Source organism: Pinus tabuliformis, chromosome 6, assembly GCF_031772625.1.
Source record: "Pinus tabuliformis cultivar Carrire ecotype Pingquan chromosome 6, CPIR1, whole genome shotgun sequence".
NCBI classification, from domain to species: Eukaryota; Viridiplantae; Streptophyta; class Pinopsida; order Pinales; family Pinaceae; genus Pinus; species Pinus tabuliformis.
This window is the reverse complement of record NC_142292.1, coordinates 1,919,622,943-1,919,767,121: the sequence shown is the minus strand read 5'-3', so window position 1 is coordinate 1,919,767,121 and position 144,179 is coordinate 1,919,622,943. Positions and strand designations below refer to the sequence as shown.

Sequence of the window (144,179 nt, the reverse complement as noted above, 5' to 3'; positions counted from 1 at the left end):
CATCTGGGCCTCTAGAACTTGAAGTTCTTTCATCATGTTTTGCATATCAAGGCTTGGTGCCTGTTCTGATGTTGTTGCTGGTGCTGCTGCTGTATTTGGTGCTGATGTTGAAGGGCCTGTCCCAGCTGTTTGTTCTGTGGGAGGACTGATAATTTGAGGAGGTTCCTCAAGGTTAATCACTGGCTGAGGGGGCTGAGATGTCTGGCCTCCTTCTTTCTGCTTCAGGGCTGCCTGTAATGCACCCTCTGTTTCTATCAATCGGCCTTCTGTTTCCACCAATTGCTTGTGTAATGTAAGCAGCATAGCTGCTACATCTTGGTCCTTTCTTTGCTAAGCAACATCTTCTGTTTGGGGGTGAAGGGTTGCTGGAATTTTAACCATTTTCCTCAAAGCTGCTATATCTTCCTCCTTTTTCTTTAGTAATGCCTGCACAGCTTTGGGATCACTTGGGTCATGCCCAAGCTCTATGATGATATCTTCCAAAGACCTAATCCTGTTGTCTTTGGCTTGAGAAGAGGCCTTCTCCAATTCTAGTTGGGCAGTTGTATTATGGAGACTATTTTGCAATTTCTGTGCCAGAAAGGTTTTGTCTGCAAGAGTGGAGTAGACCATCTCACCCGTTTGCTTATGTAGCTCAATTTGGTCCATTGGGTGGATGTCCTTTGCAAATACCTCAAGGTTGGTTCTTATGTAATCTGCAGCTGACTGTGGCTGCAGCACAGTAGGCATAAAATGACTCATAGTCATCTTCCCCTCTGTTATGTCATATGCTGACATAAGCCTCTGTTGGTTTGTGGGAGCCATTTTGATCAAGTGATTGTAAAGCTGAAGTCTAACTGGCTCATTCCTCTTCTTAATATCAATGAATTGCTGCTTTATGATGGATTATGCCCTTCTTTGCTGGCTTGAGGTGCTGACCTCTCCTCCAAGTGTTCTTTCTTGTTCCTGTTGGAAGGAACTGGCTGATGCTTCCATGCTAGGGGGGCCCATACCCATGGATGGCCCAATAGGCATCTCTTCTTCAGAAAGGGGATTTAATCTTTGCCTTTTCTCCCCTTGTTGACTTGTTGATGTAGTGAGGGGAGTTTCTTGCTATCTATCCCTCTTCCTGGTCCTCTCTTCATTCAATGGGGTTTGGAGCACTGAGGCATCCACTACTGTTTCCTGCCTTGGAGGCACACTTTCTTGACCCTGTTGCTCTGTAGATATAGGAGCCTCAGCCATCTCTTCTTATTGTTTGGGCTGCTCTTTTTATTGTTCTGCTGTTGGGAGCGGCTGATCCTGCTCCATTTCTTTCCCTTTACCTGTGCTGGCTGCCTGAGAAGTAGTTTGAGCAGCTTGCTGGGGGGCTGCAGAGGATGAGGCAACTGCTCCAAGTTGAGTATGGTAGGAAGAAGAAACATGTCCACAATATTCCAAGTCAGCTTCCTTCTCAAGTTTCTTTGCTTCTTTTTGTGCTATTTCCTCTTTAGTACTTGCCTCTTCTAGAGTGCCCTCTTTCCATCTTAACAGGTTTGCATATTTTTCAATATGAGGCAACCTGACATGATCATAGCTAGCCAACTTATACTTGACCCTTCTAAGACTAATGAAATGATTGGGATCATAGGGTATCCAGAGGAAACTGGTTTGCAACCCGAGGTGTTGCAGGATCTTATCTGCTTCTTGCCATGCCTCTTCTCTTTTATTGTAAATAAATGGGCCTAGCTGATTTCTGACTTTTAGTTGTACCTTCTTATTTTTGCTGTGGAAATGGACCATGTATGCATTTCCAAACTGTCTGAAATACTCTAAGGCAAAGAGTCTCATAGGGACATATCTTGGTAGCCTATATGGGGCTAACTCACAACCATATTTTCTGATCACTGTGTGGTGTTGGTAAAAGTACCAATCCCCAATGTTGTAGGCCTTTGAGAGCTAGAGGATTCTTTGCATCTCATCTGTCAGTCTTGGAGGAGGGGCACTCAACAGCAAGGACATGGCTGGATGGATAAACAGGTCTATGAATTCACAGTAGTTATATGGTGAAAAAGATATGTGATGAAAGACTGAAGACCAAAATACTACAGACCTTTGGTTCCCTTGGGCATCAAACCTCTTGAGAGTAATAGGGAAGCTATCAGGCTGATAGAATAGAAACAAGTGATAGATGTAAGAAGTGTATCTAAATATCCTCTCCCTCTCTAGATTCATCAATTGCTCATGAATCTTATTGGCAATGTAGGTAGCATAATCATAGTGAACAGCAGGAGGCTTTCCAGGGGAGAAGATAGACATCATGGCCAGAATGGTTTCATCAACATCCTCAGATGTTCTGTATCCCAGGACATAACTGATCATATCCACAAGCATTTTGCCCAGCTCATTTAGATATACATTTCCAATAGGAGGAGTCCTCACAGTTTGAGAGCCTGATTGAATGAATAATTGATTGATCTTTACAATTTGGGCACTGGACAGCTTGCCTCCTTTCTTTATCAAATCCATCATGGAGAGAGGAGTCAATGGCTTTGTAGTATGAAAGTGCAGCATTTGATTTATGGCCTCAGGGGTGACATGGAACAAAACTGAGCCTGAGGAACTGAGGACAGCTCTCTGACATGGGTCATAGTTGGCACTGCATCGATGTATCAAATCTGGGAGGATATTGACTTGAGGGAGATTGAAAATAGGCAAATTGGAGTCCCAAATCCCTAGGATATCATTCCCACTGAGATGTTTGGCTTTAAGATCATTGAGTACATGAATGTGGTATTTGTTGTAATCTGGGATCCCCTTTTCCATTTGGTAGTCTCTGTCAGCCAAGGGCAGCCACTCTAGCTCTCTTTGTGGGGCATTTAGAGGTGCAATATTCAATGCCACTGGTGTTTCCATGGTTTTTGTGTGTTTTAAGCAGAATTTTAGCGAATTGCGGGCAAATGCAACGCTTGCGCAGTAGGTTGATATAAACTTGGAGGATTTGCAGTGACGACAGGGTAACTGAGGTACAACTGGGCACAATTGGCTAATATGAGGGCAATTGACTTAGTTGCAGGGCAATGTAGCTTAATTTCTTGGTGAAATTGGCAGTTTTACGGTGTTTTAACAGCGCAGAACGGAATAGACCAGGCGCAGGAAGAATGTAGTAAATACCTGGTAGCAGCGCAATGGCGGAGGCTTGGTTCGAGTTGACTTGTAGGCGGCCACGGCTCTGGAGTGAGTTTCAGCAGGTTGGCGGCGAAATGGTCGTGAAATTGCATGCAGGGAGCACAGTGGTCTTTTGTCGAAAAGTGCGAAAAAACCGTGATTTTTGGCCAAATATGGACATTTTGGGCTTTGGCGCGTTTTTTGGATGACGTCAGCATGATGTCATCGGGTGGGGTCGGGTACAGAAAGGTGACGTGGCGGCCTGTGAGTGGTCCACGGGAACTGATGAGGTGGCGGACAGAGTGGAGCAATGGCGGGCTAGGCGCTGATGCGGGGTTGACTTGGCATGACGTGGGCATGGCGTGGGCAGGCGGTAAACAAAAGCGGTAAGCGGTAATATCGGACCGCTCAAGGTACGGGCGCGGTTTTGGCAGGAGGCCGCCCGATACAATTTGGGAACGACGCGTGGCCGAGCCCTGACGTCATGCTCTGACATTTTTCGGGTGCTATCGTCCGGGCATCGGAGGCGGTCCGATATCAATGTGAGCCGTCGGATGGGAGGGCCCAGATCCGACGGTCGACGGGAAGCAAAAATGGTAGGACAATACGGCGGGGGGGGGCGAGCAATAAACAATTATATTTCTGGAAATGCGCGCCAGGGCGGGACTTTAGTCTTCGGCGGGTTTTTGGGTTTTTCAATGTTTTGTTGGCGAAAATGGGTTTTTGGCATTTATTCGCAAAAATGGGTTAAGGCTATTAAACCAAGCAGATCTTGGTTTAATCCCAAGATTTCGCCTTTGGCGCTTTTTTGCAACTTGCGCCTAAATCTCTTGGTGCTCCATCCTTTGAAACTATAAGGCTATATTGCCTAAGGGAAAGGGAATATACATATTTTTGGGGTTTTTATACACAATAGTGCTATAGTAATAGGGAAAGGGGAACATAGGGAGTTAAGTATAGATAGAGTTAGTAGTTAGTATTGGAGGGGGATATGAATGGGAAGTGATAGATACTAAGTTTTTAAGGAACAAACCTAGTTTAGAGAGTAGATCAAAATGAAAAGATTTTTACACAGGAAATGTGGCTCTTTATGCAACAAGGATCAATCAATGAGTTTGATTTCTCTCATGAACCAAGGTGATAGAGGGATGTTAGCAAGGAGTTTGATGGGGGATGATTGGGAAGTTAGACATGCTTCACTTTGTTGCTACAAAACTGCTGAATAGGAAGATCTGCACTGGCCACCATGTGTTTCCTTTGTTTAGGCCAGTGATATGAAAGAAATCATGCTTCTGCAACCCCATCTACCTACCCATTCTATTGCCTAGCATTTTTTGTTACTTCAAGGAGGGTGCACTTAGACTTGCAAACCCTCATGTGCCTTTTTCTTTTCCTTTGGCATTTCCTTTTGATTTTCTATCTAAGGCTAGCCTTATTACTTCCAAGGCCCCAGATTAAACAGTTGGGAACCTTCATTCTCTACCTAACTACTGATCTGCCAAGATTGAACAGTTTGGACAGATTTCTCTCTCTAGTCTACAACAAAAATTGAAATATGGCATGACCCAGCTTAGGTTGTTGGATCACCCATTCAGAAGTAGGACAGCATCAAACAACTGTAGATATGTGTTTTCCACAAAAATATGAGATCTTTGCATCACCAAAGTAGATCATATTAGCACTTCCCCTGCCAATCATGAAAAATGAAACCTATTGGTATAGGTAGCTAACAGTACATAGAACAAATCAAGTCAACATCAAAACATGAGGGCTTGGAGATCACAAAAGACATTATTATATAGTATGTCGCCGCACCAGCTAAGTCCCACATGAAATTTTCATGGCTATGGAATAGTGTGCAATCGAGCTCCAAGACCATATTGACAGAATCAGTGGAGGTGAAGATGCGGTATGGAACGAACTTGTTGGTTTGGATCAAAGTCATTTTTATGGAGTTTAGAACATGGCACACATAAATTACCAAAGAGCTCCATGGGGAAGCAATTGACTTGTTAATTTGATAAAATTTTGTCCTATTAGTAGTTTTGTCTCATATAGCCACTGTCTTATATGTAATTTGTCTTTCGTAATAAGTTGTATGTAATGGAGTCCAAGAGGCACATGTGGAATGTGAAAGGCCACATATGGAATGTAAAAGGTCATGTACAGATTATGAAAAGTAGTATAGAAGCCTATAGATCATAGAATTTTAACATTCATGGGGAAACTCAAAATTCATTATCTTTTTGTTATAAATAGCTCCTCATAACTCAAGTACAGGGCTTGGATTCTTGCAGTCTTTCCTTGGCTTCTCTTGTAGTGCATAGGATATAGATCATTCTTTGGAGAAGCAAGTTGTGGCTTCATGTTCCACTACTGGATCTAGTGTTTCACCTATGTAATAGTGTACTTGGAATCTTTCATTTATAATCAAAAGCTCTATGACACTGCACTTCTTCATGCATGTATCGTGGATGTAGTAAGACTATTCTTGTTATGTTTGCAGTATATGTTGGTTTAATTACATACTAAGACTAATGAACTATTTCATTGCTTAGATATGGATATTGTTGAATGAGTGTTGTTATGCTTTCATGATTGTTGTTTATCGTGTGAACTAATTTGCAGGTAATCAACAAGACTTTCTCTTCACTCTCGGGTCTCCGTTAGGATAGAACTCTTACTTCCCTAACTGGAGGCCTGTTTCCCCTTTACTAGATGTGGATGTTCCCTATTCATCTTACATTTGGTGTCACACAAATCTTACATGCTTGCTACCCCAAAGAGGTGTTCATCATCTCTTGTGTGTGTATTGTAACCAAGGCGTATCTCTAAAACATTTGAATTGGTGGTCGAACCATACCAGTGGATGGGACTCCTACACTAAACTGTGTGAGGTCTAACCTGGACCTCACATCGGGGAGATCCCCTGCATGTTGGCGGTATGCAACATTGCCAACATTTTGGCTCTAAAAGGAGGGCCAGATGACAAGCTAAGCTTGTGAAGTATGTTTGAACATCTTACCTTTAAATGGCTTCATCCCATATCATAATCTCAAGGTGATTTTCTGAAGCTTTAGATCTTTCAATCCCAATGGAATTTCTACATAACTTGTCACATCTGAAATTCAATGGAAAGGGTACAACAACCATCCTTGATTATGTAATTGATTTTGTTCAATTTTTTTTTTTGAGTGGTGTTTATTTTGAAGATATCCTCGCAAGGTTGTTTACCCTTACATTGGATGGTTGTGCTAAGTTATGGTGCCATACTTTACCCACTACTTTTATTTCCTAATCCGGATTTAAACAGGAACACAACAAATTACATATATAACCATAAATACAAAGATGCAGTAGAAATAACACTTCATTTCATTAATATCAAATACTGAAATATGCTTACAAACAGAATGGAAATAAGACTAGCTTAGACGATGGTAGCTTATCTTTGAGAAGAGATGTGGTGGCTACATGCCTGTGAACTGTGTTACAATGAGGCTCAAAGGCCTATTTATTATTGGGAAATAATGGAAAACCTTAAACATCCAAAAACCTAACCTTAGGAGATGAAGCGCCAAAAAAGTGGGCCCCATTTGGGTAAACTAGTACATCAACTTCCCGGGGTCGTAACTTTGGCACACGATCTTCGTTTGGCTATCATAATACCTCGTTTCGAAGATCTCAAAGAGAAGGCCGAAAGCAAACTAGCAAGTTAATTAAGGGTTATTTTGGTCTCTCCGTTTTCCCTAAAAACATCGTTTATGGCCTCAAAACGGCTCCGGAAGTTTAGGACCCAAAAAACTACCAAAAATAGTAAATTGTGCTACAATTAAGGAAACCGAAAAACTGAAAGAGACAGTGTTGGGGGTCCAAGTGGAATAGGCAGGTGGCCACCAATATCCACCTGGATCATTTCTTCTTTTAAGCAATTTGTTAATGAGCTTCGCCGTGTTTCCGACAAGTACGAATATCAAGATATTATTAATGAAATCAATCAACTTAGAATGGAATCGAATGAATCTCTTGAACAATTTGTTGACCGATTCCTTCATCTTTGTTATGAATTTCTGGATTAGGACGTGGACTGGAAATTTTTGGATGAAAAATTTCACTTCTTGGTTAGGGTTTCACGAAAATATTTTGAATCAAATTCTTCATGTACTTCCGTTCAAACAGAATCCCCACATCCTGAGCAAGAACCTAATATTCCTTTTGTTCCTTGTCCCCCTCCTTTTGATGTTCCATGTTTTGAACCTGAACTGATCAATAAACCAAAAGATCAATTTGCTGATGAAGAATTATTTTTTCTTTCACATCTTTCCCTTGATGATGATTTACATGACCCTATTAATCGATGATCTTTGAATCTTGATAATCCTCTTGTTGACCCTGCAATTATTAATCAAGATGAACCCTTAAACCACCATCACCCTGATCATTTCCTCTTTTCTGAATTGTATGGTGATGATTGTTCAAGTTTCATAGATGAATATTTGTTCCCACAAGAAGATTCATGTTTGTGAAAGTTTCAAATGGAGTCTAATGCAATTATCAAAAATTTCCTTCTGGGTATAGCTCCTTTTAATCAAGAAAATGGCATGTTGGTTATTGAGGATTTTTGTCGTAATCTTGAAGATCCATCCAATGAGCCTCAATTACTTTATGAATCTTGTGATTTGAATGTTGACTCTTGTTTAGAAAAGTAGTTGACCATGTTTCCTCAGTATAACTTTCAATCTTTTTAGACTTAAGATTAAAGTCAAGTGGACAGGACACTTCAGCCTACGCTGATGGTTATATCAAGTTCCCACCACCCTGATGATACTTGTGATTTCAATCAATTTAAGGTTTTTTCGCAAAATCTTGTCGTTAATGTCATCTTGTGGGATATTGATTCTCTCTTGAGGGATTCTCGTTTCATACATATTAATTTTTTAAATCTTCAAGGTAGAAATTTTAATCTAACTTTTGAACTTCAATTGCTACATCCCACCTCACGCAAATCTCTAATCTGCGATGTAGAAACAAATAATTATATTAATGATTGTTGAATCCTTCAATCCGACATCTCTATTACATCATCCATTGAAAATTTTAACTCACACGACAACATGGATTGTGGTCAACCTCTTGATTTTTCTTATGATATGGATTTGACTATGATCAGTGTTTCTTGTCAAAGTTTTCCTAAAGGTTGTTTCTATGATCCTATTGCAAATTTGCTTGAAGAATTCTATCGATTAGGACCCATGTCTAATGGCTTGTTCCTTCATGCATTCAATCGAGTCTTGTATGGTCATGAACCTAGTACATTGTGGAGTCTTTCGTTCAATAGAGTAGTTAAGTGTCTCACACCATTGTGCTTTCACCTTTTGTTTCTACATGTCAGTGTGAATGTTTTGGTTGTTTACCTTTTTCACTGCACTGTACCTCACTTTGATTTTACACACTCACATATTTCGACTCAAAAGTCGGGAGCAACTTCTATGGCTGCATTGGAAGTTCCATTTCACTTAACCGAAACCTGTAACGTTTAGTTTAGGATAGGATATGTTGCATTTAGTTAGATGCATTGCATTCCTTTTTTTTTTTGTTTCATGCTTGGCATTTTAGTTTTTATTAGCCCTTGCATAAAGCTAGTTTTGAGCTTCAAGATGATGTGGCTAATATTTTGTGAAAGGCAAGTTGTGGTAATGTGCAACCCTTGGCTTATCTGGTACCCTCTTCTGTGATTTAGTTTATATCTATAAAGTCAATGATTTTTTGATGGAAAATATGATCCTTTAGTCGGGAAGCCATAAACAAACCATGATGCCCATATCTATTTAGGATTCTCAAACTTGCACTTGGTTTTTCCTATATGCAATTTTATCACACCCAGTCAGTAGGCCTCTTAATGGGATCAATCAACACCCTATTCCCCCTTGTCATCATCATTGCTCAAAGCCCTAAGCATGTATCTTTCATTCCCCAAAGTTTATGCCTGAAACTGTATCATCTGAGCCAATTTTAGGACCAACGATCCATGGCCTCTTGTTAGACAGCGTCCACCTACAGGTCGCTCCACTATGGCCTGTGTTGATCACCTATAGGTTGCTCCCCTATGCACCTGCGTTGGTTCTAGAAATTCGGGAAAAAGAGAGAAATTCTGGAAGCTTCCTCTTCTAGAAGCTTCCATAATTTGTTACAACTATTTACCTCAGATAAAACATTCGGATCCTATCCTACCTTATTTTGGAGTTTCCATCCCTTATCCTTTGATCCCATCCTCCCATCAAAGGTGGATCTAAAACCTTAGATTGGTAATTGGATAAGAACTCCCAACTTACCCCACTCCTCTATATATTTACAACCTTCCATATGTAAGGGGTTTTCCTTTGGAGAGTGATTTTACACTTATGTTGTTGTGGTGAGAGGTTTCATTTCATGCATTTATGGTGATTGGAGGTGTACATTGTGACAAGGAAAGGATGAGTTAGCCTCGAGGAGCTCTTTTACAAGATAAACACCTATTTATGGTTGTAACTCCTTCCATTTATATTAATGCAAATAATTCTCAGTTTTCCTATATGTGATTTTGTTATTTCATATATTTCAATACCATGTTGATCTATTGAATAGAGTATTAGATGATAATGCATAGATCTTGTAGGTTCTTGGCTTGTGTTATCTGACTGTGCAAGTTCTAATTTTGGCAATCAGAGCTGGAATTGGAGCATTCAAGATAAAGAAGGAGCAAAGATTACGACAGATTCCAGGTAGGCTTCATTCCGTCATCTATTTATTTTAAGGAAAGCAACGAGTTCCTTGTCTCTCTATTGTTCTAGGTTAGCCACCAAACCTAGGAGAGATACTTTTATCTGCAATCATAAATCCCATATAACAATGTTGCTTGTTAATAATTTTTTCTTGCCTATTTATCTGAGTAAAGAGAGATGAGGGGAGAAACTTTTGCGGGCTAACTATCAGAGGTTATAAACTTGTCTCTGAAGGGGCAACCTCTTCTGATCTCAATAGGTCGGGATCCCTTTTCCACCTCATTTAAAATAAATAAGCGCCTATGCATAGTTCTATTAAAAGAAAGAAAAATAAGGTGACAGAAGAGAAAGGCTTCCTACGCAGGGAGGTGAAGCAAGCGACTTCACCATGGTACTATCTAAGCTCTCGGGCAGTGAAGCAAAGCTTGTGTTCCTAAACTGACTCCATCAGGGTATTGTCTAGGCCTGCTGGTAGCGGAGCAACACCAGAGATGAAAACTCGTACTCCGATTAGTTTTTTATTTTTCGTTCTATATTACCCTTATTCTCATCAAAATGACGTGGCTTGATTTATGTTGTATTATGTCAAACAATGGAACATGGAAGACTATATCTATAACCGAGTAGAATGGATAGTTGAGGTGACTCACTGATTGAATCAATACTTCCTGGAAAATTGAGACTGCGTGCATAATGAAACCAAAATAGAGATGTTAGGGTTATCCCAGTATGTTGCCAAGTGTTTCCGTTGCAACAACCAACCTCCAATTTTTTTGTCTAAATCAATTTTGGAGCCTACATGAATTGGTGTTCCAATCTACCTAGTGTCATCATGTTGTTTGATTTGCTATTCTTATGTTTTCTCTAAGTGTCACATCCTCCTAAGTCAATTTTTTCTAAGTGTTATCACCTAACCTTTAGAAGCGCTTGTGTTATCTTGTCTAAGGGTAGGTGAAGTCATATATTTTCTTGACTTAGAAACTAGACTTATTCGCCACACAAAAGCACACAAAAATTAGACAAAAGCAAGAAAAAACACTTTTAAATCAAAATTGCACTTCATGATGATGAAGAGTTGCCTCCTTGTTGAGCGCACTCCTTTAGACTAAATATCTTCGCCCTTCTTGGAGCGCACTCCTTCATTCTCAACTAGTGCACCCTCCTTGAGTGCACTCCTTCAGCACGCAGACATGCGCCCTTTCAGAACTCATGCATGCACTTTCTTGTTACATGTGGGCACACTCCTAGAAAATAGGAGCCCACTTCACTTCGCTTAACTAACTCATTCACTCGTCAACAAGTGGTGAGCATGCATGGAATGGATTTGCATGTAATCTCTTTATAATCAACCCAATTAATCATTCATTCTCATAATCATTCTCATCTATGTTGGGCGCACATATTTGCATCAACAAGTTGTTCGTCGATCTTCATTCCAAGTAAGTTTTGCATGTCAATTCTATTGGTTGCCTTTGATGTTTTTGTTGTCAATATTACTTTCCTTGTTGGCATTTCACTTCGTTTCAGTTTATCTATTGGCATTTTAGTTCATTATTGCTTCTACAAGTGTCAAACTGTTGTCATAGGTTGTGACTCTGCGTATTATTTGACTCTTCATATTGCAATCACGATTGCGACAAAATCTATAAAAAAATTGTAAACATTTTCTCTCAACATTTTTATCATTCTATCTTGTTGTTGAACTTTTACTTGAACCATTCCAAGATAAAACACACTTCTGGAAGCCAAAGCCTGACTATCTCAAAAAATGGTGCCTAGAAAGACAAGTTTTCCTCAAGAGTGCACTCCTTCGTCATGAAGAACTGCGTCGTCCTTGATCCAGGTGGATGTTGGTGGCCACCCACCTATCCCATTTGGACCCCCACAACTGTCTCTTTCAGTTTTTCTGTTTCCTTAATTATAGCACAGTTTACTATTTTTAGCAATTTTTCGGGTCCTAAACTTCCGGAGCCGTTTTGAGGCCCTAAACGACGTTTTTTGGGAAATCCACTGCCAGCGATTTTTCTGTCTAAAAATCCTATTTTCTGTCGTAGTCCTCAGAGAGATCTTTCCAACGGGCTATCATGCGTGTCAAATGGAGATAGTACGACCAATTCGCGACCCCGGGAAGTTGATGTACCAACTTACCCAAAAAACGGGGCCCACAATTTGGCGTTTCATCTTCTAGGGTTAGGTTTTGGAATGTGAAGGGTTTTCCATTGTTTCTCAATAATAAATAGGCCCTCAAGCCTCATTGTAACACAGTTTTTGGAGAACAGTTCAGAGGCATGTAGCCGACACATCTCTTCTCAGAGATAAGCTACCATCGCCCTAGCTGGGTTATTTCCATTTCTATTTGTAAGCATATTTAAGTATTTTACAGTAATGAAATGAAGTATTATTTCCGCTGCATATTTGTCTTTATGGTTATCTCTGTATTTTATTGTGTTCCTATTTAAATCCGGATCAGTGGTATCAGAGCGATCTGCTTTTTCTCTGTTTTTCTTTGCATGTCCCCAACAAGGTCGGGATATAAGGAGTTAGGTCTGGAACTGGTCGAACCTTTGCAAGAATAGCCTCGCAAATCTCGACGACTTCCCATGGCAGATGAGAAGAAAAACGAGGGGGCAGGAGATCCTATCAAAATCTTGCTCGAAGAAGCCCTCGAGCGACAAAGGAACGCGATGATGGACAGCTTTGCCCAAATCCTTTAGCGGCTACCTAGAGGCGATGCATCGGCTTCCAACAGCTACTCTGGAAATGCCACACCGTTTAAGGTACAAGTTAATTTTGAAATCCCCATCTTCGAGGGTCAAATAGACGCAGATGTCGTAGATAAATGGTTAAATCTGCTCGATGGGTATTTTTTTGTTCATGAATTTTCAAGTCGGGAAAAGATTGTTTTCGCTCTTCTCAAAGCATCCCCCACGTCAAGGACTGGTGGGAAACCTACTGCGAACAGAAGGATGAAAGTACAGGCTCACTGTTCTCAGCCGCACCCACTTGGAATGACTTCCGGGATGCCATCAAGGAGCAATACTACCCTGTCAAAAGCTATGAGGACAAATACATCAAATGGACCACACTACAGCAGGGACGAGACCAAGATGTGCCGGAGTTCACAAAAAAATTTCATACCCTTCGCACACAATTGGGTATCAAAGATTTTGAGCTACATCTGGTACTCAAATACCGCGACTGCCTACACAGATACATCCAGGAAGAGATGGAGTTCTTGAACATCTCCTCACTCGGCACAACATACCGATACGCTGTCGAAATCGAGCAAAAGTTCAAACAGAAGAAGCGAGACTTTGGATCTACAAATCCAAAGCCCAAAAGACAAAGACAAGGTGGGGTGACCCAAGACAACCCGTCGAAGCCACAAGAAAAGAACAACACCATGAAGCCAAAGAAGGACACAGGAAAGTGGTGTGAGTTCCACAAGAGTCCCACTCATAACACAAGTGAGTGTCGAACCAAGCAGTCGCTGGTGGCCGAGTTGAAGGCTTCCGAATCAGATGCATGTTCTGACTCTAAGTCAGAACCCGACAAGGGGAATGACAAAGGGAAGCAGATCATTGATGCGGATCCCAGCGCCACTGTTGCTACTGCCAAGATCCAGAAAAATGAGCCCGAAGATCCAGAGGAGGGGGAACGTCTTTTCCACTCACAGATGTGGGTGAAGGGTTCGCCGCTGCAATTCATTGTCGACAGTGGCAGCCAAAAGAACCTCATTTCAGCAGAGGTCGTGAAGCGGTTGGGCCTACCAACTACACCACACCCACAAACGTACAGTATCGGTTGGCTTCACGAAGGACGAATCTCAAAGTTCGTCAGCAGTGCTGCCTTCCCTACAGCATCAAGCCCTTCACAGACGAGGTATTGTGTGATGTTACACCTCTGAATGTTTGTGATGTACTATTAGGCCAGCCATACTTGTGGAGGCGACATGCTGTGTATGAGTCAAGGCCTCGCACTGTCATCATTTCTTTGGATAATTCATTATACAGGATACCGGAGGTAGCCCCACCTACCACCACCTCTTTGATCACTGCTAAGAAAGGCAGCAAGCTCATCTCACAGACTAGGAAATTTATTTTCTGTCTGGTTCACTCCCAAAGTAAGGGGAAGATCGTTGCTACATCCATGACCCCCACGAAGGGTTCCTCCACACAGCAGCAGCAACAGAGGGATACAGTCGTGACAAAACACAACAACAACTTCTCCTTACCCGGAGGGGTACCACACAAGTTTCAGGTGGGCAACAAAGTTTGGTTACATTTGCAGAGGGAGCACCTTACCAGAACCCATCAGAAAATCAGACCACTTCGACATGGTCCTTACACCAGTAACAAGGCTATGGGAAACAATGCTTTGAAGCACAGCATTCCTCCATTCCTTCACTTGCACCGAGTGTTCAATGTGGACCATCGCCGACCATGCTCCCCACCATTTCTGGACACATTAGAGATTGCAGAACAGCTCACCAGAGACCCAGCTCAGCAGAAGCTTCCTCATCTCAGGGAGGAACTCAACGCAATGGGGACCATTGCTTCCTAAGGGGGGAGGATTGATCCAGGTGGATGTTGGTGGCCACCCACCTATCCCATTTGGACCCCCACAACTGTCTCTTTCAGTTTTTCTGTTTCCTTAATTATAGCACAGTTTACTATTTTTAGCAGTTTTTCGGGTCCTAACGGGCTATCATGCGTGTCAAGCGGAGATAGTACGACCAATTCGCGACCCCGGGAAGTTGATGTACCAACTTACCCAAAAAACGGGGCCCACAATTTGGCGTTTCATCTTCTAGGGTTAGGTTTTGGAATGTGAAGGGTTTTCCATTGTTTCTCAACAATAAATAGGCCCTCAAGCCTCATTGTAACACAATTTTTGGAGAACAGTTCAGAGGCATGTAGCTGACACATCTCTTCTCAGAGATAAGCTACCATCGCCCTAGCTGGGTTATTTCCATTTCTATTTGTAAGCATATTTCAGTATTTTACAGTAATGAAATGAAGTATTATTTCCGCTGCATATTTGTCTTTATGGTTATCTCTGTATTTTATTGCGTTCCTGTTTAAATCCGGATTAGTGGTATCAGAGCAGTCTGCTTTTTCTCTGTTTTTCTTTGCATGTCCCCAACAAGGTCAGGATATAAGGAGTTAGGTCTGGAACTGGTCGAACCTTTGCAAGACCAGCCTCGCAAATCTCAACGACCTCCCATGGCGGATGAGAAGAAAAACGAGGGGGCAGGAGATCCTATCAAAATCTTGCTCGAAGAAGCCCTCGAGCGACAAAGGAACGTGATGATGGACAGCTTTGCCCAAATCCTTCAGCGGCTACCTAGAGGCGACGCATCGGCTTCCAACAGCTACTCTGGAAATGCCACACCGTTTAAGGTACAAGTTAATTTTGAAATCCCCATCTTCGAGGGTCAAATAGACGCAGATGTCGTAGATAAATGGTTAAATCTGCTCGATGGGTATTTTTCTGTTCATGAATTTTCAAGTCGAGAAAATATTGTTTTCGCTCTTCTCAAAGTAGCCCCCCACGTCAAGGACTGGTGGGAAACCTACTGCGAACAGAAGGATGAAAGTACAGGCTCACTGTTTTTAGCTGCACCCACTTGGAATGACTTCCGGGATGCCATCAAGGAGCAGTACTACCCTGTCAAAAGCTATGAGGACAAATACATCAAATGGACCACACTGCGGCAGGGACGAGACCAAGATGTGCCGGAGTTCACAAACATTTTTCATACCCTTCGCACACAATTGGGTATCAAAGATTCTGAGCTGCATCTGGTACTCAAATACCGCGGCTGCCTACACAGATACATCCAGGAAGAGATGGAGTTCTTGAACATCTCCTCACTCGGCACAGCATACCGATACGCTGTCAAAATCGAGCAAAAGTTCAAACAGAAGAAGTGAGACTTTGGATCTGCAAATCCAAAGCCCAAAGGAAAAAGCCAAGGCGGGGTGACCCAAGACAACCCGTCGAAGCCGCAAGAAAAGAACAACACCACGAAGTCAAAGAAGGACACAGGAAAGTGGTGTGAGTTCCACAAGAGTCCCACTCATAACACAAGTGAGTGTCGGACCAAGCAGTCGCTATTGGCCGAGTTGAAGGCTTCCAAATCATATGCATGTTCCGACTCTGAGTTAGAACCCGACAAGGGGAATGACAAAGGGAAGCAGAGCATTGATGCGGATCCCAGCGCCACTGTTGCTACTGCCAAGATCCAGAAAAATGAGCCCGAAGATCCAGAGGAGGGGGAAAGTCTTTTCCACTCACAGATGTGGGTGAAGGGTTCGCCGCTGCAATTCATTGTCGACAGTGGCAGCCAAAAGAACCTCATTTCAGCAGAGGTCGTGAAGCGGTTGGGCCTACCAACTACACCACACCCACAACCGTACAATATCGGTTGGCTTCACGAAGGACGAGATCTCAAAGTTCGTCAGCAGTGTCGCCTTCCCTACAGCATCAAGCCCTTCACAGACGAGGTATTGTGTGATGTTACACCTCTGGATGTTTGTGATGTACTATTAGGCCAGCCATACTTGTGGAGGCGACATGCTGTGTATGAGTCAAGGCCTCGCGTTGTCATCATTTCTTTGGATAATTCATTATACAGGATACCGGAGGTAGCCCCACCTACTGCCACCTCTTTGATCACTGCTAAGAAAGGTAGCAAGCTCATCTCACAGACTAGGAAATTTATTTTCTGTCTGGTTCACTCCCAAAGTAAGGGGAAGATCGTTGCTACATCCATGACCCCCACGAAGGGTTCCTCCACACAGCAGCAGCAACAGAGGGATACAGTCGTGACAGAACACAACAACAACTTCTCCTTACCCGGAGGGGTACCACACAAGTTTCAGGTGGGCAACAAAGTTTGGTTACATTTGCAGAGGGAGCACCTTACCAGAACCCATCAGAAACTTAGACCACTTCGACATGGTCCTTACACCAGTAACAAGGCTATGGGAAACAATGCTTTGAAGCACAGCATTCCTCCATTCCTTCACTTGCACCAAGTGTTCAATGTGGACCATCGCCGACCATGCTCCCCACCATTTCTGGACACATTAGAGATTGCAGAACAGCTCACCAGAGACCCAGCTCAGCAGAAGCTTCCTCATCTCAGGGAGGAACTCAACGCAATGGGGACCATTGCTTCCTAAGGGGGGAGGATTGATCCAGGTGGATGTTGGTGGCCACCCACCTATCCTATTTGGACCCCCACAACTGTCTCTTTCAGTTTTTCTGTTTCCTTAATTATAGCACAGTTTACTATTTTTAGCAGTTTTTCGGGTCCTAACGGGCTATCATGCACGTCAAACGGAGATAGTACGACCAATTCGCGACCCCGGGAAGTTGATGTACCAACTTACCCAAAAAAACGGGGCCCACAATTTGGCGTTTCATCTTCTAGGGTTAGGTTTTGGAATGTGAAGGGTTTTCCATTGTTTCTCAACAATAAATAGGCCCTCAAGCCTCATTGTAACACAGTTTTTGGAGAACAGTTCAGAGGCATGTAGCCGACACATCTCTTCTCAGAGATAAGCTACCATCGCCCTAGCTGGGTTATTTCCATTTCTATTTGTAAGCATATTTCAGTATTTTACACTAATGAAATGAAGTATTAATTCTGCTGCATATTTGTCTTTATGGTTATCTCTGTATTTTATTGCGTTCCTGTTTAAATCTGGATCAGTCCTTGATCACATGAGCGCACCGTAAAGGCTTGAATGTTTTCCCCTTTGTCTCTTCAGCATGTGCCCTTGTACCGTCCTTGTCCTCATGAGCGCATGAGCACACCTTGAAGGCTTGAAGGTCTAAAAGGTTGACCCCTTCATCTCTTTGGAGTGTGCCCTTGCGCTCTCTTAGTCTCCTTAAGCCCATCCGCGCACCTTGAAGGATCAAATGATTTTCCTTTATGCTTAGTTAGTGTGCCCTGTGCCCTTGATGATATCTCCCTCTTGCTTGAGCGCATGAGTGTACCTCAAAGCCTCTAACAACCCTTGAACTTACTTCATGCTGTGATAGTGCACCCTCCTTGTTTTTATGCAAATTTCTTGCTTGTACAAGTAGCAATGTCCCGTCATTGATAGTCTTATGTTCCCAATTACATTTGATGGATCTATGAATATGATTTTCTAAGCTACTTCTTGTAACATATAGAATATTTCATCAAGCTAATCTTCGTCGTCACGAGTGTGATTCCACATACAAGTGTTCAAGTTGCTAATATTGTTACTCTTTCGTCGTCTATTGGAACATTGCCTCCTGCTAAACATTGACTGGCCTCCAAAGAAGCCTCAGAAGTGAGCACCAAAGAAGTAGTATAAGTTACAAAGCTTACCATTCCCATCTATGCAGATACACAATGCTTCATAGACAAGTCCACTAAGGTCACGTGGAAAGACATCAAAGACACATTCATGCAGAAACAATTCTCTGAAAAATTGGAAGATTTGGAAGTATACATTAATATTAAGTGGTCCATAATGCACATGATTTCATTCAAGTTCCGAGTCGTTCCTTGTGAAAAAGTGATTGAATGGATTATTACACACATGGATGATTATGATCTGGTGCTTTGAAGTGAAAGCGTTGTTCAACTTTCCACCTATTATGGAGAAGACATGCAGACCTATTATAAGATGCAAAAGCCCACAAAGTATACACCAATTTTTACGCTAGATGGTTTGATCTCAACACAAGTGACATCATCCAATTTTGGTGTCGAGAGCCTGGTAAGTTCTGACACCGCCCATCTACAGTTTACTTGACCAGGATTCTCAAGGATGTGTATTAGTATCTCATTGTTATGTGTTGTAGGTTGCATGGGTGAAAGAACGTTGAAGTATTTGAAGAGAACTAGATATATATGCTCAACCTGGTAGTTACTCGTGGCAAAGTCTTCAATTGGGAAGACATATTGCCTTTTGAGATGCAGCGTCATGTTGGGTAGGTTAAAGCATCTCTAAGGTCAACCAAGCACCAAAGTTCTATATGTCTGCATTTCTATTAGATGGGATCTGTGCACAATATGCATTCCTAGGAATGTATTGGAACTGGACCCCATAGGATAAGTTTTCGGTTTAATTCCACTGCAGGGTATTGTCAAATTTCAATTTTAGAGGGGCATACGTCATATTAGTAGAGCATTTATTCATGGTCATATTTAAGATGATATATGAGATCGATCCTCCTTGCATGACTGGTCAAGTGAAGGAGACAATACATGATATTGCAGATTGGTTTGCTGCACCTAAAGGTACATATATTCAATGCTTTGGATGTCATATTTCTCCTCGTCTCATGACACAATATGTAATTAATAAGGTGAGTTGAACAAAGGGTTGTCAGGAGTCCTTCACAGAAGGAAGAAAACCCCTTGGCCCACTTTTCGTTTGAGTATTAGATTGTGTGAGTTGAAAAGCCATAAGATGGAGAAGGCATAAATATAGGAGTTGGATTGCTTGCACTTTGTAATCAAGGATTTTCACGGATACAACACCACAAGAGTGTGCAGGCAACATTGTGAAAGGATTGGTTTCACTTAGGGATATTCATCAATGTCTACAACAAAAGATGAGAAGGTAAAGAACTGGTATAATGTTGTAAGAACAACACATACATGAATTAAAGTCGGTTCTCCCCAAGATATACAAGTACAGGAGGCACCACAATCAACTCCTCAAGCAAAGAGTACAACTCCCAGGAAAAGGATCAAGGATGATTTGACAGGAGAAAATAGCAGGAAATGGAAAGTTGATCCTTTGAATAAGGGAGTTATCCAAGTAGAACAAGAAATGAGATAATTAGAGGGAACGATGCAACAAGAATAAGAGGATAAGAGGAAGCAAGAAGAGTTTCTCAAGAAGCAACAGGAAGAAGAAGAGGAAAGGAGAGTAGAAGAAGAACGACAAAGGTAGTCACAAGAGGAGGAAGTAGCATAGAGGTTGGAGGAAGAACAATTGACTCAGGAGATAGAGGAAGAGTTAGAGGAAGATGATACCATCTATCCCTGATCCAGATTTAAATAGGAACACAAAAAATTATAGATATAACCATAAATACAGAGATGCAACAGAAATAACACTTCATTTCATTAATATCAAATAATAAAATATGCTTATAAACAGAATAGAAATAAGACTAGATCGGGCAATGGTAGCTTATCTCTGAGAAGAGATGTGGGTACTAGATGTCTCTGAATTCAGTTACAATGAGGCTCAAGGGCCTTTTCATTATTGAACAATAAGATAAAATCCTAAACAACCAAAACCCTAACCTGAGGCAATGTAACACCAAGAGTTTATGGGCCCCATTGGGGTTAGTTGGGCAGCCAACTTCCCGGGGTCGTAACTACAGTTGCTGATGCAATTTCCATGGAAATCGCTAAAGGCATTTTGCCAAACAAAAACGTCGTTTAGGGCCTCAAAACGGCTTTGGAATTTCAGGACCCAAAAAAATGCCAAAAATAGTAAATTGTGCTACAATTAAGGACACTGGTAAAAACAACAAAAACAAAAACAAAACAAAAAACAAAAACAAAAACAATGGTGAGGGTCTAAGTGGAATAGGTGGGTGGCCACCAATATCCACCTGGATCAATCCCATAGATGATGAGCTAGGTTCTTCGGTAGAACCTCCTCTTACGGGTGGTCATCTCCCATTTGATGAAATGGGAGTCACACCTCCACCTGAAGACAGAGTCATAGACATGTGTGACATCACGTTTGATCAACTCAAGAAAATGATCGTGCAACAAAGGCACAGATACTTCCCAGATGATCCTTAGAATCCAATCTTTGTATCCACATAAAAGGTGACAACTGCTAATACTATGAGGGATCCTAGGGCAATCATGGCGACCAATGTTTCTTTTTCTATAGTAGCATAGGACAACTCGGAGTATTTGTTGAATGAGAATGCGTGACTGAGGAAAGAGTTGGTTGCAGTAGAGCAACAAGCGGAACATCTCACTGTGGAAAATCATCGATTATGTTCCCACAAATTCAACATGGTAGAATGAAAATCAACCATACAGGAGGAATTGGGTGCCAATGAAGGACACCATTGCATAATTGTATGATGAAATGATACTTCTTCAACAAGTGGTGGCGCCCCTCATTGGCATTCAAAAGAAAGCACAAGAAGTCTTAAAGCTCCTAAAAGTGGAAAACAAAGTTGTTGATCAAATCTGGGACTGGTCTACCAAATATCCAAATGTTCCACAACATCTGATTAGAAAGAAAAAAATTGTCGTTGAGATAGATGGAGTACAACTAAGATTCCATTATCACAACTACATCCATCTTCGAGAACAATTGACTAACACTATTGTCGCTTATAGTCGACTGCACAACGAATTCGAGTCTCTAACAAAAAAATACAGGATGCCTTCAGTATGATCACTTGAAGAAATAAGAGGCAAATAAATCATCATTCAAGAAATCGGGTAGTACATAGAAAAAATCAATCAAGCATCAAAATAAGAGGGCTTGGAGATCACCAAAGACATTATTCTACAATATTCCCTTGCACTAGCTAAGGCCCACATTAAATTGTCATGGCTATGGAATAGTGTACAATCAAGCTCCAAAACCATATTGATAGAAGCAACGGAGGTGAAGATACAGTATGCAACGGAATTTCCGGTTCGGATCAAAGTCATCTCTACGGAGTTTAGAGCACAACACACATACATTACCAACGAGCTCCATGAGGAAGAAATTAACTTGTCAATTTGATAACATTTTGTCTTATTAGTAGTTTTGTCTCATATAGTCACCATCTTATATGAAATTTGTCTTTCGTAATAAGTTGTATGTAATGTAGTCCAAGAGGCACATGTGGAATGTAAAAAGCCACATATGGAATCTAAAGGTCGTTGTAATAGACCTGGATAAAAATCCATGTAATAAAGTTAATAAGGCAAAATAAGACCAAGGTCATGGGACACATTCCAAGCTGAATATTGGGAAAAAAACATAGTGATGGGGATCATTGGTGATTAATATATGGCTATGGAAATTGGCAAAGGCAATGGCAAAGGCAAAGAGACATTAATTAGCATTTTATTTATGAAAATAATGGAAAATAGGAGAAAAGGAAGGTCAAAGGTCATCGATTTTCAAGAGGAGGAAATTGAAGGAAAATTAAGGAAAACTGAAGAAAAGAGAGGCCTCAATGATAAAAAGGCTTATGAGGATCAGTTCATGGATTTTTGTCAGTTTTAGCTTGGATCTATCTCTTTATTCTCTCTCTCTCTCTCTCTCACTCTTGCACACTTAGAGTTTTCTTGGAGCATTATTGGAGCACATTGGATTTGGAGAAAGAAGGCAAGGAAAGCAGGAAAGTGCAAGGGGACAACGAGATCAACAACTACAACTAGATTGATTTCCATGTATCGAGTTGCATGTATGATTCACTTACTAGTTTTGGCCTGCACTGTGTATGCATGTGGTTATGATCTGTCTTTGGCATAGAGGATTTCCTAGATTTATAATGGTTTTTCCTAGCCTTGCCATTTCCTCGATAGCCATGGTGTTGTGGGTTTCCCTTTTGTTTTCTGGTTGGTGCTCATGTTCCTCATGGTTGTGGGTTAAGTTATTAGTTCCTGGAGCCTTGGTTGGACAAACGCTTTAGAAGCCCTAGAACAACATCGGTTGAGTTATTAGTCGTGGAAGCCTTGGTTGGACAAACGCTCTGGAGCCTTGGTTGGACAAACGCTCTGGAGCCCTGCGACAGATATGGGTTGAGTTACTAGTCCTGGAGCCAGGTTGGAAAAAACGCTCTAGAGCCCTACACAACTTGGGTAGAGACCGACCTGGTGATGGTTAGTGATGTCCGATCGTGAGGTGGAATCACTAGTTGAGGGTTGAGGCAGTTTGGCCTTTGGAAGCCCTGGTTTGGTTCTATTTGGTTATTCCATGAGACCCCACATTCATGCTTGGAATATGGCGTGGGGGTGATTGGTTGAAGATAGATTTGGTTAAGTCCAATCTATGGTCAGGTGGTACGTGGAAGTCTCTGACTTGGTTGGATTTTGCATATGTTAATAAGAGCTCTTTTCCCCTTGCATTTTATGAGTAAATGTACTTGTTATGATGTGGATTTGATAGTTGTTTTATCAATGTTATTATTATGGTTATAAGCATGGTTTTATGACATATTTTAGTCATGGCTCTCATCATGTTTTGATTGGTAAATGAATGGTTATTGAATGCATTTCCTAAGAGATGTTATTTTAGCTATTATGAGAGGACAACAAACATTTTTTATGGTTTTCATATCAGTATGAGACCCATGTATTCATATATGTATTTATAACTCGTAGTTTACATGTTTTCCATGTGTTCAACGAAATGCCTTATATGTTCCAGTCAGTCTAGGTCAAGTTTTGAGTTGAGAGTGAATGTTTAGCTTTGCCATTGTGTCAATTATGATTCTTTGGTGAGGCCGAAAACTAACAAGGAAATTGGTCTCACACTTTTTCAGTCTCTCTGTTAGATCAAATTAGGATGATAATAGTGTGATCGTGTGTCACTGGGTGTTGCAATCAGTTCTGGACATGTAGACCCCATTTTCCATAAGTGCGTCTTGGAAATCGGGTATCACACAATAACTCTCATCTCATGTTTACCCTCGCGAGCTAATGTTAGATCAAATTAGGATGATAACAGTGTGATCGTGTGTCACTAGGTGTTGCAATCAGTTCTGGACATGTAGACCCCATTTTCCATAAGTGCGTCTTATAAATCGGGGTCTCACACAATAACTCTCATCTCATGTTTACCCTCGCAAGCTCGTGGATTTGGGTAAATGTGGGAGGGATGGTTACAAAGTGGTATCAGGGTTCCCAGTTTCAACACTTGGACTAGATGGGCGAAACGTGTTGTCATGCATGCATGTAGGTTGTATATGTGTTTGCTATGTATGCATGGTGTCAGTCATTGTTGTAGTTATGTTGTCATGTAGAAGTGATAATGTTGATGTTGGTATGTTTGATATGTTGATTTCATTATATGTATATATATACATGCATTGTGCCAATTCAGATTTATCTTGCAGACGAGATAGCCTCCCCTAAACTTCACTAAGATTGTTTATATTTGGTTATCTGACATGGTATGCTTGCAGGAAGAATGTCAATGATGACAAGAAAAATGGTAGACTACAGTTCATGTGATTTTCCTTACATATTAGATGATAAGCATGGTGATTAGTACGCCCCTTACATAGAAGACACATTGAGAAGTTTGAAAGTAGATTTAAGGAGTTGTAAGGCGGATAATGACAAAATAATTCAGTCATAGGAAAGACTTGCTAAGGCACAGGAGAAACAAGCAGATATTAATGCAATTATCCTTCAAAGTTTGTCAGACCTCCAGAGACAGGGATTAATTAGGATCAGTCATGGACAGGAGGAAAGAAAAAATGGCGCATATGGCAATAGGTCTCAATCAAGATACAAGTTTGACATGGATGATACAGTTAGAGATGGTAGGTCCATGGATACACCTGACAGGGTGGATAATGACTGTGGACTTCATTCTAGTTTTGGTTCAGAGAGACAACATCATCATCACTGTCCATATAGGACAAGTGAAAAGCAATATTTTTAAGAAGAGTTTAAGAAAGCAAAGCCACCTACCTTCGATGGAGAAAGCTTGGTTACTTGGGATGAATAAGTTCTTTAGATTGCATGAGTGCTCATCAAATATGAAATCCAAGATAACTACTTTCAGTCTTAAAGGTAAAGCAAACATTTGGTGAAAAGATGTAAAGAATGTCAAAGGTATTTAGGAAGAGGAGTTGACTTGGAGTGAGTTCGAGAGACTTTTCAAGAAGAAGTATCTATTTGAGAGATATTATGATGACATGGTAAAGGAATTCTATGAGTTGAAGATGGGATCTATGACCGATGAGGAGTATACTAGTAGGTTCTTGGAGCTATTGAGATATGCACCTTATCTTAAGGAAGAGAAGGCCAAGATTCATAGATTCATCAGTGGGTTGTCGTTAGCCTTCAAGGACAAGATCGAGTTTGATGAGCATAGATCGTTGGAGGAAGCCATCAGGAATTTGAAGCACTATTATGAGCAATCGAAGCGTAAGAATGACTCTAAGCAGGATTGGAAAGGTGATGAGAAGAATAAGGGAAAGCGGGATAAGAAGTGAGGAAGATTACCATATATAGGTAACAAAGAGAATGTAACATTGTATAAGAAGTTCAATACAACTAATAGAAGATAGGGATTTCAGTCTGAGGAGTAGAACAAGGGTGATGGAAGGAAGCCTTTATAGTGTTGGACTTGTCGAAAGGATCATCGCATGAGGGATTGTCCATAGAATCAAGGTGGTAGACCACAGATTTATAGTGCTGAGGAGGCATAGATAATCGGGGATGTTGGACAAAGTAGTCCATGGATTTAAGCAACTTTTGATAATAGACAGGTTGATCATTAGGCATCTATTATCAAGATGGACAATAAGCTTTGTGATGAAGTTGTTTCTATTTTGATTGACCTTAGATCTAATTATAATTATGTTAACCCTAATTTGGTGGATAAGCGTGGTTTGAATAAAGATGTAGAAAGAAAAGAGTTCATCACTAGGTAAGATCTTGTACATTTGAGTTGAACGACATGCCTATGTCAATGCATCTAAATATTCTTCCGTTGGGATCATACAACATGCTTTTCGGTATGGATTGGTTGTATCTTCGCATGATTAAGGTGGATTGTTATGATAGGCTATTGAGTGCTTGGATGAAAATGGGGAACAAATAATCTTGCAGGGTAAGAAGAAGGCTACATCAGTGAGGAGGGTTACAACTATGCAGGAAAAGCACATTCGTAGGAAAGGGCATGTCTTATTTGTAGTGCATATTTCCAGTGTCAAAGGTAAGGATGTTGAGGATGCTAAGGTCTTGAATAGGTACCCGTTTTGCAGTAGTTTCAGGATGTATTCCCAACAGAGATCTCAGAGTTACCGCTTCACAAGGAAGTGGAATTTTATATTGAGTTGGTACTAGGAGCAGCACTGACATCAAAGGCACTGTACTAGATGAGCACTCTAGAGTTAGTGGAACTGAAGTTGCAGTTGAAGGAAATGATTGACAAGGGGTACATTAGGCCAAGTGTGTCACCTTGGGGTGCACCAGTATTGTTTGCAAAGAAGAAGGACGGTACTCTCAAGTTATGCATTGATTATAAGCATTTGAACAAGGTGGCGATTAAGAACAAGTATTCGTTGTCGAGGATTGAAGACTTGTTCGATCAATGGAAGGGAGCAACAGTGTTCTCAAAGATTGATTTGAGATCATGATACCATTAGGTACGCATCAAATAAGAGGATATCTATAAGACTGATTTCCAGAACAAGTATGGGCGTTACGAGTTTATTGTAGTTCCTTTTGGTTTAACTATTGCTCCAGCTACTTTTATGTGCTTAAAGAATAGTATGTTGTGTACTTATTTGGACAAGTTTGTTATTATATTCATTAATGATATTGTCATGTCCCTTCTCAAACACATTTGTAACAGGGTGCTGCTACACAATTCTGCACAATTTTGGCTAAGGAAGAGAACCTATCATTTTCGGACTTAGGAGGCAATTCGACTTAATTTGGTTGCTAGTGGAATGTGGGGGCCACCCACATGGGAATTCAAATTGGCCCATTTGAATAGCTTGGAGGGAAAGTCGAATAAGTGAATGGAGGGGCCCACATGAGACAAGGGAGGCCCAAGGAGTTATAACGAGAGACCAGCTCTCATTTTGGGGTAATTCTGAATATTTGACAAACAAACGTACTCTTGTACGCTCTGCTAGTTAGCGAGTCTACCGGTTGTTTAGCCACAAGTCTTCCGCAGGGAAGATTCAACCTCTACTTCGGGGGACCATCCGTGCTCGCCCTAGGGAGGTTGTTCCACAGAGATTGCAGGAGTTTCCAGCAACGATTCACAACTCAGCCAGCCACGCAAAGGAAGGGACTGCGTGTTTTCTGGGCAGCCAGAAATACGCAGAGGTTGATTTAGCCACCCAAGAGGCCGAAAATCCAAAGTCAAAATCAGAGAAATTCCCTTTTGGGTTTTTTTGGGTTTTGTCCAAGGAGTCTAAGATTAAAAGGGAAGAATTTTATGGGCAATTTTTGGGCACTTTCCAACAGGCTGAAAGTCAGAGATGTAGCAGGAGAGTAGCTCCCAAGAGGCCGAAAATCCAAAGTCAAAATCAAAGAAATTCCCTTCAGGGTTTTTTGGGTTTTGTCCAAGGAGTATAAGGCTAAAAGGGTAGAATTTTCTCGACAGTTTTGGGCACTTTCCAGCAAGCCGAAAGTCAGCAGAGGTAGTTGGAGAGCAGCTCTCAAGAGGCCGAAAATCCAAAGTCAAAATCAGAGAAATCCCTTTCTGGGTTTTTATGGGTTTTGTCCAAGGAGTCTAAGGTTAAAATGGAAGAATTTTCTAGGCAATTTTTGGGCACTTTCCAACAGGTCGAAGTCAGCAGATCAACGGTTTACTAGGACAACGCGGAGCATAGTAGAGCAGCCGCTGAACAACCATCTTTCCAGCTATTCTACCACCTGAGTTTGGTCCAGCTTGTCCTTGAGACAACCCAGGTGCACTACTCCATTTATATATTGTACTCGTGCTCTCATATTTCATAACATATGGCTCAGCAGTTCTAGTATTACAGTGTTTCATGGGTGTTTGCTAATGGTTTTTAATTTTCCATTATTGCATTGTTTGTTTAATTGGTTTATCACTTAAATTCCTGTTTAGGAACATTACAGATATATTGATATACTCTAAGAATGAGGAAGAACATGTCGAACACTTAAAAACAGTGTTGAGATTGCTTAGGGAACATCAGTTGTATGCCAATCTTAGAAAATGCAGTTTCTTTTAGACAAAGGTCCATTACCTGGGGCATGTGGTTTCCAAGGAGGGTATAACAGTGGATCTGAAAAAATATCAGAGCTATTAGGGAATGCATAGCTCCTACGAATGTGGATGAGGTTAGATCATTCATGGGGTTAACAGATTATTATAGGTGGTTCATCAGGAACTTCTCACGGATTGCCTATCCTATCATACCATTTGATGAGCCTCGGTACTGCAACAAGAATGTTGCAGCTCCCAAGGCTACCAACTTTAATTATCAACCTGAGGTTCGTACAAACTAAAGAGGTATCGGCACCATACGTGCAACATACAATGTGTCATTCTTTGTCATGATGTAATGGAGTGAATTAATAAAATCAGATCCTAAATTAATTGCAAAAAATGAAATGCTCGAAATGGAAACCTTAACCTATTGCAAGAAAGAAAATACAAGGAAATAAACCTATTCTAATTTCATAAAGTAAAGACAAATGTCAATCATTACATTTCAAAGAGTTTAGATCCATTAACAGAGTTCATCGGATTGTGGCAATCATCATTGTATTATCTATTTCATAAATCTGTCCATTAGCCCAAATCGCTGAAATATTTTGCATGGGTAAAGAGGCAAGTATTAAGTGGTCTTTAGTCTTCCCTAACAATTGATTTAGATTTTAGGGGTCTTGATTAAACCTAAGGGATCATAACCAATCTTCTTAAGTGAATCTGGGCAAGTATATACATGCTGGAATGCTGCTACAGGGTTTCTTGTAGTTTACGACACGAAACAACAAATTTGCTCTAGGGAGTTATAATTCATCGAATGACCAACCAAATCAAATCCAAATTAGATGGGAAAAATTTTGTTATTGACTAGGATGTCTTAGGTCTCCATTCCAAGTAAAATCACTCAAAAAGACCTTTGTTAACCCATGCTAAAAAATGGCAGAAAATTACTAGTCTAAAATCTAGAAATTTGAGAACTAGTGAGCTAGTAAATCTATCAAATGCCTAACCTAATCAAGTGCAAATGAAATGGGGTAATTTTTGTTATTAACTATAATGTTTTTGTGATTGGATGCAAGTGGAATCAACTCGATTGAAGCTTGTTAGCATGCTCTAAAACGTAGCAGAAAATTACTGTTATTTGCCACAAATGACTTCTAGAAATCTAGATTTGGGAATAAAGAAACTAATCCAAGTAACTCAATTATTACTATGACCGTCCAAAATTGTTCCAATATAACATGATGCTTGTGATCCTGGAAAATAAATTACTTCAACCATTTAACCAAATCGTACAACAAGAAATCATTAATACTAAATGCAGAAATAGAAAAAATGCAGGAACAAGAGATGCATGTGAATAAGAAGTGAAAAGAAGAAAAGTAAATGATACAAATGGGCTTTGAGGCTCCCGAGATGGCCAAGCCCAAGGAAACTCAAAGTCCTATGAAGGAGACCAATATTTAGAAGTTGAACATGTCACAAATCTTCATTATTTCCATCAATACAATTACATCCCTGCAGAAAATGAATGGGAAGTTGCAAAAATATGAGTTATCTCCACAAGAAGACTAATAAAAATATACCCCTAGAGGAAAATTTGACCTGGTACTTATACAAAATGATTAGGAATCATTCTCCATGAAATGAGGAAACTTTCCCCACCAAAATCCCTTAATTAGTGGATCTGGTTCCCAATACTAGGAATTTGCATTAAATGGCAGGGAACACATTCCTAGATTTTCTCAATCATTGGAGCTCCACAATCTGTGCCATAATTCTAGAATATCTTGTTGATTTATTATTTAATATTGATCCTCTTGTAGTAGGGAGCAAGTCCCTAAATTATCTCCTCCTCCAAATCTTCATAATATGCCCAATATTCTCACAATATTCTACAAAAATAAATAATATTAGGCACAAATATGCAATTATCCATAAACCTTCCTAATGAACATATTAAAGTTAAAAATACATTATCTAATGCAAAAAGAGAGGTTTAATGTGTTGAAGGATGGTCAGATGGGCCTTAATTTATGTTTAATTTAGAGGCATGGGCCTTAATTTATGTCTAATTTAGAGGCCCATCATACCCCCCTGCTGAAAGTGTTGCTCATCCTCTGAGCAACTTAGTGACCTCATTGTGCCTCATTCATGGCCCTGGTAGCCTCTCTCTTGTGCATTCCTCGGTCATTTCTCTTAAGAATTTTGGTTGTAAGTTCTGCAAGGACAAGCACAAAAATGTAGTTGTTCTTTTCATGATTGTTTAACAGTCTTTCAAGAAAAAACATAACTTTCCTCTTTGCAAGTGAACTTTGTTGGCTTGTAGATCCATTTCATTCATATCCTCTCCCTTGAAACCTTCATTCCATTTTCACTCATTTTTCCAAAATTGTTTGTGCACAGAAAAAATCGCAATGTTTCTTGAGACCATTAGCCTGCCTTCTCTCCCTTATTCAAGATGGGTTCCTGAATATTTTTTTAGTTTGGCAAGGTCTCCCACATCATTTTCCAACCTTTTGCTACATTTTTCCACCATTTGGACACCTCTGAAACCTTGAAAGTGCCTTTACATGAGAACTAGGACATCCTGTAGTAATTCTTGTACTAACTACAGGAAACCTTGTAGCGGTTCCTGTAGTACTACAAGAAACCCTGTAGCAATTCCTGTAGTACTACAAGAAACCCTGTTTAAACCTGTTTTGAGCAGAAATGATAGTTTGAGCCTAGGGTAGGCCCTGAACTTGACTTCCATGTCTTTCTCCCATTTCTATAACATCTTTTAGGTCTTGGACAAAAGCTAGAAAGAGATTAGAGACCTCTTGGAAAGCCTCTTTTCATCACTGTAATTTGAGTTCTATTTTGATGGTGAATGTCTTCTTTCCTTTTGTTGTCTTCTTCTTCTCTTTTATGGCCTAGATGATTTCCTAATGGCCTTGGAGTTCTCTATTTTGATTAGGTATCTCTTAGGCACTGCCATTTTGGGTTTTAGCACAATTTGTTCATTTCTTCCTTCTTGTAGCAACATTCTGCCTTCCTGTAGCAGTCATTCCTCCTCTTTTAGGGTCTTCTAACTGTATGGGAGTGATGAGAAATGATGTAGAGGGTTTGGAGGATGATGCTAGGGCTCAAAGGGAGTAGTGTAGGTTTATGAAAATGGAGAGGATGTGCTCTATGTGTTTTTTCAAGAAATTTTTAGGGTGAGACAGAGTGTAGAGTTTGTTCTTGAAAAATATGATTTTTTTTTTTATGAAATGGGATGGATGAATGATGGATAGATAGTGGATATGAAGTGGATGGAGGGCTTGGAGTGCTGTGGTGACTTGACCTTTGTAGAAATTTATTCTTTTAATTGTTGTCCCCATTCCTCGAAATCATCACCCTTCCTAATTTGGCTTTTCTACATTGCATGAGTGAAGAAGTGAGTTGAAATTAACTAGTTAAAGGCGGTTGAGACTTCTGACCCATCCTTAGCTTATAAAACCTCATATCCCATGCATTGACAACAAATTTCTCACTATAATATTCTCAAGAGAAGAGGTCACAAATATTACATACCTATACCTACCTAATGGTTATTGGGGAGACATGCATGTTGTTGTTGAGTTGATGATTAATCCATGGTCCTCTGGAGCTGTTTTTCTCCTTTGTTTTATATTGCACATGTCTTCATAGCTTCGTGATTTTAAACCTCTATCTTCCAGTTACCTTAGAAAACTATCTTAGTCAAATCTGACCTTCTTGGAGTGATGGGCTTGGCCATGGGTGTTGTTCACCTTCCCTATACCTTATTCCACCATTACGCACATTTCCCACACTTTATTTCACCTTTCATACCTTCCTATAGCTTTAAGCCTATTTCTTGTAGTAAACTAGGACTCCTGTAGTACTACAGGAAGCCTTATAGCAACATTGTTTTGTCCATATCTCCCAAACGGTAGAATGGATTGACCTGAAATTTTTTGAGCATGTCGCCATCATCCTTATGTGCATCCCCATAAAAAATATTAGCCAATGGATGCACGAATCTTGAGAAAATTTAAAAATGGATGAAGTTGTGGAGTCCAGTTCTTTGGAAACCGTGCACTGGAATTTGCTAAAATTGCTTGGGCATGTTACCATCATCCAGATGCATCTCCCCATGAAACAACTTTGCAAATGGATGCACAAATATCGAGAAAATTCAAAAATGGTTGTAGGTGATGGAGGTCAATTTCTCAAAAATTGTGCACTGGCATTCGCTGAATTGCTTGAGCATGTTACTATCATCCACATGCAGCTCCACCTGAAACAACTTGGCAAATGGATGCATGGTTTTCAAGATATGACAAAATTAATTTTATGCTCTATGTATTTATGTTTCCTGTAGTAAAATAGAGCATTCCTGTAGTATTTTAAGACAACAAGGAAAATGAATGGGAAAAGCTTGGGAATGATGGGTGGATGGTGGAAATAGATGGGGGTGATAGATTGGCATGGCCTTTGCCCTTTTGGAGCACCTGAGCAAAGGAGAAAAAAGTCCAAGTTTAATTTCTTTGACTATAATTTTGACCAATTTTTTCTTTTCTTTGGTGCCAACTTGTTTTTGTTGCTTGCAAATGTTGGAGAAAACCTAAATTCATTAGAGAGATACATGGAGCAATATATATATATATATATATATATATAGGCCTACTAGCTGCCTCAATGAGGTTTTCAACTAGTAGGTCTGCCTAGGCGCCTCAAATGAGGTTTTCACCTAGGATCCTTTTTTTTCCTCTTTTTTCTTTTTTCTCAAACCATTGACCGCCTCATGGAGGTTTTCAATCAATGAGCCAATCTCAGGTGCCTCAAAGGAGGTTTTCACTTGAGATTTTTATTTTTTCTCTTATTTTTCATTTTTTATTTCTTTTCCTATCCTACTCTACTTGAAAAAACAAAATCATTTTCAAGTGTAGGAATACTTCCAATGAAGCCAAGTGCACATCAAGATGACAGATAAACTGATGTGTAGGCTTGAAATGTATTCTTTGACATGTACCTAGATGTAAGAGACCGAATGCTTTGACTTTGATGATACCAAACACAGTTGAAGAAGAGAGTATTGCTGCAACTTAGTGACTGTCTGGAACCATATTTCAATATAGTTGTGATGCCCCTGGTCCACTTGTTGATTTGGATCATCTTGGATGTCTTCTTCTTCCATGAAATTCAAATCTTCCTCTTTTTGCTGATTGTTCTCTTGAACACATGGAGGGTTTGATGGTAACCGTAAGTGAGCTTTCTCAATCTCCGATTTTGATGTATACTCTTCATCAAATGCAGCCGATGATCCTTTGGTATTTTCATTTGAAGCTTATTCTTCTGATGTGGTCCTTCAATGATATCAAGAGAATCTATTTTTTTGCAATACTCTTCCTGAGCTAAGATGAATACCATTTAGATCAAGAGGAGATGTTTGGAAGTGTTGTACCTTAGCATTGTAAGTGGGTTGAGTTACTTCTTTGCGTGGGTTCTTAAATGGTGGTATAGGTAGTTGAGTGGGAGTGGATATTTGAGATGGATGTGGTTGTGGTTGTGGTGGAGGTGGATGGTAGAGATAACATGGAGTCCAGTATGGAGGATATTGTGGATGGCTCCCATAAGTTCCTTGTCAACCTTGTTGCCAAGATTGGTTTTGGGGTTGAGATGGTCAAGGTTGTCAAGGAAAGAGTGTGTTCCAATTAATTTGATATGGATGTACATAAGCTTGAAATTGTGAATTAGGCTCTTGCATCATATCAGGTTTAATAGACTGCCATGGTCCTCTTAGAACTACATAACATAGCTGCATTAGCAATCGACTTGCTCCATTGTCCTCTTGGTAAACTCCCTTCAACCTTGGTAATGAGGGGAAATATTTAGCGTCATGTGATTCTGCATGGACAACATAAATATCAACTTCTTCTTTTTGCTCATTTTGTATTCTTCGCATTTCTACTTGTTTGGTTAGATTGCTAAGAATTTCTGTTTTAAAGTCATCAAAAAATTTCCAAGTTTAGCTTGACTTACCGATCTTGATGTTGATTGAATCACTCTTGCCCTTCCTCTTGATATGTGTTTGCATGTTTCACAAATTTTTTCAAATGATAATTGGTATACATCACCTCTACTCATGAGATCAAGAATATCAATCCATCCATCCCTAATTGTTCTAAGTAAGAGGGTTTTTAGTGTGTCGGGTCCTAAATATTGTAGTTTTTCCCTCTTAACATTATACATGAACCTCTCTATTAGATCCTCAAGGCTCTCATCTTCTTTTTTATTCATTCAAAAAATTTATTCTTTAAGATCACGATCTTTATATTTTTATAGAAATATCTTTTGCATATCATTCCATGATCTTATTGAATTAGTCCATAAACTCATGAACCATTTAAGAGCTTTATCCTTCAATGTTGTCAGAAACAATCTCAATTTTCGAGTGTTTAGTAAGTAACCATAAGATCTACAAAGGATTTCAAATTCAAAGAGAAAGGCTTCTGGATCCTCTGACCTTAGACCATGAAAGTTTGGAAGAAAATATGGAGGGATGTTCTTCATATGCACACTGACATTAGTATATTGAATGGGGAATCCAAGAAGATCTTCTTCATTGTCATCATCTCCATCCATTTCTTCTACCTTCTCTGTCACCTCTTCTTCTTCTACCTGCAAAAGTGAATGGTGATGTGGCTCTTACTGCACCACGTGATCAAATGGTGGGGGGGTTTGGCGTTGGAGAAATTTTGTTTTTTGTTTTTATGATTGAATGAAAACACTAATGCAATGAAATTTTCTGTTTTTGAAATGAAAGATGACTAATGCATTTTTTTTGTTTTTGAATAAAGTAAAAGAAATTAATCAACTAGGGAAGAAAACAATGCATACTTTGACACCTCCCCGACAACGATGCCAAAAAGTGATAAGCCTCGGTATTGCAACAAGAATGTTGCAACTCCCAAGGCTACCAACTTTAATTATCAACCTGGCTTTTGTACAAACTTAAGAGGTATCGGCACCATATGTACAACATACAATGTGTCCTTCCTTTGATGTCACGATGTAATGGAGTGAATGTAATAAAATCATATCCTAAACTAATTGCAGAAAATGAAATGCTCGAAATGGAAAACTTAACCCATTGCAAGAAAGAAAATACAATGAAATAAATCTATTCTAATTGCATAAAGTAAAGATAAATGTCAACCATTACATTTCAAAGAGTTTAGATCCATTAATAGAGTTCATCAGATGTGGAAATCATCATTGTATTATCTATTTCATAAATTTGTTCAATAGCCCAATTCGCTCAAATATTTTGCATGGGTAAAGAGGCAAGTCCTAAGTGGTATTTAGTTTTCCCTAATAATTGATTTAGAGCCTAGGGGTCTTGATTCTACCCTAAGGGATCATAACCAAGCTTCTTGAGTGAATGTGGGCAAGTATATACACACTAGAAGATTGTTACAGGGTTTCTTGTAGTTAACTACAAGAAACAACATATTTGCTCTAGGGAGTTATAATTCACCGAATGACCAACCAAATAAAATTCAAATTGGATGAGATAAATTTTTTTATTAACTATGATGTCTTAGGTATCCATTCTAAGTGGAATCACTCAAAAAGACCTATGTTAACCCATGCTAAAAATGGCAGAAAATTACTAGTCTAAAATCTAGAAATTCGAGAACTAGTGAGCTAGTAAATCTATCAAATGCCTAACCTAATCAATTGAAAATGCAATGGGGTAATTTTTGTTATTAACTAGAATGTTTTTGTGATTTGATGCAAGTGGAATCAACTCGATTGAAACTCGTTAGCATGCTCTAAAAAATAACAGAAATTTACTCTTATTTGCCACAAAGAACTTCCAGAAATCTAGATTTGGGAATAAACAAACTAATCCAAGTAACTCAATGATTACTATGACCTTCCAAAGTTGTTCTAATGATAACATGATGTTTTTGATCTTGCAAAATAACTTACTTCAACCCTTTAACCCAATCATACAACAAGAAATCATTAATACTAAATGCAGAAATAGAAAAAAGGCAAGAACAAGAGATGCATGTGAATAAGAAGTGAAAAGAAGAAAAGTAAATGATACAAAAGGGCTTTGAGACTCCTGAGATGGCCAAGCCCAAGGAAACTCAGAGTCCTATGAAGGAGACCAAGCTTTAGAACCTGGACATGTCACCAATCTTCATTATTTCCATTAATACAATTACATCCCTGCAAAAATTGAAAGTGGAGCTGCAAAAATATGAGTTCTCTCCACAAGAAGACTAATAAAAATATACCCCTAGAGGCAATTTCGACTTGGTACTTATACAAAATGGCTAGGAATCATTCCCCATGAAAGGAAGAAACTTTCCCCACCAAAATCCCTTGATTAGTGGATATGGTTCCCAATACTAGGAATCTGCATTAAATGACAGGGAACACATTCCTAAATTTTCTCAATCATTGGAGCTCCACAATCTGTGCCATGATTCCAGAATATCTTTTTGATCTATTATTTAATATTAATCCTCCTGTAGTAGGGAGGAAGTCCCTAAATTATCTTCTCTACCAAATCTTCATAATCTACCCAATATTCAAAATAAATAAATAATGTTAGGCACAAATATGCAATTATCCATAAACCTTCCTAATGAGCATATTAAAGTTAAAAATACGCAAAAAAAAGAAAGATGTTTAATGTGTTGAAGGATGGTTAGATGGGCCTTAATTTATGTATAATTTAGAGGCTCATCATCATTGCAGAGAAAATGAAAGAAATTTGAATGGACAAAGGAATGTGCGACCAATTATGAGTAGTTGAAGCAGTTGCTTACCTATGCTCTAGTTTTAAAGATTGCAGATCTGGGTAAAGAGTTCATGGTGTGTACAAATGCTTGCAAAAGAGGACTTGGTGGGGTTTTGATACACGAAGGACAAGTAGTATGCTATGAGTCAAGGAAACTAAAAGAGCAAGAGAAAAACTATGTGATGCATGATCTTGAGTTGGTAGCGATCATCCATGCATTGAAGATGTGGAGACACTATCTTCTTAGTAGAAGGTTCATCTTGATGAGTGATCACCATGGATTGAGATACTTATTTGACCAACTGAATCTGAATGCTAAACAAGCTAGGTAGTTGGATACAATTGGTGAATTTGACTTCGAGATTAGGTACATTAAGGGTAAAGAGAATAGGGTTGCAAATTCTCTTAGCATGAGGAAACATGTAAATCATATAGCAGCTATGAGTGCTTATGGGACAAATTTATAGGATTGGATCTTGCAGGCAAGACAACAAGATGACAGGTACCAGTAGCTTAAGCACATGTTACAACAACAAGGTACAAGTGGGATGAGGATTATCATCTCACAATCGATGGTTTGGTGAGATTTAGGGACAATATCTATGTGTCAGACAACACTGAGCTCAAGAAGCTTAACTTGCGGGAATTTCATGTCAATTTGTATTCAGGTCATCCGATATATCAAAAGACATTGACAACGGTTAAGAAATTCTACCATTAGATGAATTTGAAGAAAGAGGTGGCAGAGTTTGTGGTGAGATGTTTGGATTGTCAACAGGTAAAAGCATAGTGTAAACATCCAGGTGGTTTACAATAGTGGATTCTAATTCCAAAGTGGAAATGGGAGGTCATTTCTATGGACTTCATTACAAGTTTACCAAGGATGACTAAACAACATGATTATATCATGGTTGTGGTTGACAGGTTGACTAAAGTAGCTCACTTCATTCCAGTGAAGTCTACTCATTCAGCTAGTGAGCTAGCACATGTCTTCATCAGGGAGATAATGAGGTTACGTGGTATTCCTAAGAAGATTGTGTAAGACAAAGATGCCATGTTCGCTTCCAAGTTTTGGAAAGAGTTATTTGCAGGTTTGGGTACAGAGTTGTCCTTCAGTACAACTTATCATCCACAGACAAAGAGGGTCAACAAGATTTTGGAGGACATGTTGATGATGTATGTTATGCATTAGCAGCGAAAGTGGGAAGAGTATCTTTCACTAGTGGATTTTCCTTACAACAATGGGTATCAAGAATCTTTGAGGATGAGTCCATTTGAGGCACTGTATGGGTGTAGTTGTAATACTCCCATCCGTTGGAGTGATCCAGTTAACAAGGTATTGATTGGAGTGGACATATTGGCAGAGATGGAATAGGAAATGTAGGTTATCAATAAGAATTTAAAGGTAGTACAAGACAAGCAAAAGAGTTATGCAAATCAACACAGGGCGTTTAAGGAGTTTCAGTTTGGGCAACAAGTGTATTTGCAAATCAAGCCAAAGAAGAGCTCCTTGAGGATTGGATCATGTGCCAAGTTGACACCTTAGTATTGCGAGCCTTTCAAGATTCTTGAGAGGGTTGGACTAGTAGTCTACCAACTTGCATTGCCTCCGATAGTGAAATTCCATGATGTTTTCCATGTGTCATTACTTAAGAAGTATGTGAAATATGTTGATCATGTGATTGACTGGTTTGTATTGTAGGTGGAACCAGAAGGAGAATTCCAATTGGAACCTCAGTGCATTTTGCAACGAAAGATGCTCATGCTCCAGAATCGATCAATCGAGCAAGTTAAAGTGCAATGGAAGCACTTTGGGCCCGATGAAGCTACATGGGAGATGGTTGATTAGATGTGAGCTATGTATCTTTCTCTATTGTTGGTTGAGTGGATGTCTTTTGGTATATGTTTTGGTATTGTATTTCGGTTCTGTCTATGTATATGCATACGTAAGTTGTAAATACCGCATCGAGTTGTGTTATAAAGCTACAATAAGCGGTATGGTGTTCATGATATGTTGGTTTTGTTTTTCAGCAGTATGATATGATATAAATGCTACATCGCACTGTGTTATAAAGCTCCATAGGCAACATGTCTTTTGCTGGTTTATAAGTGTCATTGAACACCAAGGACGGTGTTCCCCCAAGGGGGAGGGTTTTGTAATGGCCCTGATTAAAAATCCATGTAATAACGTTAATAAAGGCAAAAAAAAAGACCAAGGTCATGGGACACGTATTCCAAGTTGAATGTTGGGCAAAAACAAATGATGGGGATCACTGGTGATTAATAGATGGCTATGGAAATTGACAAAGGCAATGGCAAAGTTAAAGATGCATTAATTGACATTTTATTTATGAAAATAATGGAAAATAGAAGAAAAGGAAGGTGAAATGTCACATATTTGAATGAGGAGGAAATTGAAGGAAAATTAAGGGAAAATGAAAAAAATCCCTTAATGATAAAAAGGCTTCTGAGGATCAATTCATGGATTTTTGTTAGTTTTATCTTGGATCACTCTCTCTATTCTCTCCCTCTCACACTCTTCCACACTTAGAGTTTTCTTGGAGCACATTGGAATTGGTGAAAGAAGGAAAGGAATGCAAAAAAGCACAAGGGGACAACGGAATTAGCATCTACAACTAGATTGCTTTCCAGGTACTGAGTTGCATGTATGATTTACTTGCTAGTTTTGGCATGCATGGTGTATGCAAGTGGTTATTTGGTTATGATATGTCATTGGCATAGAGGATTGTCTGGATTGACAGTGGTTTTGCCTACACTTGCCATTTCCTGAATAGCCATGGTGTTGTGGGTTTTTCCCTTTTGTTTTCTAGTTGGTGCTCATGTTCCTCATGGTTGTGGGTTGAGTTATTAGTTCCTAGAGCCTTGGTTGGAAAAACGCTTTGGAAGCCTTGAAACAAATTGGGTTGAGTTACTAGTCCTGGAAGCCTTGGTTGGACAAACACTCTGGAACCCTTGGTGGGTTGAGTTACTAGTCCTAGAGCCTTGGTTGGACAAATGCTCTAGAGATTTGTGGTAGATGTGGATTGAGTTACTAGTCTTCGAGCCAGGTTGGAACAAATGCTCTAGAGCCCTAGATAGCTTGGTTAGAGATCGGTATGGTGATGGTTAGTGATTTCCGACCGTGAGGTGGAATTACTAGATGAGGGTTGAGGTGATTTGGCCTCTGGAAGCCCTGGTTTGGTTATGTTTAGTTATTCCATGAGATCCCACATTCATGCTTGGAATATGGCGCGGGGGTGATTGGATGAAGAGAGATTTGGTTCAGCCCAATCTATGGTCAGGTGGTACGTGGAAGTCCTTGACTTGGTTGGATTTTTCATATGTTAATAAGAGCTCTTTTCCTCTTGTATTTTATGAGTAAATGTACTTGTTATGATGTGGCTTTGATGTTTGTTCTATCAATGTTATTATTCTGGTTATAAGCATGGTTTTATGACAGATTTTAGTTATGGCTCTCATAATGTTTTGATTGGTAAATGAATGGTTATTGAATGCATTACCTAAGAGATTCTATTGCAGCTATTATGAGAGGGCAACAAACCTTCTTGATGGTTTTCAGATAAGTATGAGACCCCTGTATTCAGATATGCATTTATAACTTGTAGTTTACATGTTTGCCATGTGTTTGATGAAATGCCTAGTATGTTCTGGTCAGTCTAGGTCAAATTTTGAGTTGAGAGTGAATGTTTAGCTTTTTCATTGTGTCGATTCTGATTCTTTGGTGAGTTTATTGAATTAATGAACGTATATGTACTTATAACCTATAGGTACTATGCACACAAAGTGTTTGTATAAATGAGTAATTCAGACCTCCAACATCTCGAGGGTCATAACTTTGGCATATGATCTTCATTTGACTATCATAATACCCCATTTTGAAGATCTCCACGAGGAGGCTTGAAATAGTATAAAAACCCCATAACCAATCTTGCACTTTTCCGGTCTTTATGTTTTCCTTGAAAACGTCGTTTAGGCCCTCAAAACAGTCTCAGAAATTTAGAACCCAAAAAACTGCCAAAAATAGAAAAGTTCCATTAAATTTAAGGAGACCAAATTGAAAAGAAAGTGTTAGGCCAAATTAAGATGATAACAGTGTGATTGTGTGTTGCAATCAGTTTGGACATGTGGACCCCATTTTCCATAAGTGCACCTTGGAAATCAGGTCACGCATAGTAACTCTCATCTCATGTTTACCCTAGCGAGCTCGTGGATTTGGGTAAATGTGGGAGGGGTGGTTACAATCATGTTGGTTTAATTACATACTAAGACTGATGGACTATTTCGTTGCTTAGATATGGATATTATTGAATGAGTGTTGTTATGCTTTCATGATTGTTGTTTATCGTGTGAACTAACTTGTAAGTAATCAACAAGCCTTTCTCTTTGGTCCGAGTCTCCCTTAGGATAATACTATTACTTCTCTAACTGGAGGCCTGTTTCCCCTTTACCAACCATGGAAGTTCCCCGTGCATTTACATCTGGTGTCACACAAAGCTTACATACTTGATGCCACAAAGAGGTGTTTGTCGTCTCCTGTGTGTGTATTGTAACCAAGGCTTATCTCTAAAACCTTTGCCACGGTGGCCGGACCATATAGCTAGATAGGACTCCTACACCAAACAATGTGAGGTCTAATTGGGACCTCACATTGGGGAGATCCCCTGCATGTTTGCAATGCCCAACACCGTTAACACAACCTTCGACCCTAAAAATTATACCAGAAAAACTACAACTAATGCACTTTCAATTTCTTTTTACATAATTCAAATCTGATGCTCGAAGTGAAAGTTATGATGATTTTCCCCGGAACACCTATTTAAGACTAAATTCAAGGCTTGTTAAAAACCCTAACTTGCACTGATCATAACATCCAAAACACAACAAATATTTAGTTATCAACGATTATATGATGAAGTATATCGACCCTTCCTTGTCCATAAAGATATGATAGTTAGCTTGTAACTATTGAGTCAATGATGTTATATGTTAGTTGTTTTAAGTCTTTGTGTATATTTTTATAAATATTTGCTACCTTAAAGGCATGTTTTGGGGATTATTTAGAATGTTTCTTCATTTGTTAAAGTTGTTTTATCGTGATGCATAATGTAGCATCTTATACAATGAAAGTAGATGAATAATGTTTCCAATTGCATCGAAATTACATGAATAGTCTAAAAAAAACTTCCATAAGGAATTTTGTATGGTGCTTCTAAATACTTCCTTATAAGAAAGAATTGAGTTCATTCTTAACATTAGAAAATAAAAAAAAAATCAAGCCTAATTTGGGAAACAATTTCATAAGTTTGAGTTAATGAAAACGGTACATTCCTTAATTCTCGGTGTTAATTTGAGATAATTTCAAATTTAGGGTATCATTCCATATAAAAATGTAACCTAGAATATTCTATCACTATGAAGGAAAATGAAATGAGATGATCTGAATATTGCAAAACAAAATAATTATGACTATATCACTCTAATTTTAATGACTATATCACTCTAATTTTAATGAGATGATCTGAATATTGCCAAACAAAATCATTATGACTATATCACACTAATTTTAATAAATTTGAGAATAACACAATCATGATCATTCTATACGACAATGGATATAATTATGCCGTAAGGCGTTCCCTCTGGAAACTACTCTCCTCCCACCACACGTGTACAGATTTCTGCCCTTGATTTTCATGTTAGACGATCAAAATAACATTGACCATCCGATTAAAGAGCGGTAATCTACGGCGTAATAACTTCCCTCTGGAAACTACTCTCCTCCCACCACACGTGTACAGATTTCTGCCCTTGATTTTCATGTTAGACGATCAAAATAACATTGACCATCCGATTAAAGAGCGGTAATCTACGGCGTAATAACAAGGGGACGACTATAAAAATAAAAAATATTTTGCGCCACCGCCATCGCCACCGCGACAATCCGCCCACAATCCCAGCTGGACCCGGTTCACCTGCCCGCTGCAACTGCCCTAGACACACGGCTCTTCAAATCCTCTTGATGGTACACCGTCTGTGTTCACCGGTCCTACACAATACCTATATCGTTCACTTTTCCCTTGCCCCGCACCACCAGTAACACAGCCCAGCGGTGTCCAAAAATCCCACCAGGAAGGCCAAATCCCCGGAAAGAGCTCGAAGTTCCAGGCCTTGGCACACGCGAGAGCTTCTTTGCAATCAACATGAAGGCTAAATGTAAGTTTGCCTACTCTTCCGTGATGTCCCGTGTTCAGTCCAGTTAAACATAATTTGTAATAAGATGAATTTAGCTTTCATGGATCGTCCTTGGTTTCATTATATTTTCCCTTCTTTATCTTAATAATCCCCTGCAAGTTTCTTCAAGACTCGATTGTTCTTTTAAATCTATGCATAACTCTTCTTTTTTATTTGGATTTGTTTTTGTTTTATATGTTACATCAAAATTTTGCAAAAATTGAAAGATCAGACTTTGAACATCTGCCTGAATTCAAGAAAGCAAGGCTAAAGAAGCTGCCTTGCTATGGAATCTAGTTCTATAACCATGCCAAAAAACACCTAAAACTTTACAGGCTTTAGTAAATATCTTATGATTTACTGAGCTTTCAGAGGAAGGGGAGCCAGACTGCCTCTGATTCCGGGTAGATTGGAGGATATCTAAATCTCTAGCTTCCATCCGAGTTAATGATGCCATGGCCAGCAGCAGCCGTCATTCGTACCATATCCCCACCCTCGTCCCTTATTTTCTACATTTCAACCTGGTTACTCGTCAGATTGGCAAGGCGTTGTTTAACTATTAGATGTTTTTGGAGTAATTAGAGGTTTTGGACTCTTTAGCTGGAAGGCTGTGAAATTTTCTTTATCAAATCATGATTTTTGTTATTTACATTGGCTTTGGGTTTTTTTTTTTTTTACTGTATATGGATTCAGTACTTTGAAATGGGACACTAGAATTGCAAAGAATTCACCATTTAAATTTGTGATTCCTTACGAAATTCTGAACAAATTAAACCGGTAAATAAATAAAACGACACAACCTCCAAAATGTCTAACAGATAATCTACGGCGATTGGGAACCATTCGAACCCTGCATTAGCGCACTCGGAGCTCAGTACACTCTGCAACTCATAACGAACTGCACGGCTCATCCTGGTGTGTTCGTGCCCATCTCCATCGCACGTAGTGCACTGATAAAAGGTCAGGACCTACGACATCAGACTTAGCCAGTACCTATTTCGTAGCCTCATCATCTCAGAGGAAATACTACGCCACTCCGACCCGAGGTAGATAAAATTCATACTTACATGCCATTTTACTTCTAACTTTGCCACTCGGTGCTGACCTAAATGATTTAATATTTTATTCATATTCGTTGTGGAATAAGGAAATAAACTGTTTGCCCATTGAATCCGCTCCCTTATTTGCTATTTTGTCAGCTTGGTTCTCCTGACGAAGAACATGGCACACGATTGAGGAGTGAAGTTTATGTAAGAGAATTTTGATTCTCCTAATGATGCCCTGCTATATGATATTCACTGAGCTAGTGAGTGCCAAACTGCAAGGTGACAAATTAAATTTTCAGAATCCCCAATAATAATTAAATTAGTAAACCTGATTTAATCCTTGAAATAAAGCTTATACTTCTACCTGGTTGTTTGTGCCATTTCCAAGGTCCCGGGCATATGATATTTAAACTTTTCCATTGGAGCAAAGAATAACCCACTCCCTGTTCCTGCACCCCTATCCTCTTATATGTTCCTATCAACCACTTCAGTCCGCAGTTGGGCAGTTAGGCTTCTCCAAGTTCACTAGCCTCGGTGATTTCATTCCATGGAAGATAGATTCCTTTCAGGGCATCTGAATGAAAGGGATATTGAAGGGCTTCCTTGAGTTTTACTGTCGATCAAAAAGAAACTAGTGGTCATGATTTTACAGCATTGAATAGAATTGTATGCCTCCCAAGGAACAAAGAGATGCTTCTTTGTCAAAATAACCTAAAGATAGATTTTAAAATACTCTCAGAGAGGCAGGAGGAGCACGCATAGGCATTGCTGAGTTGGATGTTGAAATACAAATATGGAAACAAAGAACTAAGTCCGTCAATCTGTTCACTTGTAAACTTTATTCTCTTTTATGTTCTTACCAACTATTTCAGTCCACAGTTGGGCAGTTGGGCTACTCTCAGTTCACTAGCCTCGGTGATTTGATTCCATCGAAAATAGACTCCTTTCAGGGCGTCTAAATGAAGGGGGGATTGAAGGGATTTCTTGAGTTTTACTGTCGATCAAAAAGAAACAAGTGGCCATGATTTTTCAGCATTGAAAACAATTGTATGCTCTCAAAGGAACAAAGAGATGCCAACGAGTGGGGTCATGTTTTGGGTGTGTGCAAATATTAATGTGAACTTGTACCCTCAATTACTAGTTACTCATTTACTTTGCAAGCAGCAACATCCATTATTCTATATAAGACAAAACATTAAACATTACAATTTAGTACTGGTAGAGCATATTCCAAATTCGAAGGAAGTCTACCATGAAAAAAGTCAGGATTTTTTCCACTGAGGAGGATATTTCTGTTTAAATTTGATGGGTAGAGCAGACATTTTTGTGCAGGGTCGCTGCTAATGAAAGTTATACCTTGGAATTTGTGTATTTAACCACCTTAATACTGAGAAACTTAAATTTTTATTAGAGCAATGGATTGAAAGTTGCATGTGATGAAGTTATTCTGGATTTCTAGCTAATACTTCGGCTTTTAACTGTACAATTTTGAAGAAAAGAGTATGTGCTACAATAAACACTGTGATTGGCAATTTGTTGTTTGAGAACAATGTGAGCCTTGTTTTATGTAAGGAGTTGATTATAGAAAATGTAAAGTCATACATTAAATAACAATATTCATAATCTTTCTTCTACAATGGTCTGTGCAACAGGAAAATTTCTTTGCCTCACCTGTATCAAAGAAAAACAAAAAATCCAATGAGAATGGGATAAAAATAAAAAACAAAAAAATCCTTGCTCAATAATTGTATGAGTGTGAATCCAAATTACATTCATATTTATTTGTATCTATAACTAGGTGCTATTCAATTTTCTTTTTTTGGTTACATTACTGCAAACCTTATCATACACACCGATAACCATATATCTCTATGTTCCATTACGGACTATTCTTTAAATATTTTCAATTGAATGCATTTTTCATTGTAGTTGTACTTGCTAAATTATGCAGGATTTCAAGTCTATAGATAATTGTTGTCCATTAATCAAGCCTTCTATTCATAGGAATAACCGCATTTTCTTGCTTTCATTTCGTTAAACTTAACATACGAATATTGTATATGCAGAATGGGGGGTGATGTTCTGAACGCGGAAGTATGCCACACAACTGATTACTACGAGTAAACTTCGTGCTATATTGATCAGTGTACATGATTTAGAGAGATATCATTGTGTATTGTATGAGATTTAGAGAGATATCATTGTGTATTGTATGATGGGGTGATTTTCTGAATGCGGAAGTATGCAACAACTAATGACTATGAGTAAAATTTGAGCTACCTTGATCAATGTAGCCAATTCATGGAGATTTCATTATGTATTTTATGATAATGTGCTTCTTTAATAGGAGTTTAAAAACCATGTTTTATTAAATAAGCTTTAATGATCAATTTGATGATTCATCCACATCCATACCTTGAAAAACCATATGGGAAAAATAAGTAAATGTCGTTTAATATATATAATATGGTTGGCCATATAGAAGGGTTTTAATTTCTCACCAGCCACTACAAATATGTTGTTTTTTAGTTTAATGAATAACGATATTGCTAATTGCAAAATACATGGTACATAAGGAAACGATGGTTAGTTTATATTATTTTATTTTATAATATAATAATTTACTTTTAATTTTAGGATAGGAACGTCCAACAATGATATACATGACAACGAGGAACGTCCAACAATGATATACATCACAACGATATACATGTCAATTATATATTAATAATAATATAACATCAAAGCTTTGTGGGAGGGAAAGAAAGGAATTATCATATATAATAATATAACATCAAGGCTTCTTTGTGGGAGGGAAAGAAAGGAATTATAATTTTATGAAAAAAGGGATGAGGTTTAGGGAATCAAATGCGTAATTAAATAATAATATTTTATTATCTAATATAAAAATTTTATTATATTTTATATATTATATTATTTGGAAATTTTATTTTATTTTATTTTATTTAAATTTTACATATTATATTTTATTATTTAAAAAAATATATATATATATATATATATAATTTTTCATAGATAATCTAATAACAAGTTCTAAATATGTAAATATTTTTATTATCATTTTGTTAAAAATATGTAAATATTTTTGTTATTATTTTGTTTAAAATTTTTGGTGCAATAAAAAAAGACATGTAATCTAATTTATTCCCTTTACTTTTATTTTTTAATTTACTCAATGATATTATCTTATTCTATTTCCCTATCCACATGTTACAAAAATAGGTGGCACGAATTTTGCCTTATCCACATAAGTTTTATTATGTGATTCACAGAAAATGAGACTAAGTTTTTTCCAATTTTTCTTATCTTTTCTCGTAAGTGTGATTCACAAAAAATGAAACTAAGTTTTTCCAATTTCTCCAATGAAACTAAGTTTTTCCAATTTCTCCTTTTATCTTTTCTCATAAATTTTATTATGTGATTCACAGAAAATGAGACTAAGTTTTTCCAATTTCTGAATGGGGAAGTATGCAATGCAACAACTAATGACTATGAGTAAAATTTGAGCTACCTTGATCAATGTAGCCAATTCATGGAGATTTCATTATGTATTTTATGATAATGTGCTTCTTTAATAGGAGTTTAAAAACCATGTTTTATTAAATAGGCTTTAATGATCAATTTGATGATTCATCCACATCCATACCTTGAAAAACCATATGGGAAAAATAAGTAAATGTGGTTCAATATATATAATATGGTTGGCCATATAGAAGGGTTTTAATTTCTCACCAGCCACTACAAATATGTTGTTTTTTCGTTTAATGAATAACGATATTGCTAATTGCAAAATACATGGTACATAAGGAAACGATGGTTAGTTTATATTATTTTATAATATAATAATTTACTTTTAATCTTAGGATAGGAACGTCCAACAATGATATACATGACAACGAGGAACGTCCAACAATGATATACATCACAACGATATACATGTCAATTATATATTAATAATAATATAACATCAAAGCTTCTTTGTGGGAGGGAAAGAAAGGAATTATCATATATAATAATATAACATCAAAGCTTCTTTGTGGGAGGGAAAGAAAGGAATTATAATTTTATGAAAAAAGGGATGAGGTTTAGGGAATCAAATGCGTAATTAAATAATAATATTTTATTATCTAATATAAAAATTTTATTATATTTTATATATTATATTATTTGGAAATTTTATTTTATTTTATTTTATTTAAATTTTACATATTATATTTTATTATTTAAATATATATATATATATATATATAAATTTTCATAGATAATCTAATAACTAGTTCTAAATATGTAAATATTTTTATTATCATTTTGTTAAAAATATGTAAATATTTTTGTTATCATTTTGTTTAAAATTTTTGGTGCAATAAAAAAAGACATGTAATCTAATTTATTCTCTTTACTTTTATTTTTTAATTTACTCAATGATATTATCTTATTCTATTTCCCTATCCACATGTTACAAAAATAGGTGGCACGAATTTTGCCTTATCCACATAAGTTTTATTATGTGATTCACAGAAAATGAGACTAAGTTTTTTCCAATTTTTCTTATCTTTTCTCGTAAGTGTGATTCACAAAAAATGAAACTAAGTTTTTCCAATTTCTCCTTTTATCTTTTCTCATAAGTTTTATTATGTGATTCACAGAAAATGAGACTAAGTTTTTCCAATTTCTCCTTTTATCTTTTCTCATAAGTTTTATTATGTGATTCACAGAAAATGAGACTAAGTTTTTCCAATTTCTCCTTTTACCTTTTCCCTTGACATGCTTCTAAGAGAATTATATATGCATGAAGACTATCTGCCAATACTTTATCTCATAAATTCTCCATTTATCTTTTCTCGTAAGTTTTATTATGTCACTCACAGAAAATGAAACTATGTTTTTCCAATTTCTCCTTTTACCTTTCCTCTTGACATGCTTCTAAGAGAATTGTATCTGCGTGAAGACTATCCGCCAATACTTTATCTCATAAATTCTTTGTTTATCATTTTTAGTAACTATCCGCTTATACTTTTATCTCATAAATTCTCTGTTTATCATTTCTGGTAAGTTTTATTATGTCATTCATAGTAAATGAGACTAAGTTTTTCCAATTTCTCCTTTTACCTTTCCTCTTGACATGCTTCTAAGAGAATTATATCTACCTGGAGACTATCTGCCAATATCATGATGAAGTCATATATGCATTTTAAGTGTTTGAAATCCAATACCATCATTGATGAAGTCATATATGCATTTTAAGTGTTTGAAATCTTGAATTTGTCAACACTCACTTCCACCTTTTTCTTCTGTATGTCTGCGTTTAACTTTCCTTACACTTCTTCTAATTTGAGAATCTTGTTTTCGGTTTGTCTTCAACATATTCCATTATGTATTTGAATTCCTTTCAACATCATTTCAAATGGTGATGTGCCTTCAATTAATTTAACCTTTAAATTTCTTTTCCCTTCTTCTAATTTGCGAATATGAAGGGATGAAGAAACAACCACATTGCAGGTCACAAACTTAAGGAAGCATGGAAGATTTTGGAAGAAGAGTTTGGCACAAAAGAGACGAACATACAACACATGTGGATTATGACAACAATGTGACATGTGAATGGGTGAATCTAGCCACAACTAATCAATTTAGTGAAATTGAATTTGTTGATGAGAACATGCATGCTAAGATAACCCGCCATAGGGTAAATGAAAAATTTCTTTGTCTTCCCTCTATCAAAGAAAAACAGAAAATGCAATGAGAATAAAATTAAAAATAAAAAATATCCTTGCTCAATAGTTGTATTAATGTGAATCCAAATTACATTCCTATTTATGCTCAAATGGATACTCCAGAACTAGCTGCTATTCAATTTGAGTTTTTATTGGTTACATTACTGCGAAATTTATCGTACACACCAATAACCATATATCTCCCTGTATTCTATTACGAAATATTCTTTAACTATTTTCAATTGAATGTGTTTTTCATTATAGTTGTACTTCCTAAATTATGCAGGATTTCAAGCCTGAAGATAATTGTTGTCGATTAATCAAACCTTCTATTCATGTGAATAATTGCATTTTCTAGCTTTCCATTTCTTTCATTTCGTTAAACATAACATAGGAATATTGTATATACATTATGGGGTGATGTTCTGAATGCAAAAGTATGCCACAACTGATTACTACAAGTAAACTTCTTGCTATCTTGATCAATATACCTTATTTAGAGAGATATCATTATGTGTTGTATGATGGGGTGATTTTCTCAGTGCGAAAGTATGCAACAACTAATTACTATGAGTAAAATTTGAGCTACCTTGATCAACGTAGCTGATTCACGAAGATTTCATTATGTATTTTATGATAATGTGCTTCTTTAATAGGTGTTTAAAAACCATGTTTTATTAAATACGCTTCAATGATCAATTTGATGATTAACCACATCCATATACTATTTTCTTGCATTCTAAATGAAGAACCATATGGGAAAAATAAGTAAATGTGGTTCAAGATATATAATATGGTTTGGCCATATAAAGGGATTTTAATTTCTCACCAGCCACTGCAAATATGTTGTTTTTCCTTTTACGATATTGCTAATTGCAAAATACATAGTATGTAAGGAGACGATGGTTGGTTTATATTATTTTATAATATAATAATTTACTTTTGATCCTAGGATAGGAACGTCCAACAATGATATGCATGACAACGATATACATGTCAATTATATATTAATAATAATATAACATCAAAGCTTTTTTGTGGGAGGGAAAGAAAGGAATTATCATTTTATGAAAAAAATGACGAGGTTTAGGGAATCAAATGCTGAATTAAATAATAATATTTTATTATCTAATATGAGTTTTTTTATTATATTTTATATATTACATTACATTATATTTTATTATTTGGAAATTTTATTCCATTTTATTTAATTTTAAGCTTTATATATTATATTTTATTATTTTGCAAAGGAAATGCCGTAAGGCAATGACATAATCTATATTGTCTAATTCATCACCTTTTAATGATTGATCTTTTGATTTAATGTAAAAGTGGTTTCCACCTCTTGAGACATTTTGTCCCTTTTTACACTCAATAAAGACACCAAAAGAGCGATTGCTACTTCCACGATCCTCTGTTGTAAAATGCTCTCCTCACTACAATAATGACATCATGACTATGATTATCCATAGAAAATTTCGGGATCTTCACAGGAATTGACTTGTTAATAACGCTGTAGGGAAGTCCAAGGAAGTACAAGCAAGATGAAAATTGGACACTCCTCATATTCCCATGAACCATATTATGTAAACTCAAATGATTGATTGGTCGTTCACAAAAATATCCACAACCTTGGCACCTAACCTTGCAATAATGCACATCATATGGATTTATTGTGTGAACATGGGCACCATCATGGTAATTTTTAAAAGGTGGAATGGCAATGCAACAATCCTTTTGCAGACCATTTTGTTCAGAGACATGTTCATAAGCCTCTTCTACACTGAAATGAATGTGTTTATCTCACTACTTTAGTGTAGATTTCACAAATTCCATCTACTTCACATTTCTTATGACAAGCATGTTCATTACCATAGAGATATTCAGCAGAGTCACCAAGTTAAAATCCCCTGTCTAATCAAAAGCTAATCAAAAGAAGAAGACACTTCTCTTTCAAAGTCCACTCTTGGCTTCTTGGTCTATTTCCTTCTGAATTTTAGCTAGACGATGTACTATATAAGGATAAGCCCTCTACCAATGCAAGTTGATCAAATTCCTTCCTTCACTCATTACATTTTTCTCCATCGGAGCCTACTACGATGAGCAATGGAATGAGCCTAATGTCAAAATAGCATGACAAGTCTTTAATGTTTTCATCCCCAAAAGGCAGAGCAACCATGGCATGCACTCATAGTATGAAAAAAAAGTTTCTTCATCTCTATCACTGGAAATGAATATAATCTCAAAACCCTCATGAGCTTTCAAAGATTCTTTCAAATTTTTATATACATATATCAATCTTGGAGTGGATTTATGATAGGGAAGACACCACTCAGCTGTGATACTTCAATGATTTCTGACAGGGAAGACACCATTCAGTTGTGAAATTGGAGTGAGATACTTCAATGAGCTGTTGGTTTTGCTACTCTTAAGTAGTGGTGTTTACTTAGAAGTTTCCATGAAAAAAATGGACGAGGTTTAGGGAATCAAATGCTGAATTAAATAGTAGTATTTTATTATCTAATATGAGTTTTTTTATTATATTTTATATATTACATTACATTATATTTTATTATTTGGAAATTTTATTCCATTTTATTTAATTTTAAGCTTTATATATTATATTTTATTATTTTAAAATGTATGGTCATACATCTATATTATTTTTAGATAGTCCAATAACAAGTTATAAACATGTGAATATTTTTATTATCATTTTGTTAAAAATATGTAAATATTTTTGTTATGATTTTGTTTAAAATTTTATGTACAATAAAAAAAGACATGTAATCTAATTTATTCCCTTCACTTTTATTTTTTAATTTACTCAATAAAATTATCTATTCTATTTCCCTATCCACATGTGACAAAAATAGGTGGCACAAATTTACCTTATCCACATAAGTTTTATTATGTGATTCACAAAAAATGAGACTAAGTTTTTTCCAATTTCTCCTTTTATATTTTCTCTTGACATGCTTCCAAGAGAAGTATATCTATGCGAAGACTATTTGACAGTATTTTATCTCATAAATTCTTTCTTTTCTTCATCATTGATGAAGTCACATAGACATTTTTTAAGTGTTTGAAATCTTGAGTTTGTGGACACTTCCACTTTTTTCTTTATGTCCGCCTTTAACTTTCCTTGCCCTTCTTCTAATTAGAGAATCTTGTTTTCGGTTTGTCATCAACATATTCCATTATGTATTTGAATTCCTTCCAACATCATTTCAAAAAATGATGTGCCTTCAATTAAGTTAACCTTTAAATTTCTTTGCCCTTCTTATAATTTGCAAATATGAAGGGATGAAGAAACAACCACATTGCAGGTCACAAACTTAAGGAAGCATGGAAGATGTTGGAAGGAGATTTTGGCACAAAAGAGACGAACATACAACACGTGTGGATGATGACGACAAAGTGAGATGTGAATAGGAGAATCTAGCCACAACTAATGAATTTAGTGAAGTTGAATTTGTTAATGAGAACATGCATGCTCGAATAACCCACCATAGGGTGAATGAAAATTATATTCCATTATGTATTTGAATTCCTTCCAACATCATTCAAACAATTATGGGCCTTCAATTAAGTTAACCGTTAAATTTCTTTGCCCTTATTCTAATTTGAGAATATGAAGGGATGAAGAAACAACCACATTTCAGGTCACAAAATTAAAGAAGCATGGAAGATTTTGGAAGGAGAGTTTGGCACAAAAGAGACAAACATACAACACGTGTGGATGATGACGACAAAGTGAGATGTGATTGGGTGAATCTAGCCACAACTAATGAATTTAGTGAAGTTGAATTTGTTAATGAGAACATGCATGCTCGGATAACCCACCATAGGGTGAATGAAAATTATGTTGATGTCAAATTCGATGAAGAATTATTAATTGGTGATGAGTGGTTGCACATGATGCAATAGAAATCACTTATTGATATATTGTAGTTTGGTGACACAAGCCCACTTGTGTATGAAATCCATGTGGAAGACAACTGATTTACAACATGAGAGGTTTGTAAAGGAGTGGAAGATAAGGAAGAGAAGGAAGAGGAAGATAAGGAGGCTCTCACTGAAGAGAATAACAAAGTTGTTTTTAACATCGTTTTTGTATATATGGGTGTTCAAAATAACACGAGAGAAAAAAGTTGAAAACAAAGTTGCTAATAAGTTTGATGGAGATTTGAATCTCATAGAAGAATAAATTTAGAAGCCAATTGAACAAATTGATGAAAGTATTAAATCAACAACTGTAATAAAAGAATTAAATGAAGTGGTGAATGAGAAAAAGGAGCATGATTATGATTTTACATGTAAGTCTAATGATGATCTTGAGTGTGAAGACTAAAGGAAAAAAACAAAGGTTTTTGATGATGAAAGTGAAGAGAAGGACATGTAAGTTTCTTAAAGCAAGGAAGAATGAATTAAAACCATTTTTAAACAATGGAGTCACGAAAATATAAGATCCTTCTATACTTCTTAGTGAAATGAACTCTATACTTCTCTTCGACAAAGTTGTCAGAATTTTGTTTACTATCCGAGTTGTGCAGAAACTAGACACAGTGCAATATATTTTGAATAGGTATGAATTGGTTGTCATGCCTATTCCCTCTCTTTTCTTCCAATTAGATATCTGCTACTTAATTTATAATCTCAAATAAATAGATCTCTCGATTTTACTGCACAGTTTTATTTTGCTTGATCAATGTTGTTGATTCTGATGAATGCTAGTGACCTTTAGACATTTAGTTTTGATTTTTGACCTGTTAATTTTTGTATTATTTGTTATCATGTAATTACTTGAGAGATGTACTATAAATAAGGTATTAAGAAGTACCTCTCATTCAGGGGACATAAAAGGAATACAACTCTTCATGATTTGCAATTTTTGGAAATGGAATATTTTTGGCTATATATGTGTGTTTGTGTTGTTTTTCACCCATTATATGTATATGAGTATTCATAAAATATCAACTAGCATAATCACGATTGTTTCAGGGAAACTTTTAAGTAAACACCACTACTTAAGAGTAGCAAAACCAGCAGCTCATTGAAGTATCTCACTCCAATTTCACAGCTGAGTGGTGTCTTCCCTGTCAGAAATTCACTCCAAGATTGATATCTGTATATAAAAATTTGAAAGAATCTCTGAAAGCTCATGAGGGTTTTGACATTATATTCATTTCCAGTGGCAGAGATGAAGAAACTTTTTTTTCATCCTATGAGTGCATGCCATGGCTTGCTCTACCTTTTGGGGATGAAAACATTAAAGACTTGTCATGCTATTCTGACATTAGGCTCATTCCATTGCTCATCATAGTAGGCCCCGATGGAGAAAAATGTAATGAGTGAAGGAAGGAATTTGATCAACTTGCATTGGTAGAGGGCTTATCCTTATATAGTACATCGTCTAGCTAAAATTCAGAAGGAAATAGACCAAGAAGCCAAGAGTGGACTTTGAAAGAGAAGTGTCTTCTTCCTTTGATTAGCTTTTGATTAGACAGGGGATTTTAACTTGGTGACTCTGCTGAATATCTTTGTGGTAATGAACATGCTTGTCATAAGAAATGTGAAGCAGATGGAATTTGTGAAATCTACATTGAAGTAGTGAGATAAACACATTCATTTTAGTGTAGAAGAGGCTTATGAACATGTCTCTGAACAAAATGGTCTGCAAAAGGATTGTTGCATTGCCATTCCACCTTTTAAAAATTACCATGATGGTGCCCATGTTCACACAATAAATCCATATGATGTGCATTATTGCAAGGTTAGGTGCCAAGGTTGTGGATATTTTTGTGAACGACCAATCAATCATTTGAGTTTACATAATATGGTTCATGGGAATATGAGGAGTGTCCAATTTTCATCTTGCTTGTACTTCCTTGGACTTCCCTACAACGTTATTAACAAGTCAATTCCTGTGAAGATCCTGAAATTTTCTATGGATAATCATAGTCATGATGTCATTATTGTAGTGAGGAGAGCATTTTACAACAGAGGGTCGTGGAAGTAGCAATCTCTCTTTTGGTGTCTTTTTTGAGTGTAAAAAGGGACAAAATGTCTCAAGAGGTGGAAACCACTTTTACATTAAATCAAAAGACCAGTCATTAAGAGCTGATGAATTAGACAATATATATTATGTCATTGCCTTACGGCGTTTCCTTTGCAACATATGGTGCAAATGCTAGTAATAAAAATCCTAATGAACCCATCTGAACAAGACACATATGGTTACACACCTAAGTAGGAGTCAACGAGTAGTGAGATTATCAAATTCTTACGAATGATCGAAATAACCTCAATGTGAGAGTGCATGCAATATATTTATCAAAATGCACTCCTTTCTATCCATCGATTCGAACCTAATCATACCAAAACCCATGGTTGCAGTGCCACTATGCCCAAGGGATTTTGAGTTCTTGGCGCGTGTCCTCTAAAACTCAATAGAGTCGGTGAGGTAGCGGTGGGAGTCGTCGTGGATCTCGTTATATAAACGCCCTCTGCCATTAACATCTTCTGTTTCTCGATTGCATCAAACCCATTTAAATTAAAATTGTATGCACGCGTAATTTGGAGTCTGTAATTTGTTGGGAATCGTTGAGCAGGAGTAATCATGTTGCTGAGCGGGGCGGTTCGAAGCCTGGGGAGGGTTGTTCGTGCTGGCGAACAGGCTTCGAACATACGACTTGCTGCTGCTGCTCCAGCAATATGGAAGAATGATAGAAGAGGGTATCACGAGAGGGTGGTGGACCATTACAATAACCCACGCAACGTGGGATCCTTCGACAAGAATGACCCCAACGTTGGTACCGGCTTGGTGGGAGCTCCGGCTTGTGGTGATGTCATGAAATTGCAGATCAAAGTGGACGAAGAAACCGGCCAAGTTACAGATGCATGCTTCAAGACCTTCGGCTGTGGTTCTGCGATTGCCTCCTCTTCTGTGGGTAAGCAAATTTACCTTCTGATTTTTATTTTCAAGTGAGTTCAGTGGGTGTATCTGTTTTCCCAAACGATATCTAGGATTTGCATCTGGCTTCATAGATGTTGTGTCTTCTGGTGCATCTATGAATACGAACACAACCAAGACTTTTACCGGAAAAGCAATAGTTGTTGTATGTGCTTGCGCGTCCATGAATACGAAAACAAACAAATAATCACCGCGAAAACATGAACAACGGTGGAAGCAGCATCAACACCCCACTTTCAGCAGCCACCGTTGACTATCATCCCCAATTTTATGATGATCTGCTCGCTCTCATATTTGGCCTACGAGAGTTGTAGGCGATTGAATCCTGCAATACACCTAATGAATCCTCGCTGTCAAATTCTATATAGGCCGTGTTATTGCTTTCGTGGTGTATTTTAAGTTTCAACACATTGTTACTTTCAGAGGCCCTATGCGTCAAGTTGGTTTAAGTGAACTTCCTTGTGCCCAACCACATTAGTAGAGGTGGTTTATAGGTCATTCTCCCCCTTTCAAAATGTTATCTGCCATTTGTCATTTGCTATTTGTCATTTGTCACTTGTTATCTGATAATTTGTATGGTAATTTCTTAATTGTATTAAATAATGAAGATATAAATTTATATATGAAGGGTAGTTAATGTTTGAAGTTTTGGAGACGAGGAGAATATGTCAGCATCTTTTTTTATGATCATATGATAAAAATTTGGATTAAAAGAAAGATTAAATCTTCCCAGTGCTGCACCATTAGCTGAACACTGAGTCCCTTCCATGGGGAAGTCCCATTTTTCTAGGAGGTTGAACCAAACAGGGAAGACGGAGGAGATTTAAAATTTGTATAAACTATTTTGGGATGCCAAACATAGTTTATTCCACTGTTTATTATGACACACATATATCTAAACAACATTTTAATCATCTTATATTCATCTTTTAATCAATTAATCATTATATAATTAGGAGGGGCATTACATCCATGAATACTCCATAGTCAGTCTGCATTGTCCCCCAAACAAGAGCTTTGAAAAGAGTCCATGTCATAGAGTATTCTATCTAAACTTAATCAGGGTCTTTTTTTTTTCTTTCCATAAGATGATTCTTTTATGGGTTTTTACATCTCTTAGCAAAAAATGGTTGTCATAGTGTACACGTACAATCATTGCAATCTGTAGGAAGAAACCGCTTGTATAACAGCAATAAGCCTTGACTACTCCAATGGAGCAGAATATATTTGAGAATTATGTATAATATTTCAATAGGAATCTTATGATAACTCAAAGGATGCTTAAGTGTTAAGCCTTGACACTTTTTCCAAAGTGGTCTTAAGAGTGGATATACTACCAATAAGTTTCTCGAAAAGTGTATATTCAATAGATAAGGGTGATTAGATATCCTTCAAATGGTGCCAATCATTAGGGTTCTCTCTTACGAATGGTATAATAAGTTTCTCGAAAAGTGTATATTCAATAGATAAGGGTGACTAGAGATCCTTCAAATGGTGCCAATCATTAGGGTTCTCTCTTACTAATGGTATAACAAGCTATGACTAGTTATAATTCATGTTCTAAATTGCATTTAAATATTTCTTTCATGTATAGATTTGATGTAACCTCCAAATGCAAGTCTATTGGGAAGATGATGAGATGTCTAGTTTCCTATCATCAAAAGGATGAAGTGGTAGCTGATACCTAGATGGATAAAGGACTTACACATATTATAAAGGTTTTGCAAGCATGCTTTAGGATAATTTATTTAAGCTTTTGCATTGACATGGTCCCTGCAAGAACAAGTTTTTAGAACTTCTAATTGTCAAAAGTTATCAAGATTTCTACTTATTTCAATAAGAGGAAAGGATTTCTACTTATTTCAAAAAGAGGGAAAGGAAATAATCTTTAGGATATTGTCGAGGATGTTGTGACTCTGCCTATAGAGCTGTGAGACTTGCAACCCTCAACAAAAAGGAAGTGAAGACCAAGGGAATGATCTTGGATGCCATAAAGAATCATCTAATCCCTCATGTATTTGAGAAGACTATGACGAAAGAGATGTTTGATGCCTTGGTCAATCTTTTCAAGAGTTAAAACATAAACAAGAAGATGATATAGCCAAACAAGACTTAGATCCGTAGAGATGACTAGATCACACACAATCATTGATTGCCTTATGAAGATCACACAAATTTGTGATCAACTTGTAGAGGTTTGGGAGGAGGTTGTAGGTGTAGAGCTAATGAACATGGCACTGAATGGTTTCCCAACTTCATGGGAACCATTTGCTAAAGGTATTTGTGCTCGAGAAAACCTTCCTGACCTTGAGAGGCTTAGGGATGATTGTGTCCAGGAGGAGACTTACATGGAGTCAGAGGCCAACAAGAAGGGTGGTGACGAGAGCTTAACTCTGTTTGGTTAGTAATATATGGGCAGAGGTGAAGGACCCAATGACGGTAAGGGAAAGAGTGAGGAGTCAACCTCATAGCTAGGAAAGAAGGATTGAAGTAAAATCAAGTGCTTTGTTTGGCATAAGTATGGTCTTTATGCATAATAGTGTCAGAGAAGCAAGGTAAAGGGAAGTAGCAGCAGAAGAAGGTAGCAGTCTTTGTAGAAAGTTAGTGGAATGAGTTTGTTATCAAGTTTGAGAAAGATTTCTTGATGAGATCTCGCCTTTCTACTAATGCAATTCTCGACATATGACATCATCCTAGTAGTTGTTTTCTAGTCTAAAGAATCAAAACTTAGGAGCATAGGTTGAGCTTGGTTATGATACCAAGTACATAGTAGTAGGACTCAGTATTATTCCCTTCCAGCTTAGGATAGGTAATTCTTTATATTTTGATGATGTTTTGTTTGCTCTATGTCTTAGGAAGAATTAGCCTTTAATTTTTGTCATGGAGGACAAGGGCTTTGCAGTGGAGTTCAAGAACTAGCAAGTCCTCATTAGGCCAAATGATTCTAGCCCAGATATAACTCAAGTAATAGGGGTTAGAGAATGTAATTTGTATGTTTATATGGTGAACCTATTCAAGTTTTGGTTCATAACAATGACACAATATAAATAACTAAGAGAGAAGAGATAAGTAGCTAGTTTGTGTGATCTCCAAGTACAATAATGAATAAAGGTAATTCAACCTCCCTCTACTTATATGAGGGCAACCAAGTCAACTTCCTTTAATTTAGCCTAAAAAGCCTTAAAATAATATTAGATTGTGATTACAAGTTGCATAGGTCACAAGCTGATCCTCAAAGATAGCTAACTCAATGATAAAACATAAAAATATGACTCATATAATCCTCGTGTGAGCCAAATTCCCTCCAATGGTGACATCATCCTCCAAAAAGGTGCTTTTCTTGTCGAAAATGCAATGGATGGCTCCAAAAGGGTGCATCTCATCCACATGTCATGTGTCCTCATCAAATGGGTGCCAAATCATCAAGGCATCATCAACCCAATGCCCTCCAAAAGGATGCCCATGTCATCAATCCAAGCATCATGAAAGGGACATCATAGTGCTAGGGCATGATGTCATCATGTAGAATAATGTATTATTCTCTCCAGAGGGTTCCCATGTCAGCATCATCATTACATTGTTAAAACATGGCAATATCCATTAAGTAGGTGCAATGCCATTCTGGAGGCGTCTTGTCAACATTGGGGTACATCAGCTCTAAAGGAAATGACTTGGCTTTGGAGGGTAGTGTCCAAGGTTGCAGAGGTAAGTGAGGGGGTCATCAATTGTGTGCAAGCATCCCAAGGTGAATGCTCCTCAATAAATGTCCAACACCTTCTATCAAAGTGCTCTATAAGTGATGGAGGTAGTACGTGGGAGCAAAGATCTAACACATTCACAGAATCAAGTGAGATCAACATTATGGGTGCAAGAACCATAAAAGTATCAAAGTGGGCCATATTCAATGTTGAAGGCATCAAAGTACTTCACACAAGCACCACCTCCAAATGTCTTCCTAGCTTATGATTTATAAACAAGTTACCATACTTAGGTATGGGAGGGTTATAATAAGGCCCTCTTAGGTACTTCCAACCATAGGGGGAGGAACAATTCCTAGGCCTACCCATCAGTTAGTAGGTGCAAGTGATCAATGACATGGTGTGGGTTTTACTTCATGGAGGATGCCATTGTCTTATATTGGGTTTTGATTTCATAGCATCCTTTAGTGTTAAAATGTAAAGAGGGAGCAATCGTGGGGTCTGAGTTATCACCTATTTTGAGTGTTCTAGGCTTATTTTCATCACCCCCCATATACTCACATATTGTTGAAAACTAGCGAGAAAATTGATTCCTTGATTTGTGCGTTAATTCAAGGAGTCAAAGTCGAGTTTCTTTTTGTGCATGGTTGAGTTCTTAAAATTTAGGAGTTTCCATAAAAAATAGGAGTGCATGAGGCAATGTTGAGGTTGAAGGTCAAGTTTTGATCTTCTGGTGTGAGTTAAATTGGGAACTGAAAGCTTAAGTGGAGTTAGCCGCCTGAATTTTAGGAGGATCCAGTTACTAGTTCTGTTGACTTTTGTTAACTAAAAAAGCTCCAGTTCAATTCCTTAATTAGAAAACTCGCTAATTTTAACCATTCGATTTGCCTTTAAAAGGAGGAACGAAGGCACAAGTTTAATCATTGTTTTGGTGAGCACGAGTTGGTGAGACCAAGCAATAGGAAACAAAAGTTTGTGCGTGGAGCTTGTGAGAGGAAGAGTGTGCAATAGAAGCTTGTGCACACGTTGGTAGAGGGTAGCAGAGATCAACAGTCTTGCAAAGATTTCAAGCTTAGAACAAGAAGGAAAGACAAGTGTGCCTTTCAGATTAAAACAATAGTATTTTGTAAGAGATCAACTAGTTAGTTTTTCTATCAATAAAATTCTCATCAAGCAGAGAGTTTTCCCAGTTGGGTTCCCTAATAAAAAAATGGTGTCTTGAATTTTGTGATTGTGTTTTATTTCTGTTCCTAATTCCGTTGCAAATCGAGTAAATAAATTTTGTGTTTGTAATAAAAGAGTGTTTTTTCAGATTGTTCTTATCATCAGATCAAAATGTTGGGGAAATTCTACATGGTATTAGAGCCCTGAACATAAATCGATCAACACAAGAGTCTTCGAAGTTGAAAGATGACAACTCACACATGATTGGGATTGAGGGAGCAAAATAGATTGGATTGGGATTGAGGGAGAAAAATAGACTGGATGGCTCCTAAAATTTTTGTGTTTGGAAGGTTCGCATATTGTTCTTGTTGGACGAGTTTGGGCTGAAAGAATTTGTTGAGAACAATGTTGTAGAACCTTCAGATCCAGACGAGTTAAGGCTCATCCAAAGGTAGATGGCCAAGGAAAAGAGAATGATCTTGGATGGACTTCGAGATCATATAGTTCCTCATGTTGCAGGTAAAAATACAACTAAGGATATGTGGGATGCCTTAGTCAAGCTCTACCAAAACTCTTCAAAGAACCAGAAGATGGTCCTCCAAGAGACGTTGAGGACAATCAAGATGCATAATGGTGAGAGTGTCACTGCCTATCTCACCAGAGTTTAGGAAGTTCGTGATGAGCTAGCAGTTGTTGGAGAGAAGCCTATAGACATAGAGCTAGTGTGTGTGGTTCTGAATGGGTTTACCAAAGATTGGCATACATTTGTTCATAGTATTACTGGACGAGATAAGTTGCCGGATTGGGAACACTTATGGAGTGACTTCATCTAGGTAGAGCTAAGGCTTAGGCTAGTAGAGACTTCTAGAAGCAGTGGCAAGGGTTCCAAGGTTGAGAAGGAGGAGGAGAATCTTGCTCTTGCAGGTAAAGTCAAAAGGGTGGCAAGAAGAAGACAAATTTGAGTAAAATAAATGCTTCCATTGTCCTACTTTTGGACACTATGCTTCCAAGTGTCCTAACCGGAAGAAGGGATCGAATAAGGAGCATGTAGCTGCATTAGCTCATGTAGATGAGTTTGCCCCTCAGTTTGAGGAGGACTTCTCATTGATAACTTGCATGCCAAGCTCAGTAGGGAGCAATACGTGGTACATTGATTCAGGAGCCTCTTTTCATATGACTAGAAATTGAGAGTACTTTAGTCAGCTGGAAGAGAAGGATATGCAGGTGAATATCGAGCTTGGAGATAATGGCAAGTATGCTACCTGGGGAGTTGGTATTGTTAGCTTCGAGTGGGAGTTAGGTAATGCTCTTCATCTCAAAGATGTTCTCTATGTTCCAAGGCTGATGAAGAACTTGGTTTCAGTAGCTATCCTTGAGGATAAATGATACAATGTCATCTTCAGTAGAGGTAAGGCGTACCTCGAACACTTAGCTTCTGGATGTAAGAAGTAGATAGGTGTGAGGATGAAGAATCTCTACAAGTTGCAGGTAGAGATAGGTGCAACCTTGAGCAGCAAGGCAGGTAGTGCATAGAGTAGAGAAGTGATGGTTGAGTGAAAGCAGGATAAAGCTCTCAAGATGGAGCCTCAACTGATATCTCAGTTATGTCTAAGCTAGTTTATAGTTGGGTTGACCAGTAGGATGATGAAGAGGAGCAGAGCTCGTAGAGCATGGTGGGAAAGAACATGTCTTCAAAACAGGTTCCACAGAAGAAAGTAGGGAAGCCTTATAGTTTAGAGGGAGCAATTGTAGCAGTGAAGAACATGGTCATGTTGGAGACAGATCCAGGTGGATAAGGTTCTTCTAGGAACACCTTCCTCACTAAGAGGGAGTGTTGAAAATTAACGAGAAAAGTGATTCCTTGATTTGTGCTTTATTTCAAGAAGTCAAAGTAGAGTTACTTTTTGTGTATGGTCGAGTTCCTAAAATTTAGGAGTTTCCCTAAAAGTTAGGAGTGCATGAGGTAGTTAATTGATGTGTTGAAGTTGAAGGTCAAGTTTTGATCTTCTAGTGTGAGTTAAATTGGGAATTGAAAGCTTAAGTGGAGTTAGCCTCCTAAATTTTAGGAGGATCTAATTAACTAGTTTTGTTGACTTTTGTTAACTAGAAAAGCTCCAGTTCAATTCCTTAATTAGAAAACTCACTAATTTTAACCATTTGAATTGCCTTTAAAAGGAGGAACGAAGGCACAAGTTTAATCATTGTTTTGGTGAGCACGAGTTGGTGAGACCAAGCAATAGGAAGCACAAGTTTGTGCGTGGAGCTTGTGAGAGGAAGAGTGTGCAAGAGAAGCTTGTGCACAGGTTGGTAGAGGGCAATAGAGATCAACAGTCTTGCAAAGGTTTCAAGCTTAGAACAAGCAGGAAAGACAAGTGTGTCTTTCAGATTGAAACAATAGTATTTTGTAAGAGATCAATTGCTCAGTTTTTCTATCAATAAAATTCTCATCAAGCAGAGGGTTTTCCCAGTTGGGTTCCCTAATAAAAATTGTGTCTTGAATTGTGTGATTGTGTTTTATTTCTGTTCCTAATTCCACTGCAAATTGAGTAGAGAAATTATGTGTTTGTAAGAAAAGAAAGTGTTTTTCAGATTGTTCTTATCAACAGATCAGAGTTTCGTGGAAATTCTACACATATATAGCTTGGATAACAAGCTTTCATTGATTCATAATAACCATTATTGACCCTTTCTTGTTCATTAGGTTGGGATATTCAAAGGTCTTTTCATTTAGATAGATCATGCTTTTAACCATGAATTTGGTGAGGGTTAATGAGGAGGGGGGTAGAGCTCAAGCTAGGCTTTTGTCAACACACTTTCTCTTATGCCAACCATTATTTTGCATTTTAACATTCGGCTCATGCTTTTTCTTTTCTTTCTGCTGCATTGACCTCTTAGGGCAAAGTTTCCATGCCTCTACTCAAAGGATGAGGAAAATAGGACGAACCAATATAAGCGACAAATAGCAAATCAACTCGAAGATGGGATGTGGATACATAGGGATGATAAAAGGTGTTAAGTATGGATAAAGATGGACATTTAAGATCAATTAGAGTCTCTTATTTGTGACCCTCTTAGATAGTGAAAGAAAGGCCTCAACAAAGGCCACACTAGACTAGGGGCAAGTGATAACCACTAAGGTGAAGCATGGGAACAAGTGTACAACCAAGAGCTGTCTATTATCTAATTCAACTTATGATCCATGATAGAATTCTCCTAAACATTAAATGAAATCACTTGAATATAGAAGTGGTTAATGCACCTCATATTAAATGACCCATCGTCATCGGATGAGTAGGCTAGATGAAAGGAAGCATTTGACCAAAGAGGCATATGAGGTTGACTATTTGTGGATCATGATAGGGTTGTTGGCTGGAAAATTGCATCATAGGAGGAAAATATTCCCCCATGGTTGCCCAAACATTTGGGTGGTTAAAAAGGCTAAAGCATGCAACAATACAATTTGCATGTACAACCAATGCCCTCGTATAATCTTAGAGGAAAAGACATCAGAGAAATCATTCACCGGTGTGAAGCTCGAGGTGAGTCATTACCACATATTTGATTGCCTAAAGTTGTATCCATGTATTAATAGAGAAGAGGACCAAGTAGGAGCCTCCAACTTGAAGTGCTTTTGTCTACACACTTTCTCTTATGCCAACCATTTTTTTGCATTTTAACATTCGACCCATGCTTTTTCTTTTCTTTCTGCTGCATTGACCTCTTAGGGCAAAGTTTCCATGGCTCTACTCAAAGGATGAGGAAGATAGGGATAACCAATATAAGTGACAAATAGCAAATCAACTCGAAGATGGGATGTGGATACATGGGGATGATAGAAGGTGTTAAGTATGGATAAAAATGGACATGTAAGATCAATTAGAGTCTCTTATTTGTGCCCCTCTTAGGTAGTGAAAGAAAGGCCCCAACAAAGGTCACACTAGACTAGGGGCAAGTGATAACCACCAAGGTGAAGCATGGGAACAAGTGTACAACCAATAGCGGTCTATTATCTAATTCAACTTATGATCCATGCTAGAATTCTCCTAAACATTAAATGAAGTCATCAGATGAGTAGGCTAGATGAAAGGAAACATTGACCAGAGAATATATGAGAGGCATATGAGGTTGACTATTTGTGGATCATGATAGGGTTGTTGGCTGGAAAATTGCATCATAGGAGGAAACTTTTCTCCTAGGGTTGCCCAAACATATGGGTGGTTAACAAGGCTAAAGCATGCAACAATGCAATTTGCATGTAGAACCAATGCCCTCATACACTCGAGAAAGCATTCACCGGTGTGAAGCTCGAGGTGACTCATTACCACATATTTGGTTGTCCAAAGTTGTATCCATGTATTGATAGAGAAGAGGACCAAGTTGGAGCCTCCAACATGAAGTGTTTATTTGTGGGTTACAGTGAAACTTCAAAGGCTTACAAGCTCTATATTTGGGAGCAGAGGAAGACAATAATGATTTGGGATGTAAGGGTTGAGGAAGATTTTGTAATTAGGAATTCCCATGAGCCTATTCTAGTGACAAAGGATTAGGAGCAAGAAGTTTCAAAGGTTGAGCTAGTGTCACCAATGATTTTTAGGGTAGTACAATAGCCTTCAAATGAAGAAGGGAAGACATGAGCCCCTTCTACTCTCTATCACCTTGATGGCTTAGTTAGACATCGAGAAATGCTCAAGAGCATATTGAGACTCCTAGGAGCACTTTTAGAGAGATCAAACTTTGAAGAAGTTTCTAGACTATAATAGCATCGACGAGTAGCATTTTAGATTCCGAGCCTTTGAATTTTCAGAAGGCAACATACCAGCATACCAACAGGTATGGTGGGCCGTGGCGGATGCCATGGTGGAGAAGTATACCTCCATCATGAAGAATGGTGTTTGAGACATAATGCCAAGACAAGAGGGGACGAAAGTTGTGAGTTTTAGGTGGCTCTACAAGGTCAAGCATGCTATAGATGGTAGCATTGAGAAGTTCAAAGCAACATTTGTGGTGAGAGGGTTTTCTTAGAGAGGGAGTGGACTATGAGTAGACATTTGCTCTAGTTAGTAGGCACACTTTTTTTGTTTTTGATTTCATTTATTAGATGGAGGATACATTAGATGGATGTGAAGACAACTTTCCTTACTAAAATCATTGCGGAAAAATTGTACATAGACTAGCCTTAGGGCTTTGAGGTAAATGGGAAGGGGTTCGATGTGTGTGGGATTTAAAAAACATCGTATGGACTCAAGTAGGCATCAAGAACATGGTATTCCAAGATTGATGGATATCTGCAGAGTATGGGATTCACTAAAAGCAAAGCATATTCTAACTTATATTATATATTTGCTTAGAATGATATGGTTATTTCAATGTTATATGTAGATGACTTGTTTTTGAGAAGTGCAGAGAAGCTTATTAGAAAAACTTATTACAGGGTGCAAAACAAACATGGCAAAAAAGTTCAAGATGAAGTACATTGGCTTGATGCATTTCTTCCTAGGGTTGGAGTTTTGGCAGAGACCAAGGGAGATTTCCTTGGGTAGAGTAAGTATGTAATTCAAATCCTGAAAAGGTTTTAGATGGAGGATTGCAAACCTATGGCTACATCCATGATCACTAATCTGAAGAAAGTGACAATTGTAGATTTAGAGTTGGTGGATCCCAAAAATGTACATGCAATTGATAGGTTCATTGATATATTTAGTCAAAACTAGGCTAGAGATATGTTTTGCATTGAACACCTTGAGTTGGTTCATGGTGGAGCCAAGACATGAGCATTGGGTAGCAACAAAATATGTGCTCAAGTATTTGAGGGGCACAATGGAGTATGGTTTGAGGTATTTTGGAGATAGTGGAGTGAAGTTGCTTGGTCAGAGCACCTCGGGGTGCTGCTTTAGCTTGGGATCAATGATGGTATCGTGGTTCAGCAGGATGCAGAATTTTGTGGCACTTAGCTCAGTAGAGGTAGAATACATGGCAGCTAGTACTACTAGTTGTGAGGCCATTTGGCTTTGCAAGTTACTTGCAGGATTGTTTGATTGGAAATTAGATCGTACAATCATTTACTGTGATAAAGTTGTATCAAACTCTATGAGAATCCAATGTTTCATGATAGGCCTAAGAATATCTCTATGATAAAGTTGTATCAAACTCTATGAGAATCCAATGTTTTATGATAGGCCTAAGAATATCGAGATTATATATCACTTCATACGAGACAGGGTTCATAAGCGAGCAGCGAAGCTTCAACTTCTCATGGATCAGCAGGTAGCTGAGATTTTGACCCAGCCCATGGAAAAGGGAAGTTTGAAGCATTCAGAGACAAACTTGGATTGGTGCAGAATTCCTTCCTTGCTAAGGAATGTTGAAAATTATAGTTTGAACATGAACTTTCACACATGTTTAGTGTATGTGATAAAGTAGTTTGAGATGCTTTCGAAAAGAAAATAATATATATTTTTTGTAAAGTGATTTTTTTTTTGGAAAAGTAATTCTATTTTGTAATTCACTTTAGTAACAAAATGAATGTCTTGTATTTAGCAGTTGAGTTTAATATTGTACTTAGACTAGGAGTAATCTTAAAAGAAGATTCTTTGCTAAAACTATAAAGACAGGACAAGGGAGAGGCATTTTCATACATTTGAGTGAGCGAGCGAGAAAGAGAGGCAGAAAGTGGCCGGGGAAGAAGCATTTTCAGGCAGAACACAGTTTGAGATAGCAGTTCCGTACAGTTGTACGGACATCTGTACAGCCGTCTGGACAGCACTGTACAGATCCATACAATAGCGATGTACATTGGTCGTACAACTTGTAGAGTAGTGTTGTATGTACCAGTGTTGCAAACATCTCGATAACACCCTGATGTTATCTTGAAATCACGATTTCTTGGCCTAGCGGATAAAAATATTTTTATGGTATCTTAATTTTGCTGATGTTTGCCAATTTTTTACCGATATTTTCCCGATTTTTATGATTTCTTGGTTTTCCGGACCCTTGCCGATTTTAGCCCTATGCCGATATTCGCAACATTGGTATGTACATCAGTTGTACAACTTGTGGAGTAGTGCTGTATGTACATCAGTTGTACAACTTGTGGAGTAGTGCTGTATGCACATCAGTCGTGCAAAATTGTAGAGTAGTGCTGTACAATAGAGAACTGCTGTTGCTGTTTTTTTCCAGCAGCTGTATCTCCCAAACAGCCTGTAGAAGTTCAAACTTCAAATTCGATGCAATTTTGGTAACTGTGTAATGTTGTTTTTTGGGAAGCATGTGGAGTTTTCCTTGTAAGTTTTTTCAATGAAAATCTGATTTGAAGGAGTAATTACCTGTGTGTGAGAAATTAATTTTTATATTTCTGCTGTTTAGTTTCTAGTTATTGTGTGATTGATGTTATGGTCTGAAAATTTAATTTTAGTGTTAATTAAATTCAGCGATCTACATGCTTGATTGAAATCATAAGGACATTAGGCACCTAGGGCTTGAAATTCTCATAGTCAAGCACCCCTCCTAGGTACACTGCAGCTGAATACCAATTGCCCTTTTCACGAAGAGTGATTTCAACAAGATAGCTTTGATATCATGTATGAATTGCTGCATTATGACTTTATAATGCAAATACAGAAATTTCACCTCCCAAAGAGGTTATTTAGTCCTTGTAAACTTCAGCAATATGGGAAATTTTAAATATTAACTTACAACAGTGAACAATGGACAATATTTCATCTCACTTCAACCAACGCACTGGACAGCCCACGAGAAGATACTGAACACATGCCCACAAATTTCAGTACCTAGGGTATACTTGTCCAACCAAGTACTAGATCTGAAAATAACTTTAACACAACAGAGTTCACAGTAGAATATCTGCTCTCGCATCTTCCAATTATATGTGAAATCACTTAACACTTTTAGTGCTTAATTTTGCGCAATAAAGATGAATAACAAATGCTGAAATCTACTTAATCAAGAAGATAATGCACGCTGAAATTCAAATCTGCATCTACACAAGTATTGTACAGCTAATATATATATATATATATATATATATATATATATATATAGCTGTACAATACTTGTGGTATGTACATGTACATCATATATATTGCTAATATATATGAAGTACATGTACATACCACAACTTTATCACAAAGTTGGTACAACCTTTCAAGCTATCCAAAACCTTGCTAGGGAAAACCAAGAATGATCTCCAACAAACAAAGCATCAAACACCAGCAAGCTGTCCTTGGTTTCAACACAAGATGTCTCGTTCTCTCCTCCTCCGCAATGAATCTCCTCTAGGGTAAACCCTAGCTTCTTTGCATCCTTAGAGTGAAACCTTAACTGTATTACAACCTTGAACTTCTTTGAGAACCTTCGTGCTCAAGACAGAGAGACGATCCAATGAGGAATACATCAGAGAGATTAATGTGCTACTCTCATCTCATCTTTAACACTAGCGTAGATTCATCTAAACTCCAGATCTATTATGCATCAAGTGAGACCCAAACAACAATTGTGTTAATTTTAGATAACAATGGTATGTTCTATGCTTAAGAGCAATTTACTTCAATTTTTCTTATTAGCCCAATATCAATTTCCAGATTAGCAATCACATTAACATGATAGTAAATGCAGATAGAACATAAATAATAAACAGAAGACAAGCCAAGACAAGAGGACACAATATTTAGCGGATGCTAGGGAAAAACCCCAATGTGGGGAAACACTTTGATCAAGTCTTCTTATTATTCTTCAAAAGTTCAGCAAAGAGAGAGAGAGAGTACAATATACAAAATTCACTTGCCCAATCACAGTCAAATCTGTCCAGTCAAACTGCAGTCAACAAGATGCCCTAACCAGAAAGTCAATGTTGGTCAACTTAGCAGAATTACACCTCCAAATCAGCTTGGTCAAACCCAGTCAATTCGGCCTCCAAGGACAGTCCGAATCAGCCCAAAACAGTCCCGAAAATATCAGTCAAACTCGGTCAACGCATAGTCAAACCTGCGGTCAACTTCCCTGTGGTCAATGCTGGTCAAAGTTCAAACAGTTTAGAATGCCTCAAAATCTGTGCCCAGAAATGCGGCCTGCCCAAACAAAATTTTCTCCAAGAAAATCGCAGTCAAACAAGGTCAACTGCTGCCCAGTCAACGCTGGTCAAACCTTCTGCAATTTGGTCAATGCATGAAACAGAAAATCACAGACCGTCCTTCGGACGTGTGGAGGAGAGAGGCTGTCCAGAAATCCATACACCCAATCAGATGAGGAGAGAGAGACAAATGTGAGTGATGATTGACCAAATGAGGAAAATGACTCCTCTATATATACCCAACATTGAAGATGAAGAGACACGTCTGTTGGGCTTCATGAGCCTACATTAGACTTTTGGCTGACCTTGACATTTTGTCCATAGAAGAAATAAATTCATAATTCCATTTCTACTTGTCAGAATCAGATCATCTTTAGATCAATCCTGGACGTGTGGAGGAAAGAGGCTGTCCAGAAATCCATACATCCAATCAGATGAGGAGAGAGAGACAAATGTGAGTAATGATTGACCAAATGAGGAAAATGACTCCTCTATATATACCCAACATTGAAGATGAAGAGACACGTCTGTTGGGCTTCATGAGCCTACATTAGACTTTTGGCTGACCTTGACATTTTGTCCATAGAAGAAATAAATTCATAATTCCATTTCTACTTGTCAGAATCAGATCAATCCTGCACCTCTCGGAAAGAGGAATACAATAAAAATATCATCTCCATCATATGAGTTGTCCAAGGTGGAGTTTGGCCCTAGTTGCCAATTTTAACAAATTGAGACACAAATCTCTTGGTGTTTATAAGGTTCCAAGTTAAGATGGATCTATGTTGGTGTTCTTCATATATATATATATGTGTGTGTGTGTATATCATGCAACTCACCATTTTACGGGATCATATGTTATGGTTTAAACCAGTAGGAAATACTACTTTCGATAGGATTCACTTAGAATAGTCTCCAATCTTTTTTCTCATTCTTTCTTTTCATAGTAGTGTGAAAAGAAGGAAGGTTTGGCTTCAAGTTTATACCATGAGTTGATAAAAAGAACTAGGAATGTTTCCAAATAGAATTCTCTTATTCCTCATCTTGTTGTAGTTGATATGATTTTGGTTTTATATTGTTATTTTTATACATATAAGAATAGTGAATGATTACTATTTCATTTGCATTAGATTTATTTTTACTATATTTTTAGTTTTTTGCAACTTATTATATTGGGTTGACACGATGTGGAAAAAATTGAACTCGGGAATAAATCGGCAAAGGTTCGAAAATTTGAAAAGTCTAGAGAAAATTGAAAAAATCAGCAAAAACCTGGCAAAATTAAAAAAGTACAAAATGAGTAACAAAATTAAAAAATTGGACTTTCCTAACTTGTACGTGGCCTGGAAAAGAGTCACGATATTTTGGATCGAATTGCAATTTTATCGAGAGTTTATCGATTAAATTGCGAGTTTTTCAAGTTTGAAAAACACCTGAAAAACTTGGCTGATATCATCAATGAGTTGAAAAACTTGTGATTTCCAGATGTTATCGGGAGGTTTTCCACAGAGGGTTGACATATGCAATGTTACGAACATGGGACAAATGTTGGAATTTCTTGAATATTAGGCTGTAAAATGCACCTCACTTCTCTCAGTGCAACAAGATGATGAATGAATAGATAAGTGAAAGGACTCTCTCCTTCCTCTATTTATATGAGAGGTAGGGGAGGCCAACAATATAAAGTGGGCCTAATTTCTATAGGTAACACACTCTACATGAGTAGGCCCACACATGTAAAGCGCTAGACCAAAAGGACACATGTTAAGCTCCAAGGTAATGTTGTCAACAAGCAAGTCTCCAAGGCATGAACACACCACCAGATGTGTGTAGCTCTTGCCCTCCACAAGCCCTCAAAGGATCCAACACTCTAAAGCAATGTGTTCCTTTGGGTCCATCACACCTACATCACCTCTCCCTTCACCCAAGCTATCATAAAACAAGCAAGTCTCCAAGGCATGAACACTCCACCAGATCTGTGTAGCACTCGCTCTCCAGAAGCCTTCAAAAGATCCAACACTCCAAAGCAATGTGTTCCTTTGGGTCCATCACACCCACATCACCACTCCCTTCACCCAAGCTATCATAAATCAAGTAAAAGCCTCTATGCAAGCGATCCAAGTGTGCCCATGCCATCTAAGGCTTGATGACCTCCTCCAGAATGCCAAGTGCATCTTCTCCAAAGCAAGGTGTCCTCCAAGTAAGCAAGTCAACCTCCATGTGACCATTGTGAAGAATTCATCTAGTTGTCAAGGTCTCCATGCTCAAAGGAAAGAATGCCACATGATCATCAAACAAGGTCTAGCATTTGAGAGTAAGCCACCTCTGCATGTGCATTCCCATCATTAAACAATCAAGGGTCATCCATCTACCATGCAGCCCACATCACATGAAGTGCCCTTAATCATGGTGTGATCACTGCTGGAGTAACTCTGAAAATCTAATAAATGATGAGCCATATGGGCAGGGGATGCATGCAAGGGACAGGGTTTTACACAATCAAGGATCTGTTTCACACAATCTCATTGGTAGGAGCTTCAATATGAAGCTTTGATTTTTAAGTATATGATGGATGTTGTGCATGTATCGCCCAAACTTTTTATACCCTTTCCACTAATTTTCATGTTTGAATTCCTTGGGATATAGCAACATATTGCAGATTTCCTATAAATTGTATGGTGACTTCCAATCATGAAATCGCCTAGAGAACAAAACAAGGAATTTTGGCGGCATACTTGTGAAAAAGAATCCAAACAGAGCATCATCACATCTCTCGTGCTTTCCAAGAATTTGCCGAGGTTGTTTTTTTCCGGAGAAAAATACTCGTAATTTCATTCATAATAAAATGATGAAGCTACATTTCGCATATTCACTACAAGAGTGTATTCCTGAGATATGCCAACAACAACTTTACATTTTAGCTCACCAGAGGATACAAGAACAAATAAAACAGAGCATATGTCATCCAAAAAACCTGTGCTCAGAGGGAGAAATATTACACCGCCTTATACAACAGGTAGAAATCAGAAAAAGACCATTTAAGTCAAACTGTCCATGAGAGGAAGCAGATACAAAGAAGTATCTGTAGAAACAAAAATCTAAGCCTTCCAAAAACTGGAGATTGGCTGTTCCGCTGAATTTGCTGAGGTTGTTAACAGTTCAATCAAAGATTTACACTAAATTAAATTAAGCATCTTGTATATATACTAATTACTAGTTAATTAATCATTATTTATGACTATTTTATATATATATATATATATATATATTTTATTCATAACAAAGAATCATGGACGAGGGTATTACGAAAGAATGGTGGATGATTACTGCAACCCATGCAATGTGGGGTATGTGGGATCCTTTGACAAGAATGACCCCAATGTTGGCATTGGCTTGGTGGGTGCTTTGGCTTGTGGCGATGTCATGAAATTGCATATCAAAGTCAATGAAGAAACCAACCATTTCATAAATGCATATGCTTCAAGGCTTTTGACTTTGTGGTTCTGTGATTGCCTTCTCTTTTGTGGGTATGCAGATATATGTCATATATCATTTTATTTTTATTTTTTAGTTATTTCCATAAATGGGCAGTTCCCCATAATATGTGGTGCTTTCATTAAGTGCTAGGCTGATGGTTGTGTCTATTCCAAATAGGTCAATCAAAATATATAAGGATTTTTATTTTTAGGTTACTTCGAGAAGCATGAGTTGTACTCTCCATAACATCATTGGGCATCAGCGTAGGGTCTTACGGGTGTTTATTCCAAATTCACTTGCAACTTTCTCCTGGCCTCATCGTTTAAAATTACCTTTGGGTGTGACCAAATATGGCGACAATGGAACCTTGGAATCCTGGGAGATTGTTTAATACTTCATTGAACTGGGGCTCCATTTACATCATCCATATATATATATTTTTGAACTGGCTTTTCTTATTATGATTTGGCTTCTTTGGATAAACTTCAGCTAACACCATTCGTTTCAGAATCCTTCAGCTAAGTGGCCATGAGTTGGGTGTATCTATTCTTCTAAAACACAGGAGTTGCACCTAGCCCTAACTGCTTTTGTTTGTGTTGGTACATTCATGAACACAAACACAAGCATGTCGTTGGAAAAACTTGAATATCATCGTCTGGCTTTCGTTGACTTGGCAAGCTACCTTTGACTATCATCCTCAATTCTTTGTTAATGATATCTGCTCTTTCGTTCCTGGCTCATGAGAGTTGAAGGAATCTTAACTCCAATAAACCAAATGAAACTTTGCTGTGAAATCATGTGTAAGTGTTCTTATTGTTTTCATTGCTTTTTTTAGATTTAATTTTGAACACTATTTACTTTATAGAGCCCCTGCGCATCAAATTGGTTTGTCAAGATCTAATGAAAATTCTATGTTTCAAAATATGCCTGTGTTTTAGAAGTTGTGACTATGGGACTAGCACCTGGCCCCATCTGCCTGGAGGCCTGATTTTGAGTAGGTGAGAAGGGGTGACTTGGCACCTGAGGGGAAAAACATGTCTCTAGGGGGTATTTGAACCTAGGTGGGAGGTATGAAACACCCCTGTTTTACCATCGAATCAAGACCCTGTTGAGGTAACATTTAATAAATGACGATAGGAATTCCATTTCAATTGGTGCATGTATGAGGCATCGTTCCAAATGTATTCCATTATTATTGTTAAGTACGAAGAACATGCAAGGATAATGACACACATTCCTAAGTTACAAAGGTTTATTTTTGAGTGTAGATTAAATCTATTAATAAAACTATTGAAGAAATCATGCCCATCTGACAAATTAAAAAATACAAAATTAAACACAGACAAAAATACTATGAATCTCCCAGCACCTTCCCTCCCTCCTACAAAAGAAAAAAATGATGGAAACATACAATTAGAACATATATGTCACAGAAATTCTAGAATAAAATTTAAAGGTGAAATGAAGTCCACACCTGAAGATGATTCTCATATCACGTTGAGCCCACAAAACCCAAACCAAATATTTCGAATACCTATAATGAAGTACAGTATTATAGCAGACTAACACTCGAACAAAGTTGACAGCATGTTAGTTCCTGTTGTTCTTTTCTCTACATTGTACAAAACTAGTCATTTATGGCTTATGGGAGTTTTAAGGCAAGAACACAAGTATAGTTGACTGTGTTATGAATCTGCTCTGTACAAGTTTGAATTGTGGTCAGTTTTGAATCTTGATTGAATCTATATATTTGAAATTTTGACAATAATTTTGTATGCATACTTGTGCTGTGAGTGCATAGCAAAGTGCATTAGGATTGGACAAGTGTAATGATACGAGTATTCCCCTGATTTCAGTAATCCTTTTCTTTATTCAAATGGGGGGAAGCTTTGAGTTTACTAATTTTATAATTGTCATTATCTTGCAATAGAAGTTTGCAAGTAGGGTTAATAGAGCTGTTGATACCAGAATGGGTTATGAATCTGCTCTGTATAATTCTGAATTTCTAGTTTTTCTTTGATAGTTTTGCACATTTTCTTTCCATTTCTTTCAGATCCAGGAACCTATGTTGTAAATTGTAATGGCACTTTATTCATGTTTACATATCCCATATCATTTACTTATGGTGGATCTTGTTTTTGGTCATCTTCCAGCGAGTGAATGGATAAAGGGGAAAGAAATTGAACACGTGGTGTCTATTAAAAACAGGTAAATTATTTATTTATTAACTATCTTTTGGTTGTAGTCTTATTTGGTTGCAATTTCTGTAGTGCAATATTTATCCTAGTCCAATCTTACGTGGATCTTTAACTGAAAATTAACTAGTGCCTACTGTTGTATTGTTCTTAAAGTAATTTTCCTTGAAAATGGAAATTAGACTTGGATTAGAGTTGCATCTCATCTAAAATTCCTAGGTCAGAAAATGGGATTTGTTTTGCCATTGTAACTTATAGGTCACTTTTGGCATTCTCCAATGTGTGACATTTATTATTTTGTGGAAAAATGAAAAATGAAAAGCCTTGATTTTTCATTTATGTCAGGTACAAAATGTTGAAAAGGTGAGGTTGATTTGTTGATTTTGTAATGTCTTTTTATAGTTCAGCATATTTTTATGGAGTAGATAGAAATATCCTTCATCTGGAATAGTATCTTAAGTAGCACTACTTTACTTTGCGGCAAATTGAAAAGCCTTGATTTTTCATTTATGTCGGGGTACAAAATGATGAAAAGGCAAGGTTAATTTGTTGATTTTGTGAAGTGAATAACTTCTAGATGCGCAGAGAATATATATATATATATATATATATTAATAATTAATTGACCGGTGATGATTGTTTACAGTGGGGGTTCCTAGCTTATATATTCCCATGGGCACCCTTTGGGGAAGGGCATGATCTTATGATCGTGCCCTTTCGTCTAATTAACCTAAAATTAAATAATAAACCTAAAATTAAATACTAACTAATCTTTTACTTAACATTGCCTTCCTCTCGAAAGAATGCTTTGTCCTCAAAGCATGCGTAACGATAGGTGTTGTTGACAAAATGCTTCATTCTCCCAAGAAGCGTCTTCTTCGGGTAAGTCCTTCCACTTGATCAGATATTCCAAGACGATCAAGGTCCCACACTTTAAAAGGTCTTGGATTAATCTCTCAATTTCCGTTTTTTGGTGATGTGGATATCGGTATGGCTTGAGGTTGACGGGGTCTGACCCTGCCTTGACTTCTATTGTATGCTCAATTTCCCTATTAGGCGGCATCTTCATAGGTGGGTCTTGAAATACATTTTCATGCTTCCGAATTAGATCTTGTATCTCTGGTGACTCTTCACTGGTCATATTTGCAGATAACATTTCTAATTGGTGACATTGTACTACATAAGCGGGTGCTCCTTTTCGAATCATCTTCATCAATGAAACAAGTTCTTGCTAATGGCAAGAAAAGGGCTTTAAATGTAGGAGCTGTTCTAATTTTACCCGAGGGCTTTGAATTAGCCCCTCCAGATCGTATTTCCCCTGAGATTAGACAAAAGACGGGTAATCTTTATTTTCAGAACTATCGTCCCGATAAAAAAAACATTATTGTAATAGGTCCTGTTCCCGGTCAAAAATATAGTGAACTTGTGTTCCCCATCCTTTCACCAGATCCCTGAGATGATGATACAATTTGATTCTCTGGTGCTTGGAATCCGTGTAATTTGTACTTCTGACCTCCCCATTTGAATTTTATAAATTGTACTTGATGGTTGGCGGCACAAGTACCTAAAGTTCGTAGCCATTGGATACCTAAGACTACATCTACTCCTCCTAACGGTACCGTGAAGAACGGAGACTCTAAATTAAAGTCTTGAATCTGCAATTTGACCTTATGGCATTTCCCCACCTTTTCAATCTTCTTACCGTCAGCTACCATCACTTTCATGTTTGGTAAGGGAAATGAAAAAATATTGAGTCTCTTTGCCACGGTTGCATCTAAAAAATTGTGTGTGCTACCAGAGTCGATGAGAACCACTACGTTGTTCTTCTTTATGTGTCCTTTTAACTTTAAGGTCTGAGGTTGTGATATACCTGTCATAGCTGATAATGACACTTGTGGAATACTTCCGTCATCTAATTCTGGTGAGAATTCTGGGGCATCTTCTGTTTCTTCTATGTCAGAATCTTCACTGTTTGAATCATTGGTTGCTTCACAATTATATAGGTTCTTTGGTTCTTTTCCTTTAGCACATCTATGTTTGGGGTCCCACTTCTCACCACAGCGTTTGCATTTACCCTCTTTTATCCTTTGCATTTCCACATTAGATTTTTCATCTTCACGACGATGTGGTGGAACATATCTTGTATTATTTGAGTCCACATACTGGGGTATTCTTCGTCTTGAATATGTTTTTTTTCTGATTTTGACCAAAATATTTGTTCGAATTTCTTTTCGGCTATTTTTGCTTTTCGTCTTGCTACTTCTATTGATGTAATGTCATGCATCTCAAGTTCTACTTGTAAATGGGTTTTGAGTCCCGAGACATATGATTGAATTAGACGAGATTTTGATAACCCAGGTACTCGTGTTACTAAGGTCTACCATTCTTGAGTGTATTTGTCCACACTTCTTTTTTGTCGTAATTTGATGAGTTTTGAAAAGAACTCTTCTTCCTTTACACCTTGGAATCTTTGAAAGAATGCATCCTTAAATTTTCTCCAACTAATGACGTGTGTTGTCTTTTTCCCTAAGTCACCTGACACGGGGATTCGGGACACGTAGGATTCGGGATTCGTGGTGTCGGATTCGGGACACGCTGACCCCCGGAACAGGACACGTTAAGACACGTTATATATTATTTTATTATATATATATATATATATATATATATATATATATAGATATATATATATATATATACATTAAAAATTAGATATTAGCATATTTCTTATACAAATTTTAATTAATGATATAATGAGTCACATGCTATATCTAATGTGATGTTAGATATAAAGTTAAATACTAGATAACTATAAAAAAAAAAATATTGCATTAAAATTCATTAAACTAAAAATCATCCTCAAAGTTGCTAAAAACAATCATATTCCTTACTCTCTTTATATTTACTAAAATTAGAGTTGAACCAATACATATGCTTTACTAAAATTAAAGGATGGTTCATGGCTGGTTGCCAATAATCCAGCTGTCAATGACGTAGGCAGTGAATATGTTCGTGAAACTGGCACAGGCCTTGCTGGCACGCAGTTCTGGGAACCTGGGTGTTTATATAACTATATATATAGCAGTGGGCGGTGAATTGAATTGAATTGTCACGTGTAATATTCAGATTCCACATTCAGTCAGCGACACTGCAATCATATGAATGTTCCTATCGCCACAACGTCATAACTCAACTTGCCTCACTATTTCTCATCTGAAATTTAGCTGCTGATGCCCAATCACTAACGCCATTAAATTTTATATTCATAATTGCGAAGGAGGCCGCCATTAGATTTTATATTCATAATTGCGAAGGAGACCGCCATTAAATTTTATTTTCATAGTTCGAGAGACATGACGCGTTCCGTGGTAAATTTTTCATAAAATCGAAAACGATGTTCTGTTACTTTAATGGAACTGACGGACATGCTAGCATATATTATTTAAATGTGACGGAATTAGAAAGACAGGACACGCACAAAAATCGTGACACGATTTGGGAAAATTGCGGCACGTTAGTGACACGACGTGTCAGAAAATGACACGACGTGCCCTTCAATTTGGACACGAATCCGACCAGAATCGTGTCGGATTCGACCGATTCGGGATTCGCCAGGGGGTATGAACGAATCCGGTTTCATAGCTTTTTCCACAACATATGCCAATTATATTCTTCCCCTTCCATTTTCATGGATGCGTGCCTGAGTTTTTCGTCATCATCATTGATGTTATATATCTCAAAGTATTCTTCTGCTTTATTTATCCATGCAACATTGTTTTTTTCGTTTCCATCGAATTTAGGCATTTCGACTTTTGATTGGTAAAGGTATCCCAAAGTTGCTTGTTTGTAAGAGTCGCGTTACTCATTTCTTGGTGCGGTGTCGTTGATTTTTTTGGGGATTCAGCTTTTTCATGAGAGTTTGTTGATTTTGTTGAATCTGATGAGTTGTGCTCTTGATTTTCTTCATCTTCTTGTAGTAGTTGTGCGGGTGTATAATTCATCTTTTTACACAGAAGTTTCAGCAATATTAAGGTCTCTTTGTGATCCACTTCTGATTGGACACGGTGATTTTCCATCTATATTTCTATTCGATTTGTCGTATCCTGAAGTCTTTTGATATTGTTAGCCTGCCCCTTAAGCTTGATTTGGAAATCATCTAATCTTTTATTGACCTCATCGTTGTTTTGTTATTTATCTTATGCTTTACGTCAACCAATTTTTTTTTGGAAATCTGCCATTGTCATTGTCGACATTGAGCGAGTTTGTGGGGGCATGTATTTATCTGCCAGCTTAAATATATATATATATATATATATATAATTAATTTAATTATATATATAGTTTTAAACTATATATATATATATAATATTTTTATATATAACTCAATTATATATATCGTATATAATATATGTGATGATATATATATATATATATATATATATATATATAGTTTTAATCTCGGTGAGTATGTATATATAAATAAATTTTATATCACTACAATTGATTACAAACCAGCCCAATGAACCGTCGCGTTTGTGGTTGACTTGTCCCGACCAGTGTAAAAGACAACTACTTTGGGGATTGCGGCAGAGGAACAACACCAGTTGGTTGGAAATCGCAGGAGCCGATGGTTTGGTGGTGGACGGTGGACCACGTTAGTGAAGGATGGAGAAGCGAAGTTCAATTGAACAAAATGTAGGCTGCTGCGGTTGCGTAAGGTACTAGCGGAGAGGGAAAAAGACAGGTGACTCAATGAAATGAAGGGTTGGCTGTTTGAATGGTGGTCAGGGGTCAACGAGAATGATAGGACGGAACGCAGAGAGGACCTGTGGAAAACAAGCACAACAGAGATATGGTGATGGACGCAGGGACGACGAATGAAAGCGACGCAGGGATGGCGGATGAAAGAACGGATGCCGACACTGTTGATTGGTGCTAATGGCAGATGTGGACGACGTAGGGACAACAGAACATGGACAGGGATGGGGACAACACAAGCAGGACAACAATAGAATGGCGTAGAGGGGACAGTAATGACTACTTAGGGATTTGCAGAACAAGCAGAGCGGAGGGGCGGCCAGCAAAGTTATGGTAACAACGAGGAGGTGAGGCTGATGATCGATGGCGTCTGTGAGAATCTGTGTTTTGCAGGCAGAGAATCAACCTGCTCTGATACCACCTGAAGTGAATAACTTCTAGATGCGCAGAGAAATATATATATATATATATATATATATATATAATTGACCGATGATGATTGTTTATAGTGGGGGTTCCTGGCTTATATATCGCCATGGGCACCCTTTGGGGAAAGGGCATGATCTTATGATTGTGCCCTTTTGTCTAATTAACCTAAAATTAAAAAATAAACCTAAAATTAAATACTACCTAGTCTTTTACATAACATTTTGTAATCTCTTTTTATAGTTCAGCATATTTTTTTGGAGTAGATAAAATTATCCTTCGTCTGGAATAGTTTCTAAAGTAGCACTAATTGCTACTTCCTTAGTAGTGCTATTCTTCTTTGTTAATGTGGTTGTGATGGATCAGCTATATGTAGTGTGAAATTTTAAGTTATTCTGCTTAGCTTAGTGGGTACTGCACTTCTAGTATATGGCCCTGGTCTTCTTGTTTCCCAATTTTGAAATCTTGGAATTAATGACCTGCAGCATGGTACATAATTGTAAATGCTCTAATTGTTTGGTGGTATGCAGTAAGAAGATTTAGCTACCCTCCTCTCCATCTCAAAACAACAAGACATAAATAAGAAAATAGCTTAACTTTCTCCAAATTTGATCATTGTATTACTGATGCTGTTGTTCCAGCTTTCAATCTTTCTTTATTACAGAGGGTTTATCCATTATCTATCCTTATTCTGTTATGATAACGTGCTATCTATGTACCACTTATTCTGCTACTGTTATATGATATACTTCAAGAGTCCCACTGAACTATTTCGGCCATTACTATACATCAATGTAATTTGTCTTTATATACACCATCTATATTAACAACTCTCTGACTGCAGTTTTTCTGCAGTCCACAATCTATCACATTTTCCTGATTTATGCTACTGACCATTTATGAATTGGATATTTCTTACACATGCCTTAGAAAATGATATTCCATTGATCCTCTCTCTCAAATTCCTGCTTGTTCTCCTTTTGCTTATGCTTTGGTGAATTTTATTGCTGGAATGGCAGTCCACTGCATATTGATGATTATAGCCTTTTTTGTTTTGTTTTGTTTTAAGCATCTATTCAACTCTTTTGTAAAAATGCTTTTTCTGCCTTGCTTGATTGCATGTCTGCCTAATGACAATTGTTAACTAAGAACTTTCTATCTTCAGGCTTCGATCAATCTTCTGTGATTATAGTTTCTTCTACCTATCTGCATTGTGAAATTTACTTGGCCTTGAAAAGCTTCCTGTTACATTTCTTAATACTTTCCACATTATGTTGATTGCTCGATCAGTGTTTTGCAATTCATAATCATTCATAATTTTTGCTACTAACGTAGTAGTATCTATAAAAATTAAATTATATTTAAATATGTTAAAACTAGATTCCCTTGCTATTCCCTATTCATTTTGGCTTCCCCTCTATTTTATCCTTGTTTTGGGCAATTTTTTTTTCACTTCCCTGCCTAAGTGTGTTGATTGGGATGTAGCCTTTTTGGGTCTCTAGCCATGTCATCTACTGGTTAAAGATCTGAGATTTTCTTGCAGGGCTTTTTATTATGGTACAAATCTTCTGAAGGAGGGTTGAGTGTGTTACCGATCTATCTGTTATCTTGAATGTGTAAAAGGCCCCATCACCTAGATTGGCCACTGTCACCTCGCCAACTCTCCTTTGCTCTTCAGGCTGGCACTCCTCTGGCTCAAGGGAGGCTTCCCGAATTAGGGTTTGTGGAAATTAAAGCTATGATGTGCAAGGTGATGAGTGTAATTTCCAGCAAAACAATTTTAGAAGTTGAAGGGAAAATTAAAAGGAGTTGGGCTAGAGATTAGCACCTAGTCTATTAGGTGAATGGAGTCACAACAAAGGCATAAATGGGACGCTGTTCTAAAGATAAGAAAGTCATAATATGACTGAGAAGTACAAGTTAGTATTATTCTTTCCTTTCTGCCTTGTATTGTAGAAATAAACCTAGGGTTGTTGCATCTGTTGACAACATCCAATGTTAAGGAGGGTTATAGTTACCGGAAGTTATGTGTGTGTACATTCAATCCATAAGTAGAAACAAAAATACAATTGTTGACAAATCTCCAATGATAGCTCAACAAAAGATGGAAATAGTATACCAAATTCGTGTGCCTGAAAGTACATGTTCAAAACAGAATAACATTCTGAATGTCACCTACATGATAGCTTTCAGAGCCTCCGAGTACATCCAAGCGACTATCATCAAACCCCAAGCAATAGAAGTCTTCGAAATCCAGCCATCTCTAAGAAAGAAGTGGAGTTGCTCTTAGAATCTCAAGCTTTACGTCTTACAATAAAAAATTAATATCTTCTTGATTCTAGAAGCTGCTGGAAACATATTTAAAAGAGTATAAAAGGTAAAGCTGGTTCATTGGCTTACATGGGACAATTTCAAGGTTGCTGGATACAATGGTTCCATGCTGGCCCATAACATGATTTGGCTGGCTTGTGAAAGTTGGCTGTGTAATATGTGCTATTGATGCCATGTGAGTATGAGAGCAACCCATGCTTGATGTAAACAATCATCTCATGAAAGAATACACTATCTAATAAAAAATACGAGTAACTTCCAAGGTGAGTCGAATGAACCTCAAATATAGAAGGTTGATATAAAACCCCACGGCTTCTCAAGTATGCTAGGTTGACCTATGCGGCCCCCTTTTCGTCAAATATGTAGCAGCCACCCTCAATACATGATGTGCAATGGACCCCGTCCATCGTCCAACTCAACGTAGGTCAAGATAGCTCGATCCAAAATATTTGTATGCCAATTTGTGAGTGTATGCAATGGCCATGAATGAATAATGGGTATAGCCCCATTCCTAACATGTGAAATTGTATGGCAGCTCCATCAAATGGTTGAGTGAATAATTTGAGTCATGTACGATAGACACTTCACATGGTTTGTCCTCCTTTCGATTCAATTTGTGGGTCATGATGAGAGACGTTTGGGTAAAGTGAATGTCGTTTCACATAATTCTTCATGAGTGAGCCTATAACGAACAAAGTTCGTATAGTAGGTTAAACACTCCAAAAGACTTGGAATATGAAGATATCCATTGATGATACAATAATATATAGTTGTTTTTGAATAACAATATGATATGATGAGAATGTTACAAATGAGGGCCTGCATATATACCTAGGCAGGTCCCCTTTCATGAATGGTCATGTCTTTACAGACATGCCTCTTCTATACTAATCACTAATTAGTCATTTGTTTATTATGATTTATTTTTACATTATATATATATATATATATTAATTATATTCATAACCAATGTTTTAAAACTCCGACTCGGGTTCAAAACCGGCCAAAAAACATAATTTTAAAGATTTTCATTCATGTTTCCAAAAACAACGCATTAGAATATAGAGAGAAGACAACATATGATCAAAGTAGGCTCATGAATATATCCATTATATCAAAATGGCACCCAATGCACTGTCCAATACATACATGATATAGAGATCAAAACAAAAACACATAACCAAGGAGGCTCTAAATGGCCTCTACAACAAAAGTAAACTATAAAACATCACTAGGCACCAGTGTTACTGGCTACTACTAACCTCCCCACTGCCCAATGAAGCTTCTGCCTCCAGAGCTATATAATGATACCTTGGGTTAAAAAAAAACCAGTTGCATATGCCATGTATAGGGCGATGGAGTTGATTGTTCCATATTTGATCAATGATTTCCCAAATGGGCCCATACTCAGCCACTCTATCCTTGTATGCTGCCTTTATTTGCTCCTTTGCTTGATCCATAGCCTCATAAATGAAGTCCATAGCCAGTCTTTCCCCATCCACCAATTGGGACACCTTACAAACTGGCCAGGGGTCTGGCTCGGTTCGGTCGGCTTGATCGGTTCGGTAACAAACCGGCCTTCTAATCGGTTTTTCTACCGAGCCGGCCCGACTAGAGGTCCGACTCGGTCGGCTCGGCTGAATCCAATTCGGTTTGACCGAATTTTAAAACACTGTTCATAACATTGCCTTCTCGTTCAAAAAGCTTTGTCCTCAAAGCTTATTGTTGACAAGGTGTTTCATTTGTTTCTTTGTCTTTTAATCTTTTCGTATCTTTTAGAGTTCTTCGAGTTATCATCTTCGTTGATACATGATGATAGGATCCTTGGAGTGATAAATAAAATTGCCAAATTGAGAAGGGATTTGACCATCTTAAGTCAATTTTCTGTGGAATCTTGCGGTGACAAGAAACTTGTGATGAATCCTTATCACATGAGTGGATTGGACAAACTTCAATATTCTTTTGAACATAAGTTTAATGTTTATGTTTTGAGTGATACTGATACATAGATTGATTGAGAAGTTTGTTCTTGTGATTTAGATGTCGATAAGGAGTTCTTCTGGTTTGACTTTCCCTTATCATGTGTGTGGCAATTTCCTGATTTACTTCAGGTATTGTTGTTGTTGAGTTGGCTACTGAATCATCACTTGGAATTTCCATTGTTTGAACTGCAACCTTTGAGTATGTCTTCACTTCAATTGGATTTGGATTTGTTTGAATTATGAGATTAATGGGTTCTGTGTTTGTTCCTTTTTCTTTGACTTGGACTGAAGACTTCGATATTTCTTTCATGAAAAGTTCTTGTTATTTGTTTTTCAATGATTTCTTATCATCCTTAAGTTTCTTAATTTGAGTGAGTAAACTTTGATTATGGTTTTTGAGACGTAAGAGTTCCTCATTTTCTAAGTCAACTTTATTTTGGCATTCAAGCTTCTCATCTTTTAAACACTTGATTTGTTCTAATAATTTTTTATTAAGGTTTTCTTAGCGTAATTTTTCCTCTTCTTTTTTTGATAGCATTCGTTGAGCTTCTTGTCAGAACTTTCTTTTTCTTGTTCTAACTTGTGCTTCTTAGTTTTACACTTTCTGACTTGTGCAAGTAGTTTCTGGATATGATCTTTTAAATGAGAATTTTCTTCGTTTTTATTGGATATGACCTCTTCAAGCTCTTTTTGCTTCTCTGATATGGTTTTTGATTCTTTTGAGGCATCAATTTCGTAACATCTTTAAAGTTTTCTAACGAGGGCATTATCGATTCTGACTTCATTGTCATGTCTCAGAATGTGATCATCTTTCCCTTATAAGAAAACATCAAATCTTTTTTTCTCTATGTTTAACATGAACGTACCCAATTCTTTAAACCAAGGTCAACCAAGAATTATGTCAACCTTTCTGTCATACATAATTACAACACAAAATTGAGATATGTACTTATAATGATCTACTGTCACTTGTAAATCATTAATTTTCATACCTTTTACCAAAAATATGTATTGTTTCGTCTATATTGGCATCTAAAACTAATAGTTGATTCGCCAGATTAATATTTATCTAATTTTTGTCGTTGCTTATACTGATAATGATATTAACTTTTTTCCCTTAGATATTCCCTTTTAATGTAATTAACTCATGATGTGTGATTAAAATACCTTTATAGGAAAATCTTTCTTCATTTTTGAATGACTCCATTTCCTTTTATACTAGAAAAGGAAAATTTTTTAAGGTCCTTTTGAAAACCCTTAAAATAACTTCACTTAATAATTAATCTGATAGTGATTCAACTTGGCCTATTTTTTTGTCCTTGTATTTTCCTTTCACTTTTTTTCCCAAGAAAAAATCGTAATTTCCATTATATAAATATTGAAAATTACATGCTGTAATAGCTACATTTGCGTCATAGCCCAAAATGTGGTCATGTCACCCCCTGATTAAGTCATACAAAAATATGAGTGTTAATCAGTTTAAAACATAAATGTATAACTAATATGAGCAAAATAGTATCTCTCTACAACAACAGGAGAGGCTGTAGAGTTATGTCCAAAGCTGGCAAAAATAAAATCATGGAGACTCGCATCATTCTGATGAAGCTCAATAAACGGCCTGTGGTAGTATTGATAAATATCCTGACCCTGATAATCCAATATCATCCATTGCCCATGAGGTTGTTGCTGTGCTACTTCTTTGGAAAGACTGTCAGAAATATGGTTCCTTTCCCTATAAATGTGATTACAAACAATGGAGTCAAATTGAGCCTTTAATGAGATGATCTCATCCACTAGATTCCTGAGCGTGTGCACGTGGCATTGTGACTGCAAGTTGAACCAATTAATGACAAGTTTTGAATCTCCGAAAATCTGAAGTTGACAACATTGCTTTTCTAATGCAAAAATCAGAAGAAGTCTCAGACTGTTGAGTTCTGCAAAGTTGTTTGTGCCTATGCCAAGGCCCATCTTAAGTTTGAAAAAATGGTTCTCTGTGAGGTACAATATGGCTCCACCACTACAACCAGTATTATGTGCCGAACCGTGAAAATAGGCCCAAGGGATTGATTTATTAATAGATTCAGGGGATATATTGTGTTCGTGAAGTGGCTGATCATCCATTGGAATTAAGTTGTATAATGCCTGGATGTGTGCACAAGAGATACTCCAGTTAGGTGTCGTGTCTTGGAAAATATGTTTATTCCCTGTATTTTCTTTCACTTAAAAAAAAAACATTTTCAATAACACATTTTTTTTTTTGTTTATATATAACTTTGTTCTTTTATATAAGGTAATTTTAATTAATTACTTTTATAAAGTAACTTTATTTATGCGAAAGATATCAAAATTGATTGTTGGGAGATTGGAGATGGCGATGATTTATTGGAGGTTAGGGTTAGCAGGGGTGGTTTGCAGTCAAGGTTTGTATAACCATTGATGGAGTAGTTATGGTTGGCTTTGTTTTTTGTCCACTGTAGGGGGGGCATTCTGTTTGAGTTATGGGCCTTTATCAGAGGCTTGAAGTTCTTGCTGTAGGAACATGCTCTCACTTGCCCAAGTCAATGATAGGCGGTGTATGGTTTTCTCTTGAGTTTCTTTACTATTTTTGGGGTGGATCCCATCATTTTGATGTCATCGTGCAGGCCCTCAACAGTTGGTGCCCCTCCCCATGTCCCTGTTTTTGATCCGAGGTGGCATTGTGTCACTGGAGATGGACAGTGCAGAGCAGGTAGATTTCGAGCTCGAAAACCCTATCAAGGGGTCTATTTTTACTTCGCCGGTGACTATAAGGTTTCCGAGCTCTCAGTGGGGGCTCAGTCAGAGTCCAGGGTGGAGCTTTGAATCATAACTGACAGGTTCAGTTGGGCCTCGACGTGCATGTTGATGAGCCCTCGTTGGCGGCAGTTAGAAATTATTGACCCTGGTGTGGTAAGCCCTATAGTTAGCAGTGGTTTTGTTTTCTCTGTTGGTTCGGTGGTTAGTTCTATTCCTCTTTCGCCTTCTCTTGCGCTGGATGGTCAGAAGCAGTGGGTAGAACAGTCTTTGGAGGTTGCTGTTAACTCAATTTTTTCAAGGGGGGAGGCATAACTGATATTTTTGGGGATAGTTCGTTAAATAGGGTTGTGGATTGCGGTGAGCTACGATTTTGTGAGGGAAGGGACCCTGCATTTCTTTCATCCCTAGGGTTATCCAATGCATTCGTCCCAACTACTTAGGATTTAAGGGTACGGTAAGCACTCTTTTGGCAGGTTTTGATGTTCTCCTAGAGGTAGCCGCTTCAAAGCCTGTTTTGTTTCAAGGGGCGCTGATCATTGAAGCTGTCTAGGAAGGTCAAGGGGTTAAGGCCCTTAAGGAGACATAAGGTTAGAGCGGTAAGAAGAAGAATTTAAAGAAAAGTAAGAAGGAGAAGGTTTTATAGTGCGAGAGCGGGGCGATTCAATACAGTATTTGTGTTGGGGATGAAGTGGAAATGAGTGAGGCTATTGAACTTGCCGGTAAATCTCTGGTCGGTAGGGTAAGGAGAAGAGTTTTTCGAGTGGAAACTTTGGAGATCTGGAGGGACCAATATGTATGAAGGAGAGTCTGAACCTCCCTAGAGATTCGGTGCATGGTGAAAGGGTGGGCTCACTTAGTTTTTAAACCCCGGGAGGACGTAGAAAAGATAATTGAGGAGGTGTGGTTTATTGATTCAACTCCAGTGGTTTTCAAGCCATGGACCCCTTTTTTTGATGCCTGTAGAGAGAAGATGGATGTTATGCTAGTTTGGGTTCGTATTCCTGGGCCTTCCGACACATATGTGGAATGTTCAAAGTTTTACCAACATCGACAACACCTTGGGGAAATGCCTGAATGTGGACTACTCATTTTGAGAGACAAAAGACTGGTCAGTTGCCAAAATCTTTGTTAGTAGGGCTCACCTAGTTTTTAAGTCCCGAGAGGACATAGAAACGATAGTTAAGGAGGTATGGTTTATTGATTCAACTTTGGTGGTTTTCAAGCCATGGGCCCCTGTTTTGATGCTCATAGAGAGAAGATGAATGTTATTCTAGTTTGGGTTCGTATTCCTGGGCCTTCCGACACATATGTGGAATGTTTAGAGTTTTACCAACATCGACAACACCTTGGGGAAATTCCTAAACGCGGACTACTCATTTTGGGAGACAAAAGATTGGTCAGTTGCCAGAATCCTTGTTAGTTTGGATTTGAGGGAAAAACTCTATCAGTCAATGAACATTGGTAAAGGAAAGGAATGGCTGCGGGATTTGGACTATGAAGGGATCCCCTTTAGGTGCAACAAATGTCATAAGTATGGGCATTTAATTGGTAGTTGCCATCTGTCATACAACCAGAAGTAATCTCAATAGGGTTATAATAAGAAGTAGAGGAAGAATGGGGATGCCGACAAAGTTGGAGGTCAGGCTGAGAAGGGAGCTCATGTAGGCCTGTTAAAAGAAAGTGTTGGGGTACAGACAGAGCTTTGGATGGGCCTAGAGCCACAAGTTTATGTAAATCACCCTTCTGAGGGGGTAGAGGGGATGAGGGCTCAGAGTACAGATGGGGGTCCTTCGACTGAGCCTCATGTCAATGATGTGAACATGATACCCCAACAAGAGGATGAAGTGGTCTTGGTCTCCCAACGGGTTCAAGATGAAGGAAAGAAGCCATATCCAGAGGTCAAAATGGAGTTGGGCACTGTAGCGATGTCAGACAGTGTCCCTCAGGGTACACCCTCCTTTTCCCCTTCTATCTTCTTTCTTCCATGTCCTTCGTGAAATTTTGGAAAGAGTATGGAATTTGAACAAAAGGTTGATGTCATTCAAAACTTGGTAACCTCCCTATCTTTGCAACAAGCTGTCTATGAGATTCCTGGGATTCATTCGGGTTGTGTTTTCCTGATTACATCTTTTGAATCTGAGTCTTCTGATGGGGTTGGGGTCAAATTCTCTAGTTATAATCTCAGATCTAGTAGACAATCTATGGGCTTTCAAGGAGGAGGCTTAGGTCTCATCCCAAACCCACCCAGTATAGGGAGAGGCCGTGGTCGTAAATCAAATATCTCTCTAGCACAGGCAAGAGCTAGGGAGGAGCTCGCTTCTGGTAAACAATCTTCCATGGATAGGGCCCTTAGAGCATTAAAGGCCCAATGTGTTGTGTCCCAATGATTGTTCTTTACTTTAACTGTATTTAATCGACTAATCTAGTTGGTTGGTCCTGACATAATTTTCCTATAGGAAACTTTAGGAGCAGGGGATGTTATCACAAATTTTCTTGAAAAACTTTTTTCTTATTTGAGGTTTATTGGCTCAGATGCCACGGGTTAGTTTGGGGGGCATACTTTAGGGTGGGACTCAAAAAATTCAAATGGAAGGTTCATAGAGCATCTTTTTAGGCCTGGGTTTGGAGGGATTCTCAGTGGAATTGGGTATGAGCTTTACCTTTTTAAATATCTACGACCCTCATGATGATAGGGTGCGTTTTTAGATTGACCTCTTGGGGAAGACATTGTTAAGGAGGGAGAATTGGTGATGGGAGGGGATCTAAATTTCTCAATTGGAGTCGCTGAGTCGTGGGGGGATCGAGCCAAACCAGACATCCTGTCTGATTTTTTCATTCATCACCTAAGCCATTCCAATTTGGTTGACTTGCAGCCTATTAGAATTAAATCTACCTAGAGAAACCAAAGAGTTGGCTTGGACAGGGTGGCCAAGCGCATTGATAGATTTCTTCTTGCAGAGGCTTTGGTTCATAAGCTCAACCTTCTTCGCCAATGGATTGGGGTGGGTGGGGTCTCAGATCATTCCCCTATCATCTTGGAGCTGAAGGGGAGGACTCAAAAATTGGCAAGACCCTTTAAAATGAATGTTGAATGGCTTCAGGACAAGTCCTTCAAAGAGCTTGTCAACAATAATTGGAGGCATTTCGATGGGGACGATGGTAGATCTGCAACGCAACAATTTGCAGAGAACTTGAAGCAAATTAAGAAATAGACAAAAGGATGGGCCACTGAAAAAAGGATTAGGGAGGAGGAGGAGCTTCTCAATATAAAAAGGAAGATTGGTCTGGTTGCTGAATCAAATGAAGAGGGCTTTAGTGACCTTCTATCCAGGGAGGCATTGGGAAGCTTAAGCTCTAGATGGAGGGAAATTCTGGCAGCAAAGGACGCTGAATGGAGGCTAAAGAGTAGGGCCATCTAGCTAGCAAAAGGGGATGAGAACACTAAGCTTTTCTAGGCTTATGCCAAACATAGAAAGTTGACAAAAACTATATGGAAAATGAAAGATCCGCAAGGTAGGGAGGTGTCGGACTGGCAACTTTGGGTAGTGACCACCTTAAATCTTTGGGTAGAGACCCTCGGCTTGATAACTTAAGAAGGAAAGGTGTTAAATTCTCTTATAAATCATTCAACCTCCTCACAAAACCCCTTTTCCTAAGGTCAAGTTCTTTTGCCTAGGAAAACCCCTTTATAAACATGTTTTATGTAAAGAACCCACCAAATACATTTATCCTAAAGTACTAAGTGTATGGAACGCGCATAACATTTCATATACCTAAGTACAATACCCCTTCCGCTCATTTCACCGCATATTAACTTTTTAACTTTATTATATAAATTTCCGAGAAACCCATTGTCCTGTATGTATTTAACTCCTTTATATAAATTAACCCCGCCCTTAGTTTATTTTATAAACTATATTACTACCCCATATCCCACAAATATATTAAAAACCTGCCCACAGTCTTTAAGCCTGTATTAAAGCGTCCCCGATGAGATTAAGTCCTAAGATAATCTTATACCGCCAGTAATTGGACCCATGGGCCCCCCAAAAAATTTGTCTAAATCGCCGCGCAGCTTCGCCTCCCGATCACTGTTGATTATCCCTCCCCCTCATCCAACGACCTGTGATCATATCGGCTGCACCCGATGTCCATCCTTTACCTGCCCGATAAGGCGGTTTTCCCCTTGACCCCCGATGCTACGTGTCACATGATAAGTGGAATCGGGCGGCCCCTCCCAAATATCGCCCGCACCACAAAAGCGGTGCGATGGCCCTCCTAAACCGCTTCCCCCGTCTAACCGAAAAACCGCCACTGTTCATCAATCAATGAACCCGCCAATTTTTTTGAAAAGTTGAACGTTTACCCGTTCAAACGTTAAACCCTCACCTTCGCTCTTTTCGCCCGTTTACACATAAAAACCTGTATAAACCCTCTTGCGCCACCCTAAGCCTCTGCAACCCATATAACCATTGTTTACCTTCTGATAACACTTCGGACTCCTTCCATAGACCTTTCAGCTCAAAATGAAGCCATTTCAGCCCTCTCTGCCAACCTATGTTTTTCTTAACATTTGTTGTGTTTTGCAGGTGATCATACGAAACCTGTTATTCCAGGTTTACAAGAAAATGAATTCAAAATCCTGCATACAGTTAAGGACAAACGAGACGATCAAAATCCAAATTACCTAATGCTGAGACATAAAAGTTAAATGATTTACTGTTGAAATATACAGTAAAAACTTGAAATGCACAGTAAAGGTAAAAGGACACAGTAAAGGATATTCACAGAGGTCAAAGTGTATCAGATGAAAGATCATAAGTGAACATCACGTCCAGCATAAAGATCAAACAAACAAGCAGCTTAAAGGGCAAAATATCAAAAACCAAAGCCAGTAGAACCTAAATAACGGGGACAACAACAAGCAGTTCAATAGTTGTCTCTATCTTCTTGCATGAAGATTCTTCCTTTTCCTAGAATAAATCCTTAAACAGTTTAGGATATTTTCTTATTTTTGTATAAATAACTCTCTTCTCGAGTTATCTAGGGGTTCATTGTTCGTTGGTCATTACTCACTATTCAGCTTTGAACCTGGTTGCACCCTTGATGAAGCATTTCTAGATATTTGATGTACTTGACTTTTTTGGAACCTCAATACGAAGCAAAGGATTCTGAATTCTGTTTTGCACAGTTTGTGTTTCATGTAAGTTTTTCCAGTATTACTCATGTTTTTCTTCATATTCTTATGACTTTACAGAGATAACTAGGTAAGAATAATTGTGTTTCAATCTATTCCTATAAGCTTTCTGAAGTGATAATCATTAAAGAGAATGGATTAATGGACTGTTTGTTTAATTAATTCCCTCTGAATCAATAAATCATCAACATCTTGTTGTAAGCATAAGCATATTCTCTTGAATTTTTTGAATATCGGTAAGAGGTTTTCATACTTATGATTATATAATTGTCTATCCGAGAATTGTGATAATCATATTAATTTTTGTTTTCTGCTCACCACTATTCAAGCTTTATCACTGTGTGAAATTTTATAGCAGCACTTTACTAAAATAGTGATATTATTCAAAGGGTTAGGTATATCAGTTCTATATTTGTTTTATTCATTGGTCTCCCAAATCAAAACAAAAACCCCCAAAACATTTATCTTAGATGCTTTGGCATTGATAGCTGACCACTATTATCTTAGAGGTACAACACACATATAGACCTTTCCAACAGTGCAAGACTTGCATCAATCTGACTCCGTATGTGGAAGTTATGCCACTTAGAAATCGACCTTCTTATTTTCACCACCATATCTCGAGAAGATGCCATGTCAATCCCTATTATTCATGAAAGAGGGGCTTGCTATGTGATTATGATCTAGAATAGTCTAGAAGAGTCTATATTGTAACATTGGTTAAGAGTTTAGGTAGTCAAACCTAACCACTAGTAGGCTATTGGGTTGTGTTATAACTGGACCACTAGGAGGAAAAGGGGTGCCATTCTTTCGAGTGCATTTATTCCATCGCTGAGCAAAAATAACCAAGAGGGATATAGAAGATAGAGCACATAGAGAGGATTTGTGCGTTGTAGTATCTCATAGGCCACAAACCATACTTCTTTGTACTCAAACGTTTTATATTCAGAGAAAGAGAACAAAGCAACCTCACCTTCTAGCTGGGTTTTTCTCTCGAAAGGGTTTTTTTAGGTCATATCTTGTATCAAATGTGTGTGAGCTTTTATTTCGCTGTTCTCTATTTTCTGCACAAGTTTAATTCATATGCATGCACTATTAACAATAATCTACATATCCATAAATCTAGAAGGAAATAAAACTGTAATAGTGTAGAATTTCAGATTTTAAATATAAGTTTATTAGATCTTTTGTGCTAAACTATCCAATGGAATATCCATGGTAGTTTAATAATCATATTGGTATTAGAGTAAGTTTCTTTGGGTATATTATGGAGATTTGCAGGGGATTTAGATCAGTTGGGCCAAAAGTCATCAAACCCTAAGCATGGTTGAGGAATCTATGAATAACCCTCTTGATCCTGCAGAGGAGAGGTTTTCGTGGCTAGAACAAGTCATGGATATAAATCGTAATGTAAATTTTCTCACGACGACCCTGAGCAACAACCCTGGGATATTCAGAGAAGATGGGGGTTCTAATGTAGAGTACGAATCAGAAGGGGATCAAGAGATTGGGAAGAAACAGAGAACCAACCGAAGAAAAAAACCCAAAAAAGATCAACCTAGTTCAAGTGTCGTGAATCAATCCCGACCCTTGTTCAAATTGGAAGTAAAGGTCGATATCATGCCATACCACGACGATATCGACGCTTTGAAGCTATATCACTGGTTGCAACAACTGGAAGTGTATTTCAATGTCCATCAAATTGAAGAAGAACAAGAAATTTCCTTTGTGCGGCTAAAATTAGAGGGCCATGCCCTAACTTGGTGGGAAAGCCACATGAAGACCCTGAGGTTGGAGGGAGAGCCTCCAATAACTAAGTGGGAGGACTTCAAAACCCTCGTTAAGTCACAGTTTTAGCCTATTGGGCGTAGAGAACTTGTGGATCCAATGGCACTACTTCTGGCAAAAGCCAGGGCAAAGCATGTAGGGGTACACCACGAAGTTAAGAAAGATGGCTATAATGCTGGGTGTCTCCCCAAAGAACCCAGTTGTACTCGTCAAGTGTTTGGGGGGTATACAATGCCATTTACGAGAGCAAGTGATGTTATTCAAGCCGAAATCGGTGGACGAGGCTTATGTATAGGCATAATACCTGGAGAACATAGCCCTAAAGAAAGCACAATCAATTGGATTGAAGTAGAAGGAACAAAAAGATGCTTCTAAGGAGGGGAAGAAGAAGCAGAAAGGGGGAAACGATAAAAAGATGACAACCACAACACACCAGTGCAAAGATTCCAACAACCACTGCAACCATTGCAACATTGACGACCACACAAGAAGAGTTGGAAGTTGCATCCAAAGCTTAAATCGAAGAACAAAAAGTACAATAAGAAGAAGAATCTCATGGCCATTGATTCGAGCAACCAAGTTGAAAGCAACTTGGACGTGGATGAGAAGATCATCTGCACGTCCATGTAGAAGGAAGTGAATCTGAGTAGCTTTCAACAATAGGAAGAGAAAAGAATGACCAAACTCTTCCATATAAAGATATAGGTCAAGAAGACCAAGATCAATGCTCTGTTTGACTCAGATCGCAGGCTAATCCCATTGCAATGGAGCTGGTCAAGAAATTGGGATTGGAAGTTCGTGACCATTCGAGCTCATATCCATTGGGATGGGTAAATAAGGATGTTGAGCTGAAGGTAACAAAACAATTTTGCCATCAATGTTGATTTTATTGATGAAGTAGAGTTAGATGTGGTCCCCCTTGATGTATGCAGAGTCATTTTGGGAGTCCCTACATGTACATGCGAGATGCAATATTCATGCGGAGAGCCAACCAATGTTGGCTTGTCAAGAATGTAAAATCATTCACCATCAACACGCACAAAGGCAAGTCAAAAATTTCGCTGGTAAGTGCAAGCCAAGCCAAGTAATTGATCAGTTCTAACAAGAAGCATGTTTTATTGTTTTTAAGAGAAAATCAGTCTGTAGAAGAGTTTGTAAGAGGCAAGGCATCCCTGGAGGGGTGTACTAAGAAACAAAAACAATTGAAGAGTTGCTACAGGCATACAGGGATGTGTTTTGGAAGCCTAAAGGGTTACCACCTAAGAGGGGAGTGGAGCATGAGATCCAACTATTGCGGACTCCCCATTACCAAACATTGGGTTGTGCAGGTAGTCAATTATAGAAGCAAGTGAGGTGTAGAAACAACTACAACAACTACTGGAACAAGGTGTCATTTGAAAGAGTACATCACCATGTTGGTTACCCACCATCATTATACCAAAGAAAGATGGGACTTGGCAGATGTGTATAGATTATAGGGCGTTGAATAAGATCATGCTCAAGAACAGGTACCCCTTGCCACAAAATAGATGATTTAGTGGATCAGTTATAGTAAGTAAAATACTTCACCAAGCTGGACATAAAGTCTGGATATCACCGAGTTCAAGTTAAAAGAAGAAGATACTTGGAAAACCGCCTTCAAAACCAAACAAGGTTTGTATGAGTGGTTAGTCATGCCATCTGGCCGATGTAATGCACTAGGGATGTTTATGAGATTAATGAATGATGTACTGCGCCCTTTTATAGATTCATTTGTTATTGTCTATTCAAATGATATATTGTTATATAGTGCTACTTGGGAGGATCACATCTCACATTTGACGCAGGTACCAGAGACATTAATTAAGCACCATCTATTAGCAAATTTCAAGAAGTGTGAGTTTGCATAACAGTCTTTGGTGTATCTGGGATATGTGATAGGTGGAGGAGAGTTGGAGATAGATCTTGCCAAGATGGAGGCCATCATGAAATGGCTAGTGCCTACTAATGTTTCTGAGGTCAAGAGTTTCATTGGGGCAACACAATACTTGAGGAAATTCATAGCCTCGTTTTCAGCGGTAGCAACACTACTCCATACCATAACAATGAGTGGCAAGAGTTTCCAGTGGGGAAGGGTCAACAAGGGCTTTGGAAGAGCTAAAGAAGAAGATCAATTAGGCACCAGTTCTGATATTACCAAACTTGCAACAACCCTTTGAAGTGGAGACAATTGTGAGTGGGTGTGCTATGGGAGCGGTCTTGATGCAGGGAGGAAGGTTTGTATGCGACCGTTCTGAAGGCAAGTGGGTATGCTATGTTGGTTTTTGGTAGCATCGAATGTGCTCTAAGTCTCAAATTTTGCAAAGAGGCTTAGGCACATGTATTCCAAAGAACCCAAAAAACAATTTGGGAAATTCCACCCATAAATAATTTTATTAAAATAATTAATTATTTTTAATGGGACCCTAAGTCTAAACTTAGGAAAATAAAATAATTAAAGGGTATAAATATAAACTGTGGATGTAACTTCTAGAAGAAGACAAGGATCAAGCAGAAATGATCTTAGCCATTGATTAACTTCTAATCTGGGCTGTTGAATGTCAACGAGAAGATTATTTAAGGAGGCTTGAGGGTCATTTGGAAGACACAAAGAGTGAGTTCAGAAGTTTGATTTTTAAAGCAGAGCAGTTGCTGGGAGAACATCGATAGTGAGCTTGTGCAGTGAGGGGTAGGGATAATTGGGTTGGAGTATCTTCTCCAGAGCCCAGGATACATAGCAGAGAGACACTAGAAGGAGGCAGCGCAGGACCCAAGAGGGGTTGACGCTGAGCCAGAAGGGCTCATGCAGAGGTTGATGCTGAGCCAGAAGGGCTCACGCAGAAGCAATAGAGTTCTCCAAGCAGAAGTCTGAATTCGTGGAGGGAGTTGACATTTCTGAGCTGGGAGGGCTGGAAACTGCTCCAGAAGGCAAATCGATTCCCAGTTAAGCTAACACAGAGCCTTAGAGGTTGACATTGGGCCTATGCAGAGGTAACGCATAAATAGCTGGGGACATGTTGTTTTCGCTGTCGGATTAGCCGGAACTTGCCGGGTAGAGTGAAGTAATCTCACAAATTTCTTTTGTCAGTTTATTTCTTTGTAACTGGATTGCTGGGAGGGCATCCAAAGTTGTATTCAAAAAACTACTGCATAATAATAAAAACCCTCAGATCTGCTGCACCAATTTTATTGCATTAGGTTTATCGGGGACATTTATCCAAAAAATACTTTGTCATTTGTGTTGTATCTTTCTCTATTGTTCTGTTGTTGTTTTCGACATTTAATTTAATTGGTGTAGGCTGCAGTGTATGTATTTCGATGTTTGTGGTAGGAAACTGCAAGTAACTTGGTTATGTAAATCTAACAAGTAAGAGAAATATCATCAGTGTTGCAGTAGAAATTCCCGAGTTTAATGAATTTTCACATGGTATTAGAGCAAGTGCAGGTGAAGCAAGAAGAACAATGCCAGAGAACCCAACGCTAAGCATAAAAGGAGGTCGAAAAAGCTACAGGACGCAGCAGTTTGAAACCCTAGAGGGTTTGCATAGTCCTAGCTGGAGGGATGAATTTTGAGGCAGTCTCTCTTTGAGTGAGTCGACAGAGAGAAGGGCTTCCAGATTGAAATCTTGTTGTGGCAAAGGGAGCAGTGCTGAAGCCTCAGCGTGAGGAAGAGCTGGTGGGACACAGTTTTTTTGCAGGCCGTTTTTGCTGGGCAGAAAGACACGTCAGAAGAGAAGAGAAGCACTGTGAGGGAACCTTTCCTCAATATACTTCCCACCAAGAAGTCCGTTCTCTTATTGGCTGAGTAGCAACAATAAGAGCAGAGAGGAGCAGTTCGACAATTTTCATGGTAGAAATGACAACCACTGGCTTGAGAGATCAAGACAGGTTGGATGGGGCATCCAACTACGTCATTTGGAAGGTGAGAATGTCATTCCTTCTAGATGAGCATGCTCTCAAGACATATGTTGACAACATGGTGGCTGTGCCTACAGATGTAGATCCGTTGAAGAAGTACAAGGCAGAAATGGCGAAGGCAAAGAGAATGATCCTCGACGGAGTGAAGGATCATGTGGTCTGTCACATTGCTAGCAGAGGGATTGTTAAGGAGATGTGGGATGTGTGTTGTCTACGCTGTATCAGGGATCTTCTGAGCAGCGGAAGATGTACCTTGATCTTCTGAGCAGCGGAAGATGTACCTTGAGCAGAAACTGAGATCTGCTTAGACACAGAAGGGGGAGTGTGTGGATCCATTCCTCAAAGCTTTAGGAGACCCGAGATGAGTTATTAGCTGTGGGGTCTACACCTCAAGATTTCGAGTTGGTTAGACTGGCCCTCAATTTTGTCTTAGATGAATGGCAAGTCTTTGTCCAGAGTATCTTGAGCAAGGCGACTTTGTCGAATTGGGATGAGATGTGGGCAACTCTTAAGCAAGAGGAACTAAGGTGAGATCTAGTCAAGTGTAAGCTTGACGGAAGCAACAGTAGTGGGTCGAAGCCCAAGGAGGAGGAGGAGAATGCAACCCTTGCATCGAAGGGGCAGCAGGAGCAGCGAAGATGTAAGAAGGACGTCTCGAAGATCAAATGCTTCATGTGTGGTGAAATGGGTCACTACACAATACAATGTCTCTTAGAAAGAAGGACAAAGATGAGAAGCATGATCCGAAGGCAGCACCCGTGAAGATCGAGGAGGAGTAGCACCTATGAAGATCGAGGAGGAGTTTGCCATGACAGCCGAGATACCTCCATGAGGGAGGCGGTTTGATTTGGAGCTGTAGTTCGAAGGAGCTACAAATGGGCAGGATCCTTGAGGAGCCCACCTCTTGGATCATTACCTTGCTATGGGAGCCCAGTTTTGTAGTAGCAGGATGGACTAGTGTCGGATGGTGTTGAGGAGTGTCAGAAAGACAATTGCAGTGGCTAGGAGCGCGAGAGACTGAACAACGCAGGGCAAAGTTGGCAGAAGTGCAAATGGCACAAAGCAGAGGCGCAGTAGATTCAGAGGGTCAACGCAGAGACTAGCAGCAGTCAGGTTCCAACATTCACATGGTATCACACTGAACACAGTTAGTTCAGTAATTTGGGATGTTTTTCCATTGCTGATGCAGTAGTAGCAGCAGTTTGCAGTGCAGGGGCAGTTGGAAGTGGCAGTGCCAGCAGCAGCACAGATGCAAAAATTCAGAGGGAGTTGCAGTATGATTGCAGTGTTGATAGTGGAAGGGTCATACACAACATTTGCGCAGTGGTTGGTGGACAGCGTGTTAGACATTAGCAGTGTAGAGGGAGGATGTTACAGAACATGGTGATGCTTCAACAAGATGCATTGCTAGAGGACATTCCTCACTAAGAGGGAGTGTTGATTTCTGGTAGCATCAGATGTGCTCTAAGCCTCAAATTTTGCAGGGAGGCTTAGGTAAATGTATTCCAAAGAACCCATAAAGCGTTTTGGGAAATTCAACGCAGAAATAATTTTATTAAAATAATTATTTATTTTTAATGGGACTCGGTGTAAACTTAGGAAAATAAAATAATTAAAGGGTATTAATATAAATTGTGGGTGTAACTTCTAGAAGAAGACGAGGATCAAGCAGAAATGATCTTAAGCCATTGATTAGCTTCTAATCTGGGTCGTTGAATGTCAACTAGAAAAATATTTAAGGAGGCTTGAGGGTCATTTGGAAGACACAGAGTGAGTTCAGAAGTTCGATTTTCTGAAGCAGAGTAGTTGCCAGGAGAATATCGATAGTGAGCTTGTGCAGTGAGGGGTAGTGATAGTTGGGTTGGAGTATCTTCTCCAGAGCCCAAGATACATAGCAGAGAGACACCAGAAGGAGGCAACGCAGGACCTAGGAGCGGTTGACGTTGAACCAGAAGGGCTCATGCAGAGGTTGACGCTGAGCCAGAAGGGCTCACGCAGAAGCAACGTAGTTCTCCAAGCAAAAGTTCGACTTTGTTAAGGGGGTTGACATTTCTGAGCTGGGAGGGCTGGAAACTGCTCCAAAAGGCAAATCGATTCCCAGTTAAGCTAACACAGAGCCTTAGAGGCTGACGCTGGGCTTACGCAGAGGCAGCGCAAAAATCGCTGGGGACATGTTGGTTTAGCTGTCGGAGCAGCTGGAACTTGCCGGGTAGAGTGGGGTAATCTCACAAATTTCTTTTTTTCAGTTGATTTCTTTGTAATTGGATTGTTGGGAGGGCATCTAGAGTTGTATTCAGAAAACAACTGCATAATAATTAAAACCCTCAGATCTGCTTCACCGGTTTTCCCACATTGGGTTTCTCCGAGGACATTTGTCCAAAAATTATTGTGTCATTTGTGTTGTTGTATCTTTCTCTATTGTTCTGTTCTTGTTTTCGACATATAATTTAATTGGTGTAGGCTCAAGTGTATGTATTTCGATGTTTGCCGTAGGAAACTGCAAATAACTTGGTTACGTAAATCTAACAAGTAGGAGAAACATCATCAGTGTTGCAGTATAAATTCCCAGGTTTAAGGATTTTTTACATGCTATGGGAGCGGTCTTGATGTAAAGAGGAAGGCCTGTATTGCTACCATTCTGAAAGGAGATAGTGATCCACATAGATCACCAACCACTACAGTACTTGCAAGCCCAGAGTAAGCTACAACAAACCAGGCATTACAAGTGGATGGGGTTTCTACAATAGTTTCATTTGGTGATCAAGTACAAGAAGGGTAGCACAAACAAGTTGGTTGACATGCTTTCAAGGTCACCCACATCAAAGATCACATCTTTGGGGACTCTTATGCATATGGAGCCATTCACCCATGATGCATACAGAGAGGCATATTCAGAGGATGAGGACTTCAAGGAGGTGTTTCAGCCAATGTGGCAAAAGTCGAAGTCGGGATTAAATCGACAAGGGTCCAAAAACTGAAAAACTCCTTAAAGCTGGGATTTTTTTGAAAAAGTCGGCAAAAAGTCTGCAAAATTAAAAAAATACAAAAATATTCATTTTTATTTTTTATTTTTTTAGCATCTAATGTATCCACAACATCAAATAAATGCATTTCCACATAAACATGTAAAGAAAGCTAATATATAATATGTATATGAAGTCTAGTGCTACATCACATATCAAAATAGTGAATCAACCCCTGAATATTGAGTCTTGTCTGAGTCTCAACTCTCAGGAGTCAAAATATCAACAAAAAATATAATAAATGTATATCATGAGTCATCTACATGTCATAAAGTAATCAGTCATTGAGATCCTCTACCCCTTTTATGGGAATAGGGAATGGCTTTGCCTTTTCCTCTAGAGGAAGAAGGCCCAGCCCCTAGGGATACAAATGGACTCAGTCGTCCTCTAGAAGCAAAACCCTAGGGAAGCAACTGTATAGTTGTATCGAGACATTCTATTATAAAATTGGAAACATCCCTCCACTTTGCCACGGGATGGGGTTTTTTTGGTTAAAAAACATATTTAGTAATGTTACCTTTAGGACTTCCTAGAAAAGAAATTGAACGAGTTTAAATTGTTAAGATTCTGAGTAGAACTCTAGTATAGTAAGAGTCTAGATTGATGAAATTATTGCGAAATTCTAAAATAAAATAGGAAACATTCCTTCCACTGTACGAAAGGATCTAGTCTTCACTACTAGAAAGATTCATACCTTGGACACTGAAATTGGAAACGCTCAGGATAAGCTTTCCTTAAAATCAACCCATTCAAAAGAATATAAAATCCACATGCATAAGCATTAATCTACATTATTCCAGAGAGAAGATCTAAAGAGAGGAAAAAATATATTGTGTTATGCAATTGAAAATGACTTCTTCCTCCCTTATTATGACTTTCTTAGTAATATGTTTAACTTTTACACTGGTACTCTCTCAAGCAGCAGAAGTCCAGAATGATGTAGCAGGTGGTTTTTGCAATTGTTGTAGATCAATTTACTGGATTAGTTAGTAGCTCATAATTATTTGAAAAGTGAATGTAATGATATTTATTGTGCAGGTGAAAGTCACTTGACACTCAAACCTATGAAGCTACATGATAAGATAAGGCCTGAGAAAACCGTGGATCTTTCCAAATTGAACATGAAGAAACCAGATCTTCCCATTTGTCAAATTTTTGGCGATTTTTTGGCTCGACTCCTGATTAAATCGGGAGTATTACGATTTAATCCCGATTTTTTCGGGAGTGAAAAAATCGGCAAAAAGTCGGAAATCGGATTTTTAGGATTTAATCCCGACTTTTTCCACATTGGTTTCAGCAGTTGCAGAGTCAGAGTCATGTGCATAATGGTGACACTCCAGGATGGGTTACTTTAGAGGCTGGATAAGCTATGTGTTCCTAAAGGTGAGTGATTGTAATTGATTAAAGAGGCTCACACCTCCAAGGTTGCGGGGCACTTTGGTGTAGGGAAGACTGTGGCCAACTTGCAGAGGCATGTGTATTGGCCCAAGATGCAAGAACAGGAAGCTAGGTTTAATAAGAGGATGCATGCCTTGTTGTACCGACAAACCTAACAACAAGAGACAAGGTCTATATCCATCCCTTACCCATACTTACTCGTCCTTTGGAAAGCATTTCCATGGACTGTGGGAGGTTTACCAACAACTAGGAAGGGACATGACTACTTGTTCATGGTAGTTGACAAGTTCAGCGAGATGTGTTTTCTGATGCCCTTGAAAAAAACCATTAGTGGGAAAGAAGCAACAAATTTGTTCTTTGGATAGGTCTAGGTGCACTTTGGGATTACCAAGGAGCATTGTTTCAAATAGGGCCACAAGATTTCTTGGTGTATTTGGACTACATTGTGGGAGAAGATGGACACGAAGTTGAAGAAATCTACAACATTCCATCCACAAATAGTAGTCAACAAGACTTTGGTGCAGCTTTTGAGGGGATACAACTAGAAGCGTTCGAAGACCTGGGATGAAAATCTGGTATATATACAACATTCTTACAACAGAGTAGTCCACACATCTACAGGAAAGTCCCCATTTGAAACTTGTTTTGGATATTTGCTGTCTTCAATTTGTTGAAGAATCAAGGGAAGTTATGTATAATAAGATTCTTCTAAACTTGATAACAATTTGTGAAACACTTTTCCAATTTATCTTAGCTTGATCTTCTTCTTATTATTAGTGTGTCTGTTTACTTCATCAAACTGCTACCAAAAGATAAGAAATAATAACACAAGATATTGGCTCTCTGCTAGGCCCAAAACCTCTCTCTCTTAGAGAGGAAAACCCTTTCGTAAATTTCTCTTATTGAAGCTTCTTATTGATTAATGCCAAACCCTAGACTAGAAAATCCTCCAAGCACAAGTCAAGTCCTTCCTCCTTCCTGCACTTCGTTCCCTAGCACTTAGTCCTCCTTCTTCCGGCACTTCGTTCTCCTTCTTCTAGCACTTTGTTCTTCTTACAATCGACGGTAGTCCTTGTTGTACTTGCCCTAGAAGAGACACTTATCCTTGGTCTCTAGTGAGGCCCTTCACTAATGATGATTTCTTTCTTCTTCTTGACCAACCGAGCTCCTTCTTCAATGTGTAGGTACAAAATTGATATGATAGTTTTGCAGCCCTAAATTCTCGCACGTGTGGGAGGTTTAGTAGTGTATTTGGTTCCTTTCTCCTTTGTATGAGAGAGTCTCTTCTTCGCTCTAGTGGGAGGCCTTGTAGGCCTAAGTTTCAAGCCCAAACCAAGATGAATATATGACTGTGATTTTGCTGCTGATATAACCGCAAACTGCCCTCCTTTTTCTCGCACGTGTGACTGTACTTTTCCCTAGAAATAGCTTCCTTCTTCCTTGCACTTGGAGACCCCTTAAAATTTGTCCTTCTTCACTTTTCCTTGAATTATCTCGCTTGCTGATTTTAGAGGCGAGTGTATTGGTCGTTAAGAGGGAATGGACAACCTCTATATATAGAGGACTGTCCCTCCTTTAGGCCGACTTGTTGACTGTAGGCTGACTTGAGGTCGACTTGTTGACTGTAGGCCGACTTGGTGTTTTTTCATCATTTTTTTGCTAGGAGGATGTGTTTGCATGGAGAGGAATTGACTTTGCTTGGAGATGTTTCCTTTAACTCTTATACAAGTTTATACATAGTGTAACATGCCCTTAAGGGTCTTCAATAAATACATTGACTCTTTGATTTCCTAGAAGCACTTAAATATGTGCTTGACCTACTTCAATGAGCAAGAAACTCATTGATAAATATAACAAAAATAATATTTCTTTTCTTGAATAAATACAAATATCAAAAGCACATTTATAGGCAGCAAGAAGTGAGGGAAGATCTTATAGGAGTTGCCTTGAGGGCTAAATTTTTTATAGAAAAGATTAGGCAGATCCATACACTGCAGAAGTCACATTATAACTATAAGGCCAGGCATGATCAACATAGAACTGAGAAATCGTTCAAGGTGGGAGACAGAGTATGACTGCAGTTGAACAAGGAGAGGCTATAGGGGCTTGATAAGAAAATCAAGGCTCTACGGTATTGTCCCTTCGAGATACTAGAAAAGGTGGTTGATAGTGCTTATCGACTCAGTTTACCACCATATATGCGCATTTACTCAGCTATGAATGTTGAGAATCAGAGGAACATGTCCTACCTTCTGTGGAGGATTTGGCACTAGATGCTCAAGCAAAGTTGACAAAAGATACAGTTTTGTAGAAGAGGTCCAAAACTACAAGGCAGGGGCAGCATGACCTTTGGCAGATTGGGTTGAAGGGATAACTTCCAGGCAAAGCTAAATGGTACACCCAAGAGAAGGTGGAGGAAAAATTCCTCACCTCATTCATTAAAAGCTTTTGGGGACAAAAAGCCTCTGAAAATGGGGAGAGGTGATTCAGATTGATCATTATATTGTTTGTCATCCAACTTATAAAGGTGCACGGGACGGGGTCCGTTGGTACTCCGATCCGAACTAGGAGAGGCAAGATCTCTCTCCCTTTGTCCGGAACTGAATCAGGCCCCATCCGAATCCACTCACCGAACCATTTTCCGAGGCGGGAGGGGGCACGATGGATCAAATTGACGCCTTCTCGACTGATAAGGAGAGGATGCATAAGCACGCTCGACTGTTAAGGCCGCCATCACCGGTAGGGTGCGTAAGCACACTTTATGTTAAATCCGCATTCTCCCATTATCACATTACCCAGGCCCGCATTCAAAAATCCCCCCGCCATTCCCAATACGCCCTTCTCGTTTTCTCCCAGTCCCGGATTACCCTTACTTCTTAGGGGTCACTCACTATTCATATGGTGAGGGTGCGTTAGCACACTCGACTGTCAAGGAGAGGGACGGAGTCACTCACTATTCATATGGTGAGGGTGCGTAAGCACACTCGACTGCCTTTAGTTACTTATTTGAGAGGGATGCTTTCAGAGTGGAAAAAGTGGAGGAATCAACTCACATGACCACATTTACCGGTGGGATCTAGTTTGGCAAAACATGGTTTGAAACCTTTCGGGAGTGTTTTGAGGCATTAAACAACTTTTTCTGGGCCTTAAACTTTGCCGCTTTAGCGCAACACCTTTGTTTCCTATTGCACACATAGAGACCTTTCCAACGACACAAGAATAATGTCAATTAGAGTCTGTTTGCGAAAGTAGTGCCACTCAGAAGTTGACCTATCTGTTTTCACCACCATAATTCGAGAAGATGCCATGTTAGCCCCTATTATTCATGAAAAAGGGGCTCGCCACGTGATTATGACATAGAAGATTATAGAAGAGTCTATATTGTAATACTGGTTAAGAGTTTAGGTAGTCAAACCTAACCACTAGTAGGCTATCGGGCTATGTTATAACCGGGCCACTAGGAGGAAAAGGGGTACCATTCTTTCGAGTGCATGTGTTCCATAACTGAGCAAAAATAGCCGAGAGGGATAGGAGATAGAGCACACATATGATTTGTGCACTGTAGTAGCCCACAGGCCATAGACCATACTTCTTTGTACTCGCAGACATTTTTTATTTAGAGAAAGAGAGCATAGCGACTTCACCTTCCAGTTGGGTTTTTCTCTCGAAAGAGTTTCCCAGGTCATATCTTGTGTCTAATGTGTGTGTGAGCTTTTATTTCACTGTTTTCTATTTTCTACATAATTTTAATTCACATGCATGAACTATTAACAGTTATCTACAAATCTAGAAATCTAAAAGGAAATAAAACTGTAATAGTGTAGAATTCCAGATTTTAAATATAAGTTTATTATATTTGTTGTGATAGTGTAGAATTTCAGATTTTAAATATAAGTTTATTAGATTTGTCCAGTGGAATATCCACAATAGTTTACAGATCATAGCCTCCTCATCATCATCTTGATATTCACACCCTTCTTTATAACTAACTTGAGAATCTGAGAACTCATGCATATTGTTGATAAATCTTAATTTTTGTTTATCATCATTGAAAACTTACCAATGATCTAAATTGTCAGGAATTGACGGTCTAAATATAACTTCCAATTTTAATTGTTCTTTTATAAATTCCTCTGTAGGTTGAAACGTTGAAGTTGCCACTGCCAACTCATCTGCTTTGCTGTTCATTTCCTTGGGAATTTTTATCAGATCTAATGGATCAAAATATGGACGACCTAAATCTATGTTACCGGATCTGCTGGTGGAGGGTCCAGGATCCACGGATCTGTGTATCCTGTAGGAATTTATAGGGTAAGTTCCTCAGATAGAACACCAAAGGACACCGCTCACAAATAGATCACAGATCAATACACCAGTATTCTTGACGTGGTTAAAACCCTCAAAGAGGGAAACAATGCATGACCTGAGCCAACGCGGCCACTTCAGGCAATTTATTAATAAAAGAAAGAAAATTTACATAAGCTTCTCTCATGAACGATCACGTTACAAATGACCCTCCATGCTCTTCAAATAGAGATCATGGATCAATCGGGGGTTGAGCCACGGATCAAGTGTCGGTAATACCGATGAGAGAATGAATCGTCGGATCACTTCATGTCTAGAACATATCGTGACTGTCGGATTGTAAGTTACAAATATACATAGTAAAGAAACACACTTTACCTAATTGTACACTAGACCAAGTTATACTTAACTATTTCCTATGTGTCGAAATATTCTAACATCTCCCCTTAAGAACAACTTGGGATAGGATTGAAGGATGTACAAATATGACACAATAGAAGGAAGGAGGCCTTAGAGCCTATCCCCCCTTAGTGACAACTTCCTGAACTCCAACCATAAATCGAAGTTTAGTAAACTTCGCCTCTGTGGGAGCCTTTGTAAAGATGTCTGTAACTTGATCATCGGTTGAACAATATTGCACTTCAAGAACATGGTCATGAATGAGATTTCTGTTAAAGTGCATGTGTAGTTCAATGTGTTTGTTGTGCTGATGTTGCACTGGATCTTTGCATAGTTGAATGACACTTTGATTATCACACCAAAGTGTAGTCGGACGTTGCTGCTGAAAGCCAAACTCTGACAGGATCTGACGAAGCTACATGGCTTCCTTACTAGTTTCTACGATGCCACGATACTCTGATTCTGTTGAAAAAAGAGAAATGGCACTTTGTTTCTTGCAAGCCCATGTTATAGGTCCAGAATCAAGAGTGAAGAGATAACCTGCAGTAGACTTCCGATCATCAGGGTCACCAGCCCAATTGGAATCAGTGAAACCAACCAATAGAGGAGATGCTTCTGCACTGTAATGAATCCCAAATTGAACTGTACCTCGAACATAATGAAGTATTCTTTTAGTTGCTTTCCAATGACTTTCATGTGGGTTTTGCATAAACCGAACAATAAGGCCAACAACAAAGGAAAGGTTAGGACGAGTATGGGTCAGATACAAAAGTTTTCCTACAAGCTGACGGTATAAGGTAGCATCAACTTCAGGGGAAGTACAAGTGACTGAAAGTTTGGCTCCAGACTGAAAGGGAGAAGGGGCTGGCTTACAGTCTTCCATGTGAAAGTGGTGTAGAAGATCACAGGCATACTTGGACTAGGAAAGGGAAATACCTTCCTTGGATTGCAAGACTTGAAGACCAAGAAAATAATGCAAGTGTCCCAAGTCTGTCATTTCAAACTTCTTTTTAAGGCTGGACTTCACATGTTTTATAAGGTTGGGATCACTACCAGTAAGGATAAGATCATCAACATAAAGAACAAGAATGGTAAGGGACTTGCCCACTTTCTTGGTGTAGACAGTATTGTCAGAATGACACCTAGAAAAGCCAGTATCTAAAAGAAAGCTATCAATTTTGGCATACCAAGCCCGAGGGGCTTGCTTGAGACCATAAAGGGATTTCTTAAGCCGACATACAAGGCTGGAGTCTGTTTGTATAAAGCCAGTAGGTTGTTCCATATATATTTCTTCATGTAAGTCCTCATGCAAGAAGGCAGATTTAACATCCCTCTGATGGCCTTCCCATTTGAAAGAGGAAGCAAGGGAAAGAACAAGGCGGATAGAGTTCATTTTGGCAACAGGGGAGAAGGTTTCAGTATAGTCAATGCCTTCAACTTGTGAAAAACCCTTAGCAACAAGACAAGCTTTATGTTTATCAACTTTTCCATCTGCTCCAAACTTGTTTCTGTAAAACCATTTGCATCTAACAAGTTTTCATCCCTTTGGAAGAGGAACAAGATCCCATGTATCATTTGCCAATAATGAACAATATTCTTCATTCATAGCTATGTCTCAATCTGGATGGCCTGAAGCTTCTGCAAAGGTGTTAAGATCATGATTCGCTGAAGCTTGAGCTAGTAAAGAAGAGGCTTTATCAAACTGAGAACGTGTACGTTGCTGATCTGTAGGATCACCTGCAAGAGCACCTGCTGCATCTCGAGTAGCACGGACCCATTTTGGAAGCTGAGGCGCTGAAGGAGAATCCTGAGAAGGTGGGGGAGGATTGTCATCCTCACTGTCATCATCTGAAGAAGAAATATTTTCAGAAGTAGAAGGGATAGAGAGAGGTGGCACATTCGCCGAACTAGGCTCGTAAGTCGATATATTTTCAGCAAACTTTACAACTCTTCTAATGATAACATTTTTTGATTTAAGTGGAATAAGTCTATATCTTTTGACATCTTCAGAATATCCAACAAAAATACATTTTTCACTCTTAGGTTCTAAAGCTTTATGTTCCTCATTTGGAATATGGGTCCATGCTTCACTTCCAAAAACACGAAAGTGACTTACACCTAGTTTAATTGAGCTCCATGCTTCTTTTGGAGTGATATTCTTTACAACCTTAGTAAGAGTGCGATTTACTATGTAATTTGCACAATTAATTGCTTTTGCCCAAAAATTAAGACTAAGTCCATTAAATTGAAGCATACAATTAGCCATTTCCTTTAAGGTGGATTCTTCCTTTCAGCGACACCATTTTGTTGTGGAGTATATGGAACAGTATGTTGCATTTGAATTCCATGCTTAGTGCAAAAGTTGATGAATTTGTTGTTAACATATTCTTTGCCATTATCAGATCTTAGCTTAAGAATTTGATGTCCAGATTGTTTCCAACAAAGGCCTTAAGGGCCAAGAACATGTTAAATACTTCACTATTGAGTTTTAAGAAGTATACCCAAGTGCGTTTGGAGAAATCATCAATGAAAGTTAAGAAATACTTGTGGCCAGAGAATGAAACCACTGGAAGTGGACCACATAAATCACTATGCACAAGCTATAAATGGGCTTAGGCGTGCCAAGAGGCACTTTTTTCAAAACTATCCCGATGATGTTTTCCGAGTACACATTTGGAACAAACACCATCTCTGCAAGATACCATAGGAAGACCTGTCACCATATTTTCTTTACATAGATTTTGAAGGGAGCGATAGTTTAAGTGACCAAATCGCTCATGCCAAAGTTTGCTCACTTCATCATTATGAACAACAAATACTGAGGGAAGAGTTGATGACCCAAAGTTGTTAAACTTATACAAACTTGTAGAATCATCAGCAATGCCAGTAGCTAAAATCTGTCTAGGATCTCTTAGGTCCTTAATTACAACATCATGAGGTGAAAATTCAACGATTTTACCTTCACTTGAATGAGTTATCTGTATATGTTGCAGGATAAGGTTGGAACACATAATACATCATTAAATTGACCATTGTCTAAATGAATAGTTCCAGTACCTACAACACTAAGAGATCTATCATCACCAACATATATATTTTTGATGTTATAATCATTTAAAGAAGAAAACATGGCTTTGTTTTTGGCCATGTGATAAGAAGCTCCAGAATTAATGAGCCACTCATGAGAATGAGAAGAAGATACATTTAGTGCATAACCAGACTGAGATGCTTGACAACCACATGCAAAAAGTGCAATTCCTGAAGATGAAGTTGAAGTTGAAGAGTGCTCCAAATGGATGTTATGCTTCTTCATTGCTACTTCCAAGGCTTCCATCTTCTTAAAGCATTTCGATTCTAAGTGGCCATCTCGATTACAAGTGTGGCATGTCTATTAATTTTCTTCCCTTTGTTTTTATTTGCCTTATCATTTTGTTGAAATGATTTTTCATTTTAAGAGTGAAATTGCTTAGGGCCCTTGTTTGGTTTAGGACCATTCTTTTTAGGATACTGCTTCTTAGGATTCTTTGAATTTGGTTGCTGCTGGGTAGCTAAGGCTTTCTTAGAAGAGTTTCTAAGATTAAGAAGACCAAGATGTAAGAGTTTTTCTGATTCTCTTATTAAAGAATCACAAAAGACATCAAAAGAGGGGGACTTGTAGTCTTGTCTTTGAGAAATAAAGGCTTCTCTAGTAGAATGGAAGGTGGAAACAACATAGAATAGGCTGGTCCCAACTTAGTAAGAATGGAATAGATAAGGCTACCATCTTCTTTATTAAGCTTAACACCTTCCAAGAGAAGTCTAAGGGTCTTGAACTTGGACAAAAAAATTTCAATGGAAGAAAAATTATTGGGGTCCAACGTAAACAACTCATTTTCAAGTTGATGGGCTTTAATTTCATTTTTAATTCCAAAAACTTTAGTGAGCTGTTTCATTGTTTTATTAGGAGTATGAAGTTTTGCGATATGGAATCTTAGGTCTGGAGAAATAGACATTCCTATCAACCCACGTGCTTGATCTTGCCTATTTTCCCATTTGGCTGCCTTATCTTCATCTTTAGGTTTAGTTTCTTGGCCTGAGGTTATTCTGTAAAGACCTTTACTTCCAAGTAAATCCACAATGTAGGATCACCATTGGAAGTAGTTGGTGTTGTTAAGAATAACTTGGCATGGATTTTTCATTTTAACAGACACTAAAGCTGTAGATGCTGAAACTAAGTGTTTCAATGGAAAGATTTTGAAAAATTATGTTAATTAAAAAAAACGGCTCTGAAAATGGCTTCCGAATGAAGAAGTTTATGGCTTTTTGAAGAAAAGTTGTTGAAGATGTCGACGAAGTGCGTGAATGTGCGGAAGTGAGTGAATGTGCGGAAGTGAATGATAATGTTATATTTAAAGAAAGCTGCCCTCTCGCCCCTTCCAAACTTAATTTAATTAGCTCACTTAAAAAAAAATTATGTGGCCCACTTTGATAAATAAGTGAAAGTCACTTTTAAATGGTACTTTATGAGCTATCCACTAAATTGTAACTTAAATAAAGGATAAAGAGACTTTAGAATGATAAGTGACTCACTTTTTATAATGGGTGATAACACTTTTACATAAAGTAACTTTAAAACATAAGTATGGATTTTTGAAAAAGTAACTCAACAAAAAGAAAGACTTGAACTCAAGACCTCTATTATCATAAAGTAACTTTGGACCAAGTGAGCTAGTTTAAAAGGTTAGTCTTTTTTGGAAAAGAGGAAGGTTTTTTTTAGCCACTGAAGCTTTGGGGTGCGTGCTTACTTGAAAAATCTCCTTTTGCCTACAAAACAAAAAACCACACAACCCAACACGGACATACAAAAAAAACCAAACTTTATGGCTTGAAGTTAGTTTTTGCCGGAAACTAAATATTTTCCTCAATGTTTCTGATTTTTCGAGATCACACTTAAGGCGCGACGGAAAAGAGCATACACATGAGAAAAATCCTTGCTCTTTGTTTTTGATTTGCCCAGATTGCACAGAGTCGCGGGGCAGAGAGCATACACAGAAATGAAAGGTATAGATCCGGTAATAAAAAACAGAGAGAAATAAACCGAAATAAACAGAGAGATAAATAACTAAAACTGCAAATAAAGATTGTATACCTCTAGATCTTAAAAATGACGTAGCTAGGGCTACCGGAAACCTTTTCGCATGAAACGAAAGGGGTTCCTCACTGGAACAGATGCTTCTAACACAATAGAGCAGTCCTCTCGGCCCGAAAGCAGTCAGAAACAATAGATCTAGGAAACGACAGTCGGATGCAGTTGTATCGACTTCGGATTTGGATCACCAACAGATGTGGCCCTCAAATAGCTCTGATACCATGTAGGAATTTACATGGTAAGTTCCTCAGATAGAACACCAAAGGACACCGCTCACAAACATATCACAGATCAATACACCAGTATTCTTGACGTGGTTAAAACCCTCAAAGAGGGAAACAGTCCACGGCCTGAGCCAATGCGGCCACTTCAGGCAATTTATTAATAAAAGAAATAAAATTTACATAAGCTTCTCTCATGAACGGTCACCCTACAAATGACCCTCCATGCTCTTTAAATAGAGATCATGGACCAATCGGGTGTTAAGCCACGGATCAAGTGTCGGTAATACCGAGGAGAGAATGAACTGTCGAATCACTTCATGTCTAGAACATATCGTGACCGTCGGATTGTAAGTTACAAATGCACATGGTAAAGAAACACACTTTACCTAACTCTACACTAGACCAAGTTATATTTAACTATTTCCTATGTGTTGGAATATCTTAACATCCCCCTTAAGAACAACATGGGATAGGATTGAAGGATGTACAAATATGACACAATAGGAGAAGGAAGGAGGCATTAGAGCCTATGATCCGATTTGGATTCGGATCTGGCTAGAACGGGCAAAAATATGCCTTAGCGAGGATCCATGAAATTCAGAATCATATCCGGACGCCCAGAAACAGATCTCGATGACAGAGCCGGATCCTTCACAAAAAATCAACGGATTTCAAAAATTAAAAGCCAGTTTTTAAAATTCAGGTTTTGTCTTGTCTTGATTTGTGTCTTGGTCGGCCACAACAACGAAGCAGTGAAGCAACAACGGAGGAGGAAGCAACAGTGAAGAGGCATCGGAGGAGGCAGCGACGGTTTGTAAGTTGACCGCAACGGTGAAGGCACAAGTTTGTAGAGCTTTGAGAGCAGGTGAGCTTTGTAACTTGGCGGCTGGACAAAACGTCAACTTCTTCCTCATCCAACTTGGCAGCAACCGTTCATGGACAAAACATCAACTTCTTCCTCATCGTCGTTGATAGGAAAGAAAATCCGGCGATATTATATTCATTGCTTGAGAGTATTGTAATTTACAAAGCATCTTATAGAATGTTGTTCAGAAAGACTCAAATATTATGTTATAATTCTAATTAACTGAGTATTGTAATTAAATTATAATGTTATTATGTGTAATTATAAAAATATAACATAATGTGTAAATATAATTAAATTATAATGTTATTATGTGTAATTATAGAAATATAAGTGTAAATATTTTTAACATAGAATGAGACTCGAGAGTATTATAATTAAATTATAATGTTACTTAGAGACTAGCTTTGGATTGATGTTTCTATTAAATATTATAATATTAAATTTTCTACCTGGTACATTAAAATATTATAATAATTAAAATATTAAAATTATATATTAAATTTTTTAACATTTAAAAATATTATTATATTTTTTTGTACTTGCCGTATCCATATCTTGGATTTAAAAAAATCTAGCGAATCTGGATCCGCATCTGTATCCAAATCTTGGTAACTTAGGCCTAAATATAACTCCCAATTTTAATTGATCTTTTATTAATTCCTCTGTAGGCTGAAACATTGAAGTTGCCACTGCTAACTCAGCTGCTCTGCTGTTCATTTCCTGGGGAATTGTTATCAGATCTAATGGATCAAAATATGGACAGCCTGTGGAGATCATTGTAAACTTATTACCACAAAAAGGGGGATCAACTTCCTACAATTTTTTGCTAAAGTTATTGAAGAATGCTACTATTTTGACAGGAGAAACTTTGTTTGAAATAGGATTTACTTCAGCAGTAACAGACAACTGTACTTTTGCCCAGAACTCACCTATGATTTGGAAGGTATAAGCAACAACTATTGCATGATGATATCATCAAACAACAATATGATTTTTGGGCTGCAAGAAGAAAAAGGGGGTGTTGATATGGCAACAGTAAGAGGTGAAGAAAGCCTCTTATTCTTAAAATTTGAAGAAACAATCATGCAACACCTGAACTTGCAATTGCTAGAGGACAAACAATGTTGGGAAGCGGGGACTGTAATGTCCTCTATTGATTAATTGACCATGGAAGGACGAAGTAGCCTATCCAACGCCTATCCAACCCTATAGGCTATAGTCATTGATATATGGGAAAACCCAATTATCCATTGTTTGGGGCAACATTGGGTAAATTTTGGAGTAGATGAGCCAAAAATCCCAAATTGGGGGTTGCACTTGCAACCCATCACATTTGAGAAAACCGCATGAGGAAATCTATAATTAAAGTAGATTTGGAATCACTTTTGATCATCGATTTGGATTGGATATCTTTGATTTTCTTAGCTGAGGCTCTGAGGTTTTTAAGACACCTTCTCTTTGATTAGTGTCGCTGGAGGTGATCCCGCCCTAACTATTCCCTTGTCTAGTTTCGGTGGAGCTGATCCCACCCTACTTAGACACTTTTTTTCTTTGTTCTGGCATAACAAATTAGCTGAAGTACTTTGAACCTACCTTGAAGGCAACTTTCTAAGTCATTCACCTGGTCAACGAGTTTTCTTCAAACAATGAAGAACTGGTTTCATCAGAGGTTTGGTTAAGGAGGAATGAGCTGCAGTAGAGCCTCCCTAAGACACCCAAGCCAAAAAATGAAGGCCACAGACCTCTAGGATTCCTACTTGAGTTGTACTAAGGCACCGAAGCTAGCTAGGGCAAGTGAGGGACCTTTCCGTAGTGTACAGGGCATTGTTTAAGGGTATAAAAGCTCTGTTCAGGTCAGCAAAGGCACTATAAGGGTCAAAAAGAGAACGACTTCAGTATGATATTAATCCTAGAGGCCGCAACCTTGAATTTGGCCCACCTAGGGATGCGAGTAACCACAGTAGGGAACCACACCCGACTGCAGTCACCTGCCTCATTTTGACATCCATCCTGTGACTGTATCTTGACAGAAGGTTGCGGGTACCATCGGAAAAGGCAGCTGGGCCCTTGTTCTCAGCATGCGGATTATTCTAGGACAGTCGGACCCCTGACGCAGTAAGTAAAATCAACACAGTAGGGAGTGAAGTAGTATAGGAGAATTTAGATTAAATGTTATCGTATAGTTACGATTAAATGTTGGCTTGCTAAATTGCGATATTGCAAGGAAGTACTATATTGTTGGATTTTTGGATTGGACACATTCACTGTTCTGGGCAGCTAGCCCTAACTTCTATAGTTTTTGCTGAAGAATCATAACTATTGTCAACAACATAGTTGTAGTAAACTAGGCATCATTGGTCGGGTATATTCTCTGTTTCATTTGGCAGTTTGCACTAATACCTTGTGATTCCATTGAAGAATAGTAATGCTGTTGCATCTTTACATTCATGCCTACACACTGTTATGAATGTGTACTATTGTTGATAATTATATGAAGGAAACCCTAGCCAGAAAAGAAACCCTAAGACCAAAAATTACCCTAGGACACTACATTGGACACTAATAAAGTTATCTTATCTTTTACAATACTTCAAGCCAAGGTTATATATAAACTTTATTCCCGTTGAAGTTATAAAACACATTGGAATAAAAACAATGTTATCACAAATCGAATTGGTCATCAAACTGGTTTACCCCAAAAATGTGAACTTGGAATAAAAACAATGTTATCACAAATCGAATTGGTCATCAAACTGGTTTACCCCAAAAATGTGAACTTGATTGGAACTGGAAAAAAACTGTACCAAAAGCGGGTCAATTAAAAAATATGTAAATATACAAATTTTGGAAAAAAACACATATTTATGTGCATCCATATGAATCCAAACCATTATACACAAACATGCAAATTTTTTCACATATATAGCAACCATGCATATAAACTAAATAGCGATAAGTGCAATCCATCCATGAACCAAAAATACATAACAAAGAGGCTCTAAATGGCCTCTAGAGCCCAAAAAGTCATGCTACAAAGATTAAAAATTACGCAAATATACAAATTTTGGAAAAAACACATATATTTATGTGCATCCATATGAATCCAAACCATTATACACAAACATGCAAAATTTTTCACATATATAGCAACCATGCATATAAACTAAATAGCAATAAGTGCAATCCATCTATGAACCAAAAATACATAACAAAGAGGCTCTAAATGGCCTCTAGAGCCCAAAAGGTCATGCCACAAAAAATAACTGCATATCATAAAAATCATTGCCTATATTGGGATCTTCATCATGAATATCATCCTCTAAGCATTAAAATAAGATATGAAAAGTTCATGTGTGAAATGGAGATTTTGTTTCTATATATGAACCAAAAATACATAACAAAGAGGCTCTAAATAGCCTCTAGAACCTAAAAAGCCATGCTACAAAGATTAAAAAATATGTAAATATACAAATTTTGGAAAAAACACATATATGTTCATCCATATGAATCCAAACCATTATATACAAGCATGCAAAATTTTTCACATATATAGCAACCATGCATATAAACTAAATAGCAATAAGTGCAATCCATCTATGAACCAAAAATACATAACAAATCTATGAACCAAAAATACATAACAAAGAGGCTCTAAATGGCCTCTAGAGCCCAAAAAGTCATGCCACAAAAAATAACTGCATATCATAAAAATCATTGCCTATATTGGGATCCTCATCATGAATATCATCCTCTAAGCATTAAAATAAGATATGAAAAGTTTATGTGTCAAATGGAGATTTTGTTTGAGTGATGGGTACATTTTTACCAGGGTTGTGACAAAGAGTACAACTATCAATGCCACCAACATCGAGGTACATAGAGGGATTGGTGCTCTTGATTAAACGCTAGTTTCATATTCTCATACTATTGACGTTTGTGACTTGGGCAGTACTTTGGCAAAGGCCTCAGTGTCTAGTCATGCAAAAGTCGCTTAAAGATTTCTGACGTTTGTGACTTGGGCCGGTACTTTGGCAAAGGCCTCAGTGTCCATTCATGCAAAAGTCGCCTATAGATTTCCTTAGGACACTTGCTCAAGTGTGAGCAAGTTGCCAATGTAACTTAGCTTAAGTTTTAAACTTAGAAAAAAACACATGATTATTATATTAGCTAATTAAAACTTAGAAAAAACACATACATAATTATTATATTAGCTAATTGAACTAAAGGAACTTTGGGAAAAGTAATGTAAATGTTTTTAGTGAGTATATTTTAATCTCAGCCATTGATCTCAACTGAGGCGAGATCTAATCTCGGTTGTTAATCACTTTGGAGATTAGGGTTGTGGATTTAGCTCAATGTAAAGTTATAAAAGCAAAGATAAGGAAAATAAGGAGACACAAGATACAACAACATTAGCGTGTGCCAGGTCTGAAAAAGTTGCAGGTGCGGTGCAGCATTAGAGATCCAGACCAACCAAGGAGATTCAGGACTGATCTAGGGCTTGATCTGTTGGATCACATTCAAAGTATTGTATATCTGTAATTTTCTTAGTAGAACATTGTAAATATTTGCAATTATCCCCTTATAAAAAAACATATTACAGAAACATATTACAGTATTTTAGCATGCACTGTATAAGTAATATTTATCATGATTTGACCATCGAACTAGTAAATGAATATTTATCTTGGAACCACATAGTTGTTGGTTTGGCTGGGGGTCCAAACATTCAGGGCTCTTTGATTTTGGTGGAAAATATCTAGAGGATGTGGAGAAAGTCTTTTACATCCTTTAGGGATACTTCCCTACAGTCCCCAAATCCCTAGGAATGGAGAAACACGGAGATCACATCCCTAAGGAGTGGGGATGGGTTACCCTATGAGATTGGTCAGGCTGCAGGCAGCATGGACCTCAAATGCAAAAGCTAGATGTGAGCACAAAGCTTCATACTTCTCGGTCTTGGATATTAAGTGAGCTGTTGGTCGACATTTAGTGCGGCAAATCTTTGTTGCCTCACTGATCTCGACTTCTGCCTCGCTGCCATTTCTTTTTAGTCCTAATCTTATTTTATTATCTAATTAGATTATTGCTTTCTACATGTGCTTTATGGCATCTCTGGTACACTTTGTGCTTGACATTGCACAAGAGATGCTTTTGGCAATCTCTGTGTACGCTCGCTATTCTCCTCTCTGAACTAATTCCGTAGCATTTTTCCATATATTTCGTTGGATATTTTAGTTCATTTGTGTGTACTTTGTTTGACTCTTTATACCGGTATTATCAATTTTCAATTTCCACTGAGTTTCCAGGATGGATGGGAAATGCGGACATGGGGACATATATAAACAACCCCAAAATTTAGGAAAATTTCAGGGAATGGGGGATGTCAGAGTCATAAAAATTATAAAATTATTAAAAATTTAATATATAAAATTAAAAAATAAAATTCCAACAATATGTTAATAACTAAATTAGCAAATAGTAAATGTTAATAATTATGAGATATAGATCGAAATACGATCATCATTTCTAAATTAGTAAATAGTAAATGTTAATAATTATGAGATATAGATCTATATATGATCATCATTTCGTATTAGACTTTTATGAATAAGAATTATCATTTCACATTTTTACAATCATCAATTTAAAATTGTAAATCTAAAAGGAAATTACAAAATTGAATCCATCTTTTGACACTGCAATGTTCCATCTAAATTCATCATTTCGCAATGGACATTGTATTAGACTCTTATGAATAAGAATTATCATTTCACATTTTTACAATCATCAATGTAAAATTGTAAATCTAAAAGGAAATTACAAAATTGAATCCATCTTTTGACACTATGCAATGTTCCATCTAAATTCATCATTTCGCAATGGACATTAATATTACGGAAGGTACATCTAAATTAAATTAATCATTTGACAATTGAAATTACAAAATGCACATCGAAAATAAATTCATTGAAAATGACATTACACTGAAGTCTAAAATAGCCATAGAATACTAAACTAGACGTAAACATAGAAAACATAGAAAACAGTAACATACTAATACATTTCTCAAAAAGAACTAAATAGTAAAAGAGCACTATAATATAGTACATTTCTCAAAGAGAACTAAATAATAAATCGCAACTCTGATGTGGTAGTTCCAAGTCACAAAATGAAAATCGCAGTTCCAATCCGGCAGCTCCCTGACAAAATGAAAATAGTGACATACTAGTACGTTTTTCAAAGAAATAGTGACATACTAGTACATTTCTCAAAGAGAACTAAATAATAAAAGAAAATAGTAAAATACTAATACATTTTTCAAAGAGAACTAAATAATAAATCACAACTCTGATTTGGTGGCGCCAAGTCACAAAATGAAAACCGTAGCACCAAATGTCTCAGGTCCTTGGCCGATGGTAAATTCGAATCATAGCAAATTGCAAATGGAAAATGAGAACCGTAGCACCAAATGTCTCAGGTCCTTGGCCGATGGTAAATTCGAATCATAGCAAATTGCAAATGGAAAATGTCGAGCATTGGCAGCAAGAAAATCTTGGATGGCAAGGTAAAATGTTAAGCAACAACAAAAGGAAAATGGCCCAATGTCAAAAGGCACAATGTAAAATCATAAGGTCAAAAGGCACAATGTAAAATCATAAGGTTAATGAGAAATGTGAATAATTTTGTTTTAAAGTTTTAATTTATTTTTTAGTTTTAATTTTCGTTTTTTAAATCATATTAAAATTTGTGATTTTTTTATGTTTTTAATTTTTATCTCCAATTTTTTTTTGGGTGACGTGGGATGTTTTTCGTGGTTAGAAAAAAGGTCCCCCTAAATCTCTTAGAAAAAAAGTCCCCCTAGTTTCCTTAAAACAAATAAAAAATACGTAAAAAGAGTCCCCCAAGTTTCCCAAGAAAAGTTCCCCTAAGTTTCCGAAGTTGCTTAAAAAAGAGACGTGGGAAATGTTCGGGGGACGTGGGACGCTTTTCGCCATTAGGAAAAAAGTCCCCGAAATGTTTCGCCGTACCGGGCGCACTATTAAAATTTTGGGGGGAAATATGGGGGGACGCCGGGTCACTAGAAAAAAGTCCCCCGAAGTTTCCCTTAAAAAAAGAGACGTGGGAAATGTTTCCCGTCCCGGGAGCGTGGAGGAGCGTCAACCACCCACCGTGGAACACTGGTTATGGTTACGGTACATTCATGCATATTTACTTGGAATGTTTGTTTCTTGGTATTTTTCAGTTCTATATGCAGACATGGGTGCTCTACCTTGGATTTGGAGCATCTTTTTGAAGGCCTACGTCTCAGTTTTTGGTTGATTGCGGGACCTTGTACTAATTCAAATTAGTGTAGTTCTAGATGATCTCACTTTCGGCAACTAAATCTGTCTTTTTCCCTTGTCCATTTGTTCCGTCTTAACTTAGGGAACATGGGATATTATGGGCTATCAATACGTTCTCTTCCTCTGGAATAGGAAGTTACATTTACAGTATCTTTGCCTATTTTTAAAATATAAAATCTCTAATTCTGGTAATTGTTGACGTTAATATTACTATTTCATTTTCTTTACAGTGACATAGCAAAGCATCTTTCACTTCCACCAGTTAAGTTGCATTGTAGCATGCTTGCGGAGGATGCCATCAAGGCTGCTGTTAAAGATTACGAGGCAAAGAAAGCCAAAAGGAAACAAAATTCCGAGTCTGCATCAGACGAGGATGTTGCTGGGCATGCCTAGGAAGGCTTGTCGGGAACTATGTCACCGCCCCAATCTTCTCACATGGTGGCTAATTAGTAAGCACTACATATTTGTTGTAAAAAATAGTAAATACCACGTAATAGTTCTTAAATTTCCTTGGGTGTTGCAAGTCTCATACATTTTAGAGGGTGTTACTGTAATTTCTATTTTAGAGGGTGTTACTGTAATTTCTATTTGACCATGGTATAGCAGGATGAAGGTTTATGTACAGAAGTTGCTATTGTTAAAGAATGCTTAAGCTGCCATTTCTGAGTTATTCTGTGCTCGTTTCTCGTATGTGAGGAGGCAGCTAACATTTTGTCAGATTTTATCTGTACATTATTTTAGGTTATTTTCTTATACATACATTTCAATTTTCAACATTCAAAATGTCCTGGTTTCTTTCCAGCATTTCATGAACAATAGCTGTCAAGGGTCTGTGCTTATATAGAACCATACCAATGCATGCCCTCAACAATCAAGACTTCGTAAGCATCATGTTAATGAACCATAACCTTGAAACACCTGTTGCATCATGTTAATCAACCATAACCATGAAACATCTGTGGTTCATGTTATATGCCCTTTTAAAGCAAGATTTCTGTAACAATGAGTGTGGTATTAGGGCTATTTTACTTCAAAGGTCTTTTGCATACAATTGGTTGCTAATAGATGCTCTGTGTTTGCAATTCACTTATGTTTGTCATTTTTCTTGGGAAATGCTTTATGACAGTTGTTTTAGATGGTAGAAAATCAGTTTTGTGAAACTGATGGTCTCGAATTGATGATATTATATCCATTGCAACCCTTTCACAAATTAAGAGTGTTTACGTACATCAAATATTGAACAGAAGAGCACCTTGCATAACATAGTTGTAGATTTTAGACAGATTGGCAATCTGGCCGGACGCCAAAGTTATGTGATGAAGTCAAAACCCAAGTGGTTAAAGGGCGTTGTTATATACCAAATCTGGTGCTCTGGTTAGGGCCATGACCTTAAACAATGGCTTTATACTTAATCAAAAGTAACCTTGGAAGGGAAATTTTTTCCCTTTAATTATATTATGCCATGCTCATATCTCTGTGAAGGGTATCTAGAGGTATTTTATTTTATTTTATTAATGAGTTACGCCTGTCACGTTTGATTATAATTTATGTGGTATTTTTTGTTGTAACGAGTTACACCTGTCACGTTTTATTATAATTTAGGCGTGGTTGTGTTCTCAGTCTGATATTTTTGTTAAACACACTTGTTTTTTAAATCTATGATATTTTTGTTAAACACACTTGTTTTTTAAATCTATGAAACCTCACGCTGCATCAATGCAGTACATATAACATTTTGTGGACGCTGTGGCCTAAACATGACTTCTATGCTCTACTTTAATACAGTTCATATAACATTTTCTTATAATATTTCATTTATAATAAAAAATACATGTATATGTACATGATATTTTATAATAAAAATAATAATAAATATATGTATATGTAAATATGTTTTTGTAGAAATAAAAAATAATAATAAATATACATGATATTTTTTATAATAAAAATTATAATAAATATATTTATATGTAAATATAAAAATAATAATAAATATATGTATATGTAAATATGTTTTTGTAGAAATAAAAAATAATAATAAATATATGTATATGTAAATATGTATTTGTAGAAATATGAAATTGGTTATAATAAAAAATAATAACACATATATGTATATTTAAAAATAAAAATATGAAAAATATGAAATTGGTTATAAAAAATAATAATAATAAATATTGGTTAGTTTTAAGTATTGGTTATAAAAAATAATAATATGAAATTGGTTACAAAAAATAAATAAATATTGGTTAGTTTTAATTGTAGCACTATGTTCCGGGATATTGATATTACTATTGGTATTACAATTACAACCTAGTAGAATACCAATTACAAACTAGAACCTAGTAGAATACCAACCTAGTAGGAAGCACATTTAAAAATATATTAATATCACAACCCAGTAAGAAGGACATCCAAAAATTATTTACAAGCGGCACATTTAAAAATATATTAATATTACACATTTAAAAATATATTAATATTACAACCCAAAAATATATTAATATTACACACTTAAAAATATATTAATATTACAACCCAGTAGGAAGGACATCTAGAAATCTATTACAAGCCTTCAATGTGAGTATGTGAGTCCTTCCTTTCTTACCTAGCACATTGTGACAGCAGAACTGCACATAGATGATTGACGCATATGTACATGTGGCTCCTCTCTTAGTGAGTATGTGAGTCCTTTCTTTCTTACCTAGCACATTGTGACAGCAGAACTGCACATAGATGATTGACGCACATGTACATGTGGCTCCTCTCTTGGTCGAGACGGGCCGCCCTCCTCACCCTTCTTAGGCCGGGTGAGCCTTTTCTCCTCACCCTCTTTATAGGCCAGGTGAGCCTTTTCTCCTCACCTTCTTTATGGTTGGATGAAAGATATATTTAAAAATATTAAAAATCTATTGATAATACAATCTAGTAGGAAGGACATTTAAATTAGTATGAAAGATATATTTAAAAATATTAAAAATTTATTGATAATACAATCTAGTAGAGATATATTTAAAAATACGAATGATATGTCAAAATATTTAACTCACTAACCATAAATAAAATATTTAGATATTTACATGAAATAACAAAATTTTATAACAAATTTGGAGAGAAAATAATAAAAATGAAAAAATTTCTTTTTCTTTTGAATGTTAAAAATGTATAATTTTTATAATTTGTAAAAATATTTCAAATACAAAACTTAAATAAATTATTTTAATATCAATGTCAATTTATATTAATCAATTTTAACCACCATAAAAGATTTCAATGAACAATGAGAAGAAGTAATTAAAAGTAGAAAACTTCAATTACTTTATGAGAAGAATAAAAGGGAGATCTTTAATACATGTAGTTCATGTAGTTTTATAATATCTCTACATGGTAGGGATAAGTTGACTGACATAGATGCTTTGAGAAGAAACATATTAAAATGTCTCAATATTTAGCTCGAAACGTCGATTAAAAAACTCTCTAACTCTCTATGTAGGACTATATGCACTCTTCAATGCAAACCTGTGAAAACACAAACATTTTTCTTATCCCTACATAGAAGGGATAAGTTGAATGAGATTAGATGCTTTGAGAAGAAATGTATCAAAATGTCTTAGTATTTCGCTGATCTTTCAACTAAATTGTTCAAGATTCTTTTCGATATCCTGATGATGGGTTGTGATACTTAGTTCGATACATAGATAAGAAAACTCTCCACACAAGACTCCATGCACTCTTCAATACGAACTTGCGAAAACACAATCATTAATCTTACCTTTGCATGGAAGGGATAAACTGAATGAGATTAGATGCTTTGAGAAAAAACATCAAAATATCTCAATATTTAGTTGATCTTTTAGCGAAATTGTCCAAATTTCCTCCATGGATCACCTAATGATGTGTTGTGATACTTAGCCCAAAACATTGATTAAAAAACTCTCCACGTTAGACTCCATAAACTCTTCAATGCAAACCTACGAAAACACAAAAACATAAAATTAATATGTTATATTTAAAATATTAGTATTAATAATAAAATTTAATAAACGCCATACATAAATTTTTCCAATATGCAGGGTTAAATAATATTAACATGTATTTAAAACTATGTCAATAATAAAAAATACATTTATTATGTGCAATGTAGCTTATAAATAAAATATTTCACCACCAGCGTTAAGTAAAAGATTTTAATATCAACTATGTATATATTATATCTAATTGAAAACAAATCAGTTGAAAGGAACTCCTGGACAATAGGGCACTCCCCTACTTGTTACCCATAGGGCAGTCTGGTTGAGAAAGCTCTTTGGAGAGATACTTGAGCAAGTCCTGGATACTACAGTAATATACTGTGACAACAAGAGTGGGATTCGTTTGAAGAAAATCCCATGTTTCATGACAAGTCCAAGCATATTGAGATTCGATATCACTTCATTCGAAACATGATACCGAGAGGAGCTCTCAAGCTCCATCACATATCGACAGATGAACATATTGGTAACATTCTCACCAAGTCATTAACTAAAGGAAAGTTCTTGGTCTTCAAAGAGCAGCTTGGACTGATGGGTGTGGCCCCTTCGGATAAGGGGCAATGTTGATCGAGAACACGGACCCAACTCTTCCCTCCTGTTTGAGCTCCTAGGGCGAGGAATTGAGGGAAAAGGGACCCTGGGGTTGAAGGAATTATGGACAATAGGCAACTCCCCTACTTTTTACTCCCCTATTTGGTCTTTGCAAAGTATACCCCAGTTGGCATCATACCCACAAGTAGGGCTTGTTGGGAAATTTACTCCTCGTTTGGCCAACGAGTTGAGGGTGTGCTTGGGGTGTACAACCTAAGACAATTATGATGTAGGTGTTCTACCACATGACTTCTAAGAGTCATTGTTGGGAAGATCGGTAGGCAATAGGATTCCGGGTTGAGGGTAAAGCTCCGAGTGGAAATGTCGGGTTGAGGGTAAATCTCCCCGATGATATTCCAAGGTTGAGGGTTTACTCCCCTGTATGATGAGTTATCTTATTGCTAGATAAGGGTGGAAGATATTTCTCCTCGATTCTTCTTCTATATCTGAGAAAGTTTCAACAGATAGAGTTGAGCAAAGACAATCTTGACAGGTTGATCAACTGACATATATTGAAAGGTGGAATTCTTCCTAGTTGAGAGGGAGTGTTAATTTTTTCAACTAGGGTCAAATTCCACATTGGACAACTCAGATGATCAAGATAATATGTGCATTAAATTCCTCTTTTCGAGAGGACCAAAATCGACCTAAAGATCACCTAATTTGGTTAAACAGAAATTAAGTTTTGAATTATTTTATTCATGCATACATTATGGAATGGGTCGACCCTAACCACATGAGTAACTGCTTGGGTCAATCTTAAACCTAAGTTAACCCTCAGGAAAACCTATTAAAGGAAGTGACCTCAGGATCATTTGAACACATTATCATCATCTTTCTATTCTTCTATTTTGTTTTGGCTCGCACAGGTTCATCGAAAAAAGTTCACATTGGGTCTGTAATTACAGGTGAAAGGTTCACTCTGGACTAGGGATTTTTGGATCTTAGCCACTGGCACAGATTTGAAGTTTTCCGTCCTCGGTCGTAGGCACAAAGTAGGCCAAAGAGTGAATTTGACTCTTTGGTCACTTGAAGACAGTTCAATGAGAGCGACTTTGGGTTTAGAGGCAGATCAGAAGAATCAGGTCCCCAGTCACTCGCATCAGGTAGACCTGAGAGTGACCCTGTCGTCACAGTCGCTAGCACAGCTCAGCCAGGGTGCAACTTTGGCTCTCTGGTCACTCGCACAACTCGATAAGGGAGTGACTTTGGGTCTTTGCAGTTCGGTGCCAGAGTCGCACGCATAGAGACCTCTTGAGTGCGACTCTGCAGTTACATTCACTTGCACACTCTATTCGTGAGAATGACCCAAAAGCGTCAGTCGATCGCAGAAAGTGTAGATGAGAGCGACCCGGTTCAGATCTAAGGTTTTGACATATTGACATCAGTTGGCTTCAGTGATATGGTAGATCTTGGTTTCTTTGCTGTTATAACAGATCTGTAGATTTGGTTCATTGTTATCCACTGCAAATCATATATATTGAGCTCATTGTACTCCGTTGAAATATTTTTATGACGATGTACTAAAGAAGAATATTTGAAAGGGTTTCCCTCTAGTGGGGGTTTTCCTTGGTCTTGGACTAATCTGTTGTCTCTTATGGTTGTGCTGTTGTCTTCTTTATCACTGGATATATTGTTCTTTCTTCAGTTACGTTTATGATTGATTATATTGCTAACAAATTGGATGCATTGTTAATGAAAAGATAATTTGGGTAAAGTAACCGATACAACATTGAACAATATGAAAATTTAACACTATATGCACTTAGCATCCCTTGCTTCTAGAAAATCTCAACACCTAGCTTTCATAACAATGGGCAACCTTTTTATGAGAGATTCTTGCCTCTCGAGCCCTTAGGATCTCTGATGAAAAAAGCTTTGAGAAAGAGAAATCCCACCTCCTTAATGTTTTCGTTGAGAATGGTTACAACAAGTACCTGGGTCAGAAAGCTTTCCTCAAAGCTGCCAAAAATTCATTGGCTAAAAGAGAACCGAAAGAGCGGGTCCCAGGTGTCCATCTTCCTTATGTACAGGGGACCATGGATAAGATTGCTAGGGTTCTTAAGAGGCATAATGTCCCCTCGACCTTTAGACCCCTTAACACCTTCCGTAAATCCCTCAGATCTGTGAAGGATCCTATCAACCCTAAGGACATGAAAGGGGTTTATATTATTCCTTGTTCCTGTGGGGCACCCTATATTGGTGAGACTGGTCGCTCCATTAGTCAAAGGATTAGTGAGCATGCAGCTGACCTCAGGCATAGGAGAACCAAGTCTTCCGCTTTAGCTGAGCATGCAGAGAGTACCAATCATCATGTCTGCATTGAGGAGGCGAGTGTTATCGCTAGGGTTTCGCAATTCCATCACCAAAAATTTAGGGAAGCCCTTGAAATTGAGAAAAGACCGAACAATCTCAATAGAGAGGACGGATGGAAGATAAGCAGCTGTTGGATCCCAGCCCTCTCTTCCTAACTGAAGGATTATGATTTTTATTAGTTAACTTATTTAACTTGATAATCCTTTCTTGTTACGTATTATTATTATTATTATCATTATTATTGATTTATTTATTTATTTGTTTTTATTTTTTTAATTTTATTTTTAATTTTAATTTTTTAATTATTATTATTATTATTATTTTTTTTAATTATTATTATTATTATTTATTATTTATTTTTAATTAATTAACTAATTTATTTTTATTTTTATTTATTTATTTATTTTAGTTCCTTTTATAACCAGCTTCTTTAATTTACATACATTAATATTGATTTATTTTTATTTTATTTATTTATTTATTTATTTTTACCTCGATCCAATTATTTTTATTTTTAAGTTACCTCATTCCTATTAATTCTAACTAACTTTTATTAACAACCTATTGTTATAATCTTTAATTAAATAAATAAATGAATTAGTTTTCTAACTAACCATTAACACCAATTAATGGTTAGTTAGAAAACTAACCATTAAATAAATAAATAAAATAAATAATAATAATGATAAATAATAAGTAAATAAAATGAATAATAATTTATTTATTTTATTTATTTTAATTAATTAATTAATTAATTTTCTTTTTTTTACCTCGTTCCAATTATTTTTATTTTTTTAAGTTACCTCATTCCTATATTTTTATTAATTCTAACTAACTTTTATTAACAACCTATTATTATAATCTTTATAATTATTAATTATTAAATAAATAAATGAATTAGTTTTCTAACTAACCATTAACACCAATTAAAATTATTTTATTTATTAAAAATTGAATAATAATAATAATAATAAATAAACAAATAAATAATAGTAATAATAATATTAATTTGACCCTCGTCCCAAGGTCAAAATTAGCCGTTGGTCGAAGTAGCCGTTGGAGACTCTGCTCAGACTATTTAACATGCTAAGCTGGATCTGTTTCTTCAACTTGTCCTGACGATGAACCACACTAGTTGGTTCGAAACGCGTCGACAAATGATATTCTATGTGATTTACGCTGAAGAATCTCTCATAAATTGATATGGATCACAGAAGCCTCAATTCGACAATGGGCAACCTTGTCATAGAAACACTCCAAATTTCCAAATTTGTGATTGTGTTTACAACACCCCCCTTCCTCAACAATTGAGTGCTTTCACAACCCAAGATCTTTGACAAAAGTTATTTGAGCTTCCTACAACTTACTAAGCAACCATTGTAGGAATACACCAACAACCCCTACTTCACTATAGCTCACTTCAAAGTCTTAAAGTGATGAAACTAGCCTTCAAGCCCCTTTGATGTACTTATCAATGTGCAATGAGAAATTCTTGGAGCCAACATGAAAGGCTACAAGTAGCCCCTAGAGCATAGCAACCTTCTCCAAGAAATTGAAATCCCAAACTTAATAATGCGTGATGATTTACAAAGAGGAGCAATCGACAATAATTGGGCCTTGGCACAACATTACATCCAACTTATGCCAAACAATGTTAATAAGACTCTCACCCTCCTATCCCATGGAATCATAGTAGAATGGGAGGATACTCTTGCTAAAGTATAGTGAAAGAACATTATTATGACAAAACCCAGTACATAAATCCAATACACAAGATAACACACAATATGCACTTTGAGATTTTAGCTTTTCTAGTTCTTTTGGGAGGATACTCTTGTTAAAGTATAGTGCAAGAATATTATTGTGACAAAACTCAATACAAAAATCCAGTATACAAGATAACACATAATATAATCGAATATCAAAGTTATTTAAACCACAACTGGAAAGGCTAAAACCTAAACTAAACTAACTACTAAAAAGTACATAAAATATACAAATTGAGCATACATACATACATACATATATATATATATATATATATATACCCACATCTCAACCATAACACCATTTTGATCATTGTTATTGGAGGTATTCTCGTTGTCCATTGACACACTTATTGGTATGCTAGCAAATCTTCTTCAGATAAGTCTTCAACAAACATTACATATACATGAGTAAACATTGAATATTTAATTTTTTGATGTTCCAATTTACATTGATGTACATGAATATGTGTTTTTGTGTGTGTGCAATATTTGCTAATGTATATGCAATGTTTGATGAAGACACATATGAAGAAGACGTGCCATCATACCGATAAGTGTGGCAATGGCAATAATAATGTTGATACCTAGATGGAGAGTGAGAACACCTCCTATCATAGCGGTTAGAATGGTGTTATGGTTGAGATGTGGATGGTGATAAATCTAACTAATTTGTAATAGTACAATCACATGTTCGAAGATCTAGTTCCTAAAAATCAATAGCACACAAAACAAATGATGCAAGATCTAGTGCTTGAAGATTTAAAGAGTTTGATAAACTTGTGCAAGAAAAGCAATATTAACAAAATCTAAAACATAAGAATAACAATAACACAATCACACATTATACACAATATTTACCTTGGAAACACTTAAGTGGGAGAACCGACCTAATCGAGAGCCACACCTCTCTCTATACCATATTAACTTCAATATTCACAATATAATATTTTAGTTTACAATTGGCCAAAAATTCAAATACACTTGGGACATTTAGATAGGATTCAAATACACATATGAGCTTAAAAAACTAACCATGATAGTGGAAAGTATGAACAAGGTATGTTGAGCAAAGTTTTATAGGTATACTTAGATCATAATGCATTGAATTTATCATAAGGCTTAGCATTGAACTTATTCAAAATAGACCAAATGACAAAAACGATTTATGCATGATGGGAACTCTTACATAACTATGATAGGTATACTGGTACATGCCAGGAAATTTGAGGTCATCAATCTGCTTTTGAATGAGATGCGAAGGGATGGGTATGAGCTCACAGTTGTAACATACAATTTCCTTATTCATTGCTATGGCCATGCTAACTACATAGGATAGGATTTGGATATATTTTATGAAATGCAAAAGGTAGGGTGCACACCTAACATGGAATGGATACTTAAGAGGAGAAATTCATCCACTTGCTTTCCAACCATGTTACATTTTTGGACGATAACTTTATGGAATAAGAATACTTGCAATGCACATAAAATGTGTTAAATATAGATAAAGAATAAGAAAAATAATAAAATAAATTAAGAAACATTTTTATGATTAAATAAAAATTAAACAAGACTAAGGCACATTAATACTTGAATGATCTCCTCTCGGTTTCAAGAATAATTTATTGGAGTACTATAATCTTGGAGCAAACATTCCTCGATTGATTTGAGTTGACTCAACTCCTGGATTTAACCAAGACCTTTTACTTCCATGATGTTGTTAGAATTGCATTTAAAAGAGCATAAATGAACATATATGCATGCTGTAAAGGAGAGGGAAGATGACAAGAATCAACAACATAAAACACAAGACGGTGATAACAGAGTTCGTCCAGGAGGGACTATGTCTTCGGGCCTTGGTGTCAAGATGGTGTAGGCCACTACATTAAGTGTTGGAAAGAGTGATGATGTACATGAATGTGTTTTCTCTATCACACAAGGAATATTCCATCACACAAGAGTGGCTCCAAGAGATGTTCCGCTGCAGGAACTCTCATTCAAAAAAGGATTCCTATCAACATGACATAATTTCACGTATGTTAATAATGAGCATCCCGCCAACATGGCATCAAAGGGATCTGAATTCAAACATACATGGCGACACATGAGTATCCCGTCAACATGACGATAAAGGGATCTCAATCAAAACATGACAATAAGTATATCTCACATCAAGAACAAAACAAGATCCCACATCAAACACCAAACAGGGATCTTTACAACACAATGCATCTCAAGCAAAGAGACAAAGAAGTACATGATCACACTGCATATACCTCATCAAGGAGTGATATGAAGAAGAGTGATGATAAACTGCTGGATCTAGATGTACCATCAATCTCGTGGTGTTGAATATCATGGAAATGACTGCGCGCACATTGAATGCTGACACCTTCTCTCCACTTTGAAAAGTGGCCGAAAGATCAAATGGAAAATATGATTACACCATCAGATTCGTGGCGTCGAATAGTGTAAAACCGACAGTCAAATTTCTGAATTCTGACAAAGTGAAAATCTGGGGCTACAGGAATATTTTAGATTCCATCTAGATTCCTTAAAGATTCCCTCCTCCGAGTCATCTGAAGATCTACTTCTCAGATCAAAATTATGTCTACGCCATTAGGTTCGTGTCATTGATAGGTGTAGGATTGACATAAAGTTTGTCCAATTTGGACACTGGCAAAATTTCGCCCTCTTGAAAATTGTGCTCAATCATGGTTCCACCTGCCTCTTCTCCACGCTCATGGTTCCACCTGCAATTAATTAAAAAAACACTGTCTCAAACTCCGCTCTCTGCCTTGGCATCTGCGCATTGAGAAAATGTGGGGTTATATGCCAAAAGGTAGGCAGATCTCCCAATGGAGTCCGTTTGGTGCATTGGTAAAATTGGTAATTTGTTAAGGGGAGGTCGGGGGATCAAATCCCACCTCCCCACAGAATCCACGTGCATATTTTTATTAGGGTGCATTTTTTTTAAATTTAATCAATGGTTATGATTTATGTGGTAATCATTTGAGTGGTGGGTTTGTTGTATTAAATGTGTGGGTTGGGCCACCCGTGGAGCGGGCCGGCCACGTGGCCGGGTGGGTTCGATTCCCGTCGGCCCATATTGTATGTTGTTTGGTGGTTACCGGGGGCGGCGGGGTCATGGCCGCCCACCCCATATTTAACAATGTGATACGCGGTTGGGCCGGTGGGGGTCACGGCTCGTCGACATTTTTTTAAATTAACAAATTTGTTTTAATGTTGGTTTGGGTTCGATGGGGGTGGTGGGGGTCATGGCTCACCACCTCTTTTAATATATATATATATATAATATAATAGTCATTTTTTGATTTTGTCTAATATAAGGGATATTAAACAAATTAAGTATCCAACAAATTCGCCTGCTTTCAGGAGCTAGGTTCCCACGCCGATTGACGGTGAATTTGTAAGACACTTAAACATGGACCACTGCCCAACTTTGACCGAAACTTTGAATGATTCTTTCTCCCTCATATGAGCTTGGGTTTGAGTTTCGTTTGCACCGTTGGAATCAGAGCAACGAGCACTTCGATCTAGTGCTAGTTTGGGAGTGTTATGACCACTTTTAACTTAGACCCTTTTTGAGTCCTCTGGGGCTTCTGCATGTGTCTGGAGCCACCTGGATCATCGATTTAATGGAGCAACAATGAAGTCAACATTGACTTAAATGTTCGTTTGTTGGAACGAGAAAGGTTTGATCCAAGACTCTCCAAATCCTAAATTATTCTCTACTGAATAGGGTCAACCATGTGAAGGTAAAAGCTCTTATGCTCCCCCCCGCCCCTCGCACATCACTCTCCCTTCCCTAGTACCCAATCTATCTACTATAAAAAATTTGATAACAACACATTAAGATTCATGCATACACACTACTAAAACAAGAAATTGATAAAGAAACGTATTTGTTGACATTCATCCTCTAACAACTCCTAAGCAAATACATTTCATATTTTTCTAACATAAGTACAAAAAAGTATGCCTCTTTTTATTATGACCTACATAATTCTTAAGTTTTGATCCATTTTTGCTTTTTCATCTTCTAGTCGAGGCTATTCTGATGATGATTGTAACGTTGAAAAATGTAACTAGGTTCAATCTTCATAATTGACATTGTATTTACGTTATTCTATATTTCATGTAAAAATAAAAATAAGAAAAAGAAATATTATTTTCAGTCATGGGTTTCATGATCAAGTCATTTTTTCAATTAGGTCAAGAATTTTCTTCATGCTTCTAGGGTTTTCCAAGTCAAAAGAATATTTTTCATGAGTCAAAGAGTCACGTCCCATTTGGAATTGGAAAAGCAAATGTGTACCCCACAATACCAATTCGCCCCAAGAAGGGACAATTCAACCTCCTAGATGTGTATATATAGAGGACAATTCGATCCCATTTGGACCCATTTCAAGCAAGTTCAATTTCTTTGCTAAGAAAGAGAGAGAAAACCATTGAAGACGCCTAGAAGGAAGAGAAAATTTCTAAACAAGCCAAGAGAGAGAAAACAAATGAAAAAAGGTTGATTTTTTTCCTAATTCTCTCACATGTGCGAGTGCAAGTTTCTGGAGCTGCTACAGGGGCCGAAATTTCTAAAGTCACTGCAAGTTCAAAATTTTGTTGCTAAGGGCCAAAATTTGTTGCTGGAGGCTGAAATCAGAAATTTGAAAGGATTTGACTTGGTATGACTTTGAATCGCTGGAAGAGATTGGAAGGAGGGATGACACAGATATTTTGGGAGGACTTGGTCTTGGATTTTGGGTCTTGGATTTCTCATTTGATCTGATTCTATAAGAAGAGAATAATTTTCTAGGTTTTCCCCTTGCTTGGAGCCGATATCTTGTGTTATTTTTTCTTTTGTTATCTTTATGGTTTATGGTTTTTGATAAAGTTTTGATGAAAAAACATAATAAAGTAAAATAAGCCAACATAAATTCACAAGTAGTTATCTAGTATAAGAGAAATCACCCTAATTGCAACCCTATTGATTTCTCAACATGGTTTCAGAGCTAATTTGGAGAAGAAGGAAACTTTAAGATCACTTTTGTTGGCACAAGTACTTCAAAAAACATCACTTGTTAAGGACACAAGGAAGGACATAAGGAAGAAGGATCAAGGAAGACTACTACACCAACTATCCATCTCTTTTTATCATTGAAGGCTATTGGTTACTCATTTTCATTTTGAAGAAGAATCTCTCTCTCTCTTTCTTGGAAGCACTTTTGGAACTCATAAAGAATCTTGGAAAGCATCACTATTGGTCTTTGAAGTAGTCTAAAGATACTATTGTAGCAGCCATCCTAGAAATCATCGTTCTAGTGCATCTTTGAAGTACCTTGGAAAATCTTGGAGCATCAAGATAATTGAAGACATTATCATCTAGCAGGCCACTCTTTTACAAGTAAGTACTATATTTCTATATGTCTCAATATTCAAATCAAATGAATTCATTTTGTAAGGAAGGAAATAAGCTCGATGGCCCAACAAACTGTCAAGCATGGCAGAAAATAATAGACTTGGTACTCATAGAAAATGAAGGCATGGATTACATTAAAGGTAATATTACAGAACCAAAGAAAGAGAAAACTCAATAATGGCCCAAGTATACTAAAGGAGAATTTAGAGCTCAAAGGATTCTCATTGAATCCACCAAGGATCATCTCATTCCATTTGTTGCATATTTGGGTTCATCTAAAGCTATATATGACAAGTTGGTGAAATTGTATTATGTTAGTACGATAGGTCAGAAAATGTCCTTAAGGAATAGAATTTACAAAGCAAGGTTATCAAAGGATGAAAATTTGACCTCATTTCTCATAAATATCTCACAAGTGAAGGATCAATTACAAGGACTTGGAGAAGTGGTTTTCAATTCTAAGATAACAACTTGTATACTCAATGCTTTACCCTTAGAATGAAGCAGTTTTGTGACAATAATACATTCAAGAAAGGACACTATGAACTTCGATGAGCTATGGTCTTTATGTATGATAGAAGAAACAATATTGAAGGAAAAATATGACATCGATCCAATGAAAAATATCAAGATTTTGTTTCTAAATCAAAGAAGAAGAAAGGAAAATTTGGAAAGTTTGAACCTTGTCATAAGAACAACAATCAACCATGAGGAAGACAAGAAATGTCCGAAGTACAATGCTTTGGATGCAATTAATATGACACTTTAAGAGAGACTGTCATAAGGATCCTCAAAATAGGAAAAACCGTAAGAAAAAAGAAAGAAGTGGAGCTAATGTTTCCGAAGAAAGTTAAGAACCTAAAAAGAAGACGAAGAATTAAGATCTTAAGGATCTTTATTATTGAATAACTCCACTTGGTCTATAAGTAATTTGTTTTCTTTTATTATTAGGGTAGTTAGAGAAGCATATGCAGTGGAAGAGACTTGGATTTTGCATGGAAACATATAGCCTTGGAAAGGTTAAGTTTCACTTCATTGGAAGTAGTCATCTAGCAAGACAAGGATAAACATATTTGGACCTTCACAGTTCATGCTGTTACATCATGTTGTTATAGAAACAATCTTCTAGTAGGTAAGGATCACAAGGATCCTTGATAATAAGGTTCTTCAATATATAGAAGAATCTTGGAAAGAGTATATTCCACTAGAAGTTTATGGATGTAATCTAGAAGATTATGGAGGCAAGCCTTGATGAAGCTTGCTGGTACGATTGCAACATGAAGGCACTATTGAAGTTTTTTTTTTCTCAACTTGAGAAAGGAGTCTCACCATAGACATTTTCTTCAAAGAAAGAGGGAGTTAATAAATGAAGTCAACTAGATGACAAAATGAAGGAAAGAAGTATACTAATCTTTAGAAAATAACTCTTCTTAAGAAAGTAGAATTCACGTCCTTAGATATATGGTGGGAATAGCTAGATGCAGAAACATATTTGGAATCATGTGCATGGTATGTCTTGTTTAAGACTAGATGAGCCAATGAATATTCCATATGATTATTCAAAGCATGAAAAATGGGAAGAGCCCCTAGTTATATTGATCAATATCCAATATGGTCTTTCGAAGAACATTAGAAAAATAGAAATGATAACTTCAGGGGGAGTTGTGAAGACCCTGATGGATATGATATTGAAGATTGCTGATTGGTTCGATCAAGGAACACATTGACTGATGTTTGCAAGATGAAGAGTATGAAAAAGGACTCTGAGTACAATGAGAAGATAGACCAAGCAAAGGTATGTTGATTTGAAGAGGAATCTATTAGCATAAATTTACATCATGATTAAAAGATTTTATGATTTGGTAAATTTGATATTGATGATTTGTTTGAGATGTATTTTGGTTGCATATTGCAGGAATATAGGCTGGAAATATAATAGTTGAGATGATATATCTACCACTGTTTGGATTAACTCAATTCAAAAGGACATGGATTGAGTGGATAACATTGATAATGACCTGGAAATACATATGGTTATGTATACCATGAAAGGAAGGAAAGGTAGAAAATCAAAAAATGATTTTTTGGTCATGATGGATTCAATATTGAAGATCACTTTCCCAGATGAACAAAGGGATATAGAATTGAGCTCTACATTGATTGGTTACAAGATGTTATTGATGACATAGATACTAGTTGATGGAAAGTGATATAAAAGAATGATGGAACGAACCGTGTCATGAAGATGGTTTGAGAAAGCGTTTGGCTCCACAACATCCAGGAAGGAAAAAGATTAGGAATGATTTGATATGATGATGCAAGATAGGAGTCCTTGCAGCTACTACTGAATATCTCCATGAAAGAATGAAGTAGCTGATGATCAATTCTAGCAAAAGGATGTGATGATGTCTCCCTATTTGAGAAGGAGCTAAAAATCAATTCTCTGTTTAAGAGGGAATGTAAAAATTTTCCCTAATTGAGAGGGAGTGATGTGGGACACTGTATTCTCCATGTGTCAAGCACTAGATGAGGACTAACAACTGTAATTCTTAGTGAAGGAACTAGGAGGGTTAATGGAGGATTGGATAAGCATCTAGGATTAGTACTTCTTGAGGATTTGGAATCCAAGATAGGAAGTAGTCTCGTAGACCTACACTCTTTGATGATTGGACAAGGATTCCAAGATAAGAGTGGTTGAAGAGGACCGATATTCTTTGAGGATTGGGAATCCATGATAAGAATAGTCCTGGGAGGACATACCTGGTGAAAATCCGAATGGGTTATGTGCCTTGAGAGGCTATTGTGGTTTCCATATGTATGCCTCCTAACATTATTCTCTAATCTTATGGAGAGTTATAGCTTGTTAAAGTCAAGGCCTTTCTATGTTGCAATTTGAAAATACTAGTTATGATATTGATGTTGAAAGATGGCTTATCAATTCGACTCTTCTTATGAGAATATTTCAAGTTGGGAGTATCCTTGTACCGTTTGTGGAATTATGAGTACCTCCCTAGTTAAGAGGGAGTGTTGAAACATGTAACTAGGTTCAGTCTTCGTAATTGACATTATACTTATGTTATTGTATATTTCACGCAAATAGAAAAAGAAGAAAAATAAATAATATTTTCAAGCATGGGTTTCATGCTTAAGTCATTTTTCTAGTTAGGTCAACCATGTTCTTCATTCTTCTAGGGTTTTCCAAGCTAAAATAATATTTTTCATGAGTCAAAGAGTCTAGTCCCATTTGGACTTTGAAAAGAAAATGAAAAAAAGAAATTATTTGAGTAAAAAATGTCAATTTTGACCCCACAAGACCAAGTTGGCACTTCCTAAACAAGTCGGCCTTGGAAGGGACAATTTGACCTCCTAAATGTGTATATATAATGAACAATTCGACCTAATTTGGAGCATCTCAATCAAGTTCGATTTATGTCTGAAAAAATAGAGAGAAAACCAACGAGAAAGTCTAGAAGGAAGAGCGAAGTTCTAAAGAAGACAAGAGAGAGAAAGTGAAGGAAAAAAGTTTGAATTTATGCCTAATTCTCTCACATGTACGAGTTTCTAGAGCTGTTGTAGGAGCCAAAATTTCTGAAGTAACTGTAGGTCTAAAATTTTATTTTTGAGGGCCGAAATTTGTTGTTAGAGGCCGAAATAAAAAATTTGGAAGGCTTTGCCTTCGTTTGACTTTGACTTGCTGGAATAGTTTGGAGGGAGGTTGACTTGGGTCTTGTGGGAGGTATTGGTCTTGGATTTCTCATTTGATCCGACTCTATAAGAAGAGAAGAATTTTATGGGTTTTCTCCTTGGAGGGGTTTTTCCTTGGCTTGGATCCTACATCTTGTGTTCATTTTTCTTTTGTGATCTTCATGGTTTATGGTTTTTTACAGATGTTTGATGAAAATAACATAATAAAGTAAAAGAAGCTAGCATAAATTCACAAGCAGTTATCACCCTAATTGCTGCACTATTGATTTCTCAACATGGCTTCAGAGCTAAGGTGAAGAATAATGCTGCTTGAATATCACCTTTGTTGGCACAGTACTTTGGAAGACATCACTTATTAAGGACACAAGGAAGGGCATAAGGAAGAAGGATCAAAGGAAGGCTACTACACCAACTATCAATCTCTCTTTTTCATTGAAGGCTATTGGTTACTCATTGTTATTTTGAACAAGAATCTCTCTTTCTCTCTCTCTTGGAAGCTCTTTTGGAAGTCATCAAGAATCCTGGGAAGCATCACTATTTGTTTTTGAAGCAGTCTAAAGATACTGTTGTAGCAACCATCCTAGAAGTCATCATTCTAGTGCATATTTGAAGTATGCTGGAAACTCTTGGAGCATCAAGATAGTTGAAGACATCGTCGTCTAGTAGGTCACTCTTTGACAAGTAAGTACTATATTTCTCTATGTATCAATCTTCAAATGAAACAAATTCTTTTTTTAAGGAAGGCAATAAGCTCGATGAGCCAACAAACTTTCAAGCATGGAAAAGAATAATAGACTTGGTACTCACATAAAATGAAGTCATGGATTATATTAAAGGAAATATTACAGAACCAAAGAAAGACAAAAGTCAAGAATGGGCCAAGTATACTAAATGGGAAGTTAGAGCTCAAAGGATTCTCATTGAATCCATCAAGGATCATCTCATTCCCTTTGCTTCATATTTGGGTTCATCTAAAGCTATCTATGACAAGTTGGTGAAATTATATTCTGTTAGTACGACAGGTCAGAAAATATCCTTGAGGACTAGAATTTACAAATAAAGGTTATCAAAGGATGAAAATTTGACCTCATTTCTCATTAATATCTGACAAGTGAAGGATCAAATACAAGGGCTTGGAGAAGTGGTTTCCAATTCTAAGATAACAACTTTTATACTCAATCCTTTACCTTCAGAATGGAGCAGTTTTGTGACAAGAATCTATTCAAGAAAGGACACTCCAAACTTTTATGAGCTATGGTCTTTATGTATGCTAGAAGAAACAAGATTGAAGGAAAAATATGACATCGATCCCAATGAAAAATCTCAAGATTTTGTTGCTAAATTGAAGAAGGAAGGAAAATTTGGAAAGTTTGAACCTCATCACAAGAAAAAAATCAACCACTAGGAAGACAATACATGTTGAAATTAAAATGCTTTGGATGCAATGAATATGGACACTTTAAAAGAGGTTGTTCTAAGGATCCTCAAAATAGGAAAAAGCAATAACAGGAAAGAAAAATGTAGAGCTAACATTGCTGAAGAAAGTGAAGAACTTAAAAAGAAGATGAATAATGAAGATCTTAAGGATATTTATTATTAAATAACTCCACTTAGTCTATTAGTAGTTTGTTTTCTTTTATTAGTAGATGACATCTAGAGCAACATATGCAGAAGAGTCTTGGATTTTTAATGGAAGCATATAACCTTGGAAATGTTAGTGCTGGGTTGTGTTATATTCTTTCCACGACTAGGTATCCTAGTTAACTGGGGGGTTAGAGGGGGGGTGGAGCCCCCTCTTCGTTGCACTGGTTGTGTAGTTGGGGGGGGAGGGGTCACAGGGGGTTTGAGGTGTGCGGTTAGCCCCCCTTTGGAAATTTTTTTTGGACCCTGTATTAGGTGGGCGGACCTACCTATGGTTTTGTGCATGGTTTTCGCACATGGTTTTGGGCGCGATGGTTTTCGGTCCATGGTATCAGATGCTTTGGCATGTATATATATGTATTGTAACATTGAAAGGAACATAATGAAAAATCAAGCTGGTATTCCTGGTTTTTGGATTCAGGGGAAAATCTCTGTGTATATTTTTTTTATGTGTTATGCTCTCGCCTTTTTTTGTTTTCCGTTATTAGAATTCGTATGCAGGTAATTTCTGTATGAGGTTAAAACCTACAGTTAGAATCTACATATATAGTTTCAATTCATTGGAAGCAGTCATCTAGCAAGACAAGGATAAAATGATTTGGAACTTCACAGTTCATATTTTTACATCATGTTGTTAAACAAACAATATTCTAGTAGGTAAGAATCACAAGGATCCCTGATAAGAAGGTTCTTCAATATATAAAATAATCTTGGAAAGAGTATATTCCACTAGAAGTTTATGGATGCAGTCTAGAAGATTATGGAAACAAGCATTAAGGAATCTTGCTGGTACGGTTGAAAAATGAAGGCATAATTGAAGTTTTTTTCCTCATATTGAGAAAGAAGTCTCACCATAGACATTTTCTTCAAAGAAAGAGATAACTGATGAAGGAAGTCAATTAGATGAAAAATGAAGGAAAGAAGCATTCACATCGCTAGAAAAGAAATCTTCTTTAAAAAGTAGAATTCATGTCTTTAGAGATATGGTAGAAAGAGATGGATGCTGAAACATATTTGTAATAATGTATATGGTATATATTGGTTAAAGCTAGATGAGACAAGAAATCTTCCATATGGTTATTCGAAGCATGACAAATGGGAAGAATGCCTAGTTATGTTGATCAATATTCGATATGGTATTTGGAAGAACGTTAGAAAAAGAGAAATGATAACTTCAGGGGGAGATGCGAAGACCCTGATGGATATGATATTGAAGCTTACTCATTGGTTCGTTCTAGGAATACATTGATTGATTTTTGCAAGTTGAAGATTATGAAAAAGGACTCTGAGTACAATGAGAAGATAGGCAAGGGAAAGGGGTGTTTATCTGAAGAGAAGCTAGTAGAAGAACTTGATATCATGAATAAAGGATTTTATGATTTGGTAACTCTGATATTGATGATTTGTTTGAGGTGTGTTTTGGGTTCCTATTGCAGGAATAAAGGCCAAAAAATATAACAATTGAGATGATATATCTATAATTGTTTGGATTAACTCAATTCAAAAGGACATGGACTGAGAGAATAACGCCGATGATGGTCTGGAAAAACATATGGTTATGTATACCATGAAAGGTAGGAAATGTATTAAATAAAGAAATGATTTGTTGGTCATGAGGGATTCGATATTGAACATCAATTTCCAAGATGGACAAAGGGAGCTAGAATTGAGCTCTACATTTATTGGTTTGACAAGATGTTGTTGATCACAAAGATGCTGGTTGATGGAAAGTGATAGATAATTTTGATGGCACGAACCTTATCATGAATATGGTTTGAGAAGAGTTAGGATCCATAACATCCAGGAAGGTCAAAGCTCAAGAATGATTTGATATGATGATGCAAGATAGGATCCCTTGAAACTACTACTAAAGATCTCCACGAAAGAATGAAGTAGCTGATAATAAAGTTTAACAAAAAACTATGATGATGTTTCCCTATTTGAGAGGGAGCTAAAGATAAATTCCCTGCTTAAGAGGGAATGTAAAACTTTTCCCTAATTGAGAGGCAGTGATGTGGGGCACCATATTATCCATATGTCATATACTAAACCAAGACTAAAAACCATAAGTCTTAGTGAAGGAACTCAGAGGGAGAATGGAGGATTGGATAAGCATTTGTGACCAATACTCCTTGAGGATTAGGAATAAAACATAGGAAGTAGTCCCGTGGACCTACACTCTTTGAGGATTGGACAAGGTATCCAAGATAAGAGTGGTTGAACAGGACTGATATTCTTTGAGGGTTGGAAATCCAAGATAAGAATTGTTTTGGGAGGACATACCTGGTGAACATCCATATGGGGTATGTGCCTTGAGAGGCTATTGTGGTTTCCATATGTGTGCCTCCTAACATTGTGTTCTAATATTTTGGAGAGCTAGAGATTTTCAAAGTCAAGGCCTTTATATGTTGCAATTTGAAAATGCTAGTTATGATGTTGATGCTTAAAGATGGCTTATCTATTTGACTCTTCTTATGATAATATTTCAAGTTCGGAGTATCCTTGTACTGACTGTGGAATTATGAATACCTCCCTAGTTAATAAGGAGTGTTGAAAAATGTAACTAGGTTTG

General features: G+C 37.5%; 1 protein-coding gene and 1 long non-coding RNA gene across 2 annotated transcripts; both read left to right on the top strand.

Moving 5' to 3' along the window:
• The first annotated feature begins 42,562 nt into the window (after positions 1–42,562).
• Positions 42,563–46,212, top strand: LOC149266864 (uncharacterized). Its single transcript, XR_016253032.1, has 2 exons — positions 42,563–42,842; positions 45,973–46,212. It is a non-coding gene; the product is annotated as an uncharacterized LOC149266864 (long non-coding RNA).
• Positions 46,213–56,023: 9,811 nt separating this feature from the next.
• On the top strand, positions 56,024–122,903 carry LOC149266863 (uncharacterized). Its single transcript, XM_089431123.1, has 3 exons — positions 56,024–56,594; positions 76,195–76,249; positions 122,351–122,903. The coding sequence occupies exons 1-3, from the start codon at positions 56,264–56,266 to the stop codon at positions 122,511–122,513; spliced, it is 549 nt and encodes a 182-aa protein (XP_089287249.1). The 5' UTR covers positions 56,024–56,263; the 3' UTR covers positions 122,514–122,903.
• The last annotated feature ends 21,276 nt before the right edge of the window (positions 122,904–144,179 follow it).

Coding starts and splice junctions, on each gene's coding strand:
- LOC149266863 (XM_089431123.1), top strand. CDS start 56,264: ATGTTGCTGAGCGGGGCGGTTCGAAGCCTGGGGAGGGTTGTTCGTGCT. Junction 56,595..76,194: donor GATTGCCTCCTCTTCTGTGG/GTAAGCAAATTT, acceptor GTCATCTTCCAG/CGAGTGAATGGATAAAGGGG. Junction 76,250..122,350: donor GTGGTGTCTATTAAAAACAG/GTAAATTATTTA, acceptor TTTTCTTTACAG/TGACATAGCAAAGCATCTTT.